This window comes from Notolepis coatsorum (assembly GCF_963971535.1).
Source record: "Notolepis coatsorum genome assembly, chromosome: 16".
Classification (NCBI taxonomy): Eukaryota; Metazoa; Chordata; class Actinopteri; order Aulopiformes; family Paralepididae; genus Notolepis; species Notolepis coatsorum.
In genome coordinates this window covers 42993027-43137205 of record NC_140180.1, presented here as the reverse complement: position 1 = coordinate 43137205, position 144179 = coordinate 42993027, and positions in this window count along the sequence as shown.

Genomic DNA, 144179 nt, shown 5'->3' with positions numbered 1-144179 from the left:
ACCATCTGGGAGACGATAGGGGGCGCTTTTTTCACATCTGATCGCCGGCGGCACCTGGATCTCCAACGGTAGGCTCGCGTGATGCAATATGATTTCAGATCGCTAAAAAAGAAAAAAGAAAAAAAAAATCGTGGCTTTCAACGTCACAATCGTAAACCCGAGATTAGCCGTGAGTGGTGCTCAAAGTGTTAAGCATGGATTCGAAACACGGATATATGTGGCCCGTCCCGAATGTGTTAATAGAGCGACAGCATCCAGTGTATATGATAGGGTGTTGTTGAGATTTTTCAACCATGCAGTTTAAAGAACAGTCCAGGCTGGATGGTTCAGTTTGTCTCATGATGTTTGAGAACTTCTCTTCTGCGATGTCATCTAGTACTCTTCGTTTTACAATGGTTACCTTTTTTGTCTCTGTTAAGTTTAGGTTAGCATTGAAGAATACACAGTGATGGTCAGATATAGGCAATTCGATTACTGATACTTTATCAATGTTCAGCCTTGTTGTCATCACTAAGTCTAGGGTGTTACCATGTTGGTGAGTGGGTTCATTTACATGTTGTATTAGCTCAAAGCTGTCCAGTAGGTTGGTAAGCTCAATAGCCTTGGGGTCGTTTTTCTTATTAATATGAATATTCAGATCTCCATGTATGATTAATCTTTCACATCTAAGGATACCGACTGAGATTAGCTATGAGAATTCCTGCAGAAATATTTAGTATTTTGGTGGCCAGTACAATGTGATGATGAGCAAAGACAGTTCAGATTTAAGCTCAATAGCAAGATATTCAAATGATGTAAATTCACCCATGTCAATGTCATTACAAACAAACGATGTAGATAAAATAGCGGCAAGCCCTCCCCCTTTTCTATTTTGTCTGACAGATTGATAATAATTTGGAGGGCAGGCTTCTATCAGCGTTGTCGCACCAGTAATGTCATTTAGCCAGGTCTCGACTAGGAACATGCATTGCAAATTATTTTCAGTTATCAGATCATTGATTAACACATTGAGTGCCAGCAGGGGGCGCATAATTTATCCCTTGAATGCCAGCCTTTTGGGACTGATTTTCCGATATTTCATGATTTTGGCGGAGCTATATTATGGCTATGTGTCTAATACGCCCGTCGCTTATCAATGACTTGCTTGCAGTCAACATGTACGAAACAGATCGTTTTTTCATCGGTACATTTCCGTTTTAGACCGTTTTGAAAAACTGACGTTTTTGGACATTTCTAGAAAAAAATTAAATATTCTGCGGAAATAGCCATTTACTGGAATACACACAACACATTGTCATTTTCCGGCTGATTTATGAATCGTTTTCAAATAAACGCTAGATTATCGATAGTATAATGTGTACTTATGCACGCTAGAGAAGCGGGCTGAAAAATCGATTATCTATGACCTGGTCAGCGCTAACGTCATATACACACATACGGGACACGTTGTGGAATATGGGGAAAAAACATCTGATTACCCCAAGACTGGTCAAATAGATTCCTTACCACACATCAGATGTTCTGCAAAAAGATTATTCCAATTCCTGATCGCCATTCCAAATATCGATCGTGTTTATTGATCCAACGATCCAACCTCGAAACACATATTCCACGCTGCTCTGAGGGTCCCCAATGAATGCAATCGTCTCGGGTTACATGCCTGAGACGTAAAATGTGGAATCCGGGTTCCCCCCCCCCCCCCATGCATTTCCATTGAGTCCAATCAAATCGGTGCATTACCATCCGGGAGACAATAGGGGGCAGTATTTTCCATTTTCAAGGTCAGAGCCAGTCGCTCCCAATGATATCGCTAATAAAAGCAATAACGATTAAATAGCGCGATTTCTCATTGTTGGCACTCAACGCATGGCGGCGAACAACAATATTTCTCGTCGTTGGCACTCAAAGTGTTAAGAAAGATTTGTTGCTCAACAATCTAACATTCAGAAGGGCCATTGTCAGTGATTTTGTGATGGGGTGTGTGGCCGGCCTTGGCTGAGCGATGATGGGTCTGAGGTTGCTAAGTGTTACAGTACGAGTCAGGCATTTCTTCTTGAGTCTGATGGTAGTGAGAACAGGAACAGCATGGTTTGTTATTGGAACAAATTGATAGCAGTAGTTTGGGTGTGAGGTGGGGGGCGTGGTGGACGTTTCCGAGGTTGCAGTTGCGGCTGTCGAGGAAAGATGGCGGAATAGTTCTTTTGTGATGTTTTGGAGATGCCTGGCTGTAAATGCGACCAGCATTTACCAGTTCGACCATTTTTGGCGTGAAAGGCAGGTGGGGGGGGGATGAGGGGGGAGGGGAGAAGGGGGGGGGCAGGGATGAGGAGGGAGAGGGGGGAAAGGGTGCCTGGTAATTTGGTGATGACATGTCAAGAGGGAGGGGCGAGGAGGAGAGTGACACAAAGGAGGAAAGATCTGGGGGGGAGGGGTGCCCTGCGTTTTAGGGTTGTTGATGGGGAGGGGGATCCCCGATCAAGAGGGAGAGGGGAGGAGGAGAGTGACACAGGGGGGGAAAGGCTGAGGGGGCGGGGTGACGGTGAATGCCGATATACTGCCTTGATTTCGATACGGGGGAGCGCTGTTAGTTCTGCTGTAATCCTGTGGATGTCCTCCACGAACCGATCCAGTCGTTTCGACCCCTCAGCAATCAGCTTTCTCTGTATGTCCTCCGATAGCGATTCTATCGTCTTGACGTCATCAGAGTTAGGTTGTGTTATTGTACTGTCCGTCTTAGAGCTTGTTGCAAGGCCGTTGTCGATGGAGTAGAAAATGTGGGAAGTGAAAATGTTTCCTCCATATCTGTTCAGAGAAAATCCATTCCTTTGGAACAACTGTTCACGTCTCCAGAACATGTCGAAGTTTGCAATGTAATTGACATAGCACACACGCAGTTGAGAGCCATTTGTTTAGCTGGAGAAATCTGCTGAATCTTTCAGTCAATTTAGAGACTGTTGGCAAGGGGCCACTGATGTGCGATTCAATGTTTGTGGAATCCAGCATTTTCAGCAATTCAATAAAATCACATTTCAGATTTTCAGTCGATTTGAGGTGTAATTTGCTCCTACATGGATGATTAATTTCCTGGCTGTTGTGTTTTCCGATAGAATCTTTGGAATGTGCTTTGTTATTTCACAAACAGTTCCATCAGGGTAGCAGTATATCTTTGTATTTCTCTTTTTGTTGATATAGCCTACAGCAGAATCACCTATTATCAGTGTTGTTGGTACAATGTTTTCCTGTTCGTCAGTGTGCTGCGGCCTGTTCTTTTCCTAAGGGCCAGGGCATTTCCTACCGTTAGCTTGTTGTTCATTAGCTTCAGTGTCTTTATCATTAGCCAGTAGCTGTGGTGGCTTGTCCACTGTTCCACGGCGCCTCGTTATTCCCGAGCGGCGTGGGGTTGATGGCCGGGGGGTCATGTCCTCCGATGATAATCCTGGTTCATGCAGTAGTGGTAGGTCACTTTGACCCTTCAAACCTCCCTCTCTCAGGGCAAAAGAATAGAAAAGAAAGAAACCAAGAGAAAAATGGCATAAGGAACTGACACTTGACAAGTTCATATAATGAGAGACTTTCTCTACCAAAAACAAAAGCACACTGATTTGGAGACATACTGTTGTAAATTCCCCACTATTTTCCATACTGTGTATTATTATTTCCATTCAGGCATTACTTTGGACAGCCCAGGGGGTGTTCTTATTCCTAGTCAGGCATCTCTCCAGACAGCCCAAGGGTCCTTAGTCTGGTAATTAAATACAGGTGGTGAATTGCCGGCACCTGTGTTTCCATTTGCAGACAGAGTGCGTCCTTGAGGAAGTAAGTTATCACCAGCTTCCAAAATGTAATGCCTGTGGTTTATGCTAGGTAAATGTCATATGTAGCCTGCATTGTGTGTTGTTGGGGCGCTGTGATTCATGTGTATGATTATGGCTTGGGGTTTGCTGCTTTGTGTTGTGTTTGGTCCGTGCTGCTAATTGAGCTAGTGCTAGCCAGCTGGCTATGCTATATGGTATTTCCATTGGCATGTCAGCACTGGCGCTGGCTCGGTTGGCCGCATGGGCCGGGCATGACACGGGGTGGCAACTAGCCGTGGTCGTGCATATGGGTCACCTAGCGGCCTAATGCAGGCAGTGGATAGTGCATGATGCATATGACCTTTACCTCTGCTAATTATGTATTGCTAATTATGTATTATGTATTATGTATTATAATTTCTTGTTTCTGTTTATGTGTTACAGAAAACCACTCTGAAACACCACCAGTTTGAGAGATCACTCTCAACAACAGAATCCTAAATAAAAATGCAAAAGGACTGTTCCCTTGACTCTTGTGTCCGCTCTCTGACCGGGGTATGCTGTTGTGGATGAGGTGGCTCCAGCAACATTACAAATAACATTATATCTTCAATATTGGTCCTTCGAGCCGGAGAACTTCACCCACAACAGCGCCATGGACACGCAGAGCACAGCAGCAGATGCAAATGGAAAACGAGGAGGAAGGCTGCGACAGCTTCCAGCACACCTGGAAGGCTATCTGGTTAGCTTACCACAGTCCCTCATGCCTAATACTGCACCGCCTCTACCAGATGACAGCGAAGGTGCCACCGCACAGCAGCTGCGGTCACTCAGCCTGCAGACCAAGTTTGCAGCTACAGGTGACCAGCTCCACACTGCGCTCGGGCCCCCTCCCTGCCTCTCATTTCCGGGAGCAGTCGATCAGATGCGACACTGGGACCTATCACTGTATGCTAACACCCGGCCTGACCAGCGGGAAGTGTGTGTGGGGCTCACATCGCCATCCCCATCAGAGCAGAGCCACCACAGTTGGAGCCTAACAGGTGGCACCTCCGACGCAAGAGGACCTTGTTCTACCATGCCTCTACGCCTTCCACCACCATTGTCACATCATAGTCTGGGCGTCCCACCCAACCGCTCACCATGGTCGAGCTCGCTGCCACTGATACCTCTGCTGTGCCCAACAACTGCAACGTTACAGTCTCAAGCCACAACCTGTACACCGGGCCAAAGGCAGCAAGCCTACATGTCGACTCAGTCTCTACCGCCGACAGTAACCTCCGCACCGCTGTTCGGGGCAGCTCCGAGGCCCCCAGCCCCCACCGTGATGAGTCTGGTCATGCCACAGTCTGACTTCCAGGTGATGCAAGCAGTGGGTCACGTGGGCCAGCAAATGCCAACGGTACCAAGTTACCAGCCTCCCTACCAGTCAAACCAGCCTGTGTCATCGACTGTGGAGGGAATGCATGGCAGCACACCAGCGGCCGCACAGACCCGGTATGAGCTTACGCCAATGAGATCTGCATATCAAGTGCATCAATATACTACAGCTACGCCTGCACAGCCTAATTATCAACCTCAGACTGCAACAGCACTCTACCCTGCACGATGGTTACCCACTGCAGCTGCTCTCCAGCCAGTGGGCCAACATACAGCAGGTGCACCTCAGCAGTCTACGCATCAACTACCCTCCTGGACAGCGCCCCCTTCACCATTCACAACCGATGTCGCAGCAGCGAGGGCATATCAGCCTCCACCAGTATTCCCTGCTCAGCAAGCGTATCAAGCGCTGCCGCACCAGCTGAGCCACCATCAACAATCATCATATCAGCCTCCACCAATCAACACTGCTCAGCAATTACATCAAGCACTGCTGTACCAGCAGAGCCATCAACAACCAGCATATCAGCCTCCACAAGCCATCCCTGCTCAGCAAATGTATCAACCACTGCCGCACCAACTGAGCCACATCCACAACCAGTGTATCAGCCTCAGCCTGCTGCATCGACATCGACTCAGCCAGCCTATCAGCTGGTGCATCCAACACCTGGTCCAGCACCCTATTATTCTGTACCAGTTCCACCGGTCCAGTATGTCCGTCAGCCTCGGTATACATCACTACATGATTCATACGCTCTCCAGCCTCCACGGCAGCCGGTCCCTGTACCTAAACTGCCTAACCTGGTCCATGACAGCGAGAGAGAATTCACTGACCTTAAGATGGCGCTGGACCACCAACTCGATGCCCACACTGAACTTTCTGAGCACTACAAGTACCGTGGTTCTGGATGAGGCTAAGCTAATAGCCCAGTCCTGCAGGCATTACGCGCAACCCTACACCGCCGCCATGCAGGCCTTGCAGCGGCAATATGGACAGCCACATCAGCTTGCACAAAGCGAGATTGCCGCAATACTGAACGCTCCTGATCTCAAAGCAGGAGATACCAAAGCCTTCCAGAGCTTCACCCTTAGCATCGACTTGCTAGTGGGAATGCTGACATCGCTGGAAGGACCTAACGGGATGGAAGTCATGTCGACCGGCCATGTGGACCGGCTCCTTAGTAAGATCCCTAAGCAAGTGAGGGACGGCTTTGTGGAGCACCTACTGGCTCAAGGTCGCCTCAACACGACTAGCCTAAACCCGTACAACCTTCGAGACCTCGCCGACTGGCTCAGGGTAAAGGCCGAAGCTCAAAGACTGCCAGAGAGAATGGCACAGCGCCATCGGATGGAAGGGACACAGTTCTCTAACAGAGACAAGCAAGTTCCCCCACCCAGACCTTGCAACCAGCCTTTCTCGGTTTATTATGGCTCCGCCAAGCCTAAACAAGACAGCCACCAGCCTGTTGAGACATCTCAATCAGAAGCTAAGAAGCAGAAGTTCAAGAGGATGTGTCTCTTCTGTAGGAGTGCCGAGCACTACCTATCGCAGTGTCCAGACATTGTCCAATGCTCGCCGGGAAAGGTTGAGAAGTGGATAGCAAATGGCAAACGTTGTCGTAAAAAAATTGTGGTCGTACCAGCCATGAGCAAGATGCCTGCACCTTGAGGAAAGCATGCAGTGAGTGCCAGGAGGTCCACCTCAGAGTTCTCCATGCCATCGCCAAGCCAGGTCCCCGTGCCTACCTCATCACACCAAAGGATGGTGCCTCGCTCTCCAACTCCAAACAAGGAGGAAAGGTGTACCTTAAGGTGGTGCCAATCGTTATTACTAATGGGAGCAAGTCACTGCACACTTATGCGATCCTAGATGATGGAGCTGAACGCACGATAATACTGCCAGCTGCCGCTCAACACCTGGACCTTGAAGGCGAAGCGGAGTCCCTTGCACTGCGGACAATTCGCCAAGACGTGGCTCGCCTCACTGGCAAGTCGGTAGACTTTCATGTGGCCTCCCTGACTCATCCTTCTGAACAGTACCTGGTGAAGGGTGCCTTCACAGCCGGTCGACTAGCCCTGTCGGAGCAGAGTTACCCTGTGGCTGCACTTCAGAAGCGCTATCGCCACTTACGGGGGCTCCAGCTGCAGGACTTTGGTAGAGTGCATCCACTACTGCTAATCGGTGCAGATTGCACCCACCTGATCACACCCAGAGAACCCATCAGATTCGGCCCCAAAGGTGGACCCGCAGCCGTTCACACAGCGCTCGTCTGGGCACTCCAAGGCCCAGATGATCTCATATCTCATGCTACTTCATGCTACTTTACATCTCTCAAGCCTGCACCGGAGGACTTCGATCAACACGTTGAACATCTCCGGCAGCTTGATGTGCTTCCATTCCGAAGTGAAAAGCTAGCAGTAAGGTCCTGTCTGGACGAAGAGGCTGTGGCCATCCTGGAAGCATGCATCGAGAGGGTGAAGGTTGGTGACACACGCCGGTACACCACGCCTCTGCTCCGCGTAAAGGACACACCACCACTGAAAGCCACTGCCGAAGCAGTTAGGCCAATGCTCCGTAGCACAGAGCGACGACGGGTAGAAGATCCAGCTACGGCTAACATCTATGGAGCAGAGATCCAAAATCGCATCGACGGAGGTGTTACCAAGCTGGGTGAAGAAGAGGTGAATAAGTCTGAGTCATGGTTCACCCATCACGGGGCGGCGGCCGACTCCTATTTACCGCAACCTGACCTGCACAACACAGACATCTTCCTGCTGAAGACCAGCCAGGCGGATTGCTTCCCAGAGGAACTTAAGTGCCTCCGAGCTGGTGGATGCTCTTGTCACAAGGACACCTCCTGTTCCACTGACATCTACCCCATAGTTCTCGATCCTGGCCATGCAGTGACTAAACTCATAGAGGATGTAGATGCCCGCCTAGTCCACCCAGGGCCCGATAGGGTCTTCGCAGAGATCAGGCACCAGTACTGGGTCCTGTGGAGAAGACGGGCCATCAAGCCTCATCACAGGACCTGCACAGAATGTAGGAAGTGGAGGTGGAAGCCGGTGGTTCCAATGATGGCAGAATTACCTCCTGCCCGTTTGCGGCCCCTTAAGCCGCCAGTATGTGTTGTCAGACATCGCAGATCTGGACCCTGTGACACCAAACAGGTTGCTGATGGGGCAGCGGGACGCCTCCCTGCCACAAGGGTCCTACGCTCCCGACCCGACTGTGGCAAATGATGGCGACAATCGGAGACCTCCGTAGCCACTTAGGGAATTTAACTTGTTTACATAATAGCTATGCTATTCTGGGGGCGGCTGTTGTAAATTCCCCACTATTTTCCATACTGTGTATTATTATTTCCATTCAGGCATTACTTTGGACAGCCCAGGGGGTATTCTTATTCCTAGTCAGGCATCTCTCCAGACAGCCCAAGGGTCCTTAGTCTGGTAATTAAATACAGGTGGTGAATTGCCGGCACCTGTGTTTCCATTTGCAGACTGAGAGTGCGTCCTTGAGGAAGTAAGTTATCACCAGTTTCCAAAATGTAATGCCTGTGGTTTATGCTAGGTAAATGTCATATGTAACCTGCATTGTGTGTTGTTGGGGCGCTGTGATTCATGTGTATGATTATGGCTTGGGGTTTGCTGCTTTGTGTTGTGTTTGGTCCGTGCTGCTAATTGAGCTAGTGCTAGCCAGCTGGCTATGCTATATGGTATTTCCATTGGCATGTCAGCACTGGCGCTGGCTCGGTTGGCCGCATGGGCCGGGCATGACACAGGGTGGCAACTAGCCGTGGTCGTGCATATGGGTCACCTAGCGGCCTAATGCAGGCAGTGGATAGTGCATGATGCATATGACCTTTACCTCTGCTAATTATGTATTGCTAATTATGTATTATGTATTATGTATTATAATTTCTTGTTTCTGTTTATGTGTTACAGAAAACCACTCTGAAACACCACCAGTTTGAGAGATCACTCTCAACAACAGAATCCTAAATAAAAATACAAAAGGACTGTTCCCTTGACTCTTGTGTCCGCTCTCTGACCGGGGTACGCTGTTGTGGATGAGGTGGCTCCAGCAACATTGCAAATAACATTATATCTTCAATACATACTCTGCAGTTTTGTCTCACCTTGTGAGAATTGTATGCCTTGATTCAGTCCACTAAGGCTGGTGGAGAGTGTGGCAAGTTTGATGAGCATTAGAGCTGAACCATCATGTATCTATACTCAATGTATACCTACCTACTGCTTTAACTGTCTACACTGTAATCATAATAATCTAAACTACCCACCTTATACTATTCTACCCATACACTCTGTATGATAGCATGTACAATAATGCTGTATAGCCTCTTAACATGCGCGCACATTTTGCATAAAACACCTGTCGATTGCATACCCAAAGTAATTTGTGATTTATTATACTTTATACTTATAGCACATGCATGAGTCTGGTCTCTTTTGAAAGGTAACATTCTGAGGTACAGATACAGCCCTGAAAAACCAAGCCTCTACTACTCCTCTACCACTACTCCACCACTCCACTCCAAACTGATTTGGTGACTCCTATTGTTCTGGACCGGGCCAGATTTCACACCTCCACTGCCTCCCACAGGCTGGGGAGATTTTCATCTTAAATTTTTATTTGTCCCAAATGTCCCAGCCCCATCCGATTTCTTAGCTTTTTTCACAGTTTATTTATCATGCATTGCAACACTAATATATGGTCAGTACCCCAAGTCAGACTGCCCATATACAAATTATCTTGGGGGTCTGAGGGCAGTAGCCCCCGACCCCCTCCCTGGGGAAGCACTTAAGTTAAGTACCCTCCATTTGTTTACGTTTAGACCAAGCCACCAGCCCCCAAAAATTAACACCTGAGTGCTAGTTCTAAAGTGACAGAGGAGTGGCAGAAGGGAACTGAATCTGAAGGGCTTCATCTGTATCTTACACAAACACGTTGAGTGCTAATGTAATGGAGAAACAGAGGTTTGAACACACTTAAAAAAAGAATGTGCTCCTTACTTTTGTGTTGACTTGTTGCCAGATGCCTGTTTTTGGGTTCCAGCTGAGAGGTAGGAGCTGGAAAACATAACTGCTCCGTAGCCTGAATTCTTAGTCATACAGGTCCAAAGTTTATAAAAATCCCACTGAAAATGAGTGTTTGAAAAGTGTTTACCGCAATAATTCAGCGTGATTATCCAAAATGGCCTTCGGCTGCCATTCATTCAGATGCGCAAGTCAAAACAAAGAACTTGTTGGTCTTCTGCCCCTTTCTCATTGCAATCAGTGCTCGTCTGGGATCGCTTTCAGAGCATACGCTCCTTGGCTACAACAGTGGTCATACATTTTCGCCATCAGCTGTGACTGGTCAGTTAAGGACCCGGCCAAAGCGGTCACTCGTCTGAACGGCTTGTCAAATGACGCTTGGCGGATATTCCGTCTTGTAACTCGAGACTGGAAGCACATAGGTCGAGTAGGTTGACGATCAAAAGGCGGCAAATTCAACTTTCCAACAATGTATTGGTTGCATGGCAAAAAATGCAGCCCGGAGCCGGCAGGGCAAAGTGCCGCTTGGGCGTGACGGCCAGCATGCGGACCCATGAATGTTAACAGGATAAAGATAAACCATATATATATATTTATTCTTCTCACCCCTCATATATATTTATTCTCACCCCTCATATATATGTATCCTAACCCGTCTGTACTTACCTGCACATAGTCCTTCTACATATATGTAGATACTATATCTATATCTGTACATATCCTACACCTAGTAGTAGTACGCTGCTGGCCAGTATGACTACTACAGTACCATACTGTCTTTACAACTGTATTACAGGTGTATCTGATTAGCAGTGATGTACCTGAACGCGTTCAATGAACGATCGTTAATGAACACGTTCGTATTTTGGGCGAACGTGACCTGAACGTACTGTATATCCGCTAAATGAACGCAATTGAGAACGCGTTCATTCTCAGCACTGTATAACGGCGTTCAAACGTGCGTTCATTCTCAGCACTCTATTATAACGGCGTTCAAAGATGTGCCAGATTTCATATGCATTTCAGCCGAAAACCTAGTTAAAACACACTGTAAACAGGCATCAAATGTATGCGGGAAAACCACCCGATTTGGCAACGCGCCTGTCACCCCTGGCTACGTCATCAGACTCCTCACAACAAGCAGTGGAACCGCGGAATCTGCGAGCAGTATCAAGCCGAGAGCGGCAGCAGCATTCGCTCAGAGTCAGACTCTACCTCTAGACGTCAGCGACGCATTTAAAATAGTTTAACGTTAAAGTCAGTACTGACTCAGACGGAAACAATCTAACGTTTGTCTTTAAACTTTGTCCACCCGGTTTGAAGAAGCAAGTCCGCACATCGACGTTGAGTCGTCGACTGCAACATTGAGAATATGAAAACGTCCTGTTTTAGTTTTCATAATAAAGACAATTCAAGCAAAGTACTGTACTGTACCCATTCTGCAATCTGTTAATACACTTTTTAATCAATCAATCAATCAAACATACAATTGTTAAGGGGATGCAGACCAGAGAAAGACTTTTGTCTTGTTTACATCAGGGTCCCCCATTTTCAATTCATCATGACATACATGACATACAGATAGACAGTACTGCTACATCTATACATTTATGACATACCAGATTTGCAAATACAGTACTGTTTGTGATACAAAAAGAGTCCAGAAAAGAGAGTATATACATTTGACGTAGAAACTGTACATTGGAGGAGGAGGTTGGGTAGGTGGGGTGGGGGGGGACTGTACATTGGAGGTGGTTGGGTGGGGGGGGTTGGGTAGGAGGGGTGACACCCTTTACAATTCAAACTATTTGATAAACTTCTACTTTCAGCCCGGAAATGCATTCTGATAAACTGGATTAAGGATAAGCCTCCATTTTTACAAATGTGGTATAGAGAGATCTTCGTGTGCTACCCCATGAAAGACACTGTGCAATGCATAGAGGCAACAACGCTTCCTTTCAGGAGGTGTGGGCCCCACTATTAGACTATTTTCCTGCTTAAATTTCTCGGATCCTTCTAGGACCTAGGATAGGAACAAATAAATATATGTATGTCTACATGTGAATGGGCTCGAGGCAAGTGCAATACTGTACAGTGCCTGTCTTGGTTTGCTTTCCTTTTTGCTTGTTTTTCATTTTGTTTTGTTTTTGCTTGCTTATGGTGTGGATGATGGCATAGAGATGAACTGGAGGACCCCCTCCCCCTTGTCCCAATGTGTGTTTTTGTAATGTAAGTAACTGTACGTGAAAAATCTCTATAAAAAAAGAAATCTAAAAAGAACTAAAAAGAACTAAATTAGTTCATTTTTGAAACCATGAACTTTAGTTAAACATTTTGAATTATGAACTATGAACTGAACTAGTTCATTTTAAAAATTGTGAACTGTAAACTGAACTAGTTCATGTAGAAAGTGAACTTTCCCAACACTGCTGATTAGCACTACACTCAGTAGTACTAATTTGTGTAATGATTGTACTATAGCCAGAACCCTGGTGCAGATACAAACAGGGAGAGACGATGTTGAGTCAGAGAAAATCCAAACTGCGGTTATATTGAATACGAAAAGGGAGAATACGGTAACCAGGTTCTCAGACAGTCCAGGGGGTTGGCGAGTAGCAGGCTAGCCAGACAAGCGTAGCTGGGAGCGGGTTCTCGGACAGTCCAGGAGATTCACACAGAGAAGAGTAGTCATACATGCAGGGTGCGATCCACGAGGGGAGCCCGGACCGCTATAGCTCCCCTAGATCAGACATCAGCTCCCCTGCAAACTTGATTTGCGATTTTTTGGGGGGTCTCTAAATTACTATTATATATTATTCACTGACAGTGAAGCTGACAGAGCAGCAGGAGGCGGGAATCGGATCATCTACAGGCGCAATTACACCTGCGGCTGGTGCTGCTCCGGTGGCCGTGGGGACTATTATTAGTTAAATATAAATCATTGTTTTGAGATTCACGTCACTCACAGTGGTGACTGTGGTGGGCGTCAGCGTCACTGCAGGCAGCCAATGTATCGATTCGTCGCAGCCAATGTAAATGCAGCAAGCAAATAAATGTAGCCTATTAGGGTCTTAAATATGATATGAAATATGGGCGCGTTTCCTAGTGGTCGAAGCAAGCTCAGTGACTCGTCAGTCGAGAAAATAATGCTTGGGACCAGGAGTATTTCATATTGTTAGTAAGTCAGGAGTCTGAGAGATAATCATCTCTATCTAACTAAATAGATACTTTTTTTTATCATGGAATGTGCTGTGGAAGCCCCGTCCAGACGGCCTGTACGTTAATGCCAAGCAAGCAGTGCAAAAATGCTTCCGCATTCGTCACCGCACGCTAGTGCGGTAAAGCGCCCTTCTTTTCAGACAAATGCTACCGTGCGTGCACCGGCGGCGGCGTGCTCGCTCAGGTGCGTGCGTGCGCCGGCGGCCTCGCGCGAGGTGCCCGCGCATGCGCATGAGATCCCGCCTTGAGCGGAGCTCAATATATAGAAGTCACCGCCCCTTATTCAGTATCTACCAATAGCTCAATTGGCAAGGACACATGCCTGTGGATCCTATGGCTTGTTTGCTGGCGAGTTCGAATCCCATCGAAAATATTTTTTAACGTGATTTTTTTTTAACGTGTATTATTTCGCCGGTTAAGGTTATTTCGCCGGTTAAGGTTAGGCATGGTTAAGGTTAAGGTTAAGGTTAGGCATTGTTTCGGAGTTGGTTAAGGTTAGAACGGTTAAGTTTAGGCGCTGTTAAGGAGCTGGTTAAGGTTAGAGTTTGTCAAAGAGAATGGCAATATAATTTCTATGGTTAAGGTTAGGCATGGTTTCGGAGTTGGTTAAGGTTAGAACGGTTAAGTTTAGGCGTTGTTAAGGAGCTGGTTAAGGTTAGAGTTTGTCAAAGAGAATGGCAATAGACAGCCTATTTCCGCGCGACCTGGGCGCTGGGCGGCGGAAAATGAAAGGCGCATTACTGCATGCCACTACGGGACATTTTTGCACTGCTTGCTTGGCATAAAGCTACACGCGTCCAGACGGCCGGACGGTAAGTGAGTTGTCTACTCTAACTCTACTCTACCTACTACAGGCTACAGACTAGTAACGTCTGCGATTACACAGTCCGACTCCTGAGCACTCCTCCCCCCCCCGACGCGGCTCACCCAAAGATCATGCTATGGGTCGCACACTGCATACATGGGTCATACACAGGATCCAGAACTTGGGAGCAGGGTGTGGAGCTAGGTAGACTAGAGCAGTGGTTCCCAAAGTCGGGGTCGCGACCCAAAGGTGGGCCGCGAGCAGCCACTGGTGGGCCGCGAGATGATTTTAATTTTTTTTTTTTTTTTTTTTTTTTTTTTATTATTATTTATTTTTGTCAGGCCACTGAACTTAGAAGCAGGCCAGGACAGTGTTTCTAGTTGTATTCTAAAATTCTATTCTATTGTATTCTAAAATGTGACTATATGGTTTTATATTAACTTAATAAATAAACAAAAACGAAAAATCTACTTATTTCAACGAACATTTCAAACTAAATAACAGATTATGCACATAAAACGCTGAAAACAACCGAAGCAACAATAGTATTTTAATGAGGCTATTATTATTATCATTATTATTTTGCAACAAGTTAGCCCTCTCATAAATAGCACATATAAATGAATAACTAACTTGAACTAACTTAATAAGATTGAAGTGATATTTGGCTTAAAAAATCGGTCGCCTGACAAAAAAAAAAAAAAAAAAAGCCCGACGATGTGCAGTTATTTTCTGGGCCCTGGCCTGAAAAGTTTGGGAACCCCTGGACTAGAGAACTGTGAGCAAAGGAGGACAAGACAAGTTAGACAAAGCAAACAAACAAAGACTGACATGAGAACAAGCGATACTATAAGGACTGACTGGTATATGAGAAACTACTCTGGCAGCCTCATGACATCTGAACCAGGTCTAAATAGGTAGAGCAATCAGCCGGTAGATGTCAATCAGCTGCTCCTCCGGTCTTCACACACCTGCACCCCATCCTGTACTTGGGAGCGAGAGAGAGAGTAGCTAGGCCGGAAGCGTGAATATTTTCCCTAATGGAGTTGCACTTCCGCGTTCGGTTTGCGCAATCTGATTGGCCACTGACGGTTCTGGTCATGTGACATGTGCGGCAATCGCGTGACGCCTGTTTCTGCACCTATTTCCGCCTCGAACCGCCTGCAAACTACCTAACGCCTAGTTTATCACTGGTTAAGCTTAGGCGACTCTTTTGAAGTTGGTTAAGGTTAGAGTTTGGAATCAAGGCTGGTGTTCTATCGCCCTGCTCTAAGACAAACTCTAACCTTAACCAACTTCGAAAGAGTGCCTAAGCTTAACCGGTGATAGAAACAGGCGTCACACGATTGGCGCACATGTCACATGACCAGAAACGTCAGTGGCCAATCAAATCGTGCAAACCGAATGCGGAAGTGTAACTCCATTAGGGAAAATATTCACGCAGGCCGGAATAGATTGAGCGAAAACCATGGGTTACAGGAGAGGGAAAGCCTGGAGGCTTGGAGGTGCATGACAATTTATATATTTTGTACCTAATCACATGTACATTGTATATTGCTGTTGCACTTTACTGTTACATTTGCACCACTGGTCCGATGCCAACCTTATTTTTATTGTACTGTGTGGTAATATTGCCTTTGAATTCCATAACTAAAATGTGTGAATAATTAGGAAACCATAACATTATGCCTTGTATACTGGTTAGCAGCAGAGTGGGCTGCAGGGCTAAATGAGGACCGATACTAGAGACAGTTGCAGCAGATAAACAGACAAAGGTCACACCTACTGTGACCAGATTACCACCACACCGACGGGGGCCACTAGCAGAAACCCGCTGTACTCAGCAAAAGATCACACCGACGGGGACCATTGACACCAACCCACACCCGGGGACAAGAACCAGCCCCGACAGGAAGACAATGACGGGGGCCACTCGGTTTATTGAGTCAAGATCCCCCCAGAGAAACCCAGAGGTGGGGGCAGCCAGCCCCACAGGAGACCGCCCACAGAAGACGCCGGATTGGACCAACTGTATTAGTAAAATGTGCTATTATTGGCCAGAAATGATAGTATATAAGAGCGAACATATTGGTAGTTCAGGAGCCCAGACCACCCCAACCCCAGGTCTGCGGCTCCACCCCTCCCCACCAGAGAGACTGTGCTGCTTTTGATGTAAGTAAGCTGGATGGAACCACTATGTTTGGTTAGAATAGAATGTAACTTAGCTTAGAAACCAGGCTTACTTATATGCAAAAAGGGCTTACAATATTTTCTCTATGTTCAAATTATGTTGACAAATGACTGTTTTATGTACCTATTCTTTGTACAGAGCAGACATGTTAATGTTTTCTGATAATCCTTGTATGTGAAAGGCAACCTTTTATTCACTCTTGGCCCTGGGTCAAATAAATCAGTTGAGTTGAACTAGAGTTCTGGTTGTCTGGCTTACACGTTTATTTCTCATCTGCTTAAGTCAGATGAGGAGACCAACAATCCTCCTTCCAGATAGCAATCTCATTGTACTGTACAATAACCTTAGATTATTGTAGGATTCTATAGGAATATACTACAACTGTACTTGTGCTGTATAATGACAATACATTTGAATCTAATCTAATGTAATGTAATAATTAAGCATTACATCACAAGCAGAAGTGTGTTATGAGAATTAGAGCATGCCTAGGTGTGGTTGTTAGGCCCGAGGCGCAGCCGAGGGTTGTTAGGCCCCCCTAGGCATGCTCTAATTCTCATAACACACGACTACAAGTGGTGTAATGGCTTGTATACAATTGGCACATTCATCCAACCTTATTGCTATACAATAAACACACATTAATTGAAGATTTATTGACAAATCCATCAACAGAAAAAGTAGTTCCAAAAGAAAATAAGAGATGTTGCCTCCGTGTGTAGAAGCAGCTCTGGGGTGCGCTGTTTCAAGGCATGCCATCTAAGAATGAAGTGAGTGTGTGTTATTGGATTGATTGATTGATTGAAAATGTTTTTACAGATAGACAGTGCTTACATCTTTATACAATTGCCGAATTCATCCAACCTTATTTTTCTTTTTCTTTTTTTACCTACTTTCTATAGAAGCAGCTCGTAGGTGCTCTGTTTCAAAGCATACCATCTAAGAATGAAGTGAGCGTGTGTTATTGGAATGATTGATTGATTGATTGATTGAAAATGTTATTAATGTCCGCCTTGTTTCGAACTGGTTATGCTTTGGCCCTCTTTCGAAGTCGGTTATGCTTAGAGTTTGGAATCAGGGCTGGTGGTCTATCGCCCTTCTCTAAAGATAAACTCTAAGCATAACTGACTTCAAAAGAGGGCCAAAGCATAACCAGTTCGAAACAACAAGGCTTCAAAGCATGCCGTCTAACAGTTAAGTGAGCGTGTGTTATTGGAATCATTGATTGATTGATTGAACATTTTATTAATGTCCGCCTTGTTTCAAACTGGTTATGCTTTGGCCCTCTTTCGAAGTCGGTTATGCTTAGAGTTTGGAATCAGGGCTGGTGGTCTATCGCCCTGCTCTAAAGATAAACTCTAAGCATAACCGACTTCGAAAGAGGGCCAAAGCATAACCAGTTCGAAACAACAAGGCTTCAAAGCATGCCGTCTAACAGTGAAGTGAGCGTGTGTTATTGGATTGATTGATTGATTGAAAATGTTATTAACAGTGAAATGAGAGTGTCCTTTTGACACTCTTTGTCCTTTTATATTTTGTTTAACAATGAGTCATGACCAACCAATTACATAATCCAACATTGTGTAAGCAACTAACACATTCCATGTGACAGAATAGTTTTTGAATTAGTCGTTATGACGCTATCAATACATCCATTCATAAAGATTATTGTCCGCCATCTTGGTTTCATTCCTAAAACCACAAATGGCGGAGTGATTGTAATTCGGTTGTGGGCGGGTTCTGGGATCACAAGCGTGTGTTATGATAAATAACAACGTCTAACTTGACTGTTTCAGCCAATCAGAATCGAGAAATTGGCATGCCATTGTATAATATCATTATGAGTGATACTGAATTCAAGTCCAGCAATGCAGTCATTAAAGCCATCGTTGTATAACCATGTCTGACCTGTAAATCATTAGGAAGTCAACTATACTAGCCCCCGATACACCTGCAGGCCTGGTGAGAAAGGCATGGTTCCACATCCAGTTTTTCCTTGCACGGAGGGGCAGAGAAGGGAACCGAGAGCTGTCAAAGTCGTCCTTTGTTCTGCTGTGTGATGAGGATGGTGTCGAATACATCAGCATGGAGCACAATCCAGAGACCATAAACCATAAAGATCCCACTGCCTCGGACAAGGAATACCTGAGAAGTTTCATGTTTGCCAATGCCCTTGTGTCCGGTTCAAAGTGTCCAGACAACACCAAAGCCTTCGATCTTCACCCAAAGTGCATCCCGGACTCAGTACTGTCTATCTGTATGTCGTGTGTGTCATATGATGAATTGAAAATGGGGGACCCTGATGTAAACAAGACAAAAGTCTTTCTCTGGTCTGCATCCCCTTAACAATTGTATGTATTGAGCGAGCTGTACTGTACTGTACCCACTCTGCAATCTGTTAATAAACTTTTCAATCAATCAATCAATCAATCAAATGGTACCACTCTGGAGCCAATGGGGGTGAATTACCTTGGGAACTTGCTGAAAATGATATGTGAAGAGTCTATTTTTACAGTGGATTAACCCTTTTTTACCCTAACGTATTGGATAACTTGTGCCCTGCACTACGGCAAATTGACAATGTAATCAAATAATCATGCACAGCTGTGGGCCATGCAAACTAATCATGGGAACACCTGGTTGATCAGGTTTCCTCCCCCACAAAGTATCCCATAGGAGCGTGATGATGACTGCACACCTGGGTTTAAAATGGCAAGTGAGCCCCAAGATGGCAAACCATCTCAGGCGGCGGTCTCATGACTATAGGCCACATCCTCCATAATCAACAGCCTGACGTCCTGCCCTTCCAACTGCGTGTCCAAGGAGTGGCTTGGCTGGGGTCCTTCTCCTATCATCTTCCCCTTAGCTACGTGACATGCTTTATTTGATCCCCCGTTCCCCATGCTGCTATGACACTTGAATTTCCCCAGGGCGATTACTTGTTAACACATGACTGCTTTTAACTGCTGTTAAGCTGTGAACAAACACGCCACTGATTGGGTTCTCTGCTAGGTGGATTAAACCTGCTGTACTAACAAAGAAGAGTGGCTGGAACCATTGTTTTGGGCATTCCCCTAAAAGCCAGTATTATTGGGTTAGTTGCAGTAGCTACTTGCCACAGTATATTGTCTGTGACCCAGTGTCAGTGGCCACATTTCATCCCCCATATATACCCCTCTCGTGTCTACTGCTCCCCCACGTGTGTACCTTCCCCATCCCACTCCTCCGTTGTGTTGTTAGCTTAGCTAAGTGCAGCACAGGTAGTATTTTTAGCCCCCGCGTGTGTGTCCCTTGGTATGGTCTCTCCCGGCTTGCATGCCCTCCATGGTGCTCCACTAGTCAGGACAGGTGTCTAGGAGGCCGTGGCGGCATGTTTTCCCCCTCCTGCCTTAGCAGTCACTGATAAGAGTGTTTGTTGCGCATGATCTAGTACAGGTCACAGAGTGTGTGTTAGCTGTCCTGTTAACATTAATTCTTTCATCCTTTGTGTCTGTGTTGCTGTTTTTGGTGGACCTGCTACGAATATTCCAGGTCGATTTCCTCTGCCTGTGACATAAGCATCAACAATTACATGTCTAATGTATGCCAGACAAATATTGCAAACTGTAGTGAGAAAAATAGAACTTAAATAATGTGATTAATATCATAGTATTCTCCATGTCTTAATTTAGTTTGGATACATACTCTGAATATAATTGAAGTAACATAATTAGATATTTGTATTGATTGACAATAGTCTCATAATTGCATTAACTTTGAGTTATTGCTATGTATGTCATAGCCACTGAGGAGCTGCAAAGCTGCTCTGACTCCACAGACTGTTTTCAGAGTCGCTACTAAAAGCCTGGATGAATACACAAGACACTGTGACATCATACATCTGTTTTTAGCAAAGATAGCTGCATTCCCACAAAACCTTTTGGTCAGACAACAATGACAAGCTCTGCTTTATGGCTTTAACTCTGACAACTACCTCGGGAGGAGGAGGCGGCTTACAGGAGTGGAGCTATCATCCATCATGGACAATGTCTCACACTGCTGTATGCTGAGCTGGCACGGGTGAAGAGTACTTCAGGAATGGTTCCGATGTTCCTTTGTGCCAACATGCAATCACTATTATGATACATCCACATGTGCTAATGACAACTCTCTTAGCCAACTGGGGGCTGCTACTCACTCACTTGTGCACTGCTGGCTGCTACCTGTGCATAAATGGCGTTCTGACAAAATTGCAATTGCATTTTTACTATAAAACATGATCGTTTTATTCTGACTGCTGTGCATATACAGTAATTCTGGACATTTGCATACCCTTATTTTATCTGTACAATGCATTAGGAACCTGCATATTCTGGCAAAATTGCAATTGCACATACTGTATAGTAAATGGTGCATTTATATAGTGCTTTTTTCTCACATTTGACCCATTCACTCACACATTCACACACCGACGGCGGAAGCAACCATGCAAGGTGCCAACCTGCTCATCAGGAGCAGTTAGGGGTTAAGTGTATTGCTGAAGGAGGGAATCTCTGGATTACCAGACGACTGCTCGACCTCCTGAGCCACTGCTTTATTCTCATTCGAATCATCTGTATCTGTGTCCTCTGTACATATCACACTGGTATATTGTTGTAATTAGTCTATTAACTTATCATTTCCCCCCTTGTATATACATTTCCCTAGAATTTATAGTTAAACACAAGATACTTGTGCCCTAACGATAAGGATATGCGCTCAGGGCTGCGGGAAGTCTGCGGGAAGTGGGGGTGCTGAGATATTGATCGTTTTTGATAATCTTTTTATTTTTATTTTATAGAATTTTTTTTTTAATATATATATTATATAATTATACTTGTAGTTGTATTGTCTGCGAGACATCGCCACCACGCAACAAGTCAAAATGCTCGCTATCTGCAAACAGCTCCACTGTCTGTGTGTATACTCTGCTTTGGTCAAATCACATTTAGCGTGGGGCCTGAGAGTGCTGAGGCTGACATTCTGCAGATGGATACTATTGAGTAGAGTGTTCAACAGGGTCTGAAACGTGTTATGAGGGGGTGCTGAGATAAGTGATATAATAACGTTGTAGGATAATAATAGTATTCAAATAGAAATAGATTCAAATGACTTGCTCACTCAGAGGGTCCAGATAATAAGGTTTATTAACCAGATCAAATCAAATCATTACAACAATAGAGAATATGGCTGGAGATCTTACCTAAACAGACCAGCTCCGTCAGTCAGGTAAAAAGATCTCTCTCCCCAGTTGGGGGAGCAGTTAAGTACCAGGTGAACAATGGGGGGGGGGGAGGAAGGGTAGGGGAGGAAGGGGGCGTAGTTTATACATAGGTTAAGAGATATTGGCAATATATTCCACAGTTGGGTCCTTTTCTCTTATATAATGTGACTGGGACAAGTATTCTCAGATATATGACTGGAATAGGTAAGGTAAACATAAAATGAGTTAAAATAGTGAACATGAGATAAAATAGTAAAATTATAAACTTGTTGTGACCTATTTTGGTCATAGGGTCAATGAATGACACAATTTAAAGGAATGAAAAGAAATATAAAATAGTAAACAATGAGATAAAATGGTAAAATATACATCATTTAAAGGTTGGATAAAGAAATGAAAAGAAATATAAAATGAATTAAAATAGTAAACAAATGAGATAAAATGGTATAAAATGGTAAAATATAAATCATTTAAAGGTTGGATAAAACATGAATGGAATAGGACTTAATGCAAATATGATCATCAGCTCAGTGAATGACACAATTTACAGGAATGTTAAAGAAATGAAAAGAAATATAAAATGAATTAAAATAGTAAGGTTTAGAGGTTCTGCATTGTGGATTCTAGTGCGTATCTGTGGAAGTATGGTGCGAGGGGGTTGGTGGGTTCGTTTTGCATTTCTTCTCTCATGGTCGTGGCGATCATCATGGTTATCGGGGGGGGGGTTGGCTTGTGCAGAGTACTTTTGTGATGTATCCAACTCCGAATTTTATAGCATGCACACACACTACTAGGATAACAAATATTATTACTGCATACATAATGTACCGAACTACCACTGCTCCTATTGTACCAAGTTTCTCGGTCATCCAATCGGACATGGTATACTTTGGGGGGATGTGTGCGGCTCTGGAGATGTTGTGCAGGTGTTCAATGATGCTTGGTATAGTCATGTTGTCGTTTGCAGGTATGTAGACACAGCATTCTTGACCGATTAGTTTACATGTTCCTCCAGTACTAGATAGCAGGAAGTCCAGCGCTGCTCTGTTCTGCAATGTCATCAATCTGACTGATGCCAGTTCATGGCTGACGAGTGACAGTCCTTCAGCATCTGTGTTGGCTAAGTCTTCTATCAGTGTGGATAGGTCTGCGATTTGATCTAGGGCTGACATCACACCATAGGAGGGGATTAGTGCTCTGAAAAAATCGCATGTATTGCAGGCCCGGTCATGTGTGTGGAAGTAATTTGCGTGGCGTGTCTTTCTAGTCAGTGGGTGTTGTGGTAGGGTCGGTGTCACTCTCATGGCTGGCACTAAATATCCTAATGCACATGTGCCTTTCCATCCGGGTGGAAGGGACGGGTAAGCTTTTGCGCCACAGATCCAGTAGGTCCCAGGCGGGGCTGGTGTTGTCGTTCGTTGTGTGCTTTGGGGGGTGGTGGAGGGTTCTTTGGTTGTAGGTTTCAGTGGCGTCTTTACAGGGTAGATGTTGTCCCAGGGTGGTGTTAATCTTTGTTGGCGGATGGGGTAGATATTGTCTCTGGTCCGGGGGGATATCGATCTTCGTTTGCGGGTCGCCTGGGGCACTTCACAATGTTCCAACACCCCGACATTCTTTCCCCAACCCTTTTGAGACACACAATCTGTAAACTTCACTGGGGTAATAGAAACTGGTATTCCATTAGTATCATGACTTTGTCGAATCTTCATGTTTGATTTTGTGCAGCCTTCAGCTGTCCCTGTGGACTTGTTTAGAGAGGCTTTGTGGCATTCTGTTAGTGGGAGGCCCATTAACGGAATTCCATCTTCGGTAGAATGGGGTATTAAGCCACATACATAGCAATTTGATTGGTTAGCAAAATGTGCGACTGCTTGGCTTAGCTTTAAATATAGGTTGTTGCGGTGACTGTTAACATATCTTTTGGTGCGTTCAACTGCTTTCCCCTTACCGCCCTTAAACCCATTGGTCCATGATTGAGGTTCGTCCAGTGTCGCCCACACAATGCATCCCGCTATGCCGCATGCGATGATTAAGCAGTTCCAGTTGGTGGTCATTTTTCCTATTGTTACTGGTCTCATGGTAGATTTGCCCTTTTGCAGTGGGATGCGTGGATCCAGGATGCTTTTCCGTCGCACTTCACTGCCGTGTCCATTACTAGCAGCACCTGAAATGGACCAGACCATCTGGGGTTTAGTTTACTTTTTCTTTTGAACACCATTATATATACATAGTCACCTGGGTTCAATCCATGACATGGTGTTGTTGGTGGTTGTGGTTGTGCCTGCCTCACTAAGGGGTGGAGTCTCTTCATCTGGGCACACAAAGCTTTGTAATAGTTAATAGCAATTTTGTCTGCTAGCAATAACTGGACTTGTGATAACGGGGGAAGCATTGTGGTTGGTGCCGACATTGGACGTCCAAATAATATCTCGTGAGGTGACAATCCTGTTCCTCTGTTTGGCATTGATCTCATTTGCATTAATACTAAGGGGAGGGCGTCGGGCCATTTAAGGCCTGTCTCTGTACATGTCTTAGCTAGACGGTTCTTGATGGTTGAGTTTTGTCTTTCTACCGCACCTGCACTTTCAGGGTGGTAGGGTGTGTGCAGGTGTATTTTCATGCCTAATGCGGTAGATAAGTTGTTTATCAGTTGTGCCGTAAAGTGAGTACCTCTGTCTGAATTTATGGAGTGTGGACACCCGAATCTTGGAATTATTTCTCTGACTAATACCTTAGCTACTGCTTGAGCGTCGTTGCGTCTGCATGGGAAGACTTCGACCCATTTAGAGAACATATCTACTAAGACTAGCGCATACTGGTATCCCATGCTTTTTTCTAATTGGATGAAATCCATTTGGATGTTAACAAATGGTCCCCAAGGTGGTGGGTGGGCGCCACGTTTAGTCTTTATAGCTTTACCTATATTGTGTTGATTGCATACAACACATCTTGAGCAGTATTGGTGAGCTAAACTGGTGATGCCTGGCGCGTGCCACTGTGAAGTGATACTGCCCACCATTGCGAATTTTGACACGTGGCTAAGTCCATGTGCTAATCTTACTAATAGGGGAAGGAGTTGTTTTGGAGCTACAACTCTACCGTCAGCATGTTTCCAAATGCTGTCTGGCATTTTGGAACAGCCTGCTGACGTCCATAGATATAGACAAACAGATATAGATAAATAGAACAAATGCCCTGTTTTTAGTTATAACTAAATAATTGCATATAAGGTGGAGACCAGACACTCAATCTTATATACTTGGTATCTTAATTATAACTTATTAACTGTAGCAATCTATATTGTTCTAGAGAACCAACTGGGCATTCATTCAAGTCAAAGTTAATTTGTCAGGCCTGATTCTAAGATATATGTATTTCAGTTGTATACTGCTATAACTAATTTAGATGTTGAATCATTATACATATTATCCCAATTACTTTATGTATCGTTATCACTATGTAATTTATAGTGCCGGTATCATTACTTATCGTGAAACCGGAATTGGAACCAAAACTACAATTCCCAACCGGAAATCACTTTCCTGTTTTCCCTGTATAACGTTAACTCGTCTCTCAATGCTCGGCGCGATATCAGCCGGTTCGTTCTTAACTCAATAAAACACCTCGGCGGGTTCTAATACTGTGCACATACAAACGAGACTCAAACAGACAAACAAACGAAAATACATAAAAGTTAACGTGTGTATATACCTGGTCTGTATTGGATCGCTGTTCGTTTAGTCGACCAGCACCCTGCTGCGACAAGGCTTGTTTACCCTTGGTTTAACTATACATCGTTATTAAAACATAACGACCGAATCCTGAACTTCTAAATTTAACAGCGCTATATTGGATTTGAATATACCGTCTAATCACACTCTCGGTCTCTTCAACCCGCGACTAATGTCCCGTTTAATGTACATTCACGTACTACCGGGACATCGCCGGTCACCTTCCCGCTATCTGTATGATCAATTGGTTAATTTAATCCAAATACATCGTTTTCAGGAATGGAAGAGGTTGTGAGCTTAGTTTGAGGTTGAAACTATGAATATATGACGTTACTCTGGTAAATCTAATTATGATTCTAACAGCTTCTCTGTCCTACTTCCCGCCTTTTTGCCAAAAGAATCACAGAACAGTTTCTAAGAGAGTAGCGTTTTCCAATGATATCACTCTAATAAGCTCACGTATCTTCTTTTGTTGCCTATATTTCAGTCTGCATCAGCTAGACTTGGGTTAGCAATCCAACAACCTTTATTGTGCCCTAACTTTCGGTTTGGCAACAGCTCAAATCCGGGAATAGCACTAACAACCCATCCTTTCAGAACATCTGTCCAGATAAGGACCCAGGTACACACGTTTCCCCGGTACGATTCTCAATACAGCCCAGATATTCAATACACGCTATTCTATTGTCCAGCCATAGTCTCGAATATTAAAACACACTGTAAATGCTCACCTTGTGTAGAGAGAAGTGGGGATCACACCAATGTGTTCCAGATACCGGCCGGCCTAAACTAATCCTTTTCTCTCTACACCTGAGAACAGATCAGTCTGCACAAAACTCGAAGTTCTGTGCTGGCTTGTTCACGCCAGGGAAACCGCAGATATATATTCCTTTACTGCGAATTCAGCGTCCCAAAACGATTCCAGGCTGAGTCTATTTTTTTTACCAACGGATTTCCATTTCCGCGGTGACGCTTCCAGGCCGCGTCTATTCGAATCCCAACCGGTTCATGCGTCGGCTACACGCTGCTTTAATAACATTGCATTATCGAGACAGCACCCCTATGAGGATCTGGCAATGAATTCCAAGAGTAGGGTAAATCTGCAGTGCCGCTCCGCTCTGTGACATTGAGTAGCCTCGGTTACAATGGAATAAAAGCCAAAACAACCTTGCAGTTGCAGTTACACTCCCTGCCAGCAGGGGGTGCTGCAGCCCCCGCCGCACCCCTAGTTGCCACGTCCTTGTACCCGCTCAATGAAGAAACCCACTCCCATTGCCAAAAGTGCCTATCAAATGCCTATAGATACTTATACTATGGAATTATACACTACAACTGTATTACGTGGCCTATAATGGCCCCTAAACAGCATCGTCAACTTCAACAGACCCGTGCCCCTTTGATGTGACATTGACAATGCTGATGCTACCTACCCCACTAATGGCCACCACAACCCAACGTGTAAAGATAGGCAGTGAGAGCCAGCATATCTCCAGGGTTATTAAGTGGGCACCTCCCTTTACTGGTGTTTCGTCAGGATAGGCCCACGACACCCCAGGAAGGAGCAACAGTTAAGTCCAGTGTCCCAGAAGCATCCCCCTCCATGCTAGCTCTCATTTTCCATGATACCCAAACATCAAAAACGTCCTTGTGTTATCCTATGTAAGAAATTCCTGATAACAATATCTCACATGAAACAGCAACAACAGAGAAGGAATACTCTTACCCTTTGCTTACTTGGGCCCCCAGCTGACATTATTTCTCCTCAACCAAATCCACTGACTCCCTTTAAATGCTTTTTCTGACATAAATGGTAAATGGCTGCATTTATATAGCGCTTTTATCCAAAGCGCTTTACAATTTGTTCCTCACATTTGAACCATTCACTCACACATTCACACACAGACGGCGGAGGCAACCATGCAAGGTGCCAACCTGCTCATCAGGAGCAATTAGGAGCAAATCTCCGGATTACCAGACAACTGCTCTACCTCCCGAGCCACTGTCGCCCCCCTGACATCTAATTTAAGATGAAGGGATTAATAATGAAAGCTGTCTATCTATCTATCTATCTATCTATCTATCTATCTATCTATCTATCTATCTATCTATCTATCTATCTATCTATCTATCTATCTATCTATCTATCTATCTATCTATCTATCTATCTATCTATCTATCTATCTATCTATCTAAAAACATCTACAAAGAGGCTATGTACAATCTCATTTGAATAAATTATATTATCTATACTGGGTCCATGCAGGCACACTCCTTACCGCTGTCACACACAGCTCTGTCTCTTTTTATACTTCAAGTATATATGTTTCCTATACGGTATGTGCATACATAAATACTTTCTTTATCCTGTATACATGCTGTGGTGTTATTTTTTGCTTGATGGTCAGATGTGATTTCTAAGCTGTTCTGTGTCAACCAGTGTCAATCAGTGTCACCAGTGTCAATCATCCCTTAAAACTTGGTGTGATTTCAAAACTGCCAGGCACACATGAATGGAGCCAGTGCTGTCAGTCAAACTTTCATGGTTTGTTATTTGAAATAGTCGATTTTACCATTTGTATCTAAAAATTATTATACCCTTCTTTTTAGAGATGTTGTGATGATGAGGATGATGGTGACAATAATAATAATAATAATAATAATAATAATAATAATAATAATAATAATAATAATAATAATAATAATAATAATAATAATAATAATAATAATAATAATAATAATAATAATAATAATAATAATAATAATAATAATAATAATATTATTATTATTATTATTATTATTATTATTATTATTATTATTATTATTATTATTATTATTATTATTATTATTATTATTATTATTATTATTGTGCTGCTGCTGTCAGTCTCTTCTCTATTTTTTGTCCAAATTCACACATTTAGTTTTGGAGAGATTCTCACCAGTATACTTTCTCAAAACTAGACCACAGGTTCATTCTGTTTTAGGAACACAAAAGTCTCTCCAACATACTGTCTTCTTCACTTTTTTTTATTGGGAATCTTTAATGTGCCTTTGTTGTTGCCCATGGTTTTCTATGCATCTGTACACCTACACTCGGGTGTGCAAAAGCTCTACCGTAGGAATCCTGTTTTTTTCCCGATTTTCCTCTAACGACACTAAGATCATGGTTCCGGCCATGAGCTGTTTGCAAGGGCAACAAAGCCTCAGCATTACACAGTGGGCTGGGCACAGAGCTTTCTTTGAGGCCTCAATAGAACTGCCACTAGCTGGTAAAGTTGACAATGATGTGGACACAACAAGATGCCTTGGGTGTGTAATTTAAATGTGGCGTCCATGGCAACTTACACAGAAACAAATGAGGTGCAGACACATTTGTTAGCCTTGGATTCTAGCTCAGGTGTTCGATTTTTCTGACATGACAACCCCGGTATGAATGGAGCCCTAATTAGTTCCTTGGCACTCAATGAAAAGAACATATCAACCTCTAATAATGGAAAGCAGTTCCTGGGGTTAATACAGTAGCAATAGCAAGGAAACACACACACAGAGAGAAGACATACGCTCACCTTTCAGCGTGTACAGCACAGTGAGCCCTCAATCATCACCCGCTTCCAGAGTATCACTATTTTGACATTGGTAAATACAAGAGAATTATCCCTGATATGAATAGGGCACAGCCTGCCATTGTGTCAGTGTCATCGTGGGTGCCCTTGATCAGCCCCGAATGCTCCGTGCTCACAAAAGGAGACGGTACCATGTCGCAAGAAACCTGGGCAGTTCGCTCAGCGCACTGGGTTTCAGTGTTGAGGTGAAAGGTATATTCATCAGACTGACGTTAATTAATGCCCGCTTGATTGAACACGGGGAGGGACACACGGGAGAGATTATGTTCACCTACAATGCTGTCTCCACTCAAAAGATATGATGATTAATCCACTCTTGCCCACCTTTTACAGGAATTAAAAATCAGAATGACTCGCATCCTTTGTGTCGCATCCTTGGTGAACGAAGCAAAAGTATTTTTTGACATTAATTATAAACTAGTGTAGCCGGTCTAGTCAGACATTCTGCACGTTATTTGCTCCAAATACTCTCCCAGGCTGGAGAGCAGATGGGGCAAAGAGCATGTATGTATCATGTCCTCAGAGTCTGGGGGTGCTTTGGTGAGGAAGGGGGCTATTTGAAACTGGGTCTCTGGAATGCTGGCTTTGAGGTGAAGGTTAAACGGGATTGCTGTCTTTGAATCATTTTGATGACCCAACACAGCTGACTCTGCACGTTGTCCCCGGTTGCTTTAAAGCGTATTACGCGCCCGAGATTGAGTAGAAACCCAGGGCTTATCACACACATACATGTGCACACACACACACACACACACACACACACACACACACACACACACACACACACACACACACACACACACACACACACACACACACACACACACACACACACACACACACACACACACACACACACACACACACACACGCACACACACTTTAACACACTTTATATATATTGGTAAAGAGATTTGCACTACAACTCATACCTCATTGCACCTTACCCTAATTTGTACCTCATCCCATTTCTGCATTTCTGCATTGTACTGTATATTGTATTGTAACTCAGTTAATTATTTTGTCTACTCTGCATTGTATATTGTATATATCTATATTGAACACTTTTGTTTACACTTGTTTACTACGGAAGCCCTAAGAGGCCATACATTCATACATTTTATTTACTCTGTTTTCCTGTGATGAGTTAATTTAATTTGTTTTCTCGTGATAACGGGATAATTTTCTCGAGATCTCGAGATAACAAAGTCCGTTTTCTCGTGATAATGACTTATTATCTCGTTATCTCGAGATAACAAAGTCAGTTTTCTCGTGATAACGGATTAATTTATCTCGTTATCTCGAGAAAACGAAGTCCGTTTTCTCGTGATAACGGATTAATTAATTTCAGGGGGGTACATGACATCCAGGTATACACAGTACTGTTACATTTGTGACATACAAGATATGCAAATATACAGTACTGTTAAACAGAGATCCTAACAGAAAATATACATACGATGGGGAGGAAACTGTACATTTGGAGGCGGTGGGAGGGGTTTGGACATACGGGGGCCAGTTTCGAGTTGCAGCCTCCCGTATAGTGCTCTTTGAGAGCTCACTTTGATTGTGCCGCCGGTAAAGCTGAAGCCTTTGCTAACCGTCTTCTTAGATGACGCACACTAATGTCTATATTATCTGTAACGCTATTTCAGCCTGTGTCAGGCCTTGATTGAAGAGATATGTGACGCGGTGATCAATATCCTCCTGCTCCTTTAGCCCCTTTCGTGACTGTGATGTACCGAGTGCATTATAGTCACGAAAAGGGATACCTGCTCCTCTGACATTGCGACACTGAATGATGTTTCCTGCAGTGATCTAATATACTAGACTATCGTTTCATTTTCTCGAGATCTCGAGAAAATTATCCCGTTATCACAAGAAAACAAATTCAATTAACTCGTTATCATGGGAAAACAGAGTAAATAAAATGTATCAATGTTTAAATATAACATGAATGAACAGCTTAGGGCTTCCGTAGTATACATACTTTTGACTTTCTATTTTATAGGCCTACTTATCTACTTTTATCTAGCACACTCTCGAGCAGAACAGAAAAAAGCATTTAATATAAAAGTATTCTGTATTTTTGTATGACAACTAATAAAGAAACTTGAACTTGAACACACACACACAGGGATAACACACAGAAACTCCACCTGAGCAACAAGATGGTAGATGACAGCATGTGCACCTCTCTAGGGGGAAGCAGGAACTGCAAGTGGATGAGGTCCGTGAGAAGGGGGGGTTACTGGTAAACACGTATGTCGTTCAGTGAGAACAGAAGAGAGTCCCAAACCAGGAAGGCTTTAATCTAATACATGCACTGACCTTGCGTTGTGTGCATTTAACTTCAACGTTGGTTTTTCCTTCTTTCTGTTCCATCTATTTGTAACACCACTGAGCACTGACTCTAAAAATAGACATATAGGAGTGTCACAATGGGAGGCAACCATGCAAGGTGCCAAACAGCTCATCGGGAGCAATTGGGGGTTAAGTGTCTTGCTCAAGGACACTTCGACATGCTGCCTGGGAAGAGCAGGAATCGAAATGGGAACCTTCTAATTAGCAGACGACCGCTCTACCTCCTGAGCCACTGTCGCCCTGTATAGAATAAATAGCCTATTGCGCTGCAGTTGCAATGTGCGCTCATTCCATGTCTAATTTACAAAGGTTGCAGCTAATTACACAATCAGCATGGGGAACTCCCTCTGGGCTGTAAGTGTGCGTGTGAAGCAAGGCATGAAAGCCTGCATGTGACCATTACAGCAGACCGTTTCAATGCAGCCAAAGATGAAAGGTGCTAAGATAACCGGCTATTAAGAAAGTCTCAGGTGTTTTCAAGGAGAAAGAATATTCCTTCAACTGACCATTGCTTAAGATTTTGATATAATGATTAAGATTAAGATATAATGAGTCACACGTATAATAAATATCTGCAGTGTACGTATGAATGAAAGGAGCACACTTTGCTTAGAGTGAATTCACTTCTAATTTTTACTATGTTTTTTATTTTTACTATGTTTTTATTTCATACTTATCTTGTCATGCACAGTCTCTGGAGCGCAACAGTAAGAAGCATTTTGTACAAAAGTATTCTGTACTTCTGTATGACAACTATTAAAGAAACTTGAAGGAGATAAGATAATATATTCCTTTATTAATCCCCCTGGGGAAATGCAGGCATCATAGCAGCAATGGGGGGGGGGGGGTACAGGTATAGGTATGGGCAGGGTAATAGTAGAAGACATAAATAGGCAATACAATTATAGTACAGATACAAATAAGTGTAAACAATATGATTAACTGAATATAAGCATAATGTGCAAGTAGGCAGTGTAATCAAAGGTGCAGATGAGGGTATGTTATATTATACGTTACAATAAATATCGTCAATAGCACATGATCTCAATATATACTACAGTATGAGTAAGTAAAGTATACAGTATACACAGGTGCAGTATACATAAGGTACCATAACTGGCATAATATGCATCATACGTTATATGTTGTAGTCTGTGCAGTTTAGGTTGTAAAAGGCACACACACTTAGTGATCAGACATTCCTAGTAGTTCTTGACTTCTGCTGCCATTAGTTCTCCGGCTACTGGCAGCGCTCCCTGCCCACTGTTGTGGAGCCTGATGGCTGCTGGTACAAAGGACTGGCCGAGGCAGTTAGTGGTGTATTGGGGGTATGAGTCTGTGGTAGTCCCTTTCGTGACTGTGATGCACCGAGTGAACTTCCTAGTCCAGGGCTATTCAACTGGCGGCCCGCGGGCCAGATCCGGCCCGCGGGATGATTCTGACCGGCCCGCCAAAGATTACATGATAATAAAAAATTAATAAAAAAAATTAAAAAAAAAAATTTTCTTTTAATATTTTTTTTTTTTTTTTTTTTTACTTTTTTCTTTTCATGTCAACGTTAACACGCACAATTGAGCCAAAAGTCACTCAATTAATGACAGATTTCATTGATAAATTGAGGGAAAACTTTGCAAGTCGATTTGATGCTGTCCAGAGAATTGATGCATTTTGTGAGCAACCCATTTCAAGTCAAGTCAAGTCAAGAGTTTTAATTGTCACGGCATACAAGTATACAATGAAATGCGGGTGGTCTTGCCTGCGACGATGTGCAATACAGTGGTACAACATATAATAGAATCCAATAAAAATACAGTGGCACAACATTTGCCAATGTAGCTGCTATTTCCACAAAAGGACAAGAGTTCCTTGCATCACTTCACATTGATGAAGGTCTCCTGCAACTTGAAATAATTGACATGCAAGCATCATCTGCTCTGAAGCAGGCACTTGAGAATGAATCCACCACAACATTTTGGATAAAGTGTATTCATGTCAAGACATTCCCCAAAATAAAAACGCTGGCAATATCTGTGCTAACAATGTTTGGCTCAACATACACCTGTGAATCCAGTTTCTCTCACATGAATGCCATTAAAACAAGCAACGTGCCTCCTTGACAAATGAGCATTTGCATCACTGTTTGCGGGTAGCCCTCACTTCCTATGAACCCTCTTTCTCTGCCATTGCCCAGTCAAAGAAGTGCAATCTCTCTCATTAGATGTGTGTATGTAGGCTAGGCCTGTCTGCCCCCCACCCCCCTGATGTTTGAGAGTTAAGAGTGGACAATAAGTGCTAATAAGATGCTGTGATTTGCTGTTGTTGCACAGACATGAAGCACTTTTTCATAAGCTCAGCTGCACTATAAATGTGTTTTTTTGTTCAAGTGTCAATGTTAGAATGTTCAGATGCACATCATGCACTTGTTTGTTTTTTATTTTATTTTTATATTGAAATGTTGAGGAGGAGATGTTGCAGTTGTTGCACAGTCATAAATGAAGCACTTTTTGTAGGAGATGTTGCAGATGTGGCACATAAATGAAGCACTTTTTTTGAAAAGTATACTACTTTTGCAATGTAGTTAAATAAAAGTTGTGAAAATGTGGTTGCGTGTTGTGTCAAGTGTACATATATTCATAGCACGGGGAGGCGCCGTGGCAGTCCGGCCCCTGGCCCCTTGGGTTTCTGACAATGTGGCCCCCTGAACAATTTAGTTGAATAGCCCTGTCCTAGTCCATAGCAAACCAACCTAGGTTTACCATGAAGGACTGGTTCCGTCCGAATCGTTCGTTATACAAGTATCACAGAGAAATTTCAAAGGTACTCACAGTTGCACAAGGGTTTCGGAAAGAGATACGTGATGGTTTGAAAGCTCGGCGTTGCTAATAAACATTTAAAAAAATTATTATAAACGTGTAAATATCACAGAGGCAGCGTTGCATCAAAATGGCTTCTTCTCTTATTCTGCATTTGTGACATGCCTGGTGCGCCCAACGCTGCCCAAGCAACGCTGCCTCTGCGATGTTTACACATTTATGAAAATTATTTAAAATGTTTATTAGCAACGGCAAGCTTTCAAACCATCACGTATCTCTGTCCGAAACCCTTGTGTAAAAATAATTTACGTAACTGTTCACATGACTCATTCAGCTGTAATTTGTCACTGAGCAGTGATAAACTTAATTTCTGTCCTGTCATGGGGTGCATGGCGGGCCCAGTTACAGACTACACTAATCTTATAAATTGATGAAATCCATAAACCAAGTGAAGAAGTGGTGTGCCTGTAAATGGCAAGAGAACATGTTTAGCAAGGCTTTCATCAACTTTGACACACTTCAAGTTCTCTGACAAGCCTGAGAGAAGTAAGACTCCCAACAACCCACAGGAGTCTCGTGGGTTAGTGAAGAAGCTTGACACAGGAGTGAACTTATGTGTGTTCCCTCAAACAAGATTTTCAAGATTTTGAAGTATTTGCTTTTGATGCAATTATCTCCTTTAAAAAAAGTGTATTCACACGTTTTCCAATTAACAAACTTTACTGAAAATGTATAGAACATAAACACCCACAACCCCCAACCCACCACCCCTCCACTGCCCCAGCCCATTTTCTCTGTAGGACCTCCTGAATCCAACTACTGTGTGTTGGTGGGGAGACATGCTTCCACGTCAGCAATATTAAATGTCTAGCTAAGCGTGAGGAGGAGGCCACTACAATTTGAATCTCCCATTTTTGAGTGTTCTCATTTCAGGCAGAAGTCCAAAGACAGCTATAAGATGATCCGGGTCAAAGTTTCCATCAAATATTTATTTGAATGTATTAAAAATAAAAGATTTATAAAAAATGTCAAATAACTGGTGAGAGCCGGATAGAACCAGTATCAGGTCTGCAGGGGTCTGGACTAATAACATTAGTCAAACATTAACAATAACAATTTTAACAATTTTGCACTTGTGTAGTGTGTGCAATGTACAATTTTTAACAAGTGCATGCCTAGCACATATCGATGAGGAATGAACAAGGTATATTGCCTCCCACTGCTCATCTGAAAGGTCCCCCTCCAGATCGTGTTCCCAGGAACTTTTAAGAGTATTAGCCAAAGATGAGATATTAATGTTTATCATTCTGTCTATATCTCCGACACAATCCCCTTTTAGTTGGATTTAATTTTAGGAAGTCATCAAGGATGTATGAAGGGGGACGATTGGGGAACTGTGGTTAGCTGTTTCGTACAAAATACCAAATTTGAAATGAGCGGAATAAATACATTCGGGACGCCAGCGTTTTCTGATAGTTGGGCAAATGATACAAACATATTATCTGGACCTTGTTATGGACAAGAATTCCGATTGAGCAGGACCCGATTTCACACACTGACGTCTAGAAGATAGATAATCTTGAAACCAATCACATGCACCATTATCATTGCCAATACTAGATAACCGAGCAGGTGATGATCAACTGTAACAAAGGCTTTTTATGTCATGCACCTCCAAGCCACGAGGCTTCCCTTCCCCTGTCTCCCTTGTTTCCCCCCACTCTCTCTCTCTCTCTCTCTCTCTCTCTCTCTCTCTCTCTCTCTCTCTCTCTCTCTCTCTCTCTCTCTCACTCTCTCTCTCTCTCTCTCTCTCTCTATCTCTCTCTCCCACCCACCTACCCACTCCACCCCTCCCTATCTCTCTCTCTCTCTCTCTCTCTCTCTCTCTCTCTCTCTCTCTCTCTCTCTCTCTCTCTCTCGCTCTCTCTCGCTCTCTCTCTCTACCATACAGGAGTGCATCCAGGTGTGGGGAGTCAGGTGCTCAGCTGTTCCATATCCAATCAACCCTGCCATAAAACACTGCTCACAACTCTTCCACTTTGCCAGATCGTAGACTTATACATCCCAAGTCGAGTCCTATGCCTTTTCCATTTCGTCTTTTTGATTTGTAACTTTGATTTTTCTTCTTTGTGCCACAGTCTCGGCCTGACTACCCCGCCTGGTGAACCTCCTGCCTACTCCTTTATGTTATCCCAGGATTTTTACTCTTGTTTTGTCCCTCAAGTTTTTGAATATTTTTGTTCCCAGGCCCCTTTTCTTGATCCTCCAATCACAGCTGTCGCTTAAGTCCGAGGTAAGCGACAGCTGTGATTGGAGGATCAAGAAAAGAGGGCAGGGTTTGAGATAGGTCCATTGAACTTGAATTGTTCCTGTGGTATCTTTAAGATACGTTGTTTAATTCGTTTTTATCCTTTTTTTTTTTTTTTACAACGCTTGTGTTGCTTTTTGTTGGACATTTATTCCGTTTTTGTGTTCTTGTTCTGTTTACCCCGATTCCTAGTATTCCACTGTTTCATATATCTTCGTATAAATAAAAATGCATTTGGGTTTTACTCCATTCTGTGTCTGCGTTTGAATTCTGGCTATATGCGTTACATTTTACCGATCTATAAAGAGAGCAGCACAGTGTTTCCTATTATCTAAAGCCAAAATTATGTCACTAGTAATCAATGTGGTGGCTGTAATTGTGCTGTGATTGGCTCTGGATCCAGATTGGATTTAGTATTGAGTGATTTGAGAGAGACACAACTTTCCAAGCTCAAAAACACCACTGGCTATCATTTTGTCAACTTTGTTAGAGAATAGCAAATCAATAATGGTAGACTTGGCACAGTCTTTCAAATATATTGAAATTCTTTATTCGGAATAACCCCTTGAGATGTAGCATCTCGTTTTCGAGGGGATCCTAGTGGCCTAGTAGGTTCTGTAATTAATAATACTAAATTGAGGCAACCACCAAGCTTCTTAAGGTTGTCAGATGAGCTGACTATTCAGCCAATTCAGGTTAAAATCACCTACCATAATGAACTCATCAGAAAAACTACCGGGGCCTCTCCCACTGGAGCTGGTGTTGGAGTGAAGCAGCGAACGGAGACGAGGTCTCCTACTGGCGCTGGTGTTGGAGTGAAGCAGCGAACAGAGACAAGGTCTCCCACTGGAGCTGGTGTTGGAGTGAAGCAGCGAACGGAGACGAGGGGCCTCCAGGCAGGGAGGGAGGGGTCATCGAGATCCAAGGTCTGGAACCTGTTGGGAAGCTGCATGATCTCTCTCTGAAAGCCAGACATTAGAGAAGTAAGTATCAAACATGTGATTTCATCAAGTATAAAAGTCTGGAGCTGCTCCAATTAATTGACCCACAGAATGTTTGTTTTATTGTAGTTATTGAAAATGAGGGCTTGCCCTCAGTGCATGTTAGAATGACTAATATTTAAGTAGAATTACTTCATATTTAAGCAGGGAAGGGGGCAATGTGGGGAGCACTGTCCTTTCAACCTGTAACATCACCATCACTTGCAATAAAAACAGCAAGAATGGGAAAATGGTGGGACCCTGACACACATGTGCAGCAAGTCACTGATAAGCATTAAAATATAACTCGGAAAACTATAGCCTACAGTATTATGTGTCTTACCTAACTAGCTTGCTAACAGCTACTGTAACTTGCCCCATTGTCATTTTCCTGTCTGGTAGACAGGGTGCTAAAATAATCCCTTTACAAGCTGAAATGTCATGTTTAGCTTGCCGGAATAAAGCTAAATAGGTTGGTTAGCTATAGTTTAATTAGCTAACAGACTGTTAACTAGTTATGTTAACTTACTTACCAACTTCTCATACTACCAACTTTATTGGCTTTCACAGTTGAGTTTCAAAGTCTAAAGTTAACACTAGCAAGCTATCTTGATAAGAGCATGCAGTGACTATAACTGCATTAACAACACAATCTTCCCGAAGAAATATTGCATCAGCCTGATTCATACTGCTAGCTGGGGATCTGACGATCATATATTTATTTTGTCCTATCAACTATCTAAAGTATACATCTAAAGACATCCATCCCTTACAGCTTACAAGTGGTAAATAATCAATAAAGAAAATTGTGGAAAATCCAATATGGCAGAGTTTATTGATACAGCAAATATGTTGTCCATGAAGAGCCGCATCTCTGGGTATAATTTGTGTGACTGTGTGACGAACGGGTCAGGAGATGTGCACATTTGGAAAGGAAGGAAAAGGGTAATGGGACGACCAAAATTCGTCCTCTTCTAGAGGTCATGAATATTTACAGAAAAGTATGGCAATACGGCAGCTGGGTGGCGCAGCGGACATTGCGCTCGTCACCGACACAAGAGACACCGGGTTCGAATCCAGCTGTCGGCGTTGCCTCCGGCTTGGACCGGCCGTCATACTAACTCAATTGGCAGAGTTAGCGGGTGGAAATCGATGGGTGGTAATCTGGACGTTGTGGACAGCGACTCCTACAGGTCGGTTGGGGGACGCCTGCACAGCAGAGACAGGAAATGGCGGGGGTAGTGTGAGCCTCCCACACGTTACACCTCGCCAATGAGAGTCCACGCTGGCAGGTGAAAAGATGTGACAGGCTGCCTCCTCGTGTATCGGAGGGGACACGTGATGCAAGGCTTCTATCCTCCCTATAACCGGCCAGTGGGGGGCATATGCGAGCAACGTTCATCATCATCATCATCAAACCTTTATTTGAATAGGCAGGTTAATTAAGAACAAGTTCTTATTTTCAATAACGGCCTATTTGGGGGTAAAAAGCCCCCTAGGGGAAAGTGGATGGGGGATAAAATAAAATAAATAAAAATAAAACACAAAGGAACATTATTAAAAAGGCAGGACATACATACAGAGCAACAACTGAACTGAACAACAACTGGCGGACAACAGAACAATAGTGGCAGCATGGTGTTAGCACATGGAGAAACATCTACATGAGTGCTCTAGGGAGTTTGTTAAAGTTTCCTTAAATAATCTAATTGAAATAAACGTTTCCATATTTAAGGTTTTTTGTAGTGTGTTCCAGCTATCAGCTGCTGCGTACTGAAAGGAGGAACGGCCTTGTGAGGAGTTGGCATGGGGGGCGTTTACCAGGATATGTGTGGCTGACCGGGTGTGGTAATTTGGGAGTGGACGAGGGTGGACTAGGCGAGTAAGGTAAGGGGGATTACGGCCTAGAAGTGTTTTATATACAAAGGCCAGCCAGTGGATATTGCGTCTAATCTCCAGGGAGGGCCAGTTTACTAGGGAGTATAGCTCGCAGTGGTGGGTCCTGTAGGGGGCATTGGTAGCGAAGCGAATGGCGGAGTGATATAGGATATCTAAGCGCTCTAGGTCACCTTTACGGGCCAAGCGGTAGATTACATTGCTAAAATCAAATAGCGGCAGGACAGTCATCTGGACCATGGTTAGTTTAGCAGATCTAGTGAAGGAGGAACGGTTCCTATACAGAAAGCTAAGCCTTGCTTTGACTTTGGCCTGCAGTTTAGTTAGGTGTTCAGAGAAGGAGAGTTTGGTGTCGATCCACACTCCCAGGTATTTATAAGAGGTGACCAGTTCAAGCTTTTTGCCATCGGCGGCTACAATGGTGCCAGCCTGGGAGGTACCCTTGTGGCCGAACCACATAACTTTGGTCTTGCTGATGTTTAGGACCAGGCAAAGGGCGGAGAAACCAGCTTGGATTTTTAGAAAGCTCTCCTGGAGAGTTTTCAGGACAGCATCCGGGGAGGGACCAGAGGTGTACAGGACTGTGTCATCAGCATAGAGGTGAATTAGGGAGTTTCCAGCGAACTGGCCTATGTTGTTTATATAGTTGGAGAAGAGGATTGGAGCTAGTAAGGAGCCTTGGGGGACCCCCTTAGAGATGGATAGGGACTGGGTTAATAGGTTGTCGGTTTTTATTGACTGAGTGCGATCAGAGAGGTAGTTCTCGAACCATGCTACACTGTGATTAGTGACACCAATGTCTCTCAGCCGCTCCAAAAGCTGTTCATGATCCACAGTGTCAAAGGCCTCTGCCAGATCTATAAAGGCAGCAGCACAGTAGAGTATGGAGTCAAGGGCATTGAGGACATCATTGAGGACTTTCATCGTAGCAGTCTCACATCCATGCCCTGAGCGGAAGCCAGATTGGTTTTCCGAAAGTATGTTGTAGGTTTCTAGAAAGCTTGTGAGTTGTTTGCAAACTAGTCTCTCTAGCACTTTTGCTATACAGGGTAAAATTGAAATTGGGCGGTAGCAGTTGGGGTCAGTATTGTTTCCTCATTTGAACAGGGGCCGTACCAAGGCTGCTTTCCAAGCAGAGGGCAGTTCTGCTGTATGCAGGGATAGGTTACATAGATGGGAAATAGGTTCAGCAATGATGGGGGCTGCACGTTCAAGACAGTGGAGGGGAGAATTGGCACCGCGAAATTGGGATGGGAGAAAGATAGAAAAAAAACAGGAGAAAAAGTGGATACAAAAAAAAAAGTATGGCAATTGAGCCATCACTTTTCCATTAGGCCTGATGGTGGTGCTAAAGGAAAGGCCATGGGGTCACCAAAATCAATACAGTAGGTTTCTTCACGATCAAGGGATCGTGAATGTTACATTTTCAGCAAATGTACTAGGCAGAGAGCACAATAACATACAGAGTCTATTTCAAGGGTACAGAAAGCAATGTCTTCCCCACACTGGCCGCCAATGACAACACTGATGCATAGACACCAACAATTATAGTCGATACTGAACAGTATGGTGTTCATACTGGTACCTTGCAAGCTGCTTGGCCCTTTTCCTATAGTGACACCAGACATATATAAACCTTGTTTATGTACATGCAGGCTACACTATGAAAACCAGGAGCAGCTTATACTGGTATACAAGCTGTACAATGGCCAACTAGTACAGCTGTTGATTTGTAGCTGCTTACACACACACACACACACACACACACACACACACACACACACACACACACACACACACACACACACACACACACACACACACACACACACACACACACACACACACAGTGACACACGCACACACACACACACACACACACACACACACACACACACACATTTAGGAGAACAGACAAAAAGGGCGTAGCCATACAGTACCTAAAACTGAAGGGATAAAGAGCCAAGGCTATTTGACACCCTCTTATTTCAAGTCATGATGGTAATATATATATTTTTTATTAAAACGAATCCATGTATTGAGTTGTGCATTGTACTGTGTAAAATATTTTGTATTATATGTCACTGTGAGAGGCAAGCTTGCAACAAAATGTAAGCTATACTTTCAAATGGCAAATACATCTTTTGAATCTTGAATCTTGTACCATGGCAGAAAAGCTTGTGCCTGGAATGGTGCACACCACCTTCCATTTCTCCCTCTATTTCTCCATCTCACCTCCCCACGGCAGTCCGTCAGCCTACTCTTGCCCTAGCTTGTTGCTTCCTGAGGGGCTGGAGAAAGGTGGTAATGGAGGCCTGACTGAGGCCTGTCACTTCATGCTCCTTCACCCCAGGGACTCCAAGTGGGAAAGTAATGGCTGAGCCTGCCAGATGTACCAGTCACTTTTAATCAAGTGTGCTGCTGTCACTCTGCCTGTATTGATCCCTGTGAAGTTCCCAGCTGGCCTGCAATCGGACCACTTTCTATCCCACAACAACGTTCCGCTCGCCTCTCACACAACTCCCCATGTGGCAACATCTTGACTAAGTTAATCATAACCCCATTCTGCTGTGAAAAAAACAGTGGCCATGGTAAACAAGATGTGACAGGGTTGCTGCCCTTGCCATCACTGTGTGTGCATCATTCTCTCTCTCTGCATCTCTATCTTCTAGTGCATGTCATGGTGGTATATGAGACAAGTATAACTTATGACTGTCTTTTATTATTATGCACTTTGCTACTAAGGAATATACCTTGCCTAATGCCTATACTACCACCTACTATGCTAATATGTCTATACTACTATGCACTCAACACTGTAGGGCTCAAGTTCAACACTGTTTGACAAACAAGCGTCCCTCAGAGCCAGGGATGTGCACAGGACTTTAAAGGGGCAGGTGCTCAAATGCTGAAAAGGGCACTATACCTGTCTGTGTTTGAACCGAGCGTGCGAGGGGGGGAGGCTTTTTATGCTTTTTTGGGGGGTTTTGGTGATCAAATATTGAATATTGAACTATAATAATCAGTGCAGGAGCTCACTTATCCTTGAAAGATACTTTTTTTTTAGGTTTATCTTTTTTTTTATTGGAAGAATTTGTACATATTTATACATTTCAGTTATCCAAATTATACAACTTCCATTTCCTTCCCCATTCCTATCCCCTAATCCCACCCCATCCCACCCAGTGAGGGCGACGACAAACATACATGTAAAATAGAAAATGAAAATAAAAAATAAAAATGTTAAATAATTAAACATAAATACAGATGTGACAGACAAAGCTACGCAAAAAAATGAAGTAAAATTAAAAGAAAACAAAAGAAAAAAAATATATATATATATAAATAGGAAAGACTGTAATAATAATATATAATATAATTATATTATAAGTAATACTCTCCATTTTAGTAGCGTAATTTCCAGATGGTAAAACAAATAAAATGGAAAGTAAATTTAACACCCTTAGCAGACCACCACAATGCCATCTCCCCAGCCATACGTGGGCTAGCAGTGTCAGGAAGGTAGATGGGGGAAGGAGGGGGGTCATGGGGTCCCAAGTTTGGAAGAAGTCATATGGGTTTTGAAATGAGATAGGAAGGGCTGCCATGTTTTGTGGAAGGTATCTGTGTGGCCTTGTGTTGTAAATCTGATTTTCTCTATATGTATAAGAGACATAACATCCCTCATCCAGTGTAAGTGTGAAGGGGGAGTGGCTGCTTTCCAGTTGAATAGGATGAGGCATCTGGCAATGAGTGAGGCAAAGGCCATGGCATTGGATTGCCCAATAGATATTGCAGTGTTCTCCGGTGTCAGACCAAATAATGCAATAAGAGGGCATGGGTCAACATTCATAAAAAATATGTCTGAATAAGAATTAAAAATGGAAGTCCAGAAAGGGGCCAGTGCTGGACAATGCCAAAACATATGAATAAGTGAGCCAGGGGCTTGGTGGCACCGGTCGCATGTGGGATCCATGCCAGGATTTATCTTTGCAAGTCTAGTCTTTGACCAATATAGACGGTGGAGGAGCTTGAACTGTATCAGTGAATGGCGGGCACATATTGAAGAAGTGTGTATTCGGGCAAGAGCATTTTCCCATTCTTTGTCTGTAAATTGATGATTTAGATCGGACTCCCATTTTTGTCTTATAGCCAATACTGAGGAGGGTAGGGATAGGGATATGATGTTATATAGTTTAGATATTGAGCCTTTGATTGCAACCTTCACCTCCAAGATGCGGTCGATCACAGTTTTTGGAGGTGTATGGGGGAACTGAGCAAATTTGCTCTTAACAAAATCACGTATCTGTAGATATCTGAAAAAAAATATTTGGTAAGTTAAACTTTAGGGACAGTTGTGTGAAAGACATAAATGAACAGTCTTGGTACAAATCATAAATGCTCAGAATGCCATTCTTAAACCAGTTGCTGAAGGTTTCATCCACCATAGAGGGAGGGAAAAGGACGTTTTTGTGGACAGGTGACGATGGTGACATGGCGTGGAGACCAAAGTGTTTTCTGAACTGGGACCAGATCCGGAGGGAGTGTTGTACTAAGAGGTTGTTGGTGTACTGGGCCCGCGGTTGTGACTGGGAGCGAAGAGCAAACTAAGGATTGCAAAGATGTTCTAGAACAAGATGCCCTTTCCATGTCCACCCATGCCGGTACCCACTGACACAGACCCGGCGCCATGGGCGGGCATTAGGGGGCCGGGCCCGCCCACTGAGTCAGCTGTGCCCACCCTGGTAATTTTTTATTTTTTTTTGGTCAATCAAAGGCAACTATCCAAATCCTTAGTCGGGGACAGCCCTAGTGGGCACTGATGTCAACAACAACACTACTGAAGCTAGCATGGCACTCTGTGAGAATTCATTTTCTACCCTCAAGAACGTCTTTACAGAACATCACCTTAGTATGCTTCATCGACGCAAGGCCAATTTAATTCAGTTGGCATTTGAGAAGGACTTAACAAAAAAGTTCAGGAATGAGTGGAGGGGCAGTGTTTTAAGAAGATTTCACTCTGTTCTACTAATGATGGTGAGTAGCCTGTGGAGGAATTTTGTTTGCTTTTTTATGCACCTTATTTTTGTCAGTTCAGTTCAATTTGTCAGTATATTCAGAAGTGTTGAATAAATGGAGACTTTTCAAAGATCGAATAGAAATGTATTATCCTGAGGCAAATTTGACATTGCAAATCACTCAACATTAAACATTTAGACAGAACAAGTCACAAATAAGAATAACAAAACAAATGGCCTAAGAATAGAATAAAATGAAATAGAATAAAAATAGAATAAAAGATACAGTAAATAAATACAGTAAAAATATACTGAAGTCTACAGTAGGTGTAATATTGCACAGTGCTGTTTAAAAAGTAAGAGTCCAGGAGATCGTAACTGTCACTCTGTGCTCAGTGATGCAGTGAGGCACAGTGATGCATTGTATAGTCTGATGGCTGTCGGAATGAAGGACTTCCTGTGCCGTTCAGTGCTGCATTTAGGTAGTGTGAGCCTATAACATGCTCCTCCTGTCAGCCAAGTCTGTGTATAGTGGGTTGGAGGGGTTTTCCCTGATGGCCTGGAGCTTAGCAAGGTTCCTCCTCTCCGCGACCCTCGCTAGAGTCCAGCTCCACCCCAACCACGCTACTGGCCTTCCTGACCATCTTATCCAGCCTGTTTGTGTCCCCTGCTCTCAGTCCGCTGCCCCAGCAGGTCTGTTATATATCCGTTCAGTCTGTTTTTGTATAAGTGAATGTTAACCCTTGTGCCTCCCTAAGGATTTTGAAGGATTTTGACAAAAATGAGCCTTGGATCAAAGCCATATAACTTTAACTGTTTACTATTTAAAAAAAAAATTCCCCATGATTAACAGCAATAGCCTAATCTCAATATATCTCTAACAGATTACATATATTTCGGAATTGTAACCACTTAAATCTGTGTTTGTTTGATACCACGTCCGTTTTTATCGGAAAAAAACTGATAAATAGCCATATTTATCATATTTCTACACATTTCTGATCCCACATTACATGGTATGTAATCTCGACGAAATACCTCTGTGTAACACTTCCTCCGGTCCTGGCCCTGTGGGACCAGGACTCAGACAGTCATATTCATCACAAGTACCTCCCATTAACAATAACCCTCAGTCTACATTTCCACCCGGTGGGCTGATGCCAATCTTACATCAGCTCACACACCAACTTATTGTTATTTATTGTCAGTTGTGTTTGTTGTGTTTATTATCTGTTGTCTCCACTTTGTTAGTCTTGTGTTCCCCTGTCTGTGGTTTGTAATTATGTTTTAGTCTGGTTGTTTGTTATTGTTTTCCCAGTACTCTGTGCTCTATTGTTTCTGTCTACCACACCTGTGTCTTGTTTGTAAATTACCCTCTGTGTCTTGTCAATTAGTCTTGTGTATATAGTCCTGTCTGTCCTGCCCTGCTGGGCGCGGTCATTGTTAAATGTTACCTGTGTCGTGTATGTACCTTGTGTGTTAGTAAACTGTTCATCGTCACGCTCTGTCTCCGGTCTCATCTATACTCTGCCATCTGGGTCCATCTGTCCATCATGCCAAAGAAGCGTAGGACTAATCGTAACAGAATGACCGCGCCGAACTTGGACCCGGCAGAGAGGAGAGACGGAGCCAGCTTCGCGCTCGGGATCCTGGGCGCTTCCGTCCTGCGTGCCGACCAGGCGACCGCTCTGGGTCTGGCACCATGGGACGCAGTGGTGGGCCAGCGGCACCGATGATATCGGGTGCTTGCGCCGCGGCCACCCCGGTGCTGGATCCCTGGGTGGGAAGTCGCCTGGTCCGCAGGGGAGCGTCGGGGACGGGGCGCGGATCCCGACGCCACAGCCCCAGGGGAAGGGGTTTCCAGGACCGCAGGTCTTCCTCGCCGGCCTGGTCGAGGTCTCCTCCGCCCTGGGAGGTTCCAGAAGACGAGCCACCACCATGGCAGACCTGGAGGAAGACGTCGGATTCCGCTGCCGGAGGGACCCCGGTTGGGGGTCCTGCACCGCGTCCTGTCGCCAGGGAGCCTCCGGTTCGGGGTTCGGCGGGGGGTCTCGCCACCGTGGAGACCCCAGCCCCAGGTCGCGCTCCGGAGCCGTCGTCTCCTCCTCCCATCCTTCCCTGCTCCAGCCCTCCTCGTCAGCCCCCTCCCCCCGTTCCTGTTCCCGCAGGCCCCGTCCCTCGAACCCCCATCCTCCCCCCCCCCTCTTTTCGCCGATGCGGCTTCCGTCCCCCCCACCCTCCCCGTTCCCGGGGGGCCTGTTGGGTCGCCTGGGAGTCGACCTTCGAGGGCGGGGTACTGTAACACTTCCTCCGGTCCTGGCCCTGTGGGACCAGGACTCAGACAGTCATATTCATCACAAGTACCTCCCATTAACAATAACCCTCAGTCTACATTTCCACCCGGTGGGCTGATGCCAATCTGGCATCAGCTCACACACCAACTTATTGTTATTTATTGTCAGTTGTGTTTGTTGTGTTTATTATCTGTTGTCTCCACTTTGTTAGTCTTGTGTTCCCCTGTCTGTGGTTTGTAATTATGTTTTAGTCTGGTTGTTTGTTATTGTTTTCCCAGTACTCTGTGCTCTATTGTTTCTGTCTACCACACCTGTGTCTTGTTTGTAAATTACCCTCTGTGTCTTGTCAATTAGTCTTGTGTATATAGTCCTGTCTGTCCTGCCCTGCTGGGCGCGGTCATTGTTAAATGTTACCTGTGTCGTGTATGTACCTTGTGTGTTAGTAAACTGTTCATCGTCACGCTCTGTCTCCGGTCTCATCTATACTCTGCCATCTGGGTCCATCTGTCCATCATGCCAAAGAAGCGTAGGACTAATCGTAACACCTCTGAATAAGAATCAGAAAGAAAAAGAAAGAAAGGTTGACTAATTCGGCCAGAAATAGCAGAGACACTAAACGTTAGTAGGCGCTTATAAATACCAGAATGTCCTGCGGGCGACCATCAGTAAATCTCCCGGTAGAATGTTCTACACTGGTCGCTCGTCGGCAGACGACCACATCTCCTCCGTGAAATGGACTTCCTCATTGGAGAGAGGCGGCCCTGGGGGGCTCGTGTTTCAGCGTGTGACACGCTATAGACCGGGGGGTCTGGTTGTCCTGGTGCACTTGAGTTGAAACTTCGCTCCCCCCCCCTCCCCCCCCTATATCCGCACATTCAGGCACTTTGGCCGGCATGAACACCTCCCACGTTCCCCTGAGTTGTGGCAAAGTGAGCTGTAGAGCAATTACACCACCTTGTGTTTTACATCGGTAACAGCACATCTTAACATTAGACGGGGTCCTGAGGTTGTGGAATATGCAATGCATTTGGTAATTATATCTAGAATTTAACGAATGAGAGCAGATTAAAAATGCCTTTTAACATGGGAGTGGATGGAGATGAAAACATGACCAGGTTTTTTAGAGTGTTTCAAATTATAAGCCTTTGACACAATGAACATATATGTAAAATGAAGATATTTTCCCAATTTCATGAAATAATAATAAACACAGACACCGCTGTGCTCACACATACACACGAAAGTAGTTTTCATGACCAGGGAGGCACAAGGGTGATAGAGAGAAATTAGATTTTTCAATTGCCTCTCTGCTGTTTAGTTCAGCACCGTGGGCAGTGCCAAGCAAGCCACAGCGCCGTTGTCCCAGCTGAAACATATAAAAGGGAACCTGTGTTGAAAAACCATTGTGCCCCCCCGAGAACATTTTATGCCCCCCCACTCATCTGTTTCTGCAGCCTGGTCTGCACTGACAGAGTCCGTAATGGGAATGACTCCAATAGAGAATGCTGTGAATATTTGCAGCCCAATAGTAGGCTAAGAAATTGGGTAGTGCAAAGCCTCCCTGCGATTTAGGCTTCTGGAGGGCCATTTTATTTATTCGGACTGGGCGTTTATTCCAAATAAAATCTGATATTGCCCTGTCGAGGGCTTTGAAAAATGACTTTGGAATGAATATTTTGAAATAAATACAGAAATTTCGGTAATGTGTTCATTTTCACAGTATTCACTCTGCCAACAAGTGATAAAGGAAGTGACGACCATCTGATAAAATCCTGCTTAGTGCGCTCCAGTAGAGGGGTGAAGTTGGACGCTATGAGATTAGAATGTTTATGTGTTATCATTATGCCAAGGTAACGGAAGCAGCTTGGGGAAAGCTTGAAGGGGAACATAGGGGGGGGGATATTTCTAGCTAAAGAGTTTATGGGGAAAAGTTCACTCTTGTTTAAATTTAATTTATAACCAGAAAAGACACCAAACTCGTGTAGTATGTGAAGGACACGTGGAAGTGTGGCCACTGGATCCGCGATATAAAGCAGGACATTGTCTGCATATAGCGAGATTCTTTGTTCCTGTCCATCTCTAATGATGCCTTGGACATGGCGGTCCATGCGAAAGGTAATAGCTAGTGGCTCGATCGCTAACGCAAATAGTAGCAGGGAGAGAGGGCAACCCTGTCTTGTACCGCGATGTAGAGGGAAATATTCCGAAGTCACATCATTTGTTCGAACTGATGCCACTGGAGAGGAGTATAAAAGTTTGACCCAGGACACAAATTTCTCGCCAAAACCGAATTTCTGCAAAGTATAGAATAAGTAGTCCCATTCAACCCGGTCAAAGGCCTTCTCTGCGTCTAGCGCAACAACAACCTCTGCAATGGGAGACTCGGTGGAAGAGTAAATTATATTCATAAGGCACCGCAGGTTGAAAAAAGCCATTCTATCCTTCACAAAACCAGACTGATCTGGATGGATAATACAGATTCCAGTCGTCGAGCGAGTACCTTTGCCAAGATCTTTGCTTCATTGTTGAGGAGAGAAATAGGACGATATGAGCCACAGTCTTTTGGGTCCTTATCTTTTTTTAAGAGCAGGGATATTGAGGCTTGGTAGAGAGTCGGAGGAAGCGAGCGGGATTGAAATGATTCCTCAAACATTGAAGCCATAATGGGACATAACTGAGTGGAATATTTTTTTAAGAATTCCATGGGGAACCCGTCTGGGCCTGGGCTTTTCCCACTCTGCATCATAGTTAAAGCCTGTTGAATTTCATCAGCGCTAATGGGCTCTTCCAAAAGCATCATTGAAGCATTGTCTATGACTGGTATATCCAAATCTGCGAAAAAACTATTCATGAGAAAGGGGTCTTTAGGGGAATCAGATGTATATAGTGAAGAATAAAATGTTTTGAATTGACAATTTATTTCCAATGGGTCTGTATAGATCTCTCCAGTGGAGTTCATTTGCGTGATAAAGTTCTGAGCGGTGCAGTGTTTTAGCTGTAGTGCCAGCACTTTACTAGGTTTGTCACCAAATTCAAAAAAAGACTGGCGTGATTTGAGTAGAAGCTGCTCAGCATGACTGGTGGAGAGGAGGTTAAATTATGTCTGTAAAGTCACTCTTTCATTATAAAGTGAAGGTGTCGGAGAGACTGAATATGAATAATCCAATTTAAGAATTTGGTCTGAAAGTTCAGAGCGTCTGCTGTTACACAGTTTATTACGTCGGGCACAGTTAGAAATAATTTCTCCACGGAGAAAGACTTTAAGAGCTTCCCAAATGATAGACATGCCAGGGGTAGAATTTACCTCAATAAAAATGTTTATCTTAGTGGACAGGAACGACGAGAATGAGTCCTCAGATAGCAATAGTGGATTTAGTCTCCACAGCCTGAATGATGGACATTTGTCCGGGAAGGCTAGCTCTAAGACTATTGCTGCATGGTCTGAAATAACAATGCTATCGTAAGAGCAGGGCCCTATTCCCCGTACCTGGTTCAACTAAGTCGATCAAGAGTCCCATTATCCAGATTCAATTAACCCGATGTTTGAAGCCGGGATTTTCCTGTTCCTCGAAGGTGGATTCAGTCTCGTTAACTCGAACCAGACTTGAGACCCAGGATAAGTGCGCGCGGCCGCTTCAGTTGAAAAGCCAGCACGTATCGATAGCAGAGATCCTGATTTTCTAACGGCAGTGATTGATTAATTGATTTAAAACTTTATTAACAGATTGCAGTACGGCTCAATAACCTCGCCGACAAGTTAAATGCGTTATCTATAGGCTAATTTTAAGTCCCTCATTACCTCAATCAATCAGATTATATTTCTTTAAACTTGCCTGCTGGCAGTAGGTTTATGGATTGAATAATCAAATGAGATCTTGCTAGCGAAAATAATTAGTTAAACTGTTATACAGAATAAGGATACGGCTCTCTTACCCATTGATTGATGTATGGTGGATCTTTTACTTATCTGCACTGTGGTGTAATGGTTTCTGCTTTTGACTTTCACGCAGACGGCCCGGGTTCGAATCCTAGTCTTTTCCTTCTTTTTGCAATGTAGGAATAATTCAATTTGGTGCACGTTGAGAGCTATATAAAGAATGACATCCTCAATGCATGTAGATTTATAATATTTTTACTTAAAACTAGGCTACTTTTGCATATAATCATTAATATTATATTCCAAAAAATTATATTGGAAACACGGGGTTTCGAACACCGGTCGCCCGGTTGCCAGGATCATAGCACTACCGCTGCGCCACTGTGCCAGACTGGATAGATTCATTGTTTATCTATTAATGGACGAGAGACCCGTGTTTAGAATATTTTTTCTTTTGAATGAAGTTTTATCTCTTTATTCTCAAATGCATTAATGTGACGTCAACGGCTCATTCAATTTCTCAAATCCGTCAAACAGCGCATCTCATCAGACATTTTAATCCCAGTTACAATATCACACAAAATCCACAATCCACGCATAGACACTTCAATTTTATGCTTGAATGAAACACAATCCGGGCGCTCCGTTAAGCAAATCTACAGCGGAGAATATATGAAACGAATCAGAGCCAAACGGCCGATAGGTTTCATTCATAAAAAATATCCCCGCGGGATTCACATTTGCAATGCGCCGTTATTAAAGGGGAACTATTTTACTATTTCTTTCACTATTTGGGCACTTTTACACAATTCCTGTGAGTCTATGGAACACCTCTGTAATATATATATTTTTTTTATTCATTGTTTTGTATTTCTAATCAAGTCCTCAAAAACAGCATTTTTCTACCTCAAGATTTCGAGCTGTTTTGAGTCTGGGCTGCAGGGCGGCACCTAAACCACTGCGGATCGTCGTCTATCTCAACATTAACATGCAGCAGTGACTATATGACATCACATATAGGCACATTTTCAAACGACTCAGTTCAGTGAGGGTGAATATTGTGAGAGGAGAATTGGAAGAATGCGCCAATATGAGAATTTTGAGACATAGATCATATTAATATAAGTTCACATAGCTAGGAAACAATGCTAAACACTCAAAAATGCCATTTATAAGATAGTTCCCCTTTAAAATAACCACATGCAGCGTGTATCGCGACTCCGAGCGCCGTATATGACATGCATTATTTTATTTAGGACAAAGTAAATCTATAGGCTCAATATGATTTATTATCAGCATTTAGTTCTATTATTATACATTTCAAAAGCCCCCTCTAGGAAAACGAAGCACAGAAACATAATTCAGAATGGTATAATGGGATCTAGACTGTGAGAATCATTTCAGGAAGCGAGCTGTCATTTATTTGCGGGGGCGTGGCCATGGTTCATCCGGCTAACTGAAGTTAACCCTGCTCTCGACCAGGCTCAAACTTTTTGATCTGTTGTCATGGTGATTTGGACAATCGCGCGTCGGGGAATGGAAAGGTCCGGCTTAAGTCAGACTAGACTGGAAATTATCCGGCTAACTCAGTTATCCAGGTACGGGGAACGGGGCCCAGGAACGCACTTGAGATAGAAACGTGTTGTCGATAAACAAATAATCAATTCGAGAATATGTATGATGAACTGGTGAAAAGAAAGAGTACTGTTTGGCGGTGGGGTGAAGGATGCACCAGACATCTGAAATACCGTATTGCTTCAGGAAGAACACTATGGCTCTAGCAGTCTGAGATTGTGGAGCTGGATTAGATGATGATAGATCTAAGGCTGGGTTAAGAGCACAATTAAAGTCACCTCCCATAATCAGTTGATTAGAGTTCAGGTCGGGGAGTGAAGAGATAAGTTTATTGATGAAATGCGTGTCACCAAAATAGGGAGCATATATGTTGACTAGGACTACCCTTGTGGAATAGAGAGTTCCTGAAACTATAATGAATCTGCCATTAGGGTCAGAGATCACATCAGATGGAGTAAAGGGTGTGTTTTTGTTAATCAGAATGGCTGTTCCTCTGGCTTTGCTCTGAAAACCAGAGTGGAACACTTGACCTACCCAAGCTCTGTGTATTCGACGGTGATCTACTCGCCGGAGGTGAGTTTCTTGCAGAAAGGCGATGCCAACCCCAAGCTGCTGTAAGTGAGTAAGGATCCTAGTACGTTTCAAGGGGTTATTTACACCCTTCACATTCCAACTAATTATGTTAGTATTGCCCCCTGGCCCCTTATTAGGATTAAACACTGGCATAACAAAGTGAAAAAATATTCATGACACTTGAAAGATACTTTTATCACTGACTTAAAAGGCCCATACATCTCCATAAATGTTCAGGGGGGAGGGAATAAGTGCTTACCCTACAGACCCCAAGAAGTGCTGTATATTCTGTATTGTTTAATATAAATGCATTTTTTATTCCAATCCCGATTTGAGATGCCCAAATCCCATCGGACTTGACTTCTTCGTGTCCCTCAGTGAGTGTAATACCAGCATTCAACTGTATGCACCACAGCGGTTTCTATCATCATCATCATCATCATCATCATCATCATCATCATCATCATCATCATCATCATCATCACCACCCACGCTATGCATAAAATATATAGGTCCGCGGAGAGGCACGCTGAGGAGGCCGTGCAAACTGTAATGGAATATGGGGCATCTAATTTTTTTTTTACATTTAGTCATTTAGCTGACGCTTTTATCCAAACCGACTTACAAGTTCTGTACGACAAGTCATCAGGAAGGGCACAACTCTATCAGCTGAGTAACAATGTTCATCCAAGTGTTGAGTGCTACAGTGTAGGTTAGTTTATTAAGACAAGTGCATGACAGTAAGGTTAGTTAGGGTTAGATATTATTTTTTTTTTTTTTTTTTTCAGATAATGGTTGAAGAAGTGCGTCTTTAGTCGACGGCGAAAGATTGGACGTGTTTCGGCTGTCCTAACTGGGGTGGGTAGTTCATTCCACCATTGTGAGGCAAGGACTGAGAATAGGTGACTTCTCTTTGATGACCCTCCCGGAGCTTGGATAGGAGTAGGTCTGAGGCGGCCAGAAGATGCAGAGCGTAGGGGTCTTGAGGGTGTGTAGTTAGAGACCATTGACCAGAGGTAGGCGGGAGCGGTTCCCTTTGCCGCACGGTATGCTAGGTCGAGGGCCTTGAAGCGGATTCGTGCAGCAATGGGGAGCCAGTGCAGGTCCCTAAGAAGTGGGGTGACATGGGCCGACTTCGGTAGGTTTGAGATCAGGCGGGCCGCTGCGTTCTGAATGAGTTGAAGAGGCTTAGTGGCAGTGGCCGGGAGGCCAGCAAGCAGTGCGTTGCAGTAGTCAAGGCGGGAGATGACTGTTGACTGGACGAGGAGTTGGGTGGCTTCTTTTGTCAGGAAGGGGCAAATCCTTCTGATGTTGCTCAGGAGGAATCTGCAGGTTCTGGTTGTCGCTGCGATGTGAGCAGAGAAGTTCAACTGGTCGTCGAGGACAACACCAAGGTTCTTGGCGGTCGGGGACGCGGTCACAGCTGCATTCTCGACTGTGATGGAAAGGTCGGTCAGGGGGGAGGATTCGGCCGACCTCCGCTCAGAGACGTGGATATCTGAGGGAGGGAAGGAGAGGAAGAGTTGAGTATCGTCGGCATAACAATGATAGGAGAAGCCATGAGACGTGATAATGTTACCCAGTGATTTAGTGTAGAGGAAGAAGAGAAGGGGTCCTAGAACCGAGCCCTGGGGGACACCCGTCCGCAGGGGGCGGGTGCCGACAGGGTCTCTCTCCATGACACTTGGTAGGAGCGGTCATTGAGGTATGCTGTCAGCCATGTCAGCGCAGAGCCAGCCACTCCCATTCCTGAGAGGGCCATGAGGAGGATCTGATGGTTGACTGTGTCGAAGGCTGCAGATAGATCTAGGAGAATCAGGACAGAGGAGAGGCCTTTCGCTTTTGCTAAGTGAAGTGCCTCTGTGACCGCAATGAGGGCCGTTTCTGTGGAGTGGCCAGTCTAGAGGTCATTCTGTAAGAGATAAGCAGTAAGTTGGTTGGATACAGCACGTTCAAGTGTTTTAGAAAGGAAGGAGAAGAGAGACAGGACGGTAGTTGCCTATGACGGTGGGGTTCAGGTTTTTTTTTATTTTTATCTTTGCATCACTCTCTCTTTACCTAATATTTTGATTATATCCTGACATTTTTCAGTTGGAAGGGCAGTCTATATGCGCAACGGTAAAAGGGCACTTTTTATGAGGCTCAAAAGGGCAGGTGCTCGAGCACCCCTTGGGCTCTATATGTGCACGTGCCTGGAGCCATCCATTTATAGTTTTGCCTTTTTCCTCTTAGGGTTCCTTTTGCTCCAAATAAAAGAGCTCAACCATTCCGCCAGCATCTTAACTCATTCAGCGACATCGCTTAATCCATGAGATGGCGCTAGTACGCCACCGCTGTAAGTCAATGGGGGGACTGCGAGATTTGCGAGTCCTTAAAATATATCTTAAATTATAGCTATGGGTCTAATACACCCGTCGATTATCAGTGAGTTGCTTCCAGTCAACATGTACAAAACAGATTGTTTTTTCATCGGCACATTTCCGTTTTATACCATACCAATAAATAATCCAATTATCTGATCGCCATTTGAAGTACTGGGCACGGAGGTCCGTGCCACGTTCAGCAGCATTGCATATTGAGGGGGGGGGGGCAGCCTCGCAGATGTATCGTTGAAACAGGTTACCGGTTACCTCGCCTGAGTATTTAAACCACGCCCGCACGGCTTGGATCGTCCCAGAAAAGAAACTAAACCATTCCCAGTGGCGTGCAATACCAGCTGGAAGGCGTAGGCGGCGGTATTTGCCCTTTTGCGAGCTCAAACCCATTCCCAACGATAACATCAGGCTGGATGCATGAAAATGAATGGATATCACTAATAAAATAAATAACGATTAAAAACCGACTATACTCGTGATTGGCGCTCAAGCGATGGCGAGTTAACCCGACTATCATTGTGACTGGTGCTGAATGAGTTAAAAATCTTATTTGGTAACACAATGGGGCTTATTTGTATTGGATAGTAGTATTCCTCTTAATGAGGGCCATCCCGCCTAACCAGGAAAGAGGCAAGGGGACCCAGTGTTCTAGATCTGCCCTTAGAGTGTCCAGAGGAGAGTAGTTAGTAATTAAAAAGGAAAATGTTCCCATTCTGTGACTGGAATTAAAATATTCATGTAAAATAAAGATCCCCCTGTTATACCTTCATCTGCTGTATCTGTGTTGCTGTTTGGGAAACTATGACCCCATGTTGACTTTTATGCCCAATCTACTCTGTACAATATGCAATACTCCATACTTAAATTTTAGTCTACCCTGGTATAAATCGACAGATTAAGCGGATTATCAATAAATATAAATGTGTATACAAATGAGATCTAGGGTACTAATACATTATTGGGTGATGTGTGAGTTCATGCCGGGTTCAGTAGTTAAGAGTCTAACAGTTATAATGTCACAGATCATGAAATCGACCTGGGCTAGTTTTCCACGGTTCACAAAATAGTTGTACAACACACAAGCGATGAAGGTATAACAGAGGAATTGACCATTCGCAAAACCCTGCCCCTAAATTCCCTTTGTCCAATCATATTCTATCAGCCTCCATGAAGAGGTCCGACATCCAGGCAGCATTGAGAAAATGGTGAAGCGCTGTGTATACGGATTGTGCAAATCGGACAGCAGATATCCCCATAGTTTAGAGGGGGGAATGATATTTTTACCATTTGCAAAGCCCAAAACCCAAGAGTAAAGATGCAGACAATGGATAAAACAGTGTGGGAGGCCCCATGCCCAGCTGAATATCTCGAAGATCAACAAGCACAAATACGTCTGTTCAAAGGTAAACAATGTGCTAACTGGATAACGTAGCTAGTAGGGATGCCCCGGTCACGTTGTTTGCCACCGATACCGATCACCGATAATCTATGAGCCATATCGGGCGATACACTGCCGATACCGATCGTTTTTGGTTTTGTTATACTGTAAAAACTGGGATTTGGGTTAATTCATATTTATTAAATAATTATTAGTAACCAGGGCGGCTGAGTGGCGCAGTGGGCAAGACACTCGCCACAAACGCAGGAGATGCTGGTATCGAGCCCAGCTCTCGGCGTTGCTACCGGCTTGGCCGGCTGTCATACACAATTGGCAGTGTTAGAGGGTTGGAAAGCCGGAGGGTGGGGATTGGACGTTGTGGACAGCGACTCCTACAGGTCGGTTGGGTGACGCCGGTGCGGCGGAAACAGGAAGTATTGGGGGCAGCGTGAGCCTCCCACGCGTTACTCCTCGCCACTGAGAGTTCGAGCTGCTGCTGTGAAAAGATGCGACAGGCTGCCTCCTTGTGTACTGGAGGGGACACGTGATGCAAGGCTTCTATCCTCACTACAGCCGACCAGTGGGAGGCATAGTCTAGCAATGTTCAAGACAGGGGAGGGAAGAATTGGCAATACGAAATTGGGATGGGAGAAAAATAGAAAATGGGGAGAAAAAGTGGATCCACATTATTTAATTTTTTTAGTAACCTATACATAATAAAAAAGACTATGTGCTGTTTGAAATCGAATTGAGCTGAATTCAATTAATTTGAACCATTTTTATATGTATTATCTGTATTATCTGACTGCGAGACAGCGCCAACACACAAGTCGAAATTGTCCGCTCTCTCAAAGCAGCAAGCAGCGTCTCTGTCTGAAATGCATGTCTGACTGGAGCCACTGTCTGTGTGTGACTCTGCTTTGGTCCAATCACATTCCCCCTGCGAATCAGAGGCAGAGTAGGGCGGGTCTTCACGACACGCTTGGTTGTCTCTCAGCGACCTGCACTGCAGATACACCCTACTCACCTGGGGGCAGTGTAGCGCATAATGTTCTCTCGAGTCTACTACACTTATTAGTAAGTAACTTACTCTCATGCTCGCTCGCACACAGTCTCACACACACACACACGCTCTCTCACGCTCACACACACACACGCGCGCGCTCTCTCTCACACTCTCGCATCTCATGCTCTCATTCCAACTGCGCTGAGAGTTGCCTTTTTGTTATGTTTTTATGTTTTTCGCTCGCGTCATCGATCGGTTTTCACAATTGGCGAGTAGGAAGCATTATCGGAATTCCTCAATCTCAAATTTATACTGATTATCGGCAGATACCGATCGCTGGCCGATTGATCGGGGCATCCCTAGTAGCTAGCAAAGATTACATCAACAAACTTGAAAAATATAGCAATATATTTTTCAAGCAGCTAGCCATGTAGGCTATCCATTCCCGTGACTGAGTACTATACTTCTAGCAGCATGTACTGTAATGTACTGTATTCACAATGACGAATAATAATAATAATAATAATAATAATAATAATAATAATAATAATAATAATAATAATAATAATAATAATAATAATAATAATAATAATAATAATAATAATAATAAATAATAATAATAATAATAATAATAATAATAATAATAATAATAATAATAATAATAATAATAATAATTATGGGATTATGGGTGGGGGGGGGTTGAAGGCAAGGGAGAACAGGTGGGTTTTGAGGCGAGCTTTGAAGGTGGAGAGTGTAGGGGAGTCTCTGATGGACTGGGGGAGGGAGTTCCAAAGTCGGGGTGCAGTACGAGAGAAGGCCCGATCTTTTAAGTTTGGATGTCGGGACAGTGAGGGAGGCAGTGGAGGAGGACCGGAGGGAAGGGGGAACGAAGAGGGCTGCTAGCTAAGTAAAATAACACAAGTTGTGGTTGTACAGACTCAGAATTACTTTGCAAGAGGCCTCCACCTCCAGCACCATTTAGGAAAACCCAGAAGAGACACAGTGTGATTGTCAATGGTGAGTGATAATCCTAGCTTTTTCCACATTCACATTTCACACTGGCATGAATTGTAGAAATCAAAGTAAAAAGCAACAAGCTTGTTCTTCATCTGCTCCCATTTTGCTACATCAAAGTGTATTATCTGTAAGTTGTAGTCTTCCGCACAGTTGACATCAGGGGCGTCATTTTGGTATGGCAAGGTATGGCACTCGCCATACCTTGGCAAATAAAAATGTTAATTTTTTTTTTTTTACAATTTTTTATGTTGATTTAGAATTCGAATGTCAACATTATGAACGAAGCTTCGAACTATTCGGTACAGCCCTAGCATGTTTTGATATTGTCAATTATCTCACTTATACTACAGTAGGTGACTTTTACTGTGACTAAATGAAATATGTGTGAGGATTGGCCCGTTGCCGCCGCACGCTTCAAGGTCAAGGTACCAATTACCGTCGCGCACCTGAGGTGTGTTGTAATCAGCTCACCAAACGTCCAAGAGGATGGAGACAACCGCGTGGAGTTGACGAAGTTCATCTGCCGAATGACCGTCCTCTTCATCTTGGCATAACAATGCTGCACGCACTCTCTCTAGGTTAGCTAACGCTAGTTAGCCTTTAGCTAAGCTAGCTACTAGCCGACATCATCATGGCTATCCCGACTGAACCACACGTTAGCACTCGATATTATAACGTAGCTAAAGCTAACTAGCTGTCCCTGCCTTTAGCTAAGCCGACATGGCTAGCCTGACTGAACTGTCTAACATGCAACAACTTTCATCTTCAGTCCATCTGCCGAATGACCGTCCTCTTCGTCTTGGCTGGCATAACTAAGCATAACCTCCAAAGCTGCATGCGCGAAATAGTAAAACGCAGCTGACGCACGCCGGCGTACACATGATGTAACCCCTCCCTTCGTTGAAACCAATAGTATGTCTGCTGCAGAGCCCCAGAGCTCCAATAGTGAGTATGTCTGCTGCAGAGCCGCAGAGCCGCAGAGCCAGGAACAAGTCAGACACATTCTACAAACGTGTCTAATGTGAAATATATAAGCATATAAGCAAAACTAGATTTTAGGTATGTGATGAAAAAGGGCCTCGCGAGAAGGGGGGCCCGCAAAAAAAAATAATAATAATAATAAAAAAAAAAAAAAAAATTATTTGTTTTTATATTTTTTTGTGCGAGGCCCTGTGCGACCGCACTGCTCGCACACCCCCTGAGGCGGCCCTGTATATATATAATAAAAAATTAATAATAAAAAAAATATATCATTCCATTTGGGCTGTGTGGGGTGCTTAATGTCTGAAGGAGTCGACTGAAGGCTTCTTGTCCTCTGCAAAAGCGTGCAATTGGTCCACTGATGGATACATCTTGATATTTGTCTAGTCTAGTGTGTTCATTAGATGGGTGAAATCCTCTTTCAGTGCCTCTGTGCCTGTTTTCGTAGGCAGTTAGCCTCTGGTATGTGTGCCATTAGCGTTAGCCACGCTTCTAGGCCTATTTTCTTTTGGAAAGAATGATAAAAAAAATTAAATTTTTTTTTTTTATTAAAAGTCTTTTTTTCTGGGGCGGTTAGGTGGCGTAGGAAAGATTGCGTTCGTCACCAACCCCGGAGCTGTGAGCTGGATTCGCCTGTTCGAATCCAGCTCACAGCTCCGGGGTTGTCACCAGCTTGGCTGGCCGTTCATACTAATACAATTGGCTGTATTAGAGGGTGGGAGAAGCTGGCGGGGTGGGTCCGGGTCGTTGTACACAGCGACTCCTACAGTTCGGTCTGGGCGCCTGCCACACGCTACGCCCTCTCAGGGAGGATCCGCGCTGCCAGGTGAAAAAAGAAGCGGTTGATTGGCTGGACGTGTGTCGGAGGAAGCACGTGATAGCCTCCACTCTCCCAGATGATCTGACTGTGGGGGGTAAGTGCGCAGCGACCAGGAAGGGGACTGGGAATTGGCATACGACTAACATTGGGATGGGAGAAAAATCGGAGGAAAATGGAGAAAAAAAAAAAAAAAAAAAAAAGTATTTTTTTCTTTTTTTTTTACTAAGAGGTTGGCAGTCGACTATGGCTCCTTTCGACCGATTAGTGGACTAATTGACTAATAGGGGTCAGCCCTAATTCTCTCCCCACCATATGTATATTTCTCTCCCACCCACCCACCCCCTCCTAATGTACAGTCTCCTCCCCATCATATGTATATACTCTCTGTCAGGATCTATGGGTAACAGTACTGTATGTCACAGATGTAACAGTACTATATACCTGTATGTCATGTTTGTATGTCTCTATGCCATAAATGTCATGATGTCATGTATGTTGTGTATGTCATAAATGTCACTATGAATTGAAAATGGGGGACCCTGATGTAAACAAGACAAGTCTTTCTCTGGTCTGCATCCCCTTAACAATTGTGTGTATTGAGCCGTACTGTATTGTACCCATTCTGCAATCTGTTAAATAAAGTTTTCATTCATTCATTCAGGTAGAAAGGCTGAAAGCAGACATTAGCACACCTCACACCCGAACTCATTCAAAACAGGAAAAAATCTTGTCTGGGTGCATCTGTCATGTCTTTCAGTAGGTCATATATGCCTGTTCCTAGTGCTTTCCTAGACACAGAAATAGCATAGATTAGTAAGCGCATAACTGATGGTGGGTATGGTATATGGCAATATGCAGTACACAGAATGGAATAACTTACTTGTTGTGAGTATAGCTCGATATTATCCGCTTACGGTTGACTTTGGCCGTGGCTACCACCACATTGAAAACGGCTTGTTATTTTCTTGCCTCTGGCTTTGTGCCATTGTTGAGGTCTGCTTGTGGAGGAGACCTCATCTGTTCTTGCAATACGAAGGTCCAGTGTGTGCATCAGGCCCACAACATGTGAACAGTAACCTGGCATTGTGTAAAGAAATTTATAAAAATAACTTACCCAGCTGTACAAGAACAGGCATTTTTGTTTGGATCTGGAGGATATCGCAGTCGTATTGCTCCAAAAGGAATCTATTAACACGACTGGTAAGCTACGGAGAGCCTCCATGCTGGCTGTCAGACGGGTAGCTTGTCGGACGTAGCTGGCTGTCAGATGGGTAGCTTGTCGGACGTAGAATAGTAACCAAGGGGGGCGGGCTTTGCAAAAGGTCAATTCACACGCTGCTTCTAGTCTAGAGGGGCCCTGGGCTTACACAATGCAACAAGTATGGCTCCACTTAGTGACCCGACCTGAAAACATGGTACAGGGGATGCTGCTACGGCCACGGAGCGATCCCTTCACCCTAGTTGACCACCACTTGGGCCATGCAAGAAGACTACGGGTTATGGGGGAATGCATAGATGCCTTCAAATCGAGGCTCAAAACCCACTTCTACCTACTAGCCTTTCCCGTTCACTGACTCATGCCCTGTTTTCCTGTGTTTGCCTGTGTGCCCTCCGATAAAACGGAGTGTGATTGTCGTCAATATGTATCTACTATCTACCCTCTGTACAGCACTTTGGTTGACACGTGTTGTTGTGAAGGATCAGATTAAACCGAATATATATATTTATTTATGGATATATATTTAATAGTATTTGTATATCGTTTGATATCCCTTGTATATTCTTTGTACATATACACTGAATATCCCTTTAGTCTACTACAGCCCATAATAGTTCATTCTCTCATTGGACAAGAACCTGGCGCCAGCAGACAGGCCCCTTGAGTCAAGTTCAATAGTGCCGACGAACATGTCCCAACTAGCCCCGGTTCCGCGTAGGAATACGGCTACCGAAATACGAATGGTACTATTTGTTCACCGTGCATATAAATAGGGCGCAAGTAAAGTAGAACTTTCTTTTTAGTCCATTAGTCCTTTACCCTCCAACCTAGTAACAGACGTGAAGCCTCACCCACGACCCACGTGTGGTGCAGTATGGCCTATTTTGGCCCCAGAATAGGCATTGAGACCTCGTGTAAATTCATAGCTGAATTGTCATAGTTTGGCACTGTACCGTCGAGTGGGACGTATTTCTATTAAGTAATAATAGTCTATTATGTATGGTGCATCGTTCGGTTAAAGTTCTAAAGTGAGCAGCACCCCCATCGTTCCTCGCGTTATCTAGAGTCTTAACCAGGCTGGGCAGACCACGCGTGGTGCTTTCATCCGAGGAGTTCTGGGCGAGGACGAGTGGACCTGCACATTGGATTACCTACCCGGACGACTGCTGAGCCTATACGGCATGGAATATCTATTTGCTTTGGGTGCTTTGATTTGTGGAGCGGATAACAGCCAACGCCAGTGAGTGTTGGAATTACCCCCGAGAGGAGCCCAGGTGAGACGGCGCTCAACCCAGACCGAGGCCGCCTCGCTTCTCCTTCGTTGTGGACCTACAGCTACCGTCTACAAGAGGGCCCAAGTGTATTCATCTGTGGATCAAGATCCTGCGGGCACTGTTTTCTGTACCTGAATTCTCCCCAGGAATCGTTGGCCAGATGGGATGCAGCTGACGGCTCTCCAAACCCCCCCCCCCCTTACTGACTTACAACCAGCAGGACCCCTTTAGTATCCCGCTATAATCCTTAAGTACCATCGCTATAGTTTCCCTAAAGAACCAGGTTGTATACTTGCTTCCTGCGTAACCAGAGATTGGACATTCAGTGTTGATTTGCCTACGAATACTCATTTGCCTTACAAGTGCATTCAAATCATAAATGTAATTAAGTGAATGTTGTATATACCTTTTGCTATATTAAACCTTCGGCTGTTATATTTGTGTGGACCTGATTTCATATGTGGGAAAGTGTTCATCATACTTAGATATCGTGTACTGGATGGCCAGAAGTTAAAGTACATCAAGCGGTAGTGGTTTAATGATACCATACTTATCAATACAGTCAGGGAATTGTACCCCTCAGTTACAATTGGTCCTTCGAGCCGGAGGGTAACTAGTGTAATATTAATATAGTGTTATTAATATTGAAATGGCCTATGATGAACACTCCACGAAACGGTCCTCCTAACGTAGAACGCCCGCGGCGCAGACGACAGACACCTCAGTACTTAGAGGATTACGCTGTCAGTCAACTACCTAGCCTTCTACAGACGGTAAACGCGGTAAAAGTAGAAAGTAAAATTATGTCTGACCTTAACGACCAGGTTACCCCGACCACAGAGGCCCTAGTGGGTTCTAATGTAACTGACCAAGCTCACGGTGGGGACCAGGAGGGAACAGACATGCCTTTACCCCCCGCCAATACCGAAGAAGTAGTCCCCGACCAGCTCCGGGAGGAAGACAACCCTCCAGAGGTGGAACCCTGCACGGAACAAGATGAGGAGAGCGCCGAGGAGATAGAGCTCCAGGACTCCCCAACGAGGACAGCCAGGAGCGGCTCACCTCTACAAGCGTCTTCCCCCAGCGAGGCGGAGAGGATGCTGTCACAGGCGTTCCTCGTCAGCCTGACAGCCTCTACCGAACGCGATCGACTCCAGGGTGAACGCGATCGACTTCAGGGTGAACGCGATCGACTCCAAACACAGCAACGGAGCGAAGAAGAGCACATACGCCTGGAGATGAGACGCCTTCAGACGGAAGAGAATATGGCAAGAGACCGGTCCGACACCCAGCGAGCCGCTGACGGTGCCCAAAGAGAAGCAGAGCGCGACATCGCTCTCATCAAGCGCAAAGCCGAGCGCGACAGACTACAGGGCGAGCACGACAGACTACAAGCGCAGCTAATGGAGCAGCTGATCACCAAGGCAACACCCTCTCCCTCCGCCAGGGGTTCAAGGGCCTCGTCGAGACAACAGTCAAGGGCAGCATCCCCTAACCGACCAAGCGACCCTGAACTTGACCACCAGAGAGAGCCTATACCCCCCGCAGACCCCCTTCCCCGACCGGTCCAAGCGAGACCCAGCTACAAGGAAGGAGCAGCATACACTGCAGAGAGGCTAAATAAACGACTACAGGATCTAGAGGACCTGACAGAAGAAGAAGAGGGAGAGGAGGAGAACCAAGCCCGACGACAGCACAGTACTCCACCGGACCAGGAGGTCCAGTACAGCCCAGGCTATACCCCCGCGGCGCTGCGCTACAGACCCCCGACTCTATTCACGGGTGAGCATGACGCACGACCAGCCCCGAGGAACAGCACCTGGACCAGCGGGCCATGGTACCCTGCCGGTACCAGCCCACAGAGAGGCGCAAGAGGAGACTCGCCTAGGAGGCCTCTCTCCCAACGCTCACCGATGTGCCAGCCATCCACGGCGTCATACATTGGCACACCGACGTTTCCAGACTTCACCCATGAGAATCGAGCACAGTACACGGAGCTCCGGATGTGCTTAGAGACAATGATGGTGGATGTCGTCGACGAACGCCACAAGTATGCAATATTACTGAAGCACCTGAAAGTACCCCGAGCGCACAATATAGCGCTAGCCTATGCCACCTCTACGACCCCATACACCGCGGCTCTAGCAGCGCTGGACCAGAGATATGGACGTATATGGGATTACGTAATCCAAGAGATAAGGCATATTGACCGCCTACCCCCAGCAACAGACAATCGCTCACTAGACGACCTGTCTATAAAAGTGCAGTCCCTGATAGGGATGCTGGGAGCGCAACGAGAAAAGGGTATGCACGAGCTATACGCCAACTCTAACGTCGAGAGGATTTTAGAGAAGCTGCCGCCCGCCAGACAAGAGCGCTTTAGGCGGCAAAGAGACCACCGTGATCCTAACGGTCCCGAACCATCCCTCCTCGATTTAGCCGACTTCCTGACGAGAGAAGTCAGCAGCCTACGCTTGGATACATTCGTGCGGAGCACACCAAGCTCCAGAGAGGGACCTAGGAGAGTAAACGATGGAAGAAGATCAGTGACTGTCATGCACCAATCAGAATCAGTACCGAGCAGTAAGAACCACAGTACCCCCTCGAGAAAAGAGAAGTGGAAGATGGTGTGCCCGTACTGCGAGAAGGAACACTGGCTGTCACAATGTGACCTGTTCAAGAAGATGAATGCAGTAGAAGTGAGTCAATGGATAAAGTCCAACAGGCGCTGTTACCGATGTGCGCGCAGTCACATGGCAGCCGAGTGCCGCCTAAAGAAGAGGTGCAGTCGGTGTGACGGAGCCCACCTAGATGTCCTACACGACAGTAACAGAAGAAAGCCTGCACCTGCACCATCGAGCAGCACAAAGGCAAGTGTCATGTACATTGACCCTGCCAGCAGCAGCGGCGCCCAGGTGCTCTTAAAGGTAGTCCGTGTAACATTGAGCCACCAAGATAAAGTCATGGACACTTACGCCGTCCTTGATGACGGGTCAGAGAAGACCCTTCTCCTCGCATCCGCTGCGGCCCAGCTGGGACTGCGGGGGAGCGAGAACCAGATGACGATTCGGACAATAAGAAGAGATTTAAAGACGATAAAAGGCGAGAATGTCTCCTTCACTATCGCAGCAAGCGGGCAGCCAGAGAGACGGTATAGGATTACAAATGCTTTCACCAGCCAAGAAATAGGACTATCACAGTACACCTACCCCATCGCCAAGCTGATGGATAAATATGTGCACCTGCGTCAACTACCTATCCCGCTCATAGACGGCGCCACCCCGACCCTGCTGATAGGCTCCGACCATGCAGACCTCATAGTCCCGATAGACCGGGTCCATACAGGACCCAGAGGCTGTCCTGCAGCAGTCGAGACCCGCCTAGGATGGACACTACAAGGCCCCCTCGCTAAATCTCTCAACCGAACAGCAGCCACTAGCTGCCTCCACTCCAGAGTGACAGAAGAAGACACCACTCTCCTGCAGCATGTCGAGAGGCTATGGACACTAGAGACAATGCCCTTTAAGAACGAAAAGAAAGACATTCGTTCTAAAGAAGACATTTACGCCATAAACCTCCTCGAGCAAGGGACAAAGAGAGTCACAGTCGGCGGAGTGATGAGATACGCAACTCCACTCCTGAGGCGAGAGGGAATGCCCACCTTTCACGCCACGAAAGAAGCTACGGAGCGGTATCTATTGAACACAGAGCGGCGCCTAGCCAAAGAACCCGCTCAAGAGAGTGTGTACCGCGCTGAGATTGAGAAGCTAATCACAGCGAGACACGTAATGAAGATTGACATTAAAGAGGCCGATCAGACGACCGAATCATGGTACGTGCCGCACCACAAGGTCCACCACAACGGCAAGGATCGCATTGTGTTTAACTGCAGCTACCAGATCGGATCCCAGAATCTGAATAAAGAGCTCTTGCCCGGCCCCACACTCGGCCCCTCTCTACTAGGCATGCTACTACGCTTCCGCCAGGACAAGGTGGCTATCAGCGGGGATATCAAAGGGATGTTCCTGCAGGTGAGACTAGTGGAGGAGGATAAGCCCCTACTGCGGTTCCTATGGAGAGAGAGGATCGGAGATGAGCACCCAGCCATCTACCAATGGGAAGTCCTCCCCTTCGGAACCACATGCAGCCCGTGCTGTGCTACATTTGCACTGCAGAAACACGTCGCAGAGGACCCAGCAGCAGATGAAGAGGTCCGACACAGTGTGAAGAACAGTTTCTACGTGGACAACTGTTTACAAAGCGTTTCGACCCAAGAAGAAGCCGAGGCTCTCCTACTCAAGCTACGCGCCTCCCTGATCAAAGGCGGCTTTGATCTCAGGCAGTGGGCCAGCAGCGACCCGCAAGTATTGCGCAGCCTCTCCCCCGCGGACAAGGCAGCCAGTAGCGAGACCTGGATGGCGACCATCCCAGGAGAAGCCCAAGAAATGACACTAGGACTAGTCTGGCGCTTCAAAACAGACTCGCTCCACTATAGACACAAACCCCTGACCACGGAGCAGGGAAGGTTGACGGCGATACCGACCACCAGACGGAGTGTGTACAGAACACTCGCCAGACAATATGACCCGTTGGGATGTATTCTACCTTACACCACCAGGGCAAAGATGATTGTACGAGCACTATGGGACAAGGACCAGGGCTGGGACGACCCAATACCCGCACACCTTGCCTCCACATGGAGAGAGTGGGAGACGGAACTCCGCTCACTCCCAGGCGTCAACATACGCCGCAGCTACTTCCCACCCACAGTGAGGCCAGAGACATGCAAGATGGATCTACACGTCTTCAGCGACGCCTCCGAAGTAGCCTATGGATCTGTGGCCTACTTGCGTGCCCAAGAGAAGGGAGGAGAGATACACACCGCTTTCATCCTGGCTCGCTCAAGAATAGCCCCACGAAAGCAACAATCTATCCCGCGTCTAGAGCTCTGCGCAGCCCTAGCAGGAGCGCATCTAGCCACGTTAATCCAACGTGAACTCACCATCCCGGTGCAAAGAACAATCTTGTGGTCAGACTCTACGACAGTACTCACATGGATCAAGTCTGATTCATGCAGATACAAGGTCTTCGTGGGAGTCAGAGTCACAGAGATTCAAGAGTTAACAGAAGCAGTGAGCTGGCGGTATGTGGACACCAAACACAACCCAGCTGACGTCATCACCCGGGGAATGTCCCTAGATGACCTCACCCGTCACAGCATCTACAGTGACGGACCAGAGTTCCTCAAGCTCCCGGAAGAAGAGTGGCCTACGCCCACCCCACGGGAGGCGAGTAAAGAGGAGGCTGAAAACAAGAAACCTATGTTCTGTGGATTGAGCACAGTTGCCTCCACAGACCCCAACATAGATGATTGCCTCACCCTACAAAGTGCGCAGCTAAAGACATTCCTGTGGCACCACCCAGAGATTCAGCCCACCACTGACATTTCAGCAGCTGACTACGAAGAAGCAGAACTTCTTCTACTACAACGAGCCCAGAGAGACTCGTTCCCCGATGAGCTAGACTGTCTACAGGGAGGAAAGCCCGTCCCATCAGACAGCAGACTGCTCCACCTGGCACCCGAGAGTGACGCCCATAATCTCATCAGAGTGGGTGGTCGTCTGCGGAGAGCCCCCGACCTACCGGATGACGTTAAGTACCCGATAGTCTTGAACAGCCGACACAAGGTCACAGAGCTGATCATAAAGAAATACGACGAGGATGTGCACCACGCAGGAGCAGAGAGAGTCTTCGCGGAGATCAGACGTCGCTATTGGATACTTCAAGGGAGAGAAGCAGTGCAACGCTTCCAGCGAACCTGTCTAGACTGCCGAAAGTGGCGCGCGCAGCCCAGCATACCCCGGATGGCTGACCTACCTCCCTGTCGCCTCCGACTCGGCGACAAGCCCTTTCACTCCACAGGCATGGACTGTTTTGGCCCGTTGTATATAAAGAAAGGAAGAGGAACCGAGAAGCGGTGGGGTATTGTATTCAAATGCATGACCACCAGAGCGATACATATCGAACTCCTTCCAACCATGAGCACAGACTCATTCCTTATGGCCTTCCGAAGATTCACATGGCGGAAAGGAAAACCGTCTACATTGTTCCTGATCACGGGACAAACTTCAAAGGCGGAGAAAGAGAGCTGAGAGAGAGCTTCCAAGCTATGGGCCCGGAACTTAAGACCCACCTCGCTCCATCCCAGATTGACTTCCAGTTTAATCCCCCGAACGCACCCCACTTCGGTGGAACCTGGGAACGAGAAGTACGTTCTATAAAGACAGCCCTGTACGCCGTGCTTGGGGCCCAGACTGTGGCGGAAGAAGTCCTAATGACAGTCCTCACGGAGATCGAGGGAGTATTGAACTCCAAGCCCCTCGGTTACGTCTCAAGTGATGTAGCAGATGTCGACCCAGTCACCCCCAACACACTCTTGATGGGGCGGCTGGACCCCGCGCTACCCCAGACAATGTACAGGCCTGAAGAAGCGAACGGCCGAAGAATGTGGAGGTACAGTCAAGTACTGGCTGACAAGTTTTGGAATAGCTTCCTACTCCACTATCTACCGTCTCTACAGACCCGCCAGAAGTGGGTAAAAGAGAGAGACAATTTGACAGAAGGAACAGTCGTCATGATTATCGACCAGTCACTACCCAGAGCTATGTGGCCGGCTGGCCGCGTAAGCAAAGTGATCACCGGTGCCGATGGCAAGGTCCGAGCAGCTGAAGTGCTCGTCCAAGGGCGAACTTACACACGACCCGTGGCGAGGCTAATAGAACTGCCAAGACTCCCAGACACTATCGATGATGACCATGACCCCATGACTTTGTGAGTTGACTGACCCTTACAGCGGACCTTGAGTGGTAGACAGTGCGGTTAATCTGTCTCTGCTTAGCTAATTAGGTGGGACTAATTAGGGGGCGGCTGTTGTGAAGGATCAGATTAAACCGAATATATATATTTATTTATGGATATATATTTAATAGTATTTGTATATCGTTTGATATCCCTTGTATATTCTTTGTACATATACACTGAATATCCCTTTAGTCTACTACAGCCCATAATAGTTCATTCTCTCATTGGACAAGAACCTGGCGCCAGCAGACAGGCCCCTTGAGTCAAGTTCAATAGTGCCGACGAACATGTCCCAACTAGCCCCGGTTCCGCGTAGGAATACGGCTACCGAAATACGAATGGTACTATTTGTTCACCGTGCATATAAATAGGGCGCAAGTAAAGTAGAACTTTCTTTTTAGTCCATTAGTCCTTTACCCTCCAACCTAGTAACAGACGTGAAGCCTCACCCATGACCCACGTGTGGTGCAGTATGGCCTATTTTGGCCCCAGAATAGGCATTGAGACCTCGTGTAAATTCATAGCTGAATTGTCATAGTTTGGCACTGTACCGTCGAGTGGGACGTATTTCTATTAAGTAATAATAGTCTATTATGTATGGTGCATCGTTCGGTTAAAGTTCTAAAGTGAGCAGCACCCCCATCGTTCCTCGCGTTATCTAGAGTCTTAACCAGGCTGGGCAGACCACGCGTGGTGCTTTCATCCGAGGAGTTCTGGGCGAGGACGAGTGGACCTGCACATTGGATTACCTACCCGGACGACTGCTGAGCCTATACGGCATGGAATATCTATTTGCTTTGGGTGCTTTGATTTGTGGAGCGGATAACAGCCAACGCCAGTGAGTGTTGGAATTACCCCCGAGAGGAGCCCAGGTGAGACGGCGCTCAACCCAGACCGAGGCCGCCTTGCTTCTCCTTCGTTGTGGACCTACAGCTACCGTCTACAAGAGGGCCCAAGTGTATTCATCTGTGGATCAAGATCCTGCGGGCACTGTTTTCTGTACCTGAATTCTCCCCAGGAATCGTTGGCCAGATGGGATGCAGCTGACGGCTCTCCAAACCCCCCTCCCCCCTTACTGACTTACAACCAGCAGGACCCCTTTAGTATCCCGCTATAATCCTTAAGTACCATCGCTATAGTTTCCCTAAAGAACCAGGTTGTATACTTGCTTCCTGCGTAACCAGAGATTGGACATTCAGTGTTGATTTGCCTACGAATACTCATTTGCCTTACAAGTGCATTCAAATCATAAATGTAATTAAGTGAATGTTGTATATACCTTTTGCTATATTAAACCTTCGGCTGTTATATTTGTGTGGACCTGATTTCATATGTGGGAAAGTGTTCATCATACTTAGATATCGTGTACTGGATGGCCAGAAGTTAAAGTACATCAAGCGGTAGTGGTTTAATGATACCATACTTATCAATACAGTCAGGGAATTGTACCCCTCAGTTACACGTGTCATGTTAAATGTGCTATATAAATAAATCTGATTGATTGATTGATAGGAACAACAAATACAACCTGGTTTTTAAACTTACTAACACAACACACAAAAGCAGACACCAACACGAGGAGACAGTCTAAGGGCCGGGGAAGGGGAGGATAAAAGAATGCTGTTGCCCTGGGAGTTGACCCCCATATTGACACGCAGTTGTGCAGTAAAATATTGACTGAAAACAAGGGTCCCTCTTATGGTTCCTGCTACATCTGGTCCCACAGGGATAATCCACCTAGCAAAGGAAAACTCTATGAGCAGCATGTTGATCACAGTTTAACAACCAATTGCATGTAGAAGCAGAGAATATCACTTAACTGGGGGGAAGGACCCCAGTCTGCAGCAGTGTAGATGGGTTGAAGATGGAGAATGTTGGGAGATAGTGGATGAAGGATCCAATGTTGTAGATGAAGAACAGGCTATCTTGAAACCTCCGTCCAGGGAAACAATGTTGGTGTCATGGGTTACTAGAGCTGTCCCCGAAGCCTGTTTTCAGGATTCAAACATCGGCAGGTTTTTAATCATGCAAAAAATGTGCTCCTAAATAATTGTTCTGGTTCACTACTGTCAAGTCTTGACTTTAGGCACATAGACCAAATTTACGCATATAACGTCGAACATATGCGCATATTGCTGTGGTCAACAATGGTTATTAAACTTTAAAAAACCAATCAAAACAATTTAAATAATAACAATGGTTATTAATTAACCCTTTGATCGCCAGGGTTAAATTCATAATTTACCATCCCTCGCCAGCCATATTTAACATGGAGAAGTTCCCCTTCTTTGCAGGGCTATAACTTTTTAAATTGTATTGCTAAATTGACATTACCATGGCCCATTCAAAGTCCTATATCTATTGTTCAGGGTGTAGCAACGTTATACTTTTTCTTTTTTTGTATTTTCTTTTTTTATTATTTTTTAAACAAACATATAAACAAACATGACAACACACGATAAGATATACAAGCATTAATTGTCAGGGCACATCCAATGAGATCACCTTTTGGTTAGTTGTTTTATATAAGATATACCCATAATACCTGTTATCTAAAAAAAAAACTACACACATATGCTCAGCTCGAACCCCCCCCTCCCGGACCCCACCTTGAGAAGTACCTCCACTATCCCTCGCACCTAACCAGACACTACCATTATAAGCTAGCTTTTATTCTCTCCACCACTTCTAACCACATTGATATTTTGGATTCATTGAGACCCAGATTTCTTGCTGTAGATATTTCATGGTAAATTACATCGAGATATGTAAGAAACCAAACTTTACGGCACATTTTTTCCGGTTGAAACCAGCGTGATGCGATCAGCTTTTTGGCTACTGTGATACCCGATAAAACCAATCTCTTTAGCTGTGGATTCACTGCAAACTCAAAAACATCATTCAACAGCAATACCGAGGGGTGTACAGGTATATTCCAAGATACGAGTTTTGATATTTGTTGGGTCACATCTTTCCAGAATGCCTTAACTGGTGAGCAGTCCCAATACATGTGCATAAATGTCCCTTCGTCCCCATTTGTACATTGGGTGCATTTGGAATCTTGTTTGAGCCCCATTCGGCACAGTCTTATAGGAGTCAAGTATGTCCTGTGAATATAGTTAAGATTGATTTGTTGATGATCCGGGTTCCTTGATGTAAGTCGGACATTTGCCCAGGCTCCTTGCCAATCAAAGTCATTTTCCAGGTCTGGTATATCCCTCCTCCAGACAGAGTCAAGTTGGAGGGTTTCATACGAGGACGTTAGTAATTGATGATAAAATTCTGAAACAAAACCTCTCGATGTCTCTCTTGAGTAGAAGAATTTGTGGTATCTGTGGTGTTCAATTGGTCTGTCTAATGGAACACCGTGAGACTTCAAACATAGCTCTAACTGTTTGTGAAAAAGCCATGTGGACTTGGTGAGATTAAATTTTTTGCGTATTTCTTTATCACTACAAAAACCCTGTTTGTTAAAAACATCCCCTAATGAGTGTATGCCTTGCTCTTCCCATATAGGGAATCTTATAGGTCGTTTCCCAATTAAGAGAGCATTGTTATTGAATAAGGGAGTATGATTGTGCCATTCTTGTGGGTTAGGATTTTTTTTGTGTGATTCACGCCATATCCGGATCGCATGAGTAATTATGGGGCCAAATTTTCGTTCACAGTGCTTGATTGGTAGTTTAGTGTATGCTATGTCCTTCAGTCTATGTGGGGCTACTATGTTTTCTTCTATTTTTCTCCAAGATGCTAATGCTTGGGAGTCAAACCATGTTGTCAATGGACTTAATGAGTACGCCTTAAAATATAGGAAAAAATCTGGAAATGCCATGCCACCATCTGCTTTATTTCTCTGTGCGGTGGATCTTTTTATACGTGGTGGTTTGTTATTCAAAATAAATTTGTATGTGGAGGAGTGTAATCTTTTCCAGTAACCCTCTGGAGGGGGTAACGGTAGCATTGAACAGAAGAAGTTGATTTTAGGTAGTACATCCATCTTAACTATTGATATCCGTGCTTGTACTGTGTTCTTAAGTTTTGCCCATCTATCAAGGTCGTCTTTGATTTTGTTTTGGATTTTTGTGTAGTTGTGCTTCACCGTTTGTCTTATGGTAGGGAATATTTCCACTCCCAAGCATCTGAAATGTTTTACCATCGGTATCTGTCCTGGGAGGGTTGTATCTTTTTTTGCAGGGGTGTTAAGTGGAAGAAAAGCCGACTTCGGCCAATTTATCTTAACGTTATACTTTTTCATTCACATATTCATACTAAAATACGGTCTAAAGTATAAGTATGTTTTTATCGTTTTCTGCAGCTTTCTCCAGAACGTGATTTATAGCCCCAAATGCATTATATTGATGATTGTATACAGTTTGATAGCAATCGGCGCGAGATAAAAATTTTCAAATGGACGTACTTCTAGAATGATCTACGTATGATCTGATGATGACCGGATGGGCGGGGGGTCGTTTATAATTCCGTGGGCAACGTTATATCATTCATCTAGTGTGGATGATATGATCATTGGAGCATTTAGTATAGAAGACATTACAAAATAACGCTGAAACTCACCGTAGCTTCCTCGCGCCGTTGGGAGATGAGCGTGGATTTTTGAAATATTGATATCAATGACGCTGTACAGCGTCATCGGCAGAATAAGCATGGCGGGGAATGACGCTGAAAAGTGTCAACGGCGATTAAAGGGTTAAACGTAGTAGTACCTACTTACTGGTCACAGGAGGCTTCAATAACGTTTGGATGGTAATCCATTTTGTGAATCCATCTGTTGAAACAACATCTTTGTTGGCCGACGGCTCCTGCTATCTTAATATTAGCAAGCTAAACGTGCATAGCTTAACGTGCATAACATACCTGTCTAACGTTAAGTAACTTGTGTTCCGCTGGGAAAGTTCAGCATAACTGGATACACTTGTTTTAATCCGAACGTCCATTCGGAAACGTTCTATTATGAAATAAAACGGGTGAGTGTGAGTGAGTCTCTCTCTTTTTTGCATGATTGATTAATTTCCTGATAATGTATGACGGACGGTGACTCCTCTTCATCTCAACTATAGACTGTGTTGTGTCTGTGTTTGTGTGTGACTTTCGTGACTTTCAAATTATTGTAAACACAACATAGTACTGTGATTCTGATATATATCACATGCTGATATATATTTTTCAAGTCAAATAAATAAATAAACGAAACATTTTAAATTGAAAAAAAGAAGAATAAAGCAGAGGTTCGAACCCATTAATTAAGATTTGAGTGCCAACGTAACGAACGAAGGTCCTAACCTTTTTATTCTTTTAATCAAATCTCCGAAGGTCCGAACCTTAAAATGTTTGGGCTCAGCCCTATGGGCTACCACCCTAGAGTCGTCTCCCATCTCCACGCTGGGTTTCCAATATAAAACCCAGGTGCGCAGGTCGTTACAGGTATGGGTGAGTCTTCCCACAATCAATCCCAAACACCCACAGCTGGGCCCTCCCACTCATTCACCAATTAGTACATTTTCACAGTCATGGGCACACAGCTATGGGGAAAACAGAGGGTAATCCATTTCAGAGCAGGTTATTCCATAAAACAGGGTCATTTTGTAGGTTTTCACAGAGAGAAAATACACAATGATTCCTGTCAACCTGTGACACTAACGGGAAGCTTAAAGGACTGTATAATGTACTCTACCTTTGAGGGATGGCTACTGTTTGCCCCTGGGTATCGGTCAGGACACAGAACTGAAGAACACTTGTACTTTATTATGGCACAGCATGGGCATAGGATGCAGGCTACAGGAGATACCACTGTGTTTCAATGGCTTGTGGGCAGGTGTATGTTTGTTTAATATTGACTAGTGGTGTGTGGAAACTTGACTAGAACAGACAGGAAAGATTTGCTCTGTCCGCTGGCTCTATAGTTAGCAACTCTTCTCTAAAACATGGCATATACATATTAGAGTGACTAGTAATATTAAGCAAACACTTACAACTTCCTATGGTCGTACACATACACTGGTACAACAGAAATGATGCAATATCAGTTCCACTTGACTTGGCAGGCTGGAGAAAGAAGCTCAGGTCCTGCCTCTCTGTCTATCATCTTCACTACCAAAAGTAGCACACCGCCGCAATTAACGAATCTGGGCTTTGATCTGAGGTAATAATTATGAGTTCAAAGCTCAAGTTTCAAGTTTCTTTAATAGTTGTCATACAGAAGTACAGAATACTTTTATACAAAATGCTTCTTACTGTTACGCTCCAGAGACTGTGCTAGACAAGATAAGTATGAAATAAAATAGTATAGCATGTAAAATAGAAGTAAAAATAGAGGTCACAGTGTTCAGTATAGACATATGTACAATGTTCGATGCAGAATAGAAGTAACTGAGTTACCATACAATATACAATATACTATGCAATGTACTAATATACAATACTATATAGTGCAAAGCAGAAATGGGATGATGTACAATTTAGGTACAATTTACAGTAAGGTGTACGAGTTGTAGTGCAAATCCTTATAATACCAATAAATATAAAGTGTAAAGTGTGTTTAGGTGATCTAAAGTGTGGAGAGTGGGTGCTGCAGTGTGTTGCTTGTTTAAGTGAGTGTGTGTGTGGGTGTGTGTGCTGTGTGCATTTGATGGTTGTTGCATAGTGTTTATTGTTCGTTGAGCAGCCTGATGGCCTGGGGATAGAAGCTTCTTCTGAGTCTTTCTGTGCTCGCCTTAAGACTCCGGTATCGCTTGCCTGACCGCAGCAGTTCAAAGAGGCAGTTGTTCGGGTGGCTGGAGTCCTTGATGATTCTCTTAGCCTTACCCCTGCACCGCTTGTTGTAAATGTTCTGGAGGGTGGGAAGCCCCCCTCCAATTGTGCGTTCGGCTGAACGTGTCACTCTTTGTAGTCTGCTACGGTCTTGTGCAGTGCTATTCCCAAACCAGGAGGTGATGTTGCCAGTCAGGATGCTCTCTATTGTACATGAGTAGAAGTTCTTAAGGATCTTCTGACTGACTTGGAACTTCCTTAGGCGCCTGAGGAAGTAGAGGCGTTGTCGTGCCTTCTTCACAACACTGTCAATGTGTGTGGTCCATGTCAAGTCCTCGGATATGTGGGCTCCGAGGTACTTGAAACTGTTCACTCTCTCAACCGGTGCCCCATCGATGCTGAGGGGGCTGTAGTCCTTGACCCCCGACCTCCTGAAGTCCACAATCATCTCTTTTGTTTTGCTGATGTTCAGGGAGAGGCAGTTCTCCTGACACCACTGTGACAGATTCTCTACCTCTTCCAGGTAGGCCCTCTCGTCGTTGGCAGAGATCAGGCCCACCACTACTGTGTCATCAGCAAATTTGATGATTGTGTTGTTGTTCCGCTGTGCCACGCAGTCATGTGTGTACAGGAAGTAGAGGAGGGGGCTCAGAACACAGCCCTGGGGGGCCCCTATGTTGAGCGAGATGGATGAGGAGGTGCAGTTGCCTGCTCTTACCACCTGGGGTCTGCCGTCAGGAAGTCCAAGACCCACTGGCAGAGGTCATAGTTCAAGCCCAGGTCCCTGAGCTTGGCTATGAGTTTGGAGGGGACTATGGTATTGAATGCTGAGCTGTAGTCGATGAACAGCATTCTCACATAGTTCCCCTGCCTCTTGTCCAGGTGTGATGCTGCTGTGTGCAGCACATGGGCTATGGCGTCCTCCATGGACCTGTTAGGGCGGTATGCAAATTGTAGGGGGTCCAGGTTGATGGGGAGGGAGGAACAGATGTAGCCCTTCACTAGCTTCTCAAAGCACTTCATGGCTATGGAGGTGAGAGCTACAGGGCGGTAGTCGTTGAGGCAAGCGGGCGTAGATTTTTTGGGTACAGGGATGATGGTGGACTTCTTCAGACAGGTGGGGATGACAGCCTGTTCTAAGGACAGGTTAAAGATGTCAGTGAATACCGGGGCCAGTTGGTCGGCACAGACTTTTAGGACGCGGCCGGGGATGCCGTCCGGTCCTGCTGCCTTCCTGATATTCACTTTTTTAAAGGTCCGCCTCACCTCATGCTCTGTTACCCTGAACATTGAGTCTCCATCAGCAGACCCCCCCCCCCCCATTGCCATGGCTTGTAGGCTGGTGTTGTTATTCACAGCCTCAAACCTCGCATAGAAGGTATTGAGATAATTTGCTAAGGAGATGTCACTACTCTAGACTATCTTACAGTAACAGTTCTCAAGTTTGTGTTCTCTGGCCGTTAGAAAAGTCAGTCAGTACTTGCCTTGTGGAGCCTGATGACTATTGGCAGAAAGGACTGACTTAGGCAATTCGTGGTGTGTCAGGGGGGTCTATGGCTAGCAGTGTTATAAAGGATAGTGTCCAGCTTCTTTATTGTCCTCTCCGCAACCACCTCTAGTCCACTTTGACTCCCACTACAGAGCTAGCTTTCCCCACCAGCTTGTTCAGTTTGTTAGTGTCTCTTGAGTTGATGTTACCCCCCCCCCCCAGATAAAATTACTGCAGCAGCTTATATGACATGTGTATGTGTGTGTATTCACGCATGTGTGTTTGTTTGTGTCTATGTGCCATGTGTGTGCATGCATCCATGTGAATGTGTGTAGTGTACCCATGTGTCTGAGTGTCTTCATACAGGCCTTCCATCTTCATTTGGGATAATGGAGACAGACCGAGACAAGGGTTACCTAGAATATTGTTGAGGTTAAATGACCACCATGAGGCCTATTTGTCTGTACTTCACCTTACTCTACAGCAACGCAGGTTGCATTGAGTGTGGGTGAAAGGCTGGATTTGGCACCTGACTTTATTGTGGCAGGGCCCTGGCTTTATTGTTCATTTGCCGAGGCCACAGGGGCTGAGTGTTACTGGGTCATAACTCGGCTGGATGATGAGGAATGCATTCTAATGTGGATCTATCACCAGTAGGGACAGGAAGGCGGTGGATGGAATGAGAGGTAGGGGATTCACAAGTAAAGCATGCCATGGAGAGGGCACACACACTCACAAACATCCTGTCCCTCTCAAGGGAGCTGCAGGCTAGGTGGACCAGTGAAAACTTTGATGATGCTAATAATTTATAGCATACTTATTATTTTCCTTTCTTTTTTTATCTCAGTGGAACGCCCCCGGGGTGTTGTAGCTGCAGTGGACAGGGCAGAGGCTCGCATTGCCAATGCCGGCCAGTCCTGTCATCTCTGCCCCATGCCGCAGTCGGTGCACAGCCTCCCACCATGCTTGCGGTGGGGTTTTCTATAATCCATCACGTAGCAGTCACCAGAGGTACAACGATCTGTCTCCCAGGTGCTATCATCAGGGATGTACCACCTTTGCTCCTCAGCTGGTAGAACAGGACCGTGCAGCGTTTGGCTGTGGTTGTTAACACTTTCAGCGCCAGCAGGGGGCGCACAATTTAGTGCTTGAATGCCCAGCATCCACTTCAATGTTAGCGTTAATAACGCCTAATCTATGTTTTAAATTATGGTTATGTGTCTAATCTGCCCGTCGCTTATCAATGACAAATTTTCCAGTCAACATTGTCGAAGTGGATTGTTTTTTTATTGGTTCATTTCCGTTTTATAGCATTTTGAAAAGGCCTCTTTTTTTTTTTTTTTTTTTTTCACTTTTTCTCCCATTTTCTTTTTTTCTCCCATCCCAATTTCGTATCATCCAATTCAACCCTCCCCTGTCTCGAACGCTGTTTCTTGCCTCCCACAAGCCAGCTGCAATGTGGACTAAGTCATACATAGCACGAGTCGCTCACACAGCCACACAGCCACACACACAGCCACACACACACATAGGGGAAAAGCTTATATCTCCGTGAAAACAGGTCTGATTATCCTAAGACTGCTAAAATAGATTCCTTACCTGAGATCAGATGTTATCCAAAAAGATCATTCCAATTCCTGATCGCCATTCCAAAAATCGATCGATTTTATTGATCCAACGCTACATACTGTAAACACATATTCCACGCTGTTCTGATGGTGCACAATGAATCCGATCGGCTCGGGGTACATGCCTGAGAAGTAAAATGTGTAAAAAATGTCTTTTCTCATCCATTTTCATTGAGTCCATTCCAAAAGGGTGCATTACCATCTGGGAGACGATAGGGGGCGGTTTTTTCACATCTGAGCTCCTGATGGACTGGACTCTGATAAGCACAGCTCAGATGTGTCCTATCTGATAGTCCTGTTATACTAGCTTGAAGCTTGTCTAGGTTTAACCACTTATTAAAAGAATAAGGCAAAAATGCATCAGGCAAAAATGGGGCTAGTTTTGCATAACACGCCTGACGATTGCATACTCAAAGTAATTTGCGATGTATTCTGCTTTATACGTATAGCACATGCTATCACTCAAGTGTGTGCTAATGAAATAGTTACAGAGGTTTGAACACACTGAAGTAAAAGTTTTGTTTACTCACATTTCTGTTTACTTGTTGCCAGATGCATGTTTTTGAGTTCCAGCTGAGAGGTAGGTGCTGGAAAACATAGCGGTACCATAGCCTGAAGTCTACCTTGAAGACTCTAACAGGAGCACTCATTCAAGGGTACTACGACTATGCTTGCACCTCATGGTACCAAAGCACATCAAAGGCCGTAAAAACAAGACTACAAACATTACAAAACAAACTGGTCAGACTACTGCTTGGCCTTACTCCTAAAACCCACCTTACCCCTGCCCATTTTGACAACCTAGGATGGCTTAGAGTAGACGACAGAGTAAAGCAACTTGCAATGGGCCTGGTCTACAAGATACACTACACCACAAAGATACCCATATACATGTCGAAATACTTCCCAAAGGTCAGTGAATTCCACGACCACAACACCAGAGGGAGTTCCACAAATCATGTTCAACCTAGATTCGGCTCAAACAAGGGACTAAACACGTTTCACAATTATGCCACAATAATGTAGAACGCCCTACCCACAACCGTAAAATAATGTGAATCCTTACCCTCCTTCAAAACTGAGCACCTACGGGTGGCTGCAATTAGAAACTGGCCCCGGTAAATGTCCAACACCCCCCCCCCCACCCACACAACCCCCTCCAATGCAGTTTCTTCCCCTTTTGAATGTATATATTTTTTTTATGATCTCTTTTTCTTAAACAGTACTGTATATTTGTATGTCTTGTATGTCATAAATGTCTTGATGAAACAGTAGGCCTACTGTATATTTGTATGTCATGTATGTCAATTGATGAATTGAAAATGGAGGACCCTGATGTAAACAAGACAAAAGTATTTTTCTGGTCTGCATCCTCTTAGCAGTTGTCTGTATTGAGCTGTACTGTATTGTACCCATTTTGCAATCTGTTAATAAAAGTTTCAATCAATCAATCAATACAGGTCGAAAGTTGATAATAATCCCACGTAAAATGTGTGTTTTACAATGGTTTTTGTAATGTGTGTACCACCGTTAATTCTGCATGATTCCCCAAAATGGCAGTCCGCTGCCATTGATTCCGAGGCGCTAGTCAAAACAAATAACTTCCCCGGCTTCTTCTTCATCTTTCTCGTTGCAATCAGTCCTCACGTGGGACACCCCTGGCTCCAGAATCTCATTGTATTGTATTTGTCTATTTAGACCGGACAGAGCATATTACTGGACACTACAAATAAATGCAGTGTAAATACACCGGATTTAGCAAGGATGCTAACCAATACAAAATTGCAAATTAACCGGTGGCTACAACAACAGCCCCACCGTTCATTGTAAACAATGATGCATGTAGTTACTGTGTGTTGTTGTAGCCACCGGTTAATTTGCAATTTTTTATTGGTTTGTCATGACAAACCAATTACATAATCCAACATATGTGTAAAGAAACAACATATTCCAGTTAACGGTATACTTTTTTTAATGATTCGTTACGGCGTAATCAATACTTCCATTTGTATAAATTGCGTTAAGCGGCTGAGGAGCTTGTCGCGGCTCATGCGCATGCGCACGCTCGGCCAATCAGAGCAACGCGGAAGGGCATGTTGGCTGCCGAAAGTATTCACGCGACCGGGCACTTCGCAATCCCCTCTAGTGGTTGCTCTAGTGCTGATTCCTCTATCGGGCTTCCTTTCTATGAATTCCCTCAGAGGGGGCGGGCACAGACCATGTAGGGTCTTGTAAATAACAATAGCCTGTTTAAAAAAAAACGTTATTGGCAAAACTCAAAACTATTTACCTCTGAAGAATGTGACAGTGGTGATATGAGTGAGGTTTCTTATCGAATACTTTAAGTGCACTCTCGTATAGCTGTTCTATGGGTTTGAGGATCGTCACACCTGTGCAAGACCAGCTTGTGAAGCAGTACTCAATGTGTGATAGAATCATACAGTGAAGATAGGATCTAGCAGCACTGACTGTCAGAAAGGGTCTAATATGTTTGACGTTTTGAAGGTTGAATTTGATTGTGTTTGTAACTTTCTTCACATGTTTTTTGAAGGTTAACTCATTCCGGGCCAACCACGAGTATAGTCGGGTTAACTCGTCATCGCTTCCGTGCCAATCACGAGTATAGTCGTGTTTTAATCGTTATTTCTTTTATTAGCGATATCCATACATTTTCATCCATCCAACCTGATGTTATTGTTGGGAATGGGTCTGAGCTCACAAAAGGGCAAATACCGCCGCCTATGGTCTCCCGGATGGTATTGCACATCATTGGATTGGCTGGGACTGTGCATCAAAAAAATAAGTCCGGTCCAGGTTTTACTTCTCGGGCATGCAGCTGGATACAGTACCATTGCATTGAGTCCCCCAACTGGGAGCATCGTGGATCAATGTGTTTTGGACTATAACGTTGGATCAATGAACGCAATCGATATTTGGAATGGCGATCAGGAATTGGATTAATCTTTTTGCATGACATCAGATGTGAGGTAAGGCCTTTATGTTACGAATCTTGGGGTAATCAGATGTTCCTATCACCGCCATCGGAGTGTGTGTGTGTGAGGTTTGCGCCGACCAAAGTACTTAGAAGCGATTTTTCAGACCCGCTTCTCTTCGTACAAGAGGACACATATACTATCGATAATCTAGCGTTTATTTGAAAACAATTCATAAATCAGCCGAAAGATTACAGACATGAGTCTATGAGCCAGTCCTGAACACTGGTCAAGACAGAGTTTACGACCATTGATACCTCTGGGTAAATATAACAGCATCATCTGCATACATCTGGACATGTACATTGTTACACAAATCAGGTAGATCATTTATAAACAGTGAGAACAGAATTGGTCCTAGTATTGATCCCTGGGGACACCAACCGAGCAAGTGTGGTAAGGAGACTTGATACCGTTAACACTTACACACTGTTCCCTGTTGGATAAATATGAGCTAAACCACTGGATAGCCTCTGGGGAAAAATTGAAATGTGACAATTTGGCTAGGAGGACCTGGTGACTGACTGAGTCAAAGTCCAGAAACACTGCCATTGCGCAGGGGGCTTTGTCCAAAGCGCATGAAGTGTCTTTCATTCATTCTAGTCTCTGTGATCGTATAGTTTGTACCCTTCTACTCTCCATCGTTTGCATTTCAATGTAGTTCGGTTGTAGGAAGGAAGCGCAGACGAGGTGGTTTGAATCAAACAGCTGGGGTGTTTATTCCATTCTTAATAAACACATCTATGAATCAAACAAATACAGGACCTGCTTCTTCTATCTAATCATCTCTTTGGTGTGGCAGTTGGTCCCGTTCTGATCGGTGGATGCCGGTCAGACTTGTTTCTCCGGTGGTGGTGCTGGTTGCCAAGGCAACCTCTGGTCTTCTCAGTTTGGGAGCGCTTGATTTCGTCTTGGCTCGGTGGATCCCTGCTATGATGCGATCGTCTGTGTCCGTGGCTCTGTGCGTCTCCGGCTCTGAGCGCTCGAGTCTCCTTTGTTCACCAGTCCTGCAATTTAAGAAGAGAGAAATACCCTTTTCCCTGCCTGTCATGTGACGTCACTCCAGAGATCGTGCTTTCCTATTGGCCAAGTTCCTTCTAGCAGGAATTCCTTTTGTGAGTGACACGTCATCTGGTTCTTGCGAGACAGCGTTACAAAGTGACCCTGACGCAGTGTATAACGGGGAGAACCCCTACTTTCTACAGCCTATTCTAGTATTTTCATTACCTTATTTGGAAATCCTTGCAGTTCTTCTCTCTGTGCACAGAGAATAGCATACGTCCTTCAACAGAAATAGTATACTGGCTTCTTGATTAACCGATAAGGAGTCCTGTGTCATGGTTCTCTTATCCTTATTATTTAAGAGTTATTCTTTATTTTGACTACCATTTCCTAATAGTTTTAAGAGTTATGCCTACATGTAACTTATGAAATTGCCTTATTTAATGTTACATCCTACTGTTTGTATTCCTATTTCAAAGTAATCTTTAACCTTGTTTTAGCTTTAACATTAATTTACAAACTATGTCTTTTTATTTGGTTAACTTGTTGTCAACTATTCATGCTCGCTAAACCTATAATCTAAGGTGATTTTGTGTGACAGTTTACTTTTATCTTTTAAATTGATCCATTTCTTCCTATTTTAGTTCTAAACTAAAATGGTTTAGCCTTTAGATTGGGTGTTGTATCCCAGAATGGCCTGTTTGGGCTGTTAGCTAAAGTCAACAGAACTCTTCTCTGCTTACTTCAAAAATAGCCTTGAGGCTGTTAGTGTATGACCTAAACGTCAGTCAAATCGGTTGTATAAGGGGAGATGCCAAGTGGTCTGGTGTTACCTATCTGATCTCTAAGGCCTTTTAGAACCTATTTTTACGAGGGATGGTGACTGTTAACAGCTGTTTGCTTGAATCTGGCTCCTTTGCTGAGGAGACAGCCTGCTGATTTTTTATTCCTTCTGTAATCCAACTTACCAAGTATTTTCGTCCTGCACATGTACATTTTCATTGATATTTTACATGTTTTATCTAGATAATATACGACATTCCACCCTTAGTGGGTTTCATAACCCACTATATAGCACCAATATGTTCTAAATTAAACATGTTAAACCATAATTACCATTTTTGCTAATATTTTAAAAAAAATCAAAAAATCAAAAAATTACACAAATCTAACTACCAAACCCATTTCCGTCTGTACAGTTACCAAATCATCATTCACTCTTTCCGTTAGCTTCTTCCCCAGTCACACACAATATCAGTTATTAATATGACTTCAGACTAAGAAAGCTGTTCCTGTTTTTACAAGGAACCACTCTTTCAATAACAGCTTTTTTGTTTAGACTATTTTTTCCATGTTTTCTTAGCGTCAATGTGTCTGTTTTGTGTAATTGACTCTGCAAGAAAAGATTAATACATCACACCGAAAAGATTAACACTCTAAAAAATCGAGGGAGATTCAAACCAGCAAACATACATAAATAATTTTTTTCCTCGAAAAGACCACTGAGACCTCAATTATCTTTAGCTTTCATCCCTGTCAGTTATCCCTGTTCAAACCTCCTTTGCTCCTCGTTGTAATTTGTGCTAACCACAGTTTTCTTCTTTGTTGTGGGCAGTTCTTGGTACTGCTCTGATTTTCCACAGAAGGAAACGATTTTCCCTCTGTCCTTTTTGCTTTTTGGATTTGTTATTTACAAACACACAATGGATTGGAAGGTCTCATTTTCGGTCTCAGATACATCTTTACTGTTCTGTATTTGACAATACATTTTTTCCAAATTAGTTATCTATATATTCTACGGCTTCTCAGGTTAATATTCAATTAAATCACCTTTGTCTCATTTATTTTTGTGCTGTATTAATTTACTAGATCAAATATCTCAAGTTCAACACAATACTACTTCCACCCTTGAGAGTGGAATAACCATTTATAACACTATCAATACCTCGTTTCCAGACAGCCTCCTGGAAGACCTACAGAGCTTACCTATTGGACAGAGAAACACGTTCCCCCAACACTTACCATACCCAAAAACGTGACACAACTCCCCAGATCCTACTTCTGGACTCTCAATGAGCGGAAAACAAAATCATGAACCAGCTCTCGTCCACCCTTAGTGTCTCCAGCCCATTATATTAGACATTCCTACCAGTCCCGCTGTGTCACCACCACCTGCTATCCCTGACCGGCGAGAGACCCCTCCCAGCCAGCCAGTCCCTAAAAAAATAGAGTGTCAAACAAAAACAAAGAAAATTGCAAACATATTAACCAAAATTGTGAGTGTCTCCATGCAACACACCCATCAAACAGAATTAAACTATCATCTAGAGGCATAAATACCCCCGCAAAAACTAAGAAAGAAAAATTAAAATTAAAAAAATTAAATAAAGAAATGAAATAATTTTTTTTTAAGTCTCCTTGACCACCCTTGGATCAAGTATGTATAATCACTACTATAAATAGTCCTTTGTTATTAACTCTGTCTAATATTAAAAATGTTCCATTGTTCCTGTTTAAAACCATCATTTTTGTTAGTACGATTAGCCCATGCAATTTGCCAGTTACTTCATCCCTCTACAGCCTCAACTTACCCTTGTTAGTCTTCCAAACCGTTTTAGTAACTTGCACACATAATCTAACCTTTTAACCTATCTATGTATCTTCGTTTCTATTTTATTCTAATCAGTCGTATTTTCCATATTAATTTATTAATAACTCTATTTTCTCGAGCACTTTTAGCTTCTCCTGTGCATTCCTGCTTTGCTCTTATTCAACCTATGGCCTTTGCAGACACAACCTCTTTACACCCCCTCTGAAAATGTCCCAACATTCCGCATGTCCAGCATGTCTGTTTTCTGATGGACTCTTGCTGTCTGTTGGACTCTCGCCGTCTGATGGACTCTTGCTGAGCCCGCCACCCTTTGCCATGTGATCGAGCGAGATGGCCGATCTCTCCACATTTCCAGCACTCAGCCGATGCCGGCCATCCAGGCGGTCCCAGTTTACCACAACCCCAGCAGTCTCTCGGCTGGCATCCCACAGCTCCCGACAGATCCACCCCTCTCCGGTCCTCTGGTTGCATCCTGTTGCCTGGAGGAGAGAGGGGCATACCTGTCCTTTTCAGCCGCCGCTCCTTGGGCCTTTTGTTGTTGGGAGGGGCCTGGAAACTCACCCTCTGTATCTCTCCCTGACCTCTCTCTGTCACTTGTGTTCTCCCACCTGAGAACTCACTCACTACTATGACAGAATTTCCCCAAAGGGATTAATAAAGAAGCATCTTATCTTATATTAAATTGATTGAAATGTCTCTGCATCTCTGCATGAGCCATTGTTTACAAAGGATGTACTCTTCTCTCACCAAAGTGATCATTCTAAATAGAACACGTATGAACATAACACTGCCTTGCTGTCAATGCTGTTGTAACTAAGAGATTCGCTGAAAAAACAATGTGGAAAAATAAGGTGTTAAACAAGGTGAAACAATACTGTTCTGATAGTTGTTGGATGCTCTTGAATAGATGTGCAATACCTGGTCTTGTGTTAGGATTTTGTTTTTCATCATTATGAGTCAGTTGCATGCAGTGGTGTATTCTAGTCTGAAGTAATGGGCATACTGTAAATTCATACATGTGAAGGAACAACTGCTACTAGATAGACCTACTTTTTGACTTTGCTATCAATGAGAATTGTGTGAGAAATTATGTGTCCATCGTATGGAAAATACTAGTTAGCATTAGATACAATACTTTAAAGGTGCTATACTGTAGATAACATTCAGCCACTAGATGTAGACTAGAGTAGCAGCATGTAATGTATCCAATCAGGTGCATTCCATGTGGGGAAATGGGAAGAAGGGAGGAGATACATGCCTGCAACATGTAAACAACAACATTCATTTTGGACTTGCAAAATAATCTTCAATGGTAAATTCATTAATCAATTATTGTTTGGGGAAAAGCAATACATTTATTCTGCACATTTCTAAAAGCTCGGTGGATGTATGTATTATCTTTAAAACATGATTACTCTCAAATATAATCTACATTATAGCACCTTTTTGCCACATCCTCAAAAAGCTTTCCCTCCAAAGCCTGTGAATGTGAGAAAGTGGTTGATTATATAATATATTATATATATTGAATATTAGGAGCAGCGATTGGTTCTGGCAGTGGTTGGGAGCCACATGCGGCTGTCTGACCCTCTCCCTGTGGCTCCGAGGCATTTTTGGCATCAGTGAACTTTATTTCACCAGAAATGTGCGTCTTACTAATCTCTGGAGCCTATTCAGGCTGCTCTCTGTAATGTAGTCAGAAAGCTCTCTCTCCCCATCAGCGCAGGGAGGCACACTGCATTTTTCTCATGCACATGCTTGTTTCTCTTTTATAAATGCTGCCTTGAATAAAAAATTAAGTGTAGCTTTTTTTTGTTTTGTTATCAGTTTTTGTCACCCTTCTATATAATAGGCAACAAAGCAAACTGCATTATTTGCTGTCTTTTTCAGTTGTAAGCAGGCTTTCATATCAGAAAATATCATATCAGCGCATTTTGTGCTGCCTGCTAGATATTAGCAAAAATAAGTGTTTCACTTTTGTAAATGCAGCCTCTTTTTCATCTAGGTCTAAGCTCTTCATAAGTTGCAGCTCCCACGGTAGGCATTTTTTTCTCCTACTGTAAAAAATTACTCCTGGGTTGGGAGCTACTGTATAGGATTGTGGTGGTACTTACATATATCATGGAAATGTCATAAGCTGAAAATACAAAATATTTCAAGTCTCAAACATTCATAAGCATTGACCAATGTACTGAACATACATGTTTTCCTCCAGGAAATCCAAGTAACCATAAGGAATATAATTTTGAAATTACTGGAAACTATTATGAATTCTATCATGTTGGATGGGTTCAGAGAATGGTACGAATGGTACCTCACACCCCACCTTAACCCCTTATGCTAAGGGCACATTTAGGATAAAACATCTGACGATTGCATACCCAAAGTAATTTGCGAGTTATTACTTGAACCACTTATAGCACATGCATGAGTCTGATCTGATCAGTAGTCAAAGTGTATATTTACATTTTTACCGATGTTTTCTACGATTTACAGAAAATACGAATTTATCGAAAAAATTCTAATTATATCTCTTTTATCGTAAAACCGCAAGGAAATGACTAAATCCAGATTCAACCCTGCCATTGGAAAGAGGAGCCTTTTATAAGGTCATATTAAGGTCAAGTTCAAGGTCAAATATGAATTTATAATTAAAATTGATTATCATTTATTACTGTATCTACAAATCCTTCTGTTTAATCATCTTCCCTTTATTCATTTGCTTAGATTCTTTTTTACACTTGATCTCAAGAAGGTGCTGAATGAGCTCAGTGAGCGAGCTCTGTTTGCTCACAATTGTAACATGGTGTTATTCACCGGCACAGATGCAAAAATAAATCATAATTTATATTCTCCCTTTTTTCATTGCAATTTACTCAAGCCTAGTAACAGACACAATATTTCTGACACCATGGTATTGTATTTATTATTTGTATGTCTTTTGGTATACTTTCATTCTGATTTAATTACTGGACTGTCATTATTGTTATTATTATTTCTGTTATTGTCCTGTGATTTATTGTTGATTATTACGGTTACTGTATTGTTTGTCTTGTTTCATGTAAAAAAATAAAAAATAAAAAACATTTGTTCAAATTTTTTTTTTAAATATTTCTGACACTGGAAATACATACCCCCCCCCCCCCCCCCCCTCATCCCCCCAGGTCCCTAGATGTTCATAGATACCAAGAACATACAAATTGGCCTTGTAGATGTGGAGCAATCTTCCATTTACTTAGGCATGTACCTTTAGGCAATATTTCAGAAAATAGGGCTACAGCTAAACAGGTTTTAACAGATTGCAGAATGGGTACAATACAGTACATTGGATTATCGACTAAACCTTACTTGGTCCCAAGAAGAGGGTCTTGTGTATTATTGGGTTTAATAGGACATTTATTGTACATTGGAGGGGGTTGCGTCGAATTGCAGTCTCTCGTATGTGCTCTTTGAGAGAAAGTGGGTAGTGATTCACATTCCTTTACAGCTGTGGGTAGGGCGTTCCACATTGATGTGGCATAATTGCGAAACGTGTTTAGTCCCTTGTTTGAGCCAAATCTGGGTTTAACATGATTTGTGGAGCTCCCTCTGGTGTTGTGATCGTGGTATTCACTGACCTTTGGGAAGTATTTTGACATGTACATGGGTACCTTAGTCGTGTAGTGTATCTTGTAGACCAGGCCCATTGCAAGTTGCTGTACTCTGTCGTCTACTCTAAGCCATCCTAGGTTGTCAAAGTGGGCAGGGTGAAGTGGGTTCTAGGAGTCAGGTCAAGCAGTAGTCTGACCAGTTTTTTTTTAGATGTTTGTAATTGAGTTTTTAGCACCTTTGAGGTGCTTTGGTACCATGAGGTGCAAGCATAGCACACATCTACACTGGAAGTACTATAAAGTCTGATGGCCAATTTACAATCTATTGCATTTGTACAACTGAATGCATTTTAACCTCTTAAAATTCCAGGGCTGTCGCACGTTGCAACACATTTACAGCCGACTGTCGGTGTCACGCTGTGTTATTGTATCTCAACCAACACATCGGTTGAAAGCTAAAATGACCGCTTGACCTATTACGTGCTTCCAATCTCGGGTTATAAGACCAAACAGCCAAAGAGTGTCAGTTTTGAAAAAGTAACCATATCTGGTTTCACCTCTCAATGACTGGATAAATCACCACTGGCGCTGGAAATTATTGACCATTTGTGTTGAAAAGAATGACATCTTACTTGAGTTGGTTTCCTGAGACCGAGAAGCGGTAAAAGCGTACCGTACACAAGAGAATGAACGTACACCTCTCTCTCCGGGGCGCAAGTTGCGCTGATCTATTGTTGTTGCTCCTCTGGGGGTTGAGGATTTGTTTGTGTATGTGTATGGAAGGGGTGGGGTTGTTGTACTGTATGTGACAAGAGATTAGTGGGGGAGGGGGAGAGGGGACTTGGAAAACATACCATTACATAAAGATGTGTAAAACACAAATTGTGTGTGATATTGTTATCGACTTTGGTTCTAGGTTAGTTTCAGCTAATAACTATAGAGTAGATAGATCAGCAGGCATCTGTTTGCCAAATTATTCAGACGAAAATGAAAAAACAGAAAAAGAACACAGACTCTCGTCTCCTAACAGGAGCTGTTGTATGGAATTACCTGTATGAGCACACATAGCTCACCAGCTTTAACACAGTAGATAAGTACATTGTAGACACTGTTTAAGTAATTTACAATAGATATAATTATAGACAGATAGATAAACAGATAGATATGGTAGATTATAGATAGATACTTTTTATGGATATTCTTTCATTAGCAAAAAGCCTGCCAATATCTGACAGCACTCAGAATGATCCCTACTGTTGTGGAAGAACATTCAGAGTGTTTACTTTCAAAAGAGGCCAGACTTGTGCATCTGCTACAAATGGTTTCAGAATAGCGTCCAATTTACTTTCAGAATGCAATCGACAGGCATTTTATGCTAAATTTGCAGGACTGTTAAGAGATGTTGTCACTGTGTACGTTGTCACAGGTCTAGCATGTCCATACTGGTATAGGGTAGTAACAGGGTTCAGGTAAAATGGGGGCATGGGGTAAGGGACATGGGGGCAAGGGATGCAGGCAAACACCAGGTTTGCTCCTGGCCTACAGGGCTGATATGAAGGTCATCCAAAGGTGGTTATATACGAGCACTTCCTCCTCTGATGGCTCTGTGACAAGCTTGCTATTGTCTACTGTACCTGCTCTTCTGAACCTGCTTCCTCCATAGTGTCATCCCTTGCTGCTCCCTCTGGTAATTCCTCAGCCGGTGGTGTGTGCACTGAATCTGGCACTGCAACTGGGTCAGGTTCATGTGGCTGCTGCATTTGAGCTGCCTCTGTCTCATTGGCTGGAACCCTGGAGATATACAACACTGAGTTCACAGTGTGGTTTAAACTGAGGCATTGGGGGTCTGACTCTCGTGTCATACACAGGTATGGTCCTGAGGCGATATGTGTATTCCTCCTCTTCATCAGTGTTCAGACCCCTGCTCCACTGTCTCACTGTTGCTTGTCTGATTGTCTCTTGTTTGTTTTTTCCTGGGTGCACACTGCCTCTGTTCATCTGGTTCCAATAGCAAATTATTAACAGGTAGTGATAATAATAATAATAATAATAATAATAATAATAATAATAATAATAATAATAATAATAATAATAATAATAATAATAATAATAATAATAATAATAATAATAATAATAATAATAATAATAATAATAATAATAATAATAATAATAATAATAATAAATAATAATAATAATAATAATAATAATAATAATAGTAATAGTAATAATGTAATCACAATACACGTTATTTGTATGGCACCTTTCATACAAGAATTGCAGCCCAAAGTGTTTCACAGTTGCATAATTAGCAAAAGCTGCATCCCCGATTCTCTTTTGGCTGTTGCTGGGAACCTTCAATAAACCAGCAGTAGATGATCGTAGTGTTCTTGGAGACATGTAGTTGACAAGAGAATTGGCAATGTAACTTGGTCCCTTTCCATTTAGGGCTTTGTCTATAAAATACTAAATACAAAACCTTAATCTCTTAAAATGCTGAACTGCCTCAAAGTCTTTAGGGTCTATCTGGACACCTTCACCGGTTACTAGGTGCCCTAAATACCTAACCTGACTTTTAAATAGCTCCCATTTTTCAGGTGTAGTTTAAACACCATGCTTGTGCATGCCCCGATATGACTCAAATAGCTAGATTGGGTATCGGAGACAATAAAAAAAAAAGGTTATTATAAATTGTATTACAAAATATATATATATTGTGACGAGCCTGGTGGTGTTCAGACTCGTCACGGTTCAAAAACTAACAAATTCAACTGTCCACACAAGTGCAATATCAATCAATACGAATATTTATTGATTAAGGCAGAATATAGTCCGATGGGCAAATAGAATGGGACCAATGTCCAATCCAGTCCAATGTCCAAAAGACAAAAACAGGCTCTCGTACAAAAAAAGGATTGTTCAATACTCAGAGTAGTCTTCCGGTTCAGGGTCAGTACACAAGGGGGTTTCTCAGCCAGTCTAGGGTCCAGTACACAATGAACTCTCACTACCTCTCATCTCACAAAACTCTGTTACCAACAATCTCTTTCTCTTCATACTCAGCTCTAACCTCACCTCTTCTCAACAATACTCTATCTGTCCTAGTGTTTTATGGTATGTGTGTCTCGTGTGTGTGCGTGTGGGATGTGGGTGATCTAATGGTGCACAGGTGTGTTCTATCAGTCCTAATCAGCTACGTAATTGGTTCCACTCCTCCCGTGGCAGTAGTATCGCCCATCCTTCACATAGCCATGGGATGGGGCGGTGATATCTGCCACAATATGTACAGATGCCGTTCATATCTACTGTATGTGTTGTTACATTTTGTTTCTCTAAGTTAGGAAAGTAATGTTTTAAGTCAAGTCTGATGTTGCCTTGCACAAAATAATGATCCCAGTCTCTTCCACACATTGAGGCATACAGTTTATTAATTGAATAATGGGTATCGGTACTCATTATCGGCCGATACCCAAATCCCAGGTATCGGTATCGGGACTGAAAAAGTCGGATTGGTGCATCCCTAGGGTGAGTGGTCGTTCTTATCCAGCCATGGTCGAGTGGGTTCTGAACATATTCCTTTACCTCTTTGTACAATGGCTTGGGAACTGAAATGTTGAACGTTTGGACCTGTGTCCCCCTTTTGGTTGTACTGTCCCACCATTTGACCGAACGTCCCACATATTGAGAGGATGTCCCTCTTTTTGAAGCAAAAAAAACATTGGTCTCGGTGAAGACCATGTTATTCTAATAAAAAAATGTACATTATCTATCTGTCCCACTTTGTTCCACCAAAATCTTACTGTTGTCCTACTTTTGGACTTTTTTGCATCTGGTCACCCTAGATGCAACTAATGTCAGAATCGTCCTTCGCAAACACATCTGACTCTTCATGCAACATGTCTCTGACTATCTTTTGCTCATCCTCTTACAGGTGTGACATCAATCAGTGGGTGACATCTATGCTTTTTCACTTTTCATTTATATATACATATATATATGTATACAATAATAATTATGAGCCCAGTATGATTGGTTTCTATGGGAGATTAACTGCAGGTGAAAAGGGAAAAAGTATGGCCCCACACACACACACACACACACACACACACACACACACACACACACACACACACACACACACACACACACACACACACACACACACACACACACACACACCTTTAACAAGTTACACAGTAACATTCATTCTGAGTACATTTTCAACAAGTTACTTTTTACTTTAATTTGAGTAGATTTGTACACCAGTCATTTTACTTTTACTTGAGTCAGATATCTTTGTACTCTTTCTACCTCTGGTCACAGACAGCGGCTTTAATTTCGGTGGCAATATGTTTGCTCTTTGAAACCGCTACCATATTGATTTGTTTACCTGGACTGGAATTCACAAAGACATACACACACACACCACACACACAAACTGTGATGCACGGGCTGCCTGTAATGAAGAGTGCAGTTGTGTCATTGAGATGAGACAGGCCCCATGGGTATCATTATAGTACAAGTGTACTCTTAATGTATGCAGACACACACACCCACACACAGATTACCCTAATTGGCTTTCTTGTTCTTGCAATAGCTATATTTTTAAAACACATTATTGTATGGCTAGACCTAAACTGCATTCCCAAGGGTTTTTCTATAGTGACATCATTTTCACTATATCATCATGACACATTTTTATCACTACCATAAAAGTTGATTGGTCAGAATACACTGCCAGTCCCCAAGCAAATAAAATCTAAGTAGACTAAAAACTATAAGGGCATCAATTTTATCATTCAATATATTGATTAGTAATCCCCCACCGGTGCCAGGGCTGAGAATAAAACATTAAACGTGCTAAGTGTATTGTCTTTGGATTAGCTTAAAAAAATTAAAAACATTACTTTTAAGTTCATCTGTTTAAACACCAAGCATGGCCTTACAGTAACACATTCCACCACTCACACACTTTAACCCGCAAGCCTGTTCGCTGCGGATGCCCTAAACTCAGCCGACATCTGCCTGGTGTCTTGGTGAACAGACCACCCTGTCCTTTGCCCCTCCTACCTCCCCATCCCAGGGGACCCCTGGCCACCTGTGACACGCCCCGCCAGCCACCCGTCTCACCAGCTCATGAATAATGAATAAGCATACTGTCGGAGGGTGAGCTAATGAGTCAATTTCTCAGAGAGCCTAGAGAGGGAGACAGCCCTGTGATGGTGAAAGCAAGTCGTCCTCTCACCCAGGTTGTGCTCACCACCAGATGTCCAGGGTCTGGGCTGATGAATTATGGGTCGTCTCTCACGCCCCTCCTCTGCAGTGTCGCCACATTAGGAGGCAGCGTTATCTGTGCTTGTGAGAATGTAGTTATGTGTGTGTGTGTGTGTGTGTGTGTGTGTGTGTGCGTGTGTGTGTGTGTGTGTGGTATGGTGTGTGTGTGTGTGTGTGTGTGTGTGTGTGTGTGTGTGTGTGTGTGTGTGTGTGTGTGTGTGTGTGTGTGTGTGTGTGTGTGTGTGTGTGTGTGTGTGTGTGTGTGTGTGTGTGTGTGTGCGTGAGCACTTGTGTGGGTGCGCAGATGTGCAGGTGCTCAAGAATGGAGAACCATTTATATGTGCATGCTGTGGGACAGTTTAACGTTGATGTTTTCGCTTCCTCTCTCTGCCAAATAACAGGGATATTTCCCCACACCCCCAGTGCGTGTGTTTCCGTATGTGTCAACTACTGTAGTAGTGAGGGGGGGAATTATAGAGCAAAATAAAACTTGGCCCTTAATCGTACTATCGAGGACACAGGCAGAGAGGGGCTGTTTGTAGTAAACATAATGTGGTACAGTATGTGCAAGGGAAGGGGGAATATGTATCAAACGTGCTTATGAAAGCATATTTCACTGATTGATCATGCATGCGTGCATGTGTGATACGAGGCTGAGCTGTGAATATGAAATCATCTCGCTCTCTCTAATGTTGTTTTTGGTATTTGAGGCAGATTGCAGAGTGGCTGTGAGAGCTGTTATTGCCATTTGAACAATAGCACTGCAATAATAAGCTAGCAGATATTTCAACATGACCTCACCAACATGACCTTATTCATGTTACTTGGATCTTAAATATACCCTATTTACTTTATGCATTTTTTCTTTTTCTTTTCTAGTACATTTGAGCCATCCGTATACATGGCATGATTTACAAAGGTAGTGAGTCACATCTGAAGCAACGTTATCTAACGTTCAAATAACAACAGCACTAGACTGAGCTGCCTTGTTGGATTGTGTCACACAGTCTCCGTCACTGAGACTGAAGAAGAAATTATCAATAAATAGTGCTGGACCTTACATTATCTCCGTCTTAGCTATTTAGAGTAGGACCCAAGTCTTTGTCTCTAGACCGCAGACGTTATTTTCCACTATTCCCGCCCCCTGGTTAAAAATTCTTTCAATTTGGGGCGCCCTCGTGGCGCACCGCATAGTGCCTCGCACACCTACGAAGCCATCCCGGGTTTGCCTCCCACTGCCAGTGATATTTGTTGCATGTCTTCCCCACATCTCCTCCCGTTTGCCCTCTCCTCTATCGGTCCTGCGTGACCAGTAAAAGCTGTAAAAATGCTAAGAATAATTTTTATATAAATAATTCTTTCAATTTAACATTGTGCAATTGTGCTCTTCCTGCAGTAACTGTGTTTTATTGTGTTGTGCACAAATACAACTGAATTGAGTGTAGTGAGCATTCTGTGAGGATACTTGGTAATTAAACGATTCATCAGGCAGGTTTTGTCATCTTTCATTTAAATTTGTTTCCTTGAATCATCTGTTTTCCCATGTACACTATCTCCTGTCAAGGGTTCTGGAGATAACTACCTGGCTATAGCCCTCAGGATGCTGGTGTACTGTGCATATGGGACAGGATCTTGAAACAGTGTTTATTACACAGTAGAATAAGCTTGTTGTCAGACAATTCACACCCTGGTATTTTTCTTCATCATATGGAATATTGATGTACTTTTTGGCGGTTTCTAGGCTATATTATGGTCAAAAAAGCTATATCTAAATCCATTATGAAGGCACCACCAAACTGCACTGATAAGCCTTTGAGACTACCCACAAACAGTATGGCTAATACCAATACCACAGTCTAGCATGCAATTAGTGGAGAATCTCCCCTGTAAATATGCTCTGCGCCAAACTGTCTGGCTCCTCCTGACAGATTTTTATGAGCGTATACGTGCCAGGAAAATGTGCATATTGATTACCAACTGCTTCATCTATCTCTCTCCAAACTACAATCTACATTTTTCGGATTCATAATTCAAAGCGGCTATTCAATTTTAGACGAGCTTTTCACAAATTGTCCCCAAAATAAGCATGTATTAATTAAATTACATATGAACCAAAAACATTTATATATGGTCCAGTATTAGTACAAATAAAATGTAATTACATTATGAATATATAATCTTTATTATTCAACATATATTACGTTAATAATATAGTCATAATTATTAATTAACACAGTCTTGAATATATCTTTAGGTAAAAAAAGAAAAAGGAGGGAGATAGTACAAATGTATTAATCATGCAACAATCACTGCATCACACTTCCCTGCACATCAAGCTGAACTCACACAATCATGATGGTCTTCAACTTGTCTTTGATTTTTCAAAATGGAGGTCTTGATGCTCTGCCACCCTTAACACAGCCAATTCAAGAGGGGACTAGTTAACATCTTACAGTGTGATGTATGGCTGTAAACCTTTATCAAGGGGATAGTTAGCTACAGTAGTTGAACCCTCCCATAATATGATTTCAAAGGGATAACCACCAGAGGTGGTGCATGTCAGTTCTGCTACTGTACATTGTTTCATGGATTGTCCATAAAATAAATCCTTATTTTACACACTGATCAAGATGATCTCCAAATCGTGATATATCTTTAATGACAGGAGTAAATTTATTTTCTATTTTTCTCCCATCCCAATTTCATGTATCCAATTCTCCCCTCCCCTGTCCTGAATGTTGCTCGACTATGCCCCCCACTGGTCGGTTGTAGAGAGGATAGAAGCCTTGCATCACATGTTCCCTCCGGCACATGAGGAGGCAGCCTGTCACATCTTTTCGCCTGCCAGCGCAGACTCTCATTGGCGAGGTGTAACGCATGGGAGGCTCACACTACCCTCGCCACTTCCTGTCTCTGCTGTGCAGGCGTCTCCCAACTGACCTGTAGGGGTCGCTGTCCACAACGTCCAATCCCCACCCATCGACTTCCACCCGCTGACTCTGCCAAATGAGCCAGTACGACGGCCGGCCCAAACCGAAGGCAATGCTGAGACTGGGATTCGATACCGGAGTCTCTTGCATTGGTGACGAGCGCAATCTCCGCTACGCCACCCAGCCGCCTGTATAATGATTATTATATATTTATAATGATTATTATAATTATTATTATTAAATATAATACTTTTTTATTAAGTTATACTTAGTTCCACCTAGGCTTGCTGTGGTAGTCAGTCAGTAATAACAGTGTCATTCTGCGTTCAGGACTCCACTTGAGTAAATTAATTGCCTACTGCCCCCACCCCCCACCAGTGTATACTTTTTAAGTTTCAGTTTCACTTCTAGAGAAGATTTAACTTCACGTGAAGCAGAGAAAAAATACTCTAGACTGAAGAGATGCCATGTTACACAACAATGGCAGAGGATTTATGAATATTTGGGATTTAAACACTGCAGCAGATCAATTGGAGAGGACCTCAGAGGACCAGTCCAGATCAGCAAAAGTAGCCCGGAAGAAAGTTGGTGTGTCTGTGTCTTTCCATTGGTTAACATTATTAGGCGAACAAGAACATTATGAACATTTTCAGCCTATTGTAATGAACCTCCTGTGTGTTATAAACATATCATTCATTCATGGTTTTGTTTCAGTGACACCTGTAGTAAGGGGGAGGGGAGGAGGGGAGAAACAGCCCAGTGCAGAGTGTGCGTTCATTTATTCTGTCATCATGCCTTTACAAGCTTCAACATTTTATTCATCATCTAAATGTGGCAATAAAAGCTTGATATTCAACGTTAAATGAACGACCTTCTGTTTTAAGACTGTTAGTAAGCCAGTGTAAAATAAAGTAAAGATATTGAGCATACATTTGTAAAATGTGCAACCCTAGTTTCACCTAGTGTTGCATGAGACGTATTCGTCGTATGGCTGAATGTACCGAACTGTGACATCCGTACCGTGAAGTCGCGGGACGAATGCACGTACCATTACACCCCTAGTATCAATGTAATATGACTCTCTTTGTCCCTCAACAATATAAGGACGAATGAAGAAACATGAGTAGATTATCACCATGAATAGCTGACGTACACAAAGAACAAAAAGGAAAGGTTGAAGAGTATTAATAGTCTGTGCTGAGCTGAAGTGAGGCTGCCTCTGGCAATGATTGGATCCATGCCCACCCCGTTGTGCACACTAGAGTCGTTTTTAGCAGCTGGGAGCAGCTTTTGTGTTGCTACGTAATAGCATTCATTCATCCAATCTTTATTTAATCTTGACGGATCATTGAGGGCAAGCTCTCATTTACAATTATGTTGAGAAATACAACAGATAATAAATAAAAACGGAAAATATAGAAACAGAAAGTCAATCAATTAAACATTTTAAATAATTAAAAACAACTGCAGACTCTGGTGAACTGGTTTGCTATTAAAGATTTAAACAAAATAGATACTAATGAATTACATTTTAAAGTGCATTGCAAAACATTCCATGTTTGTGGGGCACAGAAGCTACATGCAGATTTTCCTAATTCAGTGCAAACTCTAGGAACCTTAAGTGTAAGCCAATCACTAGAGTGAGTCTGATAACGTCCAGAGCTCCAATCCAGTGGTGGAAGATCACCAATAATTGCCTTATACAGAAACAGATGCCAATGCAATGCATGTCTATAAACTACTTCTCCATAATTCAAAACAGAAAGAAATACAGCTCCAGAAACAGATACCAATGCAATGCAATGCATGTCTATAAACCACTTCTCCATAATTCAAAACAGACAGAAAAACAGGTCGAATGACCTTCCTTCTGCTAAACATACAAAAAGCCAACCTTCTGAGGCAATTGCATCTACAGCTTAGCCTCTACCTTAAAATGTGAGGAATTTGCACAATTCTTTAACAATAAAGTAACGACCATTAGAGCATGGTATTGTCAGACATACCAGCACACATGACTTGCCCTGCAACATACCAGCAACTCTGAGCAATTTTAGTAACATTTCTGAACCAGAACTCCAAAAAATTGTAACACAGAGTAAATCATCAACCTGTAATCTTGACCCTGTCCCCACAAAGTTTTTTAAAAATGTTTTTAATAGTCTCTCTAAATCAGTTCTTAAAATAATTAATACATCTCTCGAGACTGGAATTTTTCCTAATGCATACAAAACGGCTGTTGTGAAACCGTTATTAAAGAAATCTAATTTAGACTATAATGTCTTAAGTAATTATAGGCCTATTTCCAACTTACCCTTGATACTTGATAAAGTAGTTTTTAATCAATTAAATAATTTTTTAAATGAAAATGGTATCCTAGAGAAATTCCAGTCCGGTTTTAGGTCTAATCACAGTACTGAAACAGCTCTGATTAAAGTAACAAATTATCTGAGACTTAGTGTTGCTGATGGCAGGGTCTCAGTTCTCATCCTTTTGGACTTGAGTGCTGTATTTGATACACTTGACCATAGCATATTAATTCATAGATTGGAAAACTGGGTTGGATTATCCGACTGTGTATTGAACTGGTTTCAAATTTATCTTATAGAGAGAACATTTTATGTTAGTTTAGGTGACTTTGTATCTGAGAAACATGACATGTCCTTTGGTGTTGTACAGGGAAGCTGCCTTGGTCCTCTTCTTTTTTCACTATACATGCTACCTAGGTGATATTATTAGAAAACACAATGTTGACTTCCATAGCTATGCCGACGACACCCAATTGTATATTTCTGTCGAGCCAAAAGATCCAAACGCTCTATGCTCCTTGACTACCTGTTTGTCTGCAATTGATCGATGGATGAGCGATAATTTTTTTAAACTAAATGAAGACAAGACAGAAATTCTTTTAGTAGGCCCTAAAGCCAAAAGGGAAGCACTTTTTAATGGGTTGGGAAGTTTGGCTCACCAGAATAAACCGGAAGTAACTAGCCTAGGTGTAATTTTAGACTCTGACTTAAGTTTTAATACCCACATAAATAAGGTGACCAAAACAGCCTTTTTCCATCTAAGAAACATTGCTAAAGTCCGATTGTTTTTAACCCAACAGGATGCTGAGAAATTGATTCATGCTTTTATTTCCAGCAGACTGGACTATTGCAATGCTCTTTTTACTGGTCTTCCAAAAAAATCAATAGACAAGCTACAGCTAATTCAGAACTCTGCTGCTAGACTTCTAACGAAAACAAGGAAGAGAGAGCATATTACTCCCGTTTTAGCAGCATTGCATTGGCTCCCTGTATCTTTTAGAATTGATTTTAAAGTCCTTCTACTTGTTTTTAAAGCTCTTAACAATTTAGCACCTTTGTACATTTCCGATCTCCTGTCCTTTTATGTCCCCTCACGAGCCCTAAGGTCCTCCACAGCTGGTCTTTTAATTGTTCCTGGGGTGCCCCAAAGGAAAATTGGGGCATCTGCTTTTAAATTCTATGCACCACAGCTGTGGAACACAAGCCCAAAAAATATTAGAGAGGCTGGCTCAGTGGACATTTTTAAATGACAGTTGAAAACATACCTTTTTAATATTGCTTTTAATTAGCAACTATTTTTATTATTTTTCTTTATATACTCGATTTTATCCATTTTCTTTACTTGTGATTTTGACTGTCTGGTTTACTCTATTTTATTTTTTTCTTCTTTTCTTTTATTTAATCTGTTATTATTCATTGTTTTATCTTTCTTTTATCATGTAATGTGAAGCACTTTGGGCTGCATCTTGTATGAAAAGTGCTATATAAATAAAGTTATAATTATTATTATTATTATTGAAATTAAATTTCTCATCAAAGTCAAAGTCATGTTTATTGTCATATTTCCGTGTGACATGGAAGCACGAAATACAGTAGGTCTCGGTTATAGCCATTAAGGCGAGACACTGCAGGTGAATAGTCAAATATACTTTTTTTGTTGATTTTGAGATTTTGTTATATTTTGCTTCCTAAACATGTCTTCTATGAAACTAGTGACAATAAAACGTCAATAACACACATTTAGTTGTTTATTTTACATCATTTTTCCTTATTGCATCCATAAATGTGCACATATTTAATGGGGAAGTGCCTCATTTGCATATATAAACATACATTTCAGAAAACTTGCAATATATTTTTTCTTAGTTTATATGTACATAACAAATTGGGAAAGTTTCATAGTGATATCTATTCAAATATTTTTTGCCTATTAGGGGGTACTACACTGTACTAGACTGTTTGTAGCCTGTGTGTAGTTCTGTTCAGTTCAATAACATCATTATTATTATTATTCAGTTATCAGGCATGTGTTTAGGTTGTCTATTACTAATGGTTTGATTAGGTATTGTGTTTGTAAATATCTGTTTAAAAAAAAAGTATGGCATTTTACAATACAGAACTTTGAAGGCGTTTTCCCAAAAATGAGTTTTAAGAGTTTTTCCTCATACTCTGAGCCAGAAATCTCCACTTCAGTAGCACACACATACACCAAACCTTCCAGTTCTATTCATATCTATGTTCTGAAGGTATTTACAGAAGGGTTTGTTGATATCGCATTCATACCCTGATTTATATCACATTTTATTCCTAAAAACATGGCGAAATATGGAATTTTACCATAAAAATGGACTGAATGGAGTATTTTCTGATTTATGGAGTGATAAAAAGATATATCCAAAATCCCCTCTGTAATAACCTTTGGCTCTAATATGTCAACAAAATGAAACTATAATTTTGAAAATGGCTTTATCCAATGTTCAGATTTCTGTCCTGGAATTATATGCAAATTAGTGCATATTTAAGTAGATCATGCCTCATTTGCATATTTAAACATACAATTTCAGAAAACTTGTAATGCAAAAAAGTCTTGTCTTAATATAAGTAATCAACTGGGGAAGTTTCATTGTGATATCTATTAGTTAATTTTTTTACCCTATTCACCTGCAGTGTCTCCCCTTACATACTAAATAACTACAATAAATACTAAAATAAATACTGATCCTCATGATAGACATACAAACTGATTAAATAAAGATCCAGTAAAAATCCAGCCAGATACCAAGATATTTATATTCTTTAACTCTCTCGATATCAGATCCATTCAGAGTGGATAATACAAACATCACAAACAGTACCTTTGGCTCTAGAGAACAACATCAACTTTGTTTTATTCGCATAGTGCCAGTTTAAGTTTAACCTCTTAAGCCCTAGCCATATTTTCAGAACATTTGCATACAAGTACATACCCAAGTAAATGGAAGATTGCTCCGCTTCTACAAGGTCAATTCATCATCATCATCATCATCATCATCATCATCAAACCTTTATTTGAATAGGCAGGTTAATTAAGAACAAGTTCTTATTTTCAATAACGGCCTATTTGGGGGTAAAAAGCCCCCTAGGGGAAAGAGGATGGGGGATAAAATAAAATAAATAAAAATAAAACACAAAGGAACATTATTAAAAAGGCAGGACATACATACAGAGCAACAACTGAACTGAACAACAACTTTAGCATGTTCTTGGTATCTAGGGAAATATATGGACCTCCGGGAATGTATTCCCAGTGTCAGAAATATTGTGTTACTATGCTTTAGTAAATTGTAATAAACCAAAAGAGAATATAAATTATTATTATTATAATTAATTAATCTATCTTGTATCCAATTTCTTTTTTAAACAAGCATCTTTATTATTAATAACTGAGAGAAAGTTTTTTGTGAAGAAATTCAAAGATAATTCGACATCGGGATGTCAGAAGTGTAGTGGATGTCGCTATGAAAAACAGACCCATTAATAAAGCTTGATTGTTAAAGTTACTCAGACTTCTTTTGGAGATAGTATGAGATTGCATTTTCTTTAGCCGGGAGTTTCTAATACAAACTGATTCCCAGCTCAAATACTCAGCGAGTAGAATTTGACAAAATCAAATCAATTAGAGTAGATTTAACTAAGTTCTTCAGGTTTGGTCTGGTGGGTTAAGTAACTAGCTGAGTTAAAGGTATAATACTATACTACTAATCTCCTTAAGATATTTGGAGACATTGCTTAACCAATTTAGATTACAATCACCCAGGACAATCATCTCAACATCTGAGAAATTATGTGATGATGAAGTAATTCTGCTCATTTATCAATGATGTCAGCAGAAGGTGGTCTATACCAGTGTTTCTCAACTGGTGGGTCGCGACCCAAAAGTGGGTCGCGGAGCCATTTTGAGTGGGTTGCGGATATATGTGTAAAAGAAAATTGTGTGTGGGGGGGGTTTCTGATGCTGCGCTTTTATTTTGAAGGACATACGTTTCCCATGGCACAGCGTCTTCACATCAGTTAGCGAGCGCTCATTGATTTGAGCATTTGTAAACATGGCAAAATGCAAATACGACACGACTACATAAAATATGAGTTTTATTACATTGAGGACAAAAGAGAGGGACCAAAACCTCAGTGTGTTGTGTGCAATGAAGTGCTAGCACATGAAAGCATGAAGCCATCAAAAATGAAACGCCATTTAGAAACGAAACACTCCGCTTATAAAGACAGACCTGTTGAGTACTTTCAAAGACGACTCCATGGGGCATCGCAAAAGTGTCTAACGTCTTCATCATGTTCGAAGCAAGAGCAGGCACTCCATGCATCTTACCATGTAGCTCACCATATTGCAAAGTCCAAGAAGCCCCACACCATTGCAGAATACCTTATCTTACCTGCAGCCATTGACATGGTCAGAGAGGTGCTGGATCAATCTGCGGTGGATAAACTGAAGACAATACCACTGTCGAATGATACCATAAGTAGGCGGATTGAATAAATGTCTGATGACATCAAACAACCGACCACAGCTCACATCGGGCAAGCTACTTGTAGCTAGCTACTGCCCAACACTGCCAGTGATGGGCAAAGTAGCTTCAAAGTAGCTAGCTACTTTGCCCATCACTGGCAGTAAGTAGCTTCAAAGTAGCTAGCTACTTTGCCCATCACTGGCAGGCAAGTGTGCACTATGCATTACAGATGGATGAATCCACAGACATCGCAAACCATGCGATTTTACTTGTTTATGTGAGGCATGCATGGGAAATGGACTTACAGGAGCAATTTCTCTGCACTAGAGATCTTCCCACCACTACAATTGCAGAGGACATTTTTAGTACTGTGGACTTGTACTTGGGTTCGGTGGGCTTAAGCTGGGATATGTGTGTTGGATCCACAACTGATGGCGCTGCCTCCATGACCGGAAAACATTCAGGGGTGGTGAAGAGAATAATTGAAAAGGCACCGAATGCGACTTGGAACCATTGTTTTTTGCATCGAGAGGCTTTAGCAGCCAAGGATATGGTGCCAGTGCTTCATGAAACTTTGAAAGATGTCGTCAAAGTGGTGAACCACATTAAACGTAGCGCCAAGAACGCCCGGTGCTTTCAAAAGCTGTGCAAAGACCTGGGCAGTGAGGACATACAGGTGCTGTATCATGCAGAATTTTGCTGGCTTTTGAGGGGAAAGGTATTCTCGCGCTTCTACAAACTTAGAACAGAAATCGCAGCCTTCCTTTCAGTGAACAACTCGCCTCTTGCCGACCTGTTTATCGACGATGTGTGGCTCGCACAAGTTGCTTGTCTCGCTGATGTGTTCGAAGAGTTAAACACATTAAATGTGTCTATGCAAGGGAGGGGACACAATATGTTTGAACAAGCTGAAAAAATCTAGGCATTCAAAAAGAAGATCGCATTGTGGGCAAATCATGTTTAGAAAAATAGGCTTGACATGTTTCCCAATGTTTGTCATGAGGCACAACAATTGGACACTGCAGGCAAAAATGCTCTGAAGGAGACTGTCACGGCACATCTCACCACTCTACAGGATCGGTTTAACGACTACTTCCTGGAGAAACACAGGGGTGACGACTGGGTACGTGTCGTGATCCCTTCGGAATCGACATCGAAAGCGCCACGTTGCCAAGCAACGAAGAAAGTCAGCTGGTGGAGCTTTCATGTGATTGGACGCTGAAAAAAAATTCACTGAGGTAAGCCTCCCCCAGTTCTGGTCCAGTGTTGTGCTGACTGAGTATCCATCCCTTGCCAGTTGCCACCCATGCAATCAAAATCCTCCTACCATTCAGCACTACCTATCTTTGTGAAAGTGGATTCTCGTCTCTGGTCCAGCTGAAGACAAAGCAGAGGAAGAGATTGGACATTGAGCACGACCTCAGAGTTGCTTTGTCTACCATCACCAGAGCATGTGAGCGAGCGGAGCGAGGTGTGGAGCGGGTGGATTTTGAAGTGAACGCGGAGTGGGTTTGAAAATGGGTCAGAGTGACTTCCGGAGAGAGAGCTGTCCTCTGGTCCGAGCCGCTCGATCACGGGTATTTTTGACACCGAGGTTTAAAAAAAGAAAAACAGGTAAAAATAAACCTCCAGTCCGTACACACACAGTGGTTTAAACTGATGTAATATACATGTAGTACAATGCCAAAGCAATAGGTGGCGATGTAGTTCAAACATGAACGCCATTTTCAACCAATCAGAAGGGAACGTAATAATCTCTTGTCGTGGAATTAACAGAACATTATGCATACTTTTGACAATAAATAAAATAAGAATTGTTCTTACTTAAATAAAGGTGAAATAAATGTAAAAAGATAATATATATATATATATATATATATATATATATATATATATATATATATATATATATATATATATATTTATTTTTTAACCGATACCGATCATTTCCGATATTACATTCTAATGCCAATATCGGCCGATAATATCGGTAGGTCGATAATATCGGACATCCCTAGTAACAACAGATGAGGTGCTCAAAATACTGAGCGCCCTCCAACCTAACAAGGCCACTGGCCATGACAACATCCCCTCCAAATTACTCATAGACACAGCAGCCACCATCACCCCAGTCATCACCCACATAATAAACTTGCGAGAGTGACCCCCCTGCACAAAAAAGGCAGCAAATTAGACCCAGGCAACTACCGCCTTGTTTCTATTATTACCTCCATCTCGAAAGTTATAGAAAAATAGTCTACAGCAGCTGGGTGGCACAGCGGAGATTGCGCTTGTCACCAATGCAAGATACTCCGGTCTCGAATCCGGGTGTCAGCATTGCCTCCAGCTTGGGCCGGCCGTCATACTGGCTCAATTGGCAGAGCCACAATTTATTCCCCTTCGAATATATATATTTTTTTATGATCTCTTTCTCTTAAACAGTACTGTATATTTGTATGTCATGTATGTCATAAATGTCTTGATGAATTGAAAATGGGGGACCCTGATGTAAACAAGACGAAAGTATTTTTCTGATCTGCATCCTCTTAACAGTTGTTTGTATTGAGCCGTACTGTATTGTACCCATTCTGCAATGTGTTAATAACGTTTTCAAGCAATCAATCAATGACATGATAAGATATCTTGCAACTGAAAATGGGATAATGTCATTGGAGGATGGCTGAAATGCAGATAATGGTGTTTCTTAGTCTGGCAGTCAGACCTCTCTCTACACTACATAGCCAGACCTCTCTCTACACTACATAGCCAGACCTCTCTTTACACTACGTTAGCGCTGTGCCAGCCCAGGAGAAATGAGCTGGGATTTGGCTCTCCTGCGAAGCTAATTTGGGTTGTTCCCTGTGGCATCCATAGGGGGTTGCTCTGTTGTCGCTCTAACTTACTGTGATATTACTAACATTTTGTGTACTGTTACGGCTGTTGTAATTTCATGATTAGTGGTTTAGTATTTAACAATATTAACTTTAGTGGCATAGCCTAGGGCTATGCTCATGGTTGTATTCAGTTAGCCTAGTTAGGTCAAATAACATTTATGGAGATATTACATTGCATGCAGTTTTTTCTGTGTGCAATGATGTGCATTGACTGATTCTGATCCACACATGAATTCAATAATGTGACGACCCTCCCCCACATTGTTTGCTTGCTTGCTCTGCTTGTATCCTTGTCTCACAGGATTGGTTGGTGGAGCTGGCAGAGGAGAGCTGGGGAGGGTCATCAGGGCAATTGGGGCACACCTGGTGTGTCCCAGGTCTGTATACATTCAGGCTAGTTTTGGCTTCCTCTCTCCACCTGTTTGGAAGCCTGCCTTTGTTTTTACATTCATGCTGCACATACTCTCATCCATGCACTGCTTACACACTGATACTCATCCATATTGGCTGACATGTTTTGTTCTTTTGTACTTTTCTATAGTTATATTTAAATAAATTCCTTTTTGTTATTTCTTAAATTGTGCCTGTGTCTCCCTCTGTGTTTTGCACCATTGAGCCAGCTTGTAACAATAACCACAAGTGTAAAACTTCAATCATTTACTGTAACTGATTCAAATGTTGCATTCAGTTCATCATTGTTTGAATGATTTTTAATTGGGGTGAAATTCATCCATCCACCAGTTTGTAGGAATTGTATGTTTTCCTCTGCACCTTGTCAAGGCTACAAATGTCTGCAAACAGCACTGGGGGCCAGCAGAGCAGCCCCTCTTACACTGTGCAATTTTGGCCATCTTTACACTCATCCCAGACAGTCTGAAGTGTCCCTGACATCAACAAAATATTTTTTCACTAACGATGGTTGGCTGACTTGTGTAATTCAGTGTTGCAGGATCACAGATGGCTGATTGTGTGTTGCCACATCATCGTATTCGTAGGCTCCGATGAAGTTCCGGCAGTGTCGGAAATTTTGGGGCAAAGTTGTGCAGTGTGGCTGGGGCGATCCTGGTGCATAGGAACACATAAGGCAATGACAGCATACTTTGACAGGCCAGTGTAAGAAATAAATAAATAATAAAAAGGAATGTATGTCAAAGTTGAAAAGGAACCTAGCACAGCCTGACTGGACTGCAGATCAATTGGAATATATGCACGAGACGTGAATAATTGTATGGCATGAGAATGAAAGCTGCATGTGTCATCTGGGACATACTGTACATAACTCCTTGACCATGAGATACAGACACGGTTTCGGTAGAAACAGCGGAGCTAACCTGGTGAGCCAACTAGATAACATGAATGCAGATGGAAAGAATTTCTATAGCCTACATGCAATGTGAGGTTGTCCTTTTTCCCGTCAGAGATCTGAGACAAAAGCCCTTGTCCGAGCCAACTCGACGCTCGCACCTGTCACTGATGCTCGTCATGTTTGAGCAGTGAGGAGACGCGCTCTGACTCTTTGAGCCATTGACAGTTGTGTAATGTAGACTTGGTATTAACTGCTCGTACTTAATGAGTATCGGTGACGGTCGCAAACACAGAGTTGGCTCCAACAAAGGAGGCTTTAGTCTCAGATCTCTCAGTAGTCGCAGGCAAAAATTGTGTGTGCACAATTAAACAACATGCTATGTCATCATTGCGTGCATGTGAATGTCATCATTGCGTGCGTAGGCGCAGGGCCGTGTTAATGCATAGGCATTATAGGCACGTGCCTATGTTATATATATTCTTTTAGACATGTAGTACAAACATACTGAGAAATAAAACTGGTATTTTAATTAAAAAAAAATTCAGGTTCTGGTATCTGGTAATATGTAACGAGTTGTGTATCCCTCTTACTGTGATGTGTGTGTTGGGTTGACGAGCAACGTGCCAGTGTGTGAATCAGTATAATGTCTATGATGGTGTGAATGCGTGAATTCATGTTTTTCTACCAATGACGTTACAAAAAATAAAAAAAAATAAAAATACATGTCAATAATAGTGTATTGACACTCTCTGAGCGGGAATGTAGGCTACGTTAATATCCGGTTAGAAATATTTTCAAAAGTACCATGCCAAAAATTTCTGCATCGTCGACTTCTGGGTCAGCAAAAAGAAAATGGAAGAAAAACATATTGAAAAGCTATGGGGCGATTCCTAGAAATACATAAAAAGGACGATTCAGTCGAACATGAGACACCCGGTGAGCTAACATCCGAGCCTCAGCTGGGAGCTAGTAACGATGCTACCAATTTTCCATCATCTGAGACACCCATTGGGCTAACGTCCGAGCCTCAGCTGGGAGCTAGCAACGATGCTACCAATTTTCCATCATCTGAGCTGCTGCCTACAACGCCGGCGGAGCCTGGGGAGGATGAAACTGAAAGGGGGGAGGTGAGATTGAATCGACATCAATGCATGATGATACCAACAAGGAGGACAGGCTGGTAAACTATTCCTCGGATCCTGCGGAATGGCCACCAATTAACACAACCTGCGCCAGAAACGAGTTAACTCGTTATTGCCCACCATGCGTTCAGTGCCAGAAACGAGTTAACTCGTTTTTGGGATCATTATTTCATTTATTCGCTATATCTATTCATAATTCATAGCTGGCAGACGGTCAACACCGCCCTCTACTGCCATGCAGAGCTATTGCATCTCATTGGAAATGGGGTGGTGTGTTTTAGGAGCCGATCTGAGCCGGGCGGGCGGGGTTTAAATACTCAGGCGAGCCAGTTCTATACAACGATGGCATCGAACATTAACCCCGACCGCCCGCCCATATGTAACGGTCGGTAGTGTGGTACGGACCTCCACGAGCAGTATTTGGAATCGCGATCAGATAATTGGATTCTTTCTTTTGCATTACATCAGATACAAGGTAAGAACACTATATATCAATTTGATTGTTGATCTGATATGTATTTCTACCGCGATCACAGCTATCTGTGTGTAAGTGTATGTGCTTATTACCGTTGACTGCGGTGGGAGGGGGGGGGGGGGGGGGGGGCGAGCGCCCCGCTACGATGGTCATTTCATGTATGCACAACAAGATATAATAATGATAATCTAGCGTTGATTTCAGGATGATTAGATAATCAGCTGAAAAATTACAACGTGATGACTGGATTACAGTAAAATGCCTTTTTCTCATCTTTTTCCTGGAATTACTCAAAAGCACCCAAACCATACCTTTATCTTTATTACGGATCCCCATTAGTCATCACCGCAGCAACAACTAGTCTTCCTGGGGTCCACACACAACAAAAACAGTACATACATACATTATAGTAGCATACATTTAAAAATATATTCCAATATTCCTACATATAAAAATATACAAATATTTCCAAATAGCATTACAGTACACAAACAGAGTATCAGATCACAGAAAATACAATAAAAGGGATTAAACTCTCAGACAGTCATATCTTTACAGTGTAAACTACAGTATCTGTGTTTTTCTTTAATGTAAACTAATTTCTTTTTCTCTCAATGCTCTTTTCAAATTATTTTTAAAACTTATCTTACTGGTTATCTGAGTAAGTGTGAGAACTGGGGTCTGGAGCACAGCCCAATTGCTGAATACACGAGAAGAGATAGGAGCGGTTTCAAGGGTGTTTAATGTCAATTGAGCAACACAGGAATTGGGGGGAAATAGAACGGGGTTATGCTCTGTCTTGTGGCTGCTGCGGCAGCAGTGAGCGAGCAAGCGGTCCTGGTGCTTGTCTTGGGAGCTGCTGGGTTGCAGCGGGAGAACAAATGTTCCTCTTCGGGAACAGGTGACGTCCAGGCAGGGACGGCGGTCCTTTGGGGCACAGGAGAGAAACGGGTTAGAGCAAGCAAATACACGGTGGGTATCTAGCAGCAGAGCTTTCGGCAGAGACGTTGTACCTGGGCAGTGGTAATTAATACCACGACAGCTTCTGGTCAGTGTCGAGGTGTAGTTCAAATAGTCCCTCCATCAGGGAAGGATTGAGTGCAGCTGTGGAGAGTGGGGTGCTTGACCGCGTGTGAATTAGGGGGATGGAATACAGCTGGGCGTATGAGGGTGAAGGAAGGGGTGACTGGAGAAAGAGAGGATGAGGAGGAGTGCGCAGTGGATGGAGAGGGGGATGAAGAGGAGTGTGTGGAGGATGTGAGGGGAAAAGGAGGGGGAGTGAAGTAGGCCCGTGCTGTGATTATGACAGTAAGATGTACTGGCAGTTTATTCCAATATGACATGGCTCTATATAACACAGTTTTCTTTGCTGGATTGGTTTTTGGTAGTAGCAGTGTGAACGTTTCCCTACAGGCATGCCTAGTATTATACTTATGTCGATCATGTGTACATGTTAGCTGTGAATACAAACAGATAGGTTCTCTTGAGATATATATATTCCTCATGAACAAGATCAGGCTGCAATCCAGTCTGTCTTCCACCTTCAACCACGACAGCTTGGTATGCATCCCCTCCACACTGTTTCTCATTGAGCAGTTCAGGGCCAGATGGGCCGCTCTGTTCTGAGTGAGCTGGATCTTATTGAGCTCTTGTCTTGAGGCATTAGACCAGACAGCTGGACAGTAGTCAAGGTGAGAAAGAACTAATGACTGTATCACTTGCTTCAATATCAGATCGGCTAGAAAATACCTACACCTTCTGATAATTAAAATACCTCTGCTCATTTTGGCAACCACATTGTTGGTGTGAGTTGACCATGAGAGTGTTCCATCAAGTGTGACACCCAACAGCTTTGCCTCTCTAACTTGCTCAATAGCTGTTCCGTCTAAAGATATACTTAGCTTCACGTCTTTTCTTATAGTATGCTTGGATCCCAATATTAGGCTCTTGGTTTTTGAGATGTTTAACTTCAGCCTGTTTTCAGACACCCAAGTGGACACTAAGTTCAAATATCTCTGAAGGACTTCATTAAGCTCTTCTGTCTTGTCTGATGATGCATACATTGTAGTATCATCGGCGTACATAACCATACATGTATTTTCTAAAACCCATGGCAAATCATTTGTAAAAATGGTGTAGAAGAGGGGCCCCAGGCAGCTTCCCTGTGGAATTCCACACTGTAGGGATTTAAAGTTGGACAGGGTACCATTAAACACAACACATTGCTGTCTGTTACATAGATAGCTTTTTATCCAGTTAACAGCTGCAGTTCTGAATCCATATGCAGTTAGTTTTATGAGCAGCAACTTGTGATCTATGAGGTCAAAAGCTGCACTGAAATCCAGTAGTACAGTACCAACCATTCGCTTCCTGTCAATTTGTTGTAGCCAGTCATCTGTTAATTGTGTTAAAGCTGTACATGTAGAATAACCCTCCTTATATGCATGTTGGAATTGAGAATTGATACTGTTTTCTGAGAGGTAATGCTGAATCTGTTTAAAAACAACACCTTCCATGATTTTGCTTAAAACTGGCAAGATACTAATAGGTCAACTATTTGCTCCATTAAAAGGCTGTTTAGCATTTTTTGGAAGTGGAGTGACCTTAGCTAGACATAGATAAAAAATATGACACAGTGGCTTTGCTACAATTCTGGCTGCCAGCTGGAGCAGTTTACCATCTAAGTTATCATGACCACAAGGTTTGTCACACTGTATGGACAAGAGAAGCTTTTCCATTTGCTCTAGATTTATATCCATAAAATCAAATTAAAATTTTTTTGTATGCATAATATGCTGTTTAATTATTGATTCAGACAGCTTACCATCCACTGGCAGCATTTGATTCCTTATCATCTCCACCTTATCAATAAAATAATCATTAAAATTATTGGCTATATCTCTAGGTTTGGTAATAAATCCACCAGCTGCTTCTATAAACGAGGGCATCGTATTTGTTTTATTCTTTCCCATGACCTCATTTAAGGTTCTCCATAACTTTTTGCTGTCACCTTTAATTTCTTCAAACTTGGATTTATAGTATTGTTTTTTCTTCTGTGTATTCATTTTCGTGACTTTGTTTCTCAGAAAACGGTAGGCCTGCCAATCATCCGAGCCACCGGATGCAATAGCATCCTTTTTCAATTGATCCCTCTCTTTCATACAGCTTCTCAACTCCAAATCAAGCCAAGAGGCTTTAGTTGTTTTGACCGTTAATTTCCTCATAGGGGCGTGTTTGTCACAGATAGATGAGAACAGTTTCATAAATAATTGTAAGGCATTCTCTGTACTCGTTAGTTCAGTCACATTATCCCATTGTATCTCGTTCAAGTCTTCAACAAACACATTTTCATTGAAATTATTGTACATTCTCTTGTATATAACTTTAGGCCCAGCTTTTGGCAACTTAGTTTTCCTTGCTACTGCAATGATGTTATGATCACTAAAGCCTACTGGCACAGATACTACTTTTGAACACATACTCTATTCAAAACGGTAAAGCGGAAATGTACGGATGAAAAAACAATCTGTTTCGGGCATGTTGACTGGAAGCAACTCACTGACAGTCGACAGTGTTATTAGACCCATAGATATAATATAAGATATATTTTAAGCACTCGCAAATGTCGCAGTCTGAAACTATATCCATTGAATAAAGACCTGGCGATGAAGGGGGATCAGCGCCCCCTGCTGCTGGCGGTCAATGTGTTAATGAACGTTTGCGGGACCATATCTGTTTAAATAAACAAAGCCAAAACATTGGTGACTTTTCAAAGTCTGTTCGAAAGTATGGAACAACAAGCAGAAGTCTAACCAAGGACCACGTTTACAGGCGAATGAAAAATGGCGAGGTGCGTCTTAGGGAATGGTTGATTTAGTCTATTGTTGCTGCAAGCTATTTTCCACAAAAGGGACAGCTTTTATGTTAGGTTACAGTGATTGGAAAAACATCTCAAATCGCATATCAGAGCATGAAGGTTCACCAGAACACATAAATGCTGTCCTTGCGCTTTCATCTCGTAGAAACATAGATGCACGAATCGATTCTGGTCTAGCTAAGGGATTGATAGCAGAACAGGCATACTGGTGTAATATATTGAAACATACAGTATAGTTGCCACTGTAAAATGTCTAGCTTCACGGGGCCTGCCTTTCTGCGGTGAGAACCAGACACTCACCACACAATGGAAACTTTTTGGGGTGCTTAGAACTTATACGCGAGTTCGATCCACTATTGTCAGAGCATCTACCAAGTTATGGAAACAAAAGTAGATAGACTACAAGCTACTTGTCCTCTACGACATGTGATGAGCTTATTCAGTTGATGTCAGAGAAAGTGTTGAGTGCTGTTATAAGCTAAATCAAAATTGCTAAATATTTTTCCGTCATCGTTGACTCTACGCCTGATGTCACTCACATCGACCACCTCACTTTAGTCATTCACTACTTACAACAGCAGAGTGGTGAACCAGTGGAGCACTTTCTGAAATGTATTCCATTACACGCTCATACAGCTGAACATTTGGAGAACACACTCACATCAGCCTTGAAAGAACATGACATTGACCTGATGGACTGTCGTGGCCAGAGCTACGACAATGCCAGCAACTGGCAAATATTCTGGACTAGAGGCCAGAATTAAAGACACAAACCCTCTCGCAGACTTTGTACTGTTTTCTGCGCATTCGCTGAATTTAGTAGGGTCATACGCTGCCGAATGCTGCATTGAAGCTGTGTAATTTTTTGGTTTTATCCAGAGTCTTTATAATTTTGTTTCTGCATCTACAAAACGGTGGGAGATTTTCATGTTGCACCTTCGAAATTCTGAGCAGGGCCAGGAACGCAAGCTCATGTTAAAAAGCTTGTCTAGAACCAGATGGTCAGCAAGGGCTGATGCGACAAAAGCCCTCCGAGTGGGCTATAAGGCCATAAAGCAAGCCCTGGAAAGTATTCAGAACGATGACACGAATGCTAAAAGTGTTCAATGTGAATCAGGCCAGCTGAGTGCAGTGATGGACAGTTTGGAAACAGCCATTTTGACTGTTGTTTGGGACACTGTACTGAAAAAAATCAACACGACAAGCAAAGCATTGCAACAGGTTAACCTAGACCTGTGCACGGTCCCAGTCCTGTACAATGCGCTGATTGATTTAATCGGTGAGACCAGGAATGATTTTGACGCCTATGAGGCTGAAGCAAAAACAATGACAGCAACTGACAACTACAAAGCAGACAAGCAAAGGAAAATAACACGAAAAGCAATGTTTGATGAATCTGATGATGACCGAGTGAGACGCACAGGACGGGAGACATTCCTGATCGAAACGCACAATGCGACTGTCTTGATGTGGAACTACGGCGACGCAATGAAGCATACAAGAAGTTAGAGGGGAAATTCGGATTCCTCTCTCGGATTCATTCATTGAGCAGAACTGAAATTCGCTCAGATGCAGACAAATTTAGGAGACAATACCCACAGGACTTGGAGGAGAACTTTGTGGACGAGTTTTGCCACTTTTCTCTACTGTCTACAAATTTGGAGCAGAAAGGCTCATCAGATGCAACAATTCTGAAACAGATGAGAAAGTTTGGCCTGCAGAACACTTTCCCCAACGTTGAAATATGCCTTCGCATGTATTTGACCCTTCCAATATCCAATTGCTCGGGAGAACGATCCTTTTCTGTTATGAAGCGTGTCAAGAACTATCTTCGATCTGCAATGACTGAGGACAAGCTCAATGCATTTGCATTACTGGCTATTGAAAGCAGCATCACCAATGCCATGGACTATGAGGATGTAATCGAGGAATTCGCAAAAAAAAAGACCAGAAGGAAGACTCTATAGGTTCAAGTTCAAGTTCTTTAATAGTTGTCATACAGAAGTACAGAATACTTTCATACAAAATGCTTCTTACTGTTACGCTCCAGAGACTGTGCTAGACAAGATAGTATCAAATAACATAATAACATAATATAGCATGAATTTAGAAGAAGAAAATGAGGTCACAGTTGTTCGGTATAGACATATGTACAATGTTCTGAGTTACCATATAATATACAATACACAATACTATGCAGTGTACTAATGTACAGTACTATCTAGTGCAAAGCAGAAATGGGATGAGGTACAATTTTAGGTACAATTTACAGTAAGGTGTACGAGTTGTAGTGCAATCCTTCATCCATAAATATAAAGTGTGGGGAGTGGGTGCTACAGTGTGTTTGTTTAAAGTGGGTGTGTGCTATAAAGTGTGTGTAGTGGGTGCTACAGTGTGTTTGTTTAAAGTGAGTGTGTGCGTGTGGATGTGTGTGCTATGTGTGTTTGGTGGTTGTTGTTGTGTAGTGTTCATTCATTGTTCGTTTAGCAGCCTGATGGCCTGGGGATAGAAGCTACTTCTGAGTCTTTCTGTGCTCGCCTTGAGACTCCTGTATCGCTTGCCTGACGGCAGCAGTTCAAAGAGGCAGTTGTTCGGGTGGCTCGAGTCCTTAATAATTCTCTTAGCCTTCCCCTTGCAACGCTTGTAGTAAATGTTCTGGAGGGTGGGGAGCCCCCCTCCAATTGTGCGTTCGGCTGAACGTGTCACTCTTTGTAGTCTGCTTTGGTCTTTTGCAGTGCTATTCCCAAACCAGGAGGTGATGTTGCCGGTCAAGATGCTCTCTATTGTACATGAGTAGAAGTTCTTAAGGATCTTCTGGCTGACTTGGAACTTCCTTAGGCGCCTGAGGAAGTAGAGGCGTTGTCGTGCCTTCTTCACCACACTGTTAATGTGTATGGTCCATGTCAAGTCCTCGGATATGTGGGCTCCGAGGTACTTGAAGCTGTTGACTCTCTCAACCGGTGCCCCGTCGATGCTGAGGGGGCTGTAGTCCTAGGTGAGTAACCTAATAACTTTTCATAGGTGATGGCGCTGTGTCAGTGTGTGTGTGTGTGTGTCGAGCCATACTGTATATGTTCTGCCGTGTCATAGCATACTGTGTTATTTTTTTATGGGCCGCCGAGTCATACTGTACAATGTACATGGTCTGCGCTTGTGTTTGATGGGCTGCGTGTTTTGTGACAGCGTCGCTGTCCATGGTGCTGAAGGTGTGTGTGGTGTGTATGTGTGTGATATATAGGCATGTTATTGCATATGTATAAGGCTTGTGTTTTGTAAGTTTGTAAAAATCATTACCTTGTATTTTATGGTGTTGTGACTAAGTAGGTCATGTAATGTTGTTACATGCAATAATATGATTTGTGGCGTCTAATGAAGCTCAGTCAAATGGTTGAATTTATTCCGCTACCCTGTAACACTGAGCTATGCTTGTGGAGGTAGGTAGATTTCTATGAGAGTGACGTCAATCACAAACGAGGGGGGAGAATAGCATGCACAAAACAATTATAAAATAATTATTACTCATTTTAAACATGTTTATTTTATTTTTAGGGGTTCAAAATCTAAAAACAAAAAACCCAATTTCTTCTTCTCCTTGTCTCTCAACCAGGGGTCCGGCCGCCACTGAGAGAGAGAAGAGAGAGAGAGAGAGAGAGAGAGAGAGAGAGAGAGAGAGAGAGAGAGAGAGAGAGAGAGAGAGAGAGAGAGAGAGAGAGAGATTTTGATATTGTTTAGCCATGATTGAGTTATGAGCAGGACTCAGGAGATGGATCACATATGGTAGCCAAACCTATCAAAGGGAACTCAACACTATGCAAAATGGGGAGTGTGTAAAATATTACTACCTCAAGCAAGGCCTACAAATCATCCAATATTGACCTCAAACAAAAGGAGTCGCATCCCAAACTCTGCTTGACCCAGCTTTAATAAGCCTGACTGGAGCCAAGAGAGAACTCCATCTGTAGCACTTCAAATTGTTCCTTTCCCGTTCTTCCTTCACATTAATAAGTCTTGTTGCATCTAATGTTGACTCATGAGGGGAAATCAAGTTAGACGTCTCTGCCTGGTCTGGGCCAAGGACAGTGGATCGGCATATTTGACACTCTAATCCAATAGAGGCTGTTCCCCTGCTCTCTCAGACCTTGTCACTCCACATGAATTTCCCCCTGCCTCCAGCCCTGACAAGTAGCCTGTCTGTGGGCAGGGAGAGCTGAGAGTTCAATATTGTTGTCTCCATGTGGAAGTTTGGGTATATAATGGTGGAAATGTGGAGCTTATGCACTCCACCAAATAATATGCCCATAATTTGACACCTACTCCAAAACAACATAATTTGGTTTGAGTTATTAAGTTCAAGAATTGGAATGTGTGATGTCTAGCTACATGTCAGAAATATGGTAGAAATATGAGTTGTATAGCTTCCTTGTTACCATAATGTCTGTGTACTGTCACTTATCAGTTGCTGTAGATCGTGTGTGGGGAACAGAGATTAAATTATTTTGGTATTGTGAACAGTCTTAAAATGTACAAGACATATATTGTGGCCAGGGAGCCATTCAATCAAGGTAGAGTGGCCGTCTGGTAATCAGAAGGTTCCCAGTTCAATTCCAGCTCATCCCAGCTGCTCCCGATGAGAAGGTCGGCACCTTGCATGGTTGCCTCTGCTATCGGTGTGCGAATATGTGGTTCAATGGGTGAATGTGAGGCATTAGTTGTAAAGCGCTTTGGATAAAAGCGCGATATAAATGCAGTCCAAATAAATGCAGTCCATTTATCTAAGTGCATCTAATCATACAAGTAATCTATAGCAATCACTGTCATCTGCTGTCAATACCACCCATTTCCTCCCAGGTGTCAGGTTCCTCATTCACTTTCATTAATTTAGTCAAATCATCATAGTCAAATTGAAATGAACACTAATTAAAGTACTTGTTTTCTCTCTGTCTGAACAGGCTGTCACATTCCACAACCAACAGGGGCTGCAGTGATTATTACGAATACCAGTGGGGCACAGACCCGGCGCCATGGGCGGGCATTAGGGGGCCGGGCCCGCCCACTGAGTCAGCTGTGCCCACCCCGTAAAAAAAAAAAAAAAAAAAAAATCCAATCAAAGTCGCATATCCAAATCCTTAGTCGGGGACAGCCCTAGTGGGCACTGATGTCAACAACAACACTACTGAATCTAGCACGGCACTCTGTGAGAATTCGTTTTCTACCCTCAAGAACGTCTTTACAGAACATCGCCTTAGTATGCTTCATCGACGCAATTTAATTCAGTTGGCATTTGAGAAGGACTTAACAAAAAAGTTCAGGAATGAGTGGAGAGGGGCAGTGTTTTAAGAAGATTTCAATCTGTCCCCAAACGCCGCTTGCCGCTCTACTAATGATGGTGAGTAGCCTGTGGAGGAATTTTGTTTGCTTTTTTATGCACCTTATTTTTGTCAGTTCAGTTCAGTTTGTCAGTGAATTCAGAAGTGTTGAATAAATGGAGACTTTTCAAAGATATAGAATAGAATAGAATAGAAATGTATTATCCTGAGGGAAAATTTGACACTGCAAATCGCTCAACATTAAACATTTAGACAGAACAAGTCACGAATAAGAATAACAAAACAAATGGCCTAAGAATAGAATAAAATGAAATAGAATAAAAATAGAATAAAAGATACAGTAAATAAATACAGTAAAAATATACTGAAGTCTACAGTAGGTGTAATAGTTTCAAGTTTGAAGTTTCAAGTTTCTTTTTTAGTTGTCATACAGAAGTACAGAATACTTTTATACAAAATGCTTCTTTCTGTTACGCTCCAGAGACTGTGCTAGACAAAAGGATAAGTATAAAATAAAATAAGTATAGCAAGTATAAAATAGAAGTCACGTACGTAGACACAAGTGTTCAGTATACATATGTACAATGTTCAATGCAGAGTAGAGTAACTGAGTTACCATACAATATACTATACAATATACTAGTTACAACATACTATATAGTGCAAAGCAGAAATGGGATGAGGTACAATTTAGGTACAATTTACAGTAAGGTGTACTGAGGTATGGGTTGTAGTGCAAATTCTTTGCCAATAAATATAAAGTGTGTATAGGTGTTCTAAAGTGTGTAGAGTGGGTGCTGCAGTGAGTTGTTTGTTTAAAGTGAGTGTGTGCGTGTGGATGTGTGTGCTGTGAGTGCTTTTGATGGTTGTTGCATAGTGTTATTGTTCATTGAGCAACCTGATGGCCTGGGGATAGAAGCTTCTTCTGAGTCTTCTGTGCTTGCCATGAGACTCCGGTATCGCTTGCCTGACCGCAGCAGTTCAAAGAGGCAGTTGTTTGGGTTGCACAGTGCTGTTTAAAAAGTAAGAGTCCAGGGCGATGGTAACTGTCACTCTGTGCTCAGTGATGCAGTGAGGCACAGTGATGCATTGTATAGTCTGATGGCTGTCGGAATGAAGGACTTCCTGTGCCGTTCAGTGCTGCATTTAGGTAGTGTGAGCCTATAACATGCTCCTCCTGTCAGCCAAGTCTGTGTATAGTGGGTGGGAGGGGTTTTCCCTGATGGCCTGGAGCTTAGCAAGGTTCCTCCTCTCCGCCACCCTCGCTATAGAGTCCAGCTCCACCCCAACCACGCTACTGGCCTTCCTGACCATCTTATCCAGCCTGTTTGTGTCCCCTGCTCTCAGTCCGCTGCCCCAGCAGGTCTGTTATATATATCCGTTCAGTCTGTTTTTGTATAAGTGAATGTTCTTAAGATAGAGAGAAATTAGATTTTTCAATTGCCTCTCTGCTGTTTAGTTCAGCACCATGGGAAGCACAAAGCAAGCCACAGTGCCGTTGTCCCAGCTGAAACGTATAAAAGGGAACCTGTGTTGAAAAACCATTGTGCCCCCCGAGAACATTTTATGCCCCCCCACTAATTTGTTTCTGCAGCCTGGTCTGGTGGGGCAGCTGCTTCAATGGCTTCATTGGCTGGACCCTGGGCAGCTGCTTCAATGGCTTCAGAATCGCTATCAGTGCATGATTAAAATGACAAAATATTATGCCTCCCACTCCCTTGTTAACCCTGGGTAACACTTTTTTACGGTAATGTCATCCATTTTTGTCTCTCGCTTACAGTGAAATGAGTTGTTCCCTAATTGAGCACGGAAGAATCATATAACCATAGTAACCATGTTGAAATTTATTTTGACAGTCCATGTATTTGCAGTTGTAAAGTCAATCCAAATCACTTAGAGTGTGAATGTGATATATCGTAAGAAAGGGCTCCAGACTGCCTTTAAATAGCTACAGGCCTCCTTGTAGTCCTAAAGCTGGTCCTTAATGCTAAGAAAACTAAATTCATGATATTTTCCAGAGCTCATTCTCAGATTGGAGATAATGTTAGCATCACTGGTGTAAATATCAACAGTGCAAGTGGTGCAATACACCCAGGCCCAGAAGCTGTCAAAGGCACATGTAGGAAGGCAATTATTTTTGTTAGTGTAGGTGGGCCCACTTGCACATTGACCTTTCACACAGTCTTCAAATTAACGATTCAGCTATATATACCATCTTTCCACTGTGTGTATAATACTTATGGTTTTGAGTCATTTCTATGTATTTTTATTTGTCCATATTTAAATGTTCTAAAACTGCATTCTTGTTAAAAATAAATATTATAGCGGTCAGGTGGCGTAGCGGAGATTGAGCTCGTCACCAATGCAAGAAACTGCAGTCTCGACTCCCGGAATCAGCATTGCTTGAGGCTTGGGCTGATCGCTATACTAACCCGTTTGGCTGGGTTAGGGGGAGGGCAAGTCATGGGTGGGAATCTGGCGTTGTGGACAGCGACGCATACAGGTCAGGTCTGGGCGCTTGCTCAGCGGAGGCAGGACTTGATGAAGGCAGCGTGACCTCCCACGTATTACACTTCACCAATGAGAGTCCTCGCTACCAGGTGAAAAAAGAGTCACTGGCTGTCGCTGCGCATGTCGGAGGAAGCGTGCGGATGACTTCAGGGTTCCCTTGTACCGACCAGTAGGAGAACATGCGCACAACAACCAGGTAGGGGAGGGGGGGAATTGGCACGACTAAATCGGGACGGGGAGAAAACAGAGAAAAATCTGAGAAAGAGAGGATTACATTATTATTATTTTTTTTATAAAATAAATATTATTTCTACCCACCACTTATTTAATTTGATTGCTTTCTTCTCAAAAGCTAGAAGGAAGGAGGCTTACTCGGAAATATGCTAATTTGTCCATTGACCTTGCTTCCGGTCATTTGTGATAACTTGCATGGTGGATGTGAACCTTTTCTCAACATTTTAGCAAGAATCAAGTGTCCTTCAGCAAATGGATGTTATATGATGATAAGTTAGCAGCATAATGTTTAGCAGCCCAAACAAAAAATCTGCACTAAAAGGAGGAAGGGAAAAATGGATGAGTGTACTGCAAAACTGACGAAATTAGATGACAACAATGTTGACGTGCAGCCGAAGGTTAACATTAGTTCACCATTGCCAATGCCATTTAGCTCCACACGTTTAAAGAGCAGCTTGGGACAAGAAACACGGATCGGCTAGACTCTGAATGGACAACAACAGAGCCAGGACCTTGAGCACAAAGCCTGTAGGATGAACTTCTAATGGGTGAGTACAAGGAATATGTGCACCTACTGTAAGCTGTGTCTGTGATGAGGTTTTGGATGCTGTGCCATTGATAATGAATGATAATTCTATAAATGCAAGTGATTCTGTTCATACTGCGTAGGCCTATAATGAGTTGCCTTTCTTGATGGCTATTTGTTCTATGCTTATTATGAACATACTGTGTAAACTTAGGCTGTGGTGGACTGGTGGTTTGAGTCCAGGCTGTTAGATTAGAGTTGATGAATTTGGCGCTTCGGCTGCTGTCCAAGGTGCTGATCAAAGACTGGTTGTTTGCAGCAGTTGCCTGGTGATCCTCTGTTGCCTCTCTCCATGGTGACATAGCAGTGTTCGTGTGTGTGCGCTTGTGTTTGGGGAAAGGGGTGGTAGGGGCCAAGAAAATATTTGTACTTGGGTTAATTGCCATTACGTTTGGCTTGTGGTTAGCATTCATTCACACCTTCGAAGGGTACTCAATTAAAATATTATCATCCCACAAGTGCGTGGGTATTTGGGGTGGATGATTCGTTTTAGAGTACATAACGAGAACCTAGTGAAGAAATTAGAGGTTAGGCCGCCTTAATTTAGCAGTTAGGAAAACACTTAATTGTGTTTTAGACTATGGGGACATTATTTACATGCATGCTGCCTCCTCTGTGTACCACAGACCTCTATGTTTTATATCCATCTCATCATCCCGTACATATCACTGTGTACTTTATGATTTGGTCTCTTGGTCTTCACTAAGCCCATTTCTATTTACAAAGCCCTACTGGGTAGACTCCCACACACTTTTATCTGTGCAATCTCCTCTCACTTACCACCGGCTGCTATAATCTTCGCTCCACTAGATGGCTGCTCTACCAATGATTGCTCGGAACTTGGTGGAACAGCTTTCTTCTATTTTGCGAACTGGTCATGGAATAACTTTCAGAACACACTACATCTTAAAGGGGCACTTCACCAAAAAACAATGCCAATAGTGCTGCACATAATCTCACACACATACAAAACGCTAAACAGTTTTGCACCACATTAATTTAGTTTGACAGTTATTGAGAGTAAATTAGTTTGAATATTGCCACCAGTGACCTCATTGGGGATATTGAATTATTGTGTTGTGTTAATTACACTTCAATGAAATGGTATGGTACAGTAGCAGTTTCTGTTCTTTTGTTGATTGTGTATACCTTAATATTGGTGGCTGTGCTGAACCTGATATGTGGTGGGTATCTTCAACAAGAACAAAGTCTGTATTACGATCTCTATTATAATAATAATGCAGGACCTCTTTAGGGGGTCTTTAATCTCTATTATGACATGTATAGCTATAAAGGGCATGAAATTGCCAGAGGTAGAAACAAAGAATTGTTTATGAAGACTGAAATGAGTCTGTCATAATTGATCATTTAAAGATGCACTATGCACAAATGTATACGGTAACGGTAGTTTGATGCTAATTTCAGTTTTACCATCATTCCGGCCGTTGTATAAATAATTTAACATGGTACTGCAATGGTAAAAGTCATGTATCACCATGGTATCAACTTTGTACTTCAATAATACAGTGGTATAATTAAGCAGCAGCTCATGATAATTGTTATTATATCACAGCAAGGTGCATTGTTCAGCCTAACGCGAAGCGGATTACCAATTTAATAAATTGGAATAAATAATTTATACAAGGAAACATGTTCTCCTGGCTGCACACAGTGCGAGGCGGTTGCCGTGCAACGTACAGTACACTAGCTTATTTATTTTTAGATGCTAGCAAGAGAAGAACAGTGACAGTCGGTATATATAACAGCTGCTTCTAGCTTAAAGTGGCACTTTCATAAACAAGATATTGATAGCATATCATGGTGCTGTAATTAACACAACACCAGGATTCAACGTCCCTGATGACATCTGTCCATATTTAAACTCATAATCAGTCAAACTAAATTAGTGTGTTCAAAACTTTATGGTTTTTGGATGTGTCTGAGATTATGTGCAAAATAAATGGGCATGGTTTTTTGGTAGATGTTGGGGAGGGGTAGCTGCTCTGTAGTGGTTCAGGTGGAGAACAGCTGGAGCGGCATTGTAGAGGCTTGAAGAACCGATGATGAGAAAAGGAGTGACGGCCGTGTATCCTGAGACTTTCCTTGTCAGAAAACAGTCTGACAATTCCTTCCTGGTTTTATCTCCAAGCGTAGGCATCATCTTACTATGAGAACGCTCAGAGATACAGCAGAAGGAGGAGAGAGGGGCAGGCACAGAAACACAATAGCCAATCCCCCACAAAATATCAAGCCTGCGGCCTCTCCCCCAATTAGTCCAATCACACAGTTCCAGCTGCCTCTGATCGTCACTCAACCTTGGGCAAAAGATACAATAAAAACAGAGAAAATATGCAAAGGAATTAGACATCATAGCTGTGGTATATGGTTATTATAACACAGCTATGGACCAATCAGATTGTTTGACTTGAGCTACCCATTTCACAATATAATTTAAACCATGATACCGATGGCAATAATGTGGTGTGTATGTCCATTGATTTTTGGTCAGGGCCAGAAGAAAGTGATTGGCACCCTGTGGCTGTGAGAAATAGCTGCACAGTGTTTCCCACAGAGTCAAACATTGAGGAAGACAAAACGTCAAAACATTTGTGTTGCTCACATTCATTCTCTAAATTGGCATAACGACTAAATTGGGACGGGGAGAAAACAGAGAAAAATCGGAGAAAGAGAGATACAAAAAAAAAGAGATGCCTTCACAGGATGTTAGCTACTGTGTGACTCCTCCACTCTTAACATCCCCTATTAAGGACTAAATCCCTTTGCCATCATCTGAGTTATTACAACTTTAAGTCTGTCCCTGTGTGTCACCAAGCAGAGTTTGAAGTGCCCCCCCCCCCCCCCCCAACCCTCTGTATTTGAAAAAGAAAGCTGTGTTACAGGGTGACAGAGCCCTTTATGGAGCCAGCAGAGGTGTCGGGTGACATGTACTTCCTGGAGCTGAGAGAGAGAGAGATCCCTGAGCTTGGCTGTAAGCACTCACCACATTAGAACTCCATAATATATACTAATCTGTGTCCTTATGAAGGGGTATTAATGGGTGGGGTTGGTGTAACTGCTTTATACAAGGGATTAGCCTGTCGCTGATGAGTCTAGGCTGTGTTATGGGATTATTTACATTTCTCTAGTGGCAGGGCCCAGGTGTCATTATGAATACAAATCCCCTAATACATTTGTGAAGTGGGGGGAGGGTTCTGAAGTGAGGAGTGGATTGTGCAGGGTGCTGCCTGGAACAATGTTTGTGTCATCTGTAGACTCAGGATTTGCAACATTAATCTGGCCATGTTATGAAGTTGAAGGGGACAAAAATTTAGCTCCTGTTTGTCACCAGAGAATTTCTTGATTGTGCCGAGCTGTAAGGAAATGGAGTATAGTAACAATGTTTAATCAGGAGGAAATAATGGCCTTAGGCTTTAGAGGCTGGCGACTGGAAGGTTCCATTTATTTTGAATGGGTGGGTAGTTGTGTTGGGCTCTGACAGTTGCCCCCCCCCCCAAAAACGTGAGAAAGTAGAACTGGAGTCAACTTTTGCTGTAACATAACCCCTCCCCACGCTGCGGTGGCCAATCAATGGTGGCCTCACAGCAGGATGTCACACAAAGTGCCCATCCACACAAAAAGGCACCACACTGCCGCGATGTGCTGGATTGTCAGATGTGATGCGAGTTCAGCTTTACGGGGTAAATGCAGTAATCCAATCAAAGGCCCCCCCATTACTTTTCCTGTTCTCGTAATTCCCTGCTTTCAGCCAGGCCTGGCCTTAGCATCACTTTCCCTGTTGAATGTATTAGCATTCCTTTAATCCTTACAGCGGGGTGATGGTAATGCTCGGACACTTCAGAGTCATCGTTTGCTCAAGATTAAGGCCTAGTCCACACATACGTGGCTATTATTAAAACCATAGCTTCTTCTTTTCGTCCTTTCTACGCAGACTGCGTTTTAGGTCACTTTTTGAAAAACTCCTGCTAGGGTGAAGATTTTCAGTAACTCGGGAACAAATACACAGTGTATTCATGTGGACGAGTGAAACCAGAGCTTATGGAAAACACTGACATCATGCAATCAGGACAATGGAGAGCTCCCTGCAGCCGCCCGAAAACTGAATGTTTTGCGATGTTGTGTGGATGGAACGTTTTTCTAAAACACTGTTGGTGTGGATGGGATTTTCTTTTTTTATGAGGACAAATCCTGGTTTGAAAAATACCCATCTGAGGACTACATGTGTGGAATACTAAGTGTTGTCTCCATATCTCATTTCCTTTTCAACCACCATGATATACAATTCAACAATCTTTGTGAGATAAGTAGCATATCTTTATCGTTTGCAATTTCAGGTCACGCTGTAAACAGTTTAATTCCCACTGGACCTAGTGGACAGTGATTAGAGCTGATTCCCACAATTATACTACTGGTGTGATTTTTGCAATTTGAGTATGTCAACAGGGAATGTTCCACCCCTTGGCTGACTACTCTGAAAAGGTGGCTATACAAAGACTGAATATTCACCCAAAAATATTATGAGCATACCCACAAAGACATTACTCGAACAGTCCTCAAATTGGGATACAAATATGTTTGCTTAGCAGCCAATACAGAAACTATACTACTGTTGGATGATTTGCAGATACCCCCCCCCAAAAAAAAGATACATGATTTCTAATAGCAATATTAACAATAACAAATCTACTCAAAGGTGTTTTTCATGATTATAACCAAAGTATGATATCATAATTATATAAATAAAGTATTAAATATCTTGGAAGTCTATAAAGACAACTAGGCATGTAGGTATGTTCTTTTTCACTTGAAGTGCATGCAGAAACCGCCATATACATGCAGGCTAGACTATGTTAGAGGCTTCCATCTGTAGCCCATGTTAGAGGCTTCCATATGTAGCCTATGTTAGAGGCTTCCATCTGTAGTCTATGTTAGAGGCTTCCATCTGTAGCCTATGTTAGAGGCTTCCATCTGTAGCCTATGTTCGATGCTTCCATCTGTACTTCCAGCAGAAACTTGATTACACAGTATATACATTGTAAATAGACAAATATGCTCTGATAACGCAAATATTCTCCATTCGTCCTAAAGGGATAGCCTATGTCAATCAAGCATGCTGGTGAGATTACCATTTTCAAGAATTGTCAGAACTAGGCTGTATGATGTAGGGCATTGTAGGCTAAAGGCAACACAGTTTGGCTTGTTAGGTTATTATTATTATCATTTTTATTTAATTGTTTCTATTTATTTTTATTGTTATTGTTGTCTCATTGCATGTTGACATCCAACTCCAATATCTATATTTAAACTAAGCTCTAAAGGCAGGGCATGCATGGGGAACCACACGTTTCCATCACTCGCTGGCTCAGTATTGTTTGCTTATGGTATACTGTAATCTAGAGTTTGGATTAGCTATAAATCACATCATTGAATGTCAAACACTAGCCCACACAAGCTAGGAGACTCCTGACAATAGTTAACATTAAAGGTTACGAGTCTGTGACCATCTTGTATACTAAACAAGCGTTGACGATGGGGGTGCACATAGACTGAAGAAGTTAAACTGCTATGATTTTATTCTGACATTAGACATTTGTCATAAATTGCATTAACTCTCTTTTTGTGTAAGACCAGCATTAAATGAATGGTTACCATAAACATACTTTCATAGATATTATGATCATCTTTCCTTTTCTGTTCCAAAAGTTTCTTCAGAAATAGGTGAAAGGGCATTTATTTGTACGACTCCTTCCAAATAATTTACCAAATCCAATCAGTTTTTAACCTCATTAACCTCATCCCAAGTTTTTAACCTCATTTGGTATAAAACAACTTTATTTTTTCATCTTAAAACAAGCTGCTTGTGCTTTGAATGGAAATTATTTTGTGCTCCATTGTTTCTGTTTTTGATTAATAGTTATATGTTATGTTAATTGTTTTTGTGTTGTTGTTGCCTATTGTTGCTTTCTGTTGTTTGAGCCCCTTGAAAATGAAATGCTACATCTCATCTCATCTAACTACATCAGGTGTGTAGTTAGAAATCATTGACCGGAGGTAGGAGGGAGCCGTTCCCATCGCTGCATGGTATGCCAGGTTGAGGACCTTGAAGAGGATTTGTGTGGCAAAGAGAAGTCAATGCAGCTCTCTGAGAAGTGGGGTAACATGGGTTCTGATGTGTTCTGTATGAGTTGAAGTGGCTTGGTGGCGGTATCTGGTAAACCAGCTAGCAGTGCATACATACTGGTTTGTAAACTATGGGTCAGGACCCAAAATTGGTTGTGGGCCTTCTTCTGGTGGGTCCTCACATGAAAACAATAGTAATATGTTTGAAACCGGACTCAAAGATGAGGGAGGGGGTGTCTGGCTGTTTAATTTGGGTCCCAGACTTGAAGTTTAGGAGACCCTACCAGGGGCGATTTTAACACTGGGGCACCAGGGGCACGTGCTCCCCCCTGAAATCTCAGGTGCCCCTGAGGTGCTACCCCAGTTCAATTTTTAATTAATTTTTTTTATAAAAAAATATAACCCTAACTAACCTTACTGTCATCATGCACTTGTCCTAATATACTAACCTACACTGTAGCACTCAACACTTTGATGAACATTGTTACTCAGCTGATAGAGTTGTGCCCTTCCTGATGACTTGTCGCTTTGGATAAAAGTGTCAGCTAAATGACTAAATGTATGTGCCCCCATTGTGCCCCTGCCCTAAATGACTAAATGTATGTGCCCCCATTGTGCCCCTGCCCTAAATGACTAAATGTATGTGCCCCCATTGTGCCCCTGCCCATATTGGCGCAAGCTGATGCAAATTTAAACCAGTCCGTAGCACTCTGGTTACAGTAGTTACACAGGGGACTATAATTTGTCGGCACGGAAGGAATAAAGGGTACATAACCTATTTTTTTTTAATCAAATCTTTTTTTATTTTCAATTTTCAAACACGAAACAAACACAACTCACAACACAATTATAACAATAATACATAAAAGACATCCAAGAACATAAACTAACACAACAATGATTAGACAATAAAGTTGTCACAAAGTAAAAGGATAATAAAATAAAATATATACTATAAAAAAGTGCTTACCGAGCCCCCTCCACCTCCAGGTCCGGCAACCGCAAGCCACAACCCCGGAGGACCCACAGCCCGGCCCCCCCGCGAGCCAAAGCACCACGCCTCTTTATTGCCTCGACCCGCAGAGACCCCGAACCGCGGCCCCCCCCCAGCCAGAGCCCACAAACACCAGACCCAGATCAGAAGGGGGTCAGGAAATATACATAGGATCAACATTGAATGAAAAATAATAAATAAAACAAAAATACAAAAAACACCATAACCACCAACATACAGTACATGAATATTCGCTCGTTCTCCCCCCCACCCCCCCCTCTCGCCCCAGGACCCCAACATGAGACATCCACATAATACCCCATTCAGTACTCAATTTCCAGAGTCATATGCGTTCTTTTAGTTTTTCCACCACAGCCAACCAGACCGCGATATTGGCTTCATTAACACCTATGACACGTGCAGTGGAAATCTCCAAATAAATAACATCAAGATAGGTGAGAATCCATACCTTCGGACATAGCTTATCTGGTTGTAATCAGCGTGAGGCAATCAGCTTTTTGGCAGCCGTCAGACCAGCCAATATGAGTCTCTTTACATGTACAGAGGCCGGCAATTGAGAAACATCATTTAACAATAAAACAGAAGGCAAGGCCGGTATGGTTAGAGAGAAAATCTCTGATAACTGAGTGGTAACATTTACCCAGAAGATCTCAACCGGAGGGCACTCCCAGTACATATGCATATATGTTCCAATGGCACCGTCTGGACACAAGGTACATCGAGAGTCAGGCCTGAGACCCATTAGGTTCAATCGCCTGGGGGTCAAATAAGTCCTATGAACAAAATTTAGATGAATCTGTTGGTGATCTGGGTTGCGTGATTATAGCCTAATATTTTCCCAGACTGCATCCCAATCAAAATCTATATCCAACTCAGGGATATCCTTTCTCCAAATCGTATCTAAGGGTAGGTCTTTATATGAGGACGTAAGTAAGTGCCGATAAAAGTCAGAGACGAAGCCTCTCGATGTCTCTCTGTCATAAAATAATTTGTGAAACCGATGTCGCTCTAGTGGAGCGTCCCATGGGACTCCATGAGCCTTCAGAGCTGCCCTCAATTGTAAATAAAAGAAAAATTCGTTTCTGGGGAGATCAAATCCGTTGGATAGGTCCTGAAAAGACCGGATACCAGAGTCATTGAAAATATCCCCCCAATGTATGTATGCCTTTCCCTTCCCATCTAGGATATCTAATGGGTTGTTGTCCAATAAAGAGCAAATTGTTATTGAATAGTGGGGAATGCGTGTGCCATTTATGGCGGTTAGTGCGTGCTTTTTTTTGTATTTAATTTTTTTATTATTTTTTAAACAAACACATAAACAAACATGACAACACACGATAAGATATACAAGCATTAATTGTCAGGGCACATCCAATGAGATCACCTTTTAGTTAATTGTCTTATATACGATATACCCCTAATACCTGTTATCTAAAAAACCTACACACATATGCTCCAGCTCAAACCCCCCCCTCCCGGACCCCACCTTGAGAAGTACCTCCACTATCCCTCGCACCTAACCAGACACTACCATTATAAGCTAGCTTTTATTCTCTCCACCACTTCTAACCACATTGACATTTTGGATTCATTGAGACCCAGAATTCTTGCTGTAGATATTTCTTGGTAAATTACATCGAGATATGTAAGAAACCAAACTTTACGGCACATTTTTTCCGGTTGAAACCAGCGTGATGCGATCAGCTTTTTAGCTACTGTGATACCCGATAAAACCAATCTCTTTAGCTGTGGATTCACTGCAAACTCAAAAACATCATTCAATAGTAATACCGAGGGGTGTACAGGTATATTCCAAGATACGAGTTTTGATATTTGTTGGGTCACATCTTTCCAGAATGCCTTAACTGGTGAGCAGTCCCAATACATGTGCATAAATGTCCCTTCGTCCCCATTTGTACATTGGGAGCATTTGGAGTCTTGTTTAAGCCCCATTCGGCACAGTCTTATAGGAGTCAAGTATGTCCTGTGAATATAGTTAAGATTGATTTGTTGATGATCCGGGTTCCTTGATGTAAGTCGGACATTTGCCCAGGCTCCTTGCCAATCAAAGTCATTTTCCAGGTCTGGTATATCCCTCCTCCAGACAGAGTCTAGTTGGAGGGTTTCATACGAGGACGTTAGTAATTGATGATAAAATTCTGAAACAAAACCTCTCGATGTCTCTCTTTCATAGAAGAATTTGTGGTATCTGTGGTGTTCAATTGGTCTGTCTAATGGAACACCGTGAGACTTCAAACATAGCTGTAACTGTTTGTAAAAAAGCCATGTGGACTTGGTGAGATAAAATTTTTTGCGTATTTCTTTATCACTACAAAAACCCTGTTTGTTAAAAACATCCCCTAATGAGTGTATGCCTTGCTCTTCCCATATAGGGAATCTTATAGGTCGTTTTCCAATTAAGAGTGCATTGTTATTGAATAAGGGAGTATGATTGTGCCATTTTTGTGGGTTAGGATTTTCTTTTGTGATTCACGCCATATCCGGATCGCATGAGTAATTATGGGGCCAAATTTTCGTTCACAGTGCTTGATTGGTAGTTTAGTGTATGCTATGTCCTTCAGTCTATGTGGGGCTACTATGTTTTCTTCTAATTTTCTCCAGGATACTAATGCTTGGGGGTCAAACCATGTTGTCAATGGACTTAATGTGTACGCCTTAAAATATAGGAAAAAATCTGGAAATGCCATGCCACCATCTGCTTTATTTCTCTGTGCGGTGGATCTTTTTATACGTGGTGGTTTGTTATTCCAAATAAATTTGTATGTGGAGGAGTGTAATCTTTTCCAGTAACCCTCTGGAGGGGGTAACGGTAGCATTGAACTGAAGAAGTTGATTCTAGGTAGTACATCCATCTTAACTATTGATATCCGTGCTTGTACTGTGTTTTTAAGTTTTGCCCATCTATCAAGGTCGTCTTTGATTTTGTTTTGGATTTTTGTGTAGTTGTGCTTCACCGTTTGTCTTATGGTGGGGAATATTTCCACTCCCAAGCATCTGAAATGTTTTACCATCGGTATCTCTCCTGGGAGGGTTGTATCTTTTTTTGCAGGGGTGTTAAGTGGAAGGAAAGCCGACTTCGGCCAATTTATCTTAAATCCCGATAAATCACCAAAGTCCTCAATCAACTTGAGCAGATGAGGCAATGTGGTGTTGGGGTTTTGCATGAACAATATTACGTCATCCGCATATAAACTAATTTTTTGTTGTGTGCCCTTGATTACGATTGGTTCTATGGATTGGGATTGTCTTATATATTGTGCTAAAGGCTCTAATGATAGATTGAACAGTCCGGGACTAAGAGGACAACCCTGTCTGGCAGAGCGTGATACCGGAAAGATTTTGGAGATGATTGTGCCTGTTGTAATCATGGCCGATGGGTCTTTGTATAATACTTTAATCATATCGATGAATCCTTTTCCTAACCCCATCCTTTCTAGTACTGCCCATAGATACGACCATTCCAGCCTGTCAAAGGCTTTCATAGCATCCAGGGACAGCATCGCCTTAGGTATGGTGTCCTCCTTGTCGGCATCAAGTACGTGCAGTATTCGTCTTATGTTTTCAGTGATCAGGCGGCCTCCTATGAAGCCAGTTTGGTCCGGGTGAACTAAAGACGTCATATGCTTTTGTAATCTGATGGCTAATACCTTAGAGTACAGTTTGATATCGGTTCCGAGGAGGCTTAAAGGTCTATAACTACCGCACTCGTTGGGGTCTTTGTCTTTTTTAAGGAGGACTGTTATGAGTGCAATATTGTCATTCTTATGGAAGTTCCCCTCCTTGACTGAGTATAAGATCATATTTAGTAATAAGGGGCCAATTATGTCCCAACAAGAAAGGTACATTTCTGATGGGAAACCGTCTCTTCCAGGAGCCTTACCACTTTGCATTGCGGTTATGGCCTTCTTGAGTTCCTCTAGTGTGATCTGTGTTTCTAACTGTTTAGCGTCATCCTCTGAAAGTTTAGGGAGAATAATTTGATTAAGAAATGTGTCCATTTTGTTTTGTGCGTGCTTTCTGGGTGTCACACCAAATCTGGATCACATGTGTGACCAGAGGGCCAAATCGTAATTTGCATTGCTTAATTGAAATGTTGGTATAAACAACATCTTGAAGTGGGGACACCATCTTCTCCTCCAATGGACGCCAGGACACAGCCGCTTGAGTGTCAAACCATGTGATAAGAGGTCTCAGAGAGTAAGCTTGAAACCGTCTAGTTTACTCCTCTGTGCAGTGGATCTCTTTAAGCGTGGGCGTTTGTTATTCCAGACGAATTTATATGCAGCAGAGTGCAGTTTGCCAGTAACCAACAGGGGGAGACAACGGTAGCATGGAGCTGATAAAATTAATTCTGGGTAAAACATTCATCTTAATTATTGAGGCGCGGGCCTGTAGTGAGTTCTTTAATTTGGACCACCTGTCAAAATCCTTCGTAATCCTGTCACCCAAGCTGGAGTAGTTATACTTTACTGTCTGGTTAACAGTTGGGAATATTTCAATCCCAAGGCATTTAAAGTGCTCTACCATGAGTATGTTTGCTGGAAGGATGGTTGCCTTCGCAGTCTCGTTGATTGGAAGGAAAGCTGATTTTGGCCAGTTGATCTTAAATCCAGATAGACTGCCAAAGTCATCTATTACTTGGAGAAGATAGGGCAGAGAGACGGCTGGGTTCTGCATAAATAGGAGTACATCATCCGCGTATAAGCTGATATGGTGATGTGTGCCCTTAATTGACACAGGGGACATAACCCGGGATTGTCTTATGTACTGAGCTAGAGGTTCGAGTGAAAGAGCAAAGAGTCCTGGGCTAAGAGGACAACCCTGTCTAGAAGAGCGCGAAACAGCGAATAGTGGTGGGCAAAGCTTCCCTGTCAAGATCATGGCAGAGGGATCTGTGTAGAGGACTTTGATCATGTGAATGAAACCCTCGCCCAATCCCATCCGTCCTAGTACTGCCCATAAATACGACTACTCCAATCTGTCAAAGGCCTTCATCGCGTCTAAGGACATGACAGCCGTAGGGGCTGCAACATCTTTACTGGCATCAATCACGTGCAGTAACCGTCTGATATTATCCGTGACCAGTCGGCCTCTTATAAAGCCGGTCTGATCGGGGTTAACCAGAAATGTCATATGCCTCTGAAGTCGGATGGCCAGCACCTTAGCATATAGCTTGAGATCGGCTCAGAGGAGACTTAAGGGTCTATAGCTGCCACATTCGGTGGGGTCCTTATCTTTCTTGAGTAGAACAGATATAAGTGCCATATTGACATCCCTGGAAAAATTGCCCTCCTCGACTGAGTGTAAAATCATTGAAAGTAATAAGAGACCAAGTATATCCCAAAACGCAGTATAGAGTTCCGGTGGAATGCCGTCCCAACCAGGAGCCTTGCCCCGCTGCATATCAGCAATTGCTTCCCTGAGCTCATCTAGTGTGATAGGTTCAGCTAACCATTTAGCGTCCTCCTCTGAGATTTGTGGTAGGTTAATTTGACTAAGATAGTCCTCCAGCTTGGCGTGATCAAAGACCACTTCCGACTCGTACAGGTTGGAATAAAACGAGCGAAATGTATCGTTGATTTTGTTGGGGTTGGTGGTTATCTCACCCTGTTGGTTCTTAATGGCAGGGATATCTGCAAATTGATCGCTGGCCCGTATCTTCATAGCCGGTAGGTGACTTGGTCTAGAGCCATGAAAGTAGTAGTGTTGTCTTGTTCTGTGCATTTGAAATTCAGATTGTTGTCTTAAAATGGAGTTAATCTCCTTTTTCACCACTTTAATTTGTTGTTCCAGTGGGCTAGAGTATCTTTGCTGCATAGAAGACATTGTTTTATGCAGCTCTTCCAATTCTACTAACCTGGAGAGACGTCCCTTGCGGAGATTGGAAGCGAATAGAGTGGTATTACTCCTAATAAACCCCTTAATTGCATTCCACAAAGTTCTGGGGTCCTGTACCAATCCAGCATTAAACTGCAAGAATTCAATGAGCTTCTCCTTAAATTGTAGGTTAAATTCCTCGTTCTTCAGCAGCGTTGAGTTAAAGCGCCATCTAGGGGCACGAGACGTCATTTTGCTGAGTGAACCCTTAAGGAGTATGTATTTGTGGTCTGACAGTGCAATGGGCTTCAAGTCAACGTCAAAGCTATCGAATAGCCTAGGGGAGGAGAAAACAATCAATTCTGGAGAAAGTTTTTATGTCTTGCGGAGAAAAAAGAGTAGTCTCGCGAGGTTGGGTTTAGTAACCGCCACATATCAATAACCCCTGTGTCTTTAGACCAGCCACGTAGGGCCGCGGCAGCTTGCTTTTGATCGTGGGTTACAGCATCTCCGGATTTATCAATCAATGGATCCCACATGGCGTTGAAATCAGCACCCACTATGAATGAGTAATCAGGTAGTTTCAGCATCTCTGTAGTGAGTGCAGTATAAAATTGCGCATCATACACATTAGGGGCATATGCAGCTATAAGAGCAATTTTCCTGTTAGTGTATTCCATCTTCGCTATAGTGATTCGTCCTTCCGCATCAGACCACACGTCTAATAGTTTAATATTCAACTTCCGCTTAGCCACTATGGCTACTCCCCGGGAGCTTATATTATGATAAAATTTGTTTGCAAGTTTAGCACTGTCAGCCTTCAAAAGATGCGTTTCACTCAGCAAAGCCACATCAACCTCCTGTCTTTTCAACCATGTTAGTACACTTAGTTAGTGCGCTTATGTTGAATATTAAGCCCCCCTGAATCCCAGATCAAAATGTTTAAATTAGCCATAGTCCAACCAGGTTGCTGTATGACTGAACGTGATTCCCCCGAAGTAGAGCACCACATCATATACACATCCCCACGCTAAGGTCCTGTTCGGCGAAAGAGGACATACAGTAGAACGAGCCAAAAGAAATAAAAAACTAAAATCCCTGTATCCCCCCCTCCCCTCCCCCCACCCCCCCCCTCAAATATATTGTCCGATGTCGATCAAACATCATTTGGCACTGTGACCGGGTCACAACAACCAAAACCACATTACATAACTTAACCATTCTAACCAGAATTGTATATTGTAACTAATTAGGAATAGGGGAACCCCCCATCTCTCAACAGAGAGAATCAATCTATATCTATATTGAGCTCAATGCATAGAACATTATGCAGACGATAAAGGCACATGAAACATAGTTAGTCCGAACTGAACTTGATTAAAGTGAGGTACTCTTAACACATGTCGAAATAATACCACTGTGGAAACAAACCCCGATCATTACCGTGCTGCCAATGTTGAGGTAGTGCAGCGTCGGTGGCGGTCTCGTGTTCTGCTGTGATAAGAAAGAGAGTTAAATGCACGCATTGTCTGCAGCGGTAGGATAGCCTCGACCTGCCACCCGCATACAGTTCATTGCAAAGGGGATCAACCCCCTTGGTTGGACCGGATCATAAGCACATTCAGTCTGTTTGAGTGAAAATTGTGATCTTCATCCCGCTCGGTTAGAGCCGAATAAAGACAACAAACATACGTAACAAACCTTGCGCCGTTCAATGGATAGTTCGAGTGTTAGATGATAAAAACGGCAAGAGATAAAGAATAAAGAAAAAACTGATAAGAGTACAGGACGTCTGAATTACATTCAAATAGTCAGTAATCATGTTCGTGATTGAGACAGACACGGAATATCGCCCTGATGAGTTCCTTATCCACGTCGTTCAGGGTTCCCATCTTGTTCTGCGTCTGTTTAGACATAATTATAACTTCAAGAAAATCAAATGGTATAAAAAATAAAACGTAATCAGGGTTAATGTGGTTTGGTTGCCGAGCTCCGTAAAATCAGCCAGCCATGCGCTGCGGATCGGAACCGGAAGTCAAGGGTACATAACCTCTCAAGTTAAATGTGGGTTCTTCTGATCACAGCTGATGTCGAAATGATTGACAACCATTGTAGGTGTAGCCAAGGAGCTCATTTTGACTGCTACAAGAAGCAACCCTTGACAACTCCAGCGCTGATTGCAATTTGGAAGTGCAACAACGACAGACTGAGAAGCCGGGTGCACTGCAGATTCCAAACAACTTCAAGAAGACAAACTTACCTCACTGCTTTCATGTTCCACCCAGATTTGGCTCAAACAAGTGACTAAACACGTTTCGCAATTATGCCACATCAATGTGGAACGCCCTACCCACAGCCGTAAACAAATTTGAATCCCACCTTCAAAACCGCTCTCAAAGAAAGACAAAGAGCACCTGGCCCCCGTAAATGTCTAAACCCCCCCCTCCCAACCACACACCCCCTCCGAAATAATGTACAGTTTCCTCCCCCTCATATGTATATATTTTCTGTTAGGATCTCTGTTTAACAGTACTGTACTGTATATTTACATATCGTGTATGTCACAAATGTAACAGTACTGTATATCTGTATGTCATGTATGTCATAAATGTCATGATATATATCTGTATGTTGTCGTGTATGTCATAAATGTCATTATGAATTGAAAATGGGGGACCCTGATGTAAACAAGATGAAAGTCTTTCTCTGGTCTGCATCCCCTTAACAATTGTGTGTATTGAGCTGTACTGTATTGTACTCATTCTGCAATCTGTTAATAAAGTTTTCAATCAATCAATCAAAAAAGGTCAGAGCCAGACATCAAAGAGTCAATTATAGGTTGCCTGTATAGCAATATACAGAAGATATGTATATATGTCTCAAATTAATAATAAATTAATGTGAATGCGCTGCTCCTGGCGGCCCACCTCATGGGCGTGAGAGTGAGACCCCTCCGCTAATGTAATGATCTAATCCGTCATCTCCCCCCGGCCGTTCCCACCGCCGCCTCTACTGCACCATGGAGCCTGACGCTGCTATGCCCTGCTTCGTGCCGGTGGCCGGACTATACTCAAATCAACTCTAAATGGATCTAATCAGTGGATTGCATATTTTCTTCAAGAAGCAGAATAAGGCTAACCCTCTCTGCCTATTGGGACATCATAATTGGGCTACAAACTTGAAGACGTGGTATTATTTGGATTATCGAAGCTTTTGGACTGCAATAAGAAGATTTTGGATCTGTTTACCGCGCACAGGATCTACCAAAATGAACTGATAAGACACTTGGACACTTGGACTAATAATGCATTCAGTCATTTGGACGGAGTTGTTAAAACTCACTCCACTCAAATCAATAGAGTTATATTCCACTCTATTCAAATCAAATTTAAAGGGACGTGGCTGGGATAAATTGTGCCAGTCAGTCAGCCAAAACAAATTCTTGGACCAAGGTCGAACCGAGAGCTCTAGAGTCGAAGGCTCTCTGGGAGATAAGAGTGGCGAGCGGCGTCCCACAACCCCAATCCCTAGTCCCCCCCCCCCCCCCCCCCCCCCCTTCCTCTGCATTGGCGCTGCACTGTCGGCTGCCTCGTGTGAGGGAGACCTCCCCCACCCAGGACTTGGCTTGTGCACTCCCCCCCACCTCCCCCCCCCCTCCCACTCCCCCCCCCTCTACAGCCCTGTAACAACCCCAACCCACTCCCCCCTCCTTCCGTAAATGGCGCTGCCTATGACGGCTGCCAGTCTGTTTGCGGTGGTGAATATGCATATGTTTGTCTCAAGGCTCTGTACCATTATTACTATCTAAAATGTAATAATTGTGGAATATTACTGTAATGAGCTGTATGTGTATGATCCAAGCGTCCTATGATCCTCATAGGAGCATAACAGAAAAAAGCATTCCATGTGAAGGTATTCTGTATCTTTGCATGTCAACTAATAAAGAAACTTGAACTTGAACTTGAGATGCACGTGAGTCATCGAGTCTAACCTAGTGCACTGGCGCTCGGTAGAGATAAAAAATCTCCTTCCTAGTCGCCCGCATAAATAACGTTGTTTCTATGAATTGGGCAACCAAGGCATGCCGGCCCATAACGTGGTTCCACATTGGAAGCACCCAGGGCCAGCGCTATATGCACGTCAAGAACCCGAAACACATCAATGGTGAATTCTAATAAGAAACACCAGACAACGTTCCCTCCATGCTGTCTGGGACGAGCAGCAGGAAGCCGGTCAATAAGACACAGACACGTCTGAGGGCAACCCTGTCAATTCTGCTCCTCACATAAGAGGGGAAGACAGAAGTTCCCCCAGAGAGACCTCTACGTGAGTACAATTGAAAAAGATACATGTAACAATAATTGGGCCAAGTGACCAACGGCCCAATACACACTGTAACAGAGAGCAGAGCAGAAAAAGAACAGTTTTCGAATGCATCGCATCATCCAACTTTGACAAAGACAGAGGTCTGCAGCACAGAGCCTGTAACCTCACGGATGTCTCCTGGCCAATAGGAAACGCGCCCAGTGACGTATCCCATGGCCGGGGGGAAATCCCGTGACCCACCCATCCTAACATGGAGTGGAACCAGGGAACCCCCCCCCCCCCCCCCCCCCCTTCCCTGTGACTTGCTGCCCCTCAGCAGACAGGGAAAACTGACAGGCAGGAGGTCCCACCTCCCGGCCAATCAGTAAAAGGGGGGGAAGGATTTATTAGCCCACCCCTTATGACCCCTCACCCCTGATACGATGCAACAACAAAGCAGAGCCATGACACCAGTCATAGCGTGCTACATGAAAGTGCATTATACCTGTTAGGGTAACAGCTTCACATTCTGCACGCAAGCCACAGACGATGACCTTGTCTGTGCAAAAACTGGCTTTATACATGGCTTCAGGCTCATGTGCGAACTTGCCACCTGAATTTTTTACACCTTTACCCTAAAGTAAGAAAGACACAGACCAAGACAGGGGCCAAGGGCCTTGGTACAAGAGCTACACATGTAAACTTCTGTAGGCCAACACCTAACCCAGTTGTGGATTCAATGCCACGTTTACTTAAACGTGAACACGATACAATCTATCACAATAAAAAAAAAGGGCAAAAGTTCACTCTCACTACTGCAAGAGGAACGCAGTTTTTTATGATGAGAGAAGACATAAGTCCTTGATCAAGTGCTGGTCACAGGCCTTGCTAAGTCTACATAACAGCGACCAAACAATTTTCAGAGAAATTGCCTCTCTCTAAGCAAGAGCACAACCCCAGCAGAAGCTGAGGGATTTACACTGTATCCCCAAAAATATAGTGAATCAAACCACATTTTGTAAACAAAATCATATTTGAGGGGAGGGGGGGGGGGGGGGGGGGATAATTTCACCCACCCCCTCACCACCTCACCCCTGATACGACGCCAAATGTGTAGAGTAAAAGCTTTACATCATGCACGCCAGCCACAGCCGAAAACCTTGTTTGAAAACAGGTTTCCCACAGCTCTGCTTATGTGTGAAAAAAACTTGCCACTTGTTATTTGCATCATTACCCTCAAGTAAAGAATAACAAGCTAAGAGAGGGACTCAGACCCTCGATCATATGCCACTATGCACAGCATTGTAGGGTAACACCCAGCCAGTTGTGGGCTCAGCCACGTTGTCTAAACGTTACATGAACACACACAACTTCTCATCATACAACAAAAAACCCAGTACATTTTTACTCACGTAAAAAACAACACTGTTCTTAGGTAGAGAGAAGACATAAGCCTTGGCCAACGCTAACCTAAGCTATACAAAGCGACCAAGACAATTTTCACACCACACATCGTATCTCCAAATGTAGTGAAGTAACATATGTTTTGTTAACCCTTATGCCCCCCTAACGATTTAGCAGAGTTGTCACCTTAGTGCATGAAAAGATTGCATCACGTTCAAGGTCATAAAAAACGTAATTTGTAATATTTCGTTCCAATAATTTTTTTATGAATACCACTATGAACCTAACTCAACATATCTATCAAAGATTCCAAATATTTCCGTTTGTAGGGTTATGGTTAGGGTTAGGGTTGGGGTTAGGGTTAGGGTTAGGGTTGGGGTTGGGGTTAGGGTTAGGGTTGGGGTTAGGGTTAGGTTAGGGGACTGTTGAGCAAGTTTTGGGGTGGGCACGGGCACATGGATGAGATTTTACCTTCTCCTAATCTTTCTGTCTGGGTAACCCTAACCCTAACCCTCACCCTAACCCTAATGGGAAGAAAAAAAACACCAACGTTACAAGCTCAAACTACCTTATAACTACTACTATTGTCATGTCCATAAGTTCCCTGGCAGAATACTTGTGAGGACAAAGGTATACAAAGAGGAGAGAACCATTTTAAATCGGGCATTCATGCCGGCTAACAAGCTACACGTCGCGGCATGTTGATAGCTACCAAGCTAAGCTAAGCTACGTTAGCTTCTAACGTTGTATACACAATATGTACAACGACACAATGATTTACATTATTACAAATATGGTAACGTGGTTGTGGCTTTTACAAATAGTGGTTAGCTTTAGAGATGAATGGCTATGATCACGGAGCAATAGTGTTAGGTGAAACAGATACATTTTCATTCATCACTCCTCGGCTAGTAGTAGCAAGGCTCTCTGCTTCCTGCCACTATCTGTGTGTGACTCTCAGAGCCCCTCGCTGCCCTGCACCTGCTGTGACGTCAGCATTAAGATGACACACGCACGTTATTGATCCATGGATTAAAATATGCATGTGCGTGGAGCTTGTGGTTTGGTCGACAAAATGTTTGATAAAAACGCTAAAACTGGGTCAATTTCGATAATTCCCCCCCCCCCCCCCCTCTTCATGAAAGTCAGCGTTGGCCTAGTCACATTGTTTATTGAACAAAAATACAACCTGCAAGTTGGCCTTTAATGGTTAATGTTAGCATGGTGTTATTCACCGTCAAAGATTCTCCTTTGGTTCATTACAATTTACTCAAGCATAGTAATGGACACAATATTACTGACACTGGGAATACATTCCCTGAGGTCCATAGATGTCCCTAGATACCAAGCAGATGCAAAATGGACCTTGTAGAAGTGGAGCAATGTTCCATTTACAGGTATTCACTTTTAGGCGAATTTTCTGAAAATATGGCTAGTGCTTAAGAGGTTAAAGTTTTTCCGAATACCTTGAAAGTAACACTGTTCTATACAATTGCATGGCCTGGTGCACATACTTCACATACACACACATGAATATACATACTTCACATATACATACTTCACATACACACACATGACTATACATACTTCACATACACACACATGACTATACATACTTCACATACACACACATGAATATACATACTTCACATACACACACACATGAATATACATACTTCACATACACACACATGAATATATACTTCACATACACACATATGAAATTACATACTTTACATACACACACATGAATATACATACTTCACATACACACATGAATATACATACTTCACATACACACACATTAATATACAAAACCTTTGTACTTTGATACTGTTTGCCTTTTTGTCCGCCTCTAAGGGGCACCAAAGGACTTGCAGACAAAACCAAGCCTTTGGAAGTTGCCTTTGCCTCTGGTAACAGTGTTTAAAGTAACACATTGGCTTCATATTGACACTAAGTGTTATTAGTTTCCTCTGAGGGACATTATACCTTATTAGGGTGTGGGTAAATGAATAGCTATGGCCCGCTTGGAGGGAGAATTCCGGGGAGAGGGAGAATAATATACTATGATGGGGACTCATTGTGGACAATCGCACTAGTTCATCATTCGCTGCAGTGACACAGTCCTATCCCTGTCATCTCCTCTTCTCCAGGTTATGCTGCATTTTCACTTTAGTATTCCCAGCAAGAAACAAGACAGTCAATTAAGACACAGAAGGAAACAGGGGGGGGGTGGTACATTAATAAATACATGTTGCAGGGGTGAATGGTACACTAAGATAGAAAACATAGGGTGGGACTTCAAGGTGCTTGACCTGTAATTGTGTGCATTTTTACTGTATAATGATTCACATTCATGTCA